General features: G+C 32.4%; 11 protein-coding genes and 3 pseudogenes across 34 annotated transcripts; 6 read left to right on the top strand and 8 right to left on the bottom strand.

Annotated features, from left to right (window-relative positions):
* Positions 1 to 8,602: 8,602 nt before the first annotated feature.
* On the top strand, positions 8,603 to 22,253 carry LOC111312638 (formin-like protein 20; annotated as a pseudogene). The gene is made up of 18 exons (XR_016345230.1): positions 8,603 to 9,167; positions 9,817 to 10,523; positions 10,593 to 10,814; positions 10,893 to 13,177; positions 13,347 to 13,476; positions 14,143 to 14,214; positions 14,622 to 14,718; positions 14,855 to 14,898; positions 16,986 to 17,066; positions 17,208 to 17,258; positions 17,341 to 17,422; positions 18,195 to 18,316; positions 18,500 to 18,568; positions 18,647 to 18,763; positions 19,308 to 19,376; positions 19,486 to 19,552; positions 20,726 to 21,715; positions 21,828 to 22,253. The product of XR_016345230.1 is annotated as a formin-like protein 20 (transcript).
* A 987-nt stretch (positions 22,254 to 23,240) lies between these two features.
* Positions 23,241 to 23,926, bottom strand: LOC149516904 (uncharacterized; annotated as a pseudogene).
* A 1,402-nt stretch (positions 23,927 to 25,328) lies between these two features.
* LOC111312629 (uncharacterized) lies at positions 25,329 to 29,371 on the bottom strand. Its single transcript, XM_022913074.2, has 3 exons — positions 29,238 to 29,371; positions 26,701 to 29,140; positions 25,329 to 25,883 (listed from the first exon to the last, which is right to left on the bottom strand). Exon 2 carries the CDS (start codon positions 29,024 to 29,026, stop codon positions 26,903 to 26,905), a length of 2,124 nt encoding a protein of 707 aa, XP_022768809.2. The 5' UTR covers positions 29,027 to 29,140; positions 29,238 to 29,371; the 3' UTR covers positions 25,329 to 25,883; positions 26,701 to 26,902.
* Positions 29,372 to 36,085: 6,714 nt separating this feature from the next.
* LOC111303482 (uncharacterized) lies at positions 36,086 to 45,696 on the top strand. 9 transcript variants are annotated; one of them, XM_022899787.2, is made up of 18 exons: positions 36,086 to 36,451; positions 37,353 to 37,454; positions 38,855 to 38,937; positions 39,123 to 39,207; positions 39,312 to 39,398; positions 39,759 to 39,820; positions 39,906 to 40,099; positions 40,180 to 40,240; positions 40,710 to 40,887; positions 41,579 to 41,617; positions 41,723 to 41,784; positions 41,903 to 41,939; positions 43,483 to 43,532; positions 43,643 to 43,709; positions 44,497 to 44,569; positions 45,154 to 45,233; positions 45,320 to 45,388; positions 45,471 to 45,696. In XM_022899787.2, exons 1-18 carry the CDS (start codon positions 36,380 to 36,382, stop codon positions 45,522 to 45,524), a joined length of 1,455 nt encoding a protein of 484 aa, XP_022755522.2. In that variant the 5' UTR covers positions 36,086 to 36,379; the 3' UTR covers positions 45,525 to 45,696. The 9 variants fall into 9 exon arrangements, 8 of the variants coding, with proteins under 8 accessions (XP_022755522.2, XP_089622104.1, XP_089622101.1 ...); XM_089765978.1 differs by lacking the exon at positions 38,855 to 38,937; XM_089765975.1 differs by lacking the exon at positions 38,855 to 38,937 and having other exon boundaries at positions 36,086 to 36,498.
* An 84-nt stretch (positions 45,697 to 45,780) lies between these two features.
* Positions 45,781 to 50,566, top strand: LOC149516903 (putative receptor-like protein kinase At5g61350). Its single transcript, XM_089765973.1, has one exon. The coding sequence runs from the start codon at positions 46,280 to 46,282 to the stop codon at positions 49,217 to 49,219; it is 2,940 nt and encodes a 979-aa protein (XP_089622099.1). The 5' UTR covers positions 45,781 to 46,279; the 3' UTR covers positions 49,220 to 50,566.
* A 70-nt stretch (positions 50,567 to 50,636) lies between these two features.
* On the bottom strand, positions 50,637 to 53,449 carry LOC111317526 (vesicle transport v-SNARE 13-like). Its single transcript, XM_022919967.2, has 6 exons — positions 53,181 to 53,449; positions 52,984 to 53,103; positions 52,300 to 52,358; positions 52,022 to 52,210; positions 51,136 to 51,306; positions 50,637 to 50,992 (listed from the first exon to the last, which is right to left on the bottom strand). Exons 2-6 carry the CDS (start codon positions 53,075 to 53,077, stop codon positions 50,840 to 50,842), a joined length of 666 nt encoding a protein of 221 aa, XP_022775702.2. The 5' UTR covers positions 53,078 to 53,103; positions 53,181 to 53,449; the 3' UTR covers positions 50,637 to 50,839.
* Positions 53,450 to 59,276: 5,827 nt separating this feature from the next.
* LOC111312616 (putative xyloglucan 6-xylosyltransferase 5 pseudogene) lies at positions 59,277 to 61,217 on the top strand (annotated as a pseudogene). Its single transcript, XR_016345228.1, has one exon. The product of XR_016345228.1 is annotated as a putative xyloglucan 6-xylosyltransferase 5 pseudogene (transcript).
* A 1,393-nt stretch (positions 61,218 to 62,610) lies between these two features.
* LOC111312620 (uncharacterized) lies at positions 62,611 to 63,763 on the bottom strand. Its single transcript, XM_022913063.2, has 2 exons — positions 63,043 to 63,763; positions 62,611 to 62,892 (listed from the first exon to the last, which is right to left on the bottom strand). The coding sequence occupies exons 1-2, from the start codon at positions 63,589 to 63,591 to the stop codon at positions 62,803 to 62,805; spliced, it is 639 nt and encodes a 212-aa protein (XP_022768798.2). The 5' UTR covers positions 63,592 to 63,763; the 3' UTR covers positions 62,611 to 62,802.
* A 312-nt stretch (positions 63,764 to 64,075) lies between these two features.
* LOC149516902 (two-component response regulator-like APRR1) lies at positions 64,076 to 70,203 on the bottom strand. The gene is made up of 6 exons (XM_089765974.1): positions 69,795 to 70,203; positions 68,351 to 68,512; positions 68,102 to 68,235; positions 67,591 to 67,758; positions 66,236 to 66,320; positions 64,076 to 65,547 (listed from the first exon to the last, which is right to left on the bottom strand). Exons 1-6 carry the CDS (start codon positions 69,961 to 69,963, stop codon positions 64,601 to 64,603), a joined length of 1,665 nt encoding a protein of 554 aa, XP_089622100.1. The 5' UTR covers positions 69,964 to 70,203; the 3' UTR covers positions 64,076 to 64,600.
* A 2,147-nt stretch (positions 70,204 to 72,350) lies between these two features.
* Positions 72,351 to 75,428, bottom strand: LOC149516901 (protein NEN1-like). The gene is made up of 7 exons (XM_089766220.1): positions 75,047 to 75,428; positions 74,805 to 74,962; positions 74,206 to 74,252; positions 74,068 to 74,131; positions 73,443 to 73,476; positions 73,021 to 73,354; positions 72,351 to 72,779 (listed from the first exon to the last, which is right to left on the bottom strand). Exons 1-7 carry the CDS (start codon positions 75,333 to 75,335, stop codon positions 72,542 to 72,544), a joined length of 1,164 nt encoding a protein of 387 aa, XP_089622346.1. The 5' UTR covers positions 75,336 to 75,428; the 3' UTR covers positions 72,351 to 72,541.
* Positions 75,429 to 80,977: 5,549 nt separating this feature from the next.
* Positions 80,978 to 84,203, top strand: LOC111312563 (RING/U-box superfamily protein). Of its 3 annotated transcripts, none has more exons than XM_022912951.2 (5): positions 80,978 to 81,358; positions 82,116 to 82,294; positions 82,447 to 82,530; positions 83,512 to 83,667; positions 83,801 to 84,203. In XM_022912951.2, the coding sequence occupies exons 1-5, from the start codon at positions 81,283 to 81,285 to the stop codon at positions 83,921 to 83,923; spliced, it is 618 nt and encodes a 205-aa protein (XP_022768686.1). In that variant the 5' UTR covers positions 80,978 to 81,282; the 3' UTR covers positions 83,924 to 84,203. The 3 variants fall into 3 exon arrangements, with proteins under 3 accessions (XP_022768686.1, XP_089622089.1, XP_022768709.1); XM_022912974.2 differs by having other exon boundaries at positions 80,983 to 81,358; positions 82,119 to 82,294; XM_089765963.1 differs by lacking the exon at positions 83,512 to 83,667.
* Positions 84,204 to 84,582: 379 nt separating this feature from the next.
* Positions 84,583 to 90,229, bottom strand: LOC111312586 (ribulose-phosphate 3-epimerase, chloroplastic). Of its 11 annotated transcripts, none has more exons than XM_089765970.1 (10): positions 89,839 to 90,229; positions 88,292 to 88,405; positions 87,867 to 88,007; positions 87,669 to 87,782; positions 86,692 to 86,770; positions 85,969 to 86,078; positions 85,829 to 85,885; positions 85,426 to 85,495; positions 85,254 to 85,336; positions 84,583 to 84,926 (listed from the first exon to the last, which is right to left on the bottom strand). In XM_089765970.1, the coding sequence occupies exons 3-9, from the start codon at positions 87,990 to 87,992 to the stop codon at positions 85,287 to 85,289; spliced, it is 606 nt and encodes a 201-aa protein (XP_089622096.1). In that variant the 5' UTR covers positions 87,993 to 88,007; positions 88,292 to 88,405; positions 89,839 to 90,229; the 3' UTR covers positions 84,583 to 84,926; positions 85,254 to 85,286. The 11 variants fall into 11 exon arrangements, with proteins under 11 accessions (XP_089622096.1, XP_089622094.1, XP_089622090.1 ...); XM_089765968.1 differs by lacking the exon at positions 84,583 to 84,926 and adding an exon at positions 89,318 to 89,429 and having other exon boundaries at positions 85,104 to 85,336; positions 87,867 to 88,008; positions 88,366 to 88,405; positions 89,839 to 90,227; XM_089765964.1 differs by lacking the exon at positions 84,583 to 84,926 and having other exon boundaries at positions 85,104 to 85,336; positions 89,839 to 89,912; positions 90,053 to 90,226.
* A 743-nt stretch (positions 90,230 to 90,972) lies between these two features.
* LOC111312554 (galactoside 2-alpha-L-fucosyltransferase-like) lies at positions 90,973 to 94,349 on the top strand. 2 transcript variants are annotated; one of them, XM_022912927.2, is made up of 2 exons: positions 90,973 to 91,517; positions 92,736 to 94,349. In XM_022912927.2, the coding sequence occupies exons 1-2, from the start codon at positions 91,226 to 91,228 to the stop codon at positions 94,196 to 94,198; spliced, it is 1,755 nt and encodes a 584-aa protein (XP_022768662.2). In that variant the 5' UTR covers positions 90,973 to 91,225; the 3' UTR covers positions 94,199 to 94,349. The 2 variants fall into 2 exon arrangements, with proteins under 2 accessions (XP_022768662.2, XP_022768672.2); XM_022912937.2 differs by having other exon boundaries at positions 91,046 to 91,517; positions 92,742 to 94,349.
* Positions 94,350 to 96,978: 2,629 nt separating this feature from the next.
* On the bottom strand, positions 96,979 to 98,356 carry LOC111303476 (transcription factor MYB16-like). The gene is made up of 3 exons (XM_022899773.2): positions 98,185 to 98,356; positions 97,929 to 98,058; positions 96,979 to 97,829 (listed from the first exon to the last, which is right to left on the bottom strand). Exons 1-3 carry the CDS (start codon positions 98,315 to 98,317, stop codon positions 97,055 to 97,057), a joined length of 1,038 nt encoding a protein of 345 aa, XP_022755508.2. The 5' UTR covers positions 98,318 to 98,356; the 3' UTR covers positions 96,979 to 97,054.
* Between the last annotated feature and the right edge of the window lie 3,696 nt (positions 98,357 to 102,052).

Raw genomic sequence — 102,052 nt, 5'->3', positions numbered from 1 at the left:
TCGGTTCAAATCCGATAGAATTTTATTTTTTTAATTTGAACTCGATTCGTGATTAAAATCGAGCTATTCGAATTTGTTCAATTAAGTTCGATTAATATGTTAAAATAAGATCGATTCTTATATTCGACAAGAGTTTTATTATTTGTGCTCGAACTTGAATTCGAGATATTTTATTAATTAAAATAATAAAAAAATTTTAAATATAAAAGTTCGATTATGCTTGCGAGCTATTTAAGCTAGGTATAAAAATATTCGAACTCAGCTCGATCGATAAGTTGAACTACTCAAGCTCGACTCAATAATAATCGAACCGAATTTAAATTTTAAATCGAATTTGAATAATTTATGAGTATTAATATATCATTTACATCTCTAAGGATAACGGCGTATTTCGGTATTTGAACATTTGGGTGGAATGGGCTGCAAAATCAGTGCAGTGACAAGAGTGGGAGAGGGACTAATGGGCCAATGTGTCTTTATAAAATGGGGGATATGGATGTGCCCATGGTTTCTTATCTCTTTACTTTCGTACGGAAGAAAATGTCGGGAAGATTTTTTTTTTTTTAATATTATGAATGATTTTTAAATTATAATAAAACATTTAACATAATATTTAAATTATAAATTTATTAATTAAAATAATATTTATTTTTAATATGATCAAATTTAATGATAACATATAACAAATAAACAATATTTTAAATATCATATTAATTAAAATATTTATAATTTAAATATTACATTTAAAAAATTTTAAATTTAAATATTACATTAAATATTTTATTATAATTTAAATATCATTCATAATATCGTTTTTTTTTCAAATTTTTTTTGTGAATCATTATATTCCATGCGGTTGGTACAATCTTATTTTAAAAATACAAATATATAGTAGAAAATATTTAATATTTTATTTTAAATTGAAACTTAAAAACTATACAAAGCATAACTCCTCTCACTTGGGCGTGAATTGGAAAAAATAATTTCAAAATCAGATATAGCAATTGATTAATTTAAATAATTAAACATGGCTAGCGATGGTATAATTTATTGGAAGAATTCTAGAATTTTAATTTCATCAATTAAATTTTATTTCAATAATTAAAATTTAATATATAATTAAATATGAAATATGAGAATTTGATCTCTTATGACTTCAAATATATAATTAAATATGAAAGAGGATAAGTGAAAAAAAAAATGAAAAATGTAATATACTGATAAAAGCAATTACCAATTATTATGTATAAGTGTGTAAGTAGTTTTACTTAAACATAAAAATACTTAATTTCAAGGTTTTTTAGAAAATATTATTTGTTTTTAAATTATAGACATTATTACTTTACGGTTTTACTTAAGTGATTAGGTGTATAAGGTTTTTTTAAAAATATTATTTGTTTTTAAATTATAGACATTATTATTTTACAATTTTTTTAGCATGAACATAAAAAAAAAATATGAGCCACCAAAAATAAGATTTTAGAAAATTACGAGTAATGACTCTTAAAAATTTTTTATATAAGATGTTTTTTTTAATATTATCAAAGTATTAAAATATTTTTAGTAATTTTTCAATATATAATGTTCATATTTATTTTTCAAGCATACTAAAAAATTAAAAATTTATTTTAAAGAAAATTAAAAAAATTAAATTTTAAATATTAAAATTAAGACCATTTTAGTTATTATTAAGAGCTAACACATAATTACTTAGTATCATTTTAAACGAGTGTCGTTGAGATATTAATTTTTTTTCACGTATAATTAACTTTCGAATTCAAATTATTTTACAAACCCAAAATTATCTTTTTGATAAAGTTTTAATTAATTTTAAAATTTTTATTAAAATGATAAGTTTTAATAAGAAGTCAATCACATTTAATCAAAACAGATTAGTGATGACTTCTTTTTGTTTTCGAATTCATATAACGACCCCTCAAAACCATTAAGACATAATGATTTTTAAATTATAATAAAATATTAAATATGATATTTAAATTTAAAAAAATTTTATATGATATTTGAATTATAAATTTATTAATTAAATAATTTTTATTTTTAATATGACTAGATATAATAATGACACAATGGATAAATAATCATTTTAAGTGCTACATTAATTAATAAATTTATATGTCAAATATTACATTTAAAATTTTTAAAATTTAAATATCATATTAAATAATTCAATATAATTTAAATGTCATTAATAATATCAACCTTTTTTTTTTCAAATTCTGTTGTGAATCTTTGTATTCCATGCGGTTGGTACAATCCTATTTTAAGAATAAATACAGAGTAGAAAAATATTTAATATTTTGTTTTAAATTGAAACTTAAAAACTATACAAAGCATAACTCCTCTCAATTGGGCGTGAATTGGAAAAAATAATCTGAAAATCATATATATAAATTGATTAATTTAAATAATTAAACATGGCTAATGATGGTATAATTTATTGGAAGAATTCTAGAATTTTAATTTTAATAATTAAAATTTAATATTTTATGGCTTCAAATATATAATTAAATATGAAAGATGAGAATTTGATCTCTTATGACTTTAAGTATATCAATTAAATATGAAAGATTATAAAGTAAAAAAAAATGAAAAATGTAAATAATAATCAATTTCCCTTTCCTATGCTTAAAAATTAGGTGAGTCCTCTCTTCCATTAAGGTTAACATAATTACTTCACCACAAAACAAATGATGATGGCAATCTCACAACTTAGAGTTTCATAAATTGAAAATTGATGGGCATTTATGTTTTTCTTAGGGTTCGATTTTAAAAATGACGTGATAAGAATAATTTTACGGATTAACAATTAATATTTATTTTTTTATTAAACATTCAACTCTAAAACGACATAATAACGTGAAAGAAGTCTATTTCATTAAGGGTAATCTTAATTTAGACTTTTTGAAATTCTAATTTTTTTTCATCTGGATTTTGATTCAACCTTTTAAAATTTACATTTGATTTCGATATGATATAATAATAAAATATTATTTTTCGTATATAACTTGTATATTCATAAATTACAATTAACCCAAATCAAAATTAATTTAATATAATATTTATAAAATAATATTTTTAATATAAATTTTATCTTAATTATATATAAATGTAATATCTTTATTAAGTTAATATATTAAATTAAAGTATTAAATAATAATTTTATTAATAAAATATAAATATATAAATATAAAATTAACTAAATAATAAAAAATATTCTTATATATATTCGAATCATATAAGAATGGTGATACTTAAAATTTGACTTTGATTTGAATTCAACTTAAAAAAAATTAAATCGTCTCTAATTTGACATTCGATTTCATAAAAAATTTAATGTTATCAAATCAAGATAAATCAAAATTCATTAGATACGGATTATTTTATGAATTGATAATTTTTAGTGTCTCCCACGCATCATCTTTATAAAATTCCCACCGTCCATCACGTTGACTTTGTGCTTACTAGTTGACTAATGGTGGGACCCAGGCACGAGGATCCTGATCTGCAAAATCCAGCCAAGCATGAGGAGCACCAGAATTCTTGAACTGTTATGTAATATAATGTGATTTGATTAGAGCTGTAATCGAATCGAATCGAGTTGATATAATGAAAAGTTTGAGCTCGATTTATAACTCTGAACTCAATATTCGGTTTAAATTTGATTGAATTTTATTTTTTAAACTCGAACTCGATTCGTGATCGAATTCGAATTATTCGAGTTCGCTCGATTAAGCTCAATTAATATATAAAAATAAATTCGATTCGTATACTCGATAAAAGTTCGATTATTTATGCTCGAACTCGAACTTGAAATATTTTATTAATTAAAATAATAAAAATATATTTAAATATAAAAGTTCGATTAAGCTCATGAGTTATTTGAGACGATATAAGAATATTCGAATTCGACTCTATCGATAAGTCGAGCTATTCGAGTTCGAATTCGACTCTATCGATAAGTCGAGCTATTCGAGTTCGAATTCGACTCGATAATAATCGAATCGAATTCAAATTTTTTTCGAATCAAACTCGAGTAATTTTCGAGTATTAATGTATTATTTATACCTCTAAATTTAATTAGAAGGAATTATTGTTGGGATTATCGCAAAACAACTTGTTAATTATGTGGTCAAGCTATCATTTCCACCTCTGATTATTATTAATGTAAAGAAGGGAAATTTTCTTCCTTCGCTGGCTTTAACGGTGTTCTCAATTAAAATCACATGTGACGCACGTGAATATGAATTATTTACTATTTTCTTAAGCCTTTTTTAAATGTTAATGTAGTATTAATTTTAAACCCTTGTTAAGTGTTTATTTTTGGATTAATTGATATATCATTAAAATTAATATTTAAAAATTATAAATTTTTTAAAAAAATTTATTCGTGTAATATTTTTTTAATTAATTAAATATAACAATAAAAAAGTTAGACTTCAGTGTTTAACTATACTTTTTTTATATGCTAATTTGCAATTACAACAAGGTAAGTCGCAATAAAATTACTCCAACAATTTGATTAAAAATTTAAATGCTGTTGCAAATTACTCAGACGGGCTCTAAAATTTTCATTTTTTTGCCCTTGGTTTTAAGTAGATTTGATAATTTTAAAAATAATATGATAATAAAATATAAAAATAAAAAATATATGAATATAACATGATTTAAAATTTTAATAAAAATTATATATAAATTTGATAAAAATAAAATATATATTTTATATTTATTATATTAATAAAAATAATAATATAATAGTTTTGTATATATTTAATATAAAGTAAATGCAAATAAGTTTAAATGATATAAACTTTGAATTATAATTAAAAAATTATTCAAATTCTTTTTTTATTATAATCAATTAATTACTTTAATATTTATTTGCATATAGTTAAATCTTTATTTAGATAAAAAATTAATCTTATTAATTTTTTAATCAACTAAAATATTACAAATTTTAGTTAGAAATTTTGATAATAATATAATTTATTGCCGAAAAGAAGAAGAGAAAAAAATTACTACTAATTTGAAAAAGAAAAGAGAAAAAGAGAGCGTGAAAGATATAAAACAAATAATTAATAAACATTTAAGTAAATTTATTAAAAATTAAATTTATAATAAAATTTTTAAAATATATTGAATAGTTTTTACAAATAGAACCCTTCTAATTTTAACAGCGGGACTCAAACAAAACGCATCGCATGCGATCCTAAAAAATTTCAATTTTGTTGGTTTTTAAGATTAAAGATGTAAATAATATATTAATATTCTTAAATTATTCAGATTTGATTCGAATAAAATTTAAATTCGATTCGATTATTATAAAGTTTAGTTCGAATATTTTTATACTTGATTTGAATAGCTCACGAGTCTAATCAAAATTTTATATTTAATATATTTTATTATTTTAATTAATAAAATATTTTGAATTCAAATTCGAACTTGAATATAAATAATTAAATTTTTATTGAATATAATAATTAAATTTATTTTTATAAATTAATTAATCTAATTGAATAAATTCGAATAATTTAATTTTTATCTTAAATAAAACTTGAACTAAAAATAATTTGATCAAATTTGAATCTCAAATTTCAAATAAATTTAAGCTTAAAATTAATATTATATTGATTCAAATCTATCCTTTATGCTTCCTTTTATTTCTCTCTAAAGGTTACTTGTTTTGCTTCGTTAGTTGCCTCCTTACCCTACCTTTGATTTTGACACGTTTGTCCTTTTTATCACGCCTGGGTAGGTGTGCTAGGTATATCAAGCGCACCAACATGCACACCCAAAGTTGAGGCTTGCGCACCAAGAGCATTGGTGGGGGTTTGCGCACTAAACCTTGGAGAATAGTCCAAATCGCCCGCACAACATACAGGCTAGCCCGCACAGCCAGGCCAAGACTCGCAAAATGCCCGCACCACACAGGGAAAGCCTAAAAGGAGAAGTGTGTAAGCAAATTTTCTAGAAACGCACATGATCAGCAGGAACTTTTTGGTGGATCTGGTTAAATCTAAAATTTAGGATGTAGAATCTTGATTGAATGTAATCTGTGTAATCTTTGATTGATTGTAATTTTTTTATTTTAAAGATTTAATCATAAGTGTAACTGGAGGCCTTTACTATAAATAGAGGGTCGCCTCCCTCTTTGTACAACATCGTACACACTTTTACTTCAGTAAAATACAAAGCATATTCTAGTAACTTTTTTATTATTCTGTTTCTTTCAAACTTGTGCATTCTATCATTCCCATTGTTCTAGTGCCCACACGTTTATGTTTTAGGTTGACTTAGGCTAAAAAGAGTTGATTCTAAGCCTAAGGTCGCATAAATTTTGAGTCTAAAGTCGAAGCCCATGACAAGTAGTATTAGAACCAGCCTTAAACCATTTGACTTAAGTTAAATGCGTCGAGAAAGGTAGGTAAGGTGGCCAGCCTTCATTATGAGGACGTTACGAGATTGGATGGGAGAGAATGTCAGGCAAAGCGCTCTAAGAAAAATATACAGGGTACTCCAATCCCATATTGGATATAAAAATGAGGGTCACTGATGTATAAAAGGGTTTACACTACTTCTTTCTTATTAGACGTATTTTATAGAAAAAATCATGAGATTAAAGGAGTCAAAGTTGATGTTAGTAGATTTAAAAAAAAAAAAAACAGAAATAATAAGAAAGAATAAAATATGACTTTGAGGCAACACTGTCTTAAAGGCAATTATGCCTATAAGATACAACAAAACCTTAAAACTCTTTAAATCAGAAGTAGTTAAATTGATCAAGCAAAAAAATCTATTTATAATAAATGAACAGTCATTAATCAAACCAATTCAAAAAGTTATGACATTTTATATAGTCATATTTGATTGTTTAAAGGCAATTATGGATACTATATCTACTATTATCCCTACTACTGCTATGGATTTGGAATCAAGCATGAAGGTTCATTTTCAAAATCAAGATGTAATCAGACTTGATCATTTTAATGGATCAAATTACAGTAAGTGAAAGGACAAAATGGTTTTTCTATTGACAACGTTAAAGATGTTTTATGTACTTAATCCAAATTTGAAACTAATTCCAAAACTAACTCCTGAATATTCTGATACTATTAAGGCAACAAGAAGCAAATGTGAAGAAGATGAACTAGTCTGTCGATGTTATATTCTGAATTCATTATCTGACCGTCTATATGACTTATATAGAAATATGAAAACACCAAAAAAGATATGGACTGCTATTGAGCACAAATACATGAACGAAAAAAAAAGTACGGATAAGTTTTTGACTTTGAAATACTTTGACATTTTAAATAATCATGTTTTTTACTGTTCAAATATATTTATTTAGAATCAATAATATTCTAAAATAAATAAAAATAATGTAATAATAATAATAAAAATTTTAAAAATTAAATTTATTTATCAAACAAGTTCAAGTATCCCAAATGTCTAAGTGCTTATATTTGATTTTTAAAATTATCCAACCCATTAAAAAAACCTTTAGCAAGCCCAAATGATTTGGTCCACTTTAACATTTAACTCAATTATTTAAATAATATAAATAATTTTTTAAAATTATTTATAAGTGATTTTTCTACTTAATATAAGATACATCATATTTTAAATTATCAATAATTAATAATATAAAAATTATAACAAAAAAATTAATTTGAAATTGTCGGTAATCGTTGCTTACGTGGCCTTGTTGTTCAAAGTTCGCGCCCAAAAATTCCACTGTGTATTAGCTTAGTCAATGTCTCTGTTAATAACCAATCGTTTCAGGCCAAGTCATCACTTTCAGAGACATATTTAATGCTGTTACCAAATGAGAAAACCAGATTTAAGGTAAGTCCATGAAATACACGAGAGAAAAGTGATTTAGACAAGCTTTAAAATTTTCTGTCCTCTATAAATAAATAAAACAAGTACGCATCACACTCGATTCGTTTATTAATAAATTAAATAAGTATGCATCACACTTTATTCAAATTAAGAAATTATATGTTTAAATATAAAACTTGTAAAATAAAAAAAATTAAAAAAATAAGATTAATCCTACTCTTTCTCATAATCATTATATTTATGAAAAATTATTTGATATATTGATGATGAAATTTTTTTAATTTTATAAATAAAATTAAAATAATGACAAATATTTATTTTTTAAAATATATAAAAAATATATATCATCATTTTAATTTTATATATAAAATTAAAAAATTTTATTATTATTATATTTTATATTTTTTTATATTTATTTCTTTACCTTTAATATTTTTTTTGAAAAGAAAAAGATTCTACGTTTTTTTGTTTGAAAAGAAAAAAAAAAAAAAGAAAAAAAACACATCTATCCTTTCTCTCTTGATTGCTTCCTGTTATGTCTTTTTATTATTTTTTATTAAACTTTTATTAATCACTTCAGTAATTAAAAAAATTAGTACTGCTAATGATTCTCACGTGGCATACACGTAAGCAAAAACCGACAAAGACAGAAGAAAAAAAACCGGGTCCAACCGGCGGAGAGTGTTGTCCTTTTCAGTCTAGTCTTTCTTTTTCCTCCTCACGTGATTTGCTTGAAAAAAAAAGAAAAACAAAACCCAAATAGAATCATCACAATTTTATTACAGCTCCTGATTCTGTGTAATAAATCCCAAAATTTTCTGTTCTTTTCGTTTCTTTTCTCATCATAATCCCATCTTCATCAGCTACTGTCACTTCTCCCTTATTTTTTCCTTTGAATTTTTCTCTGCACTAAACTTTCTCTCTTTTCTCTCTAATTTACTGTTTCGTTTTGCTTTTGGCAAAGAAATAGAATTTTTTTAATAATTTCGTGAAAAAGCTTCATTTATTTGAATAATTTCGTGAGTTTTGAGAGGGCATTGATGGAAATTGAGTTGATTTTACGTCGGAATTTGGTCAATTATTGATAAGGAACATAAGTATAATTGAATTTGAGAATCAACCGGAATCTGTAGTGGAATTGTTGGAAGAGCGGAGGATAAAATCGAAATGTGATTTGTTTGGTGTTGAAAGAAAGAAAGGGTTTTGAATCCGATTACGGGAATAACAGCGCCATTAGATGGCGCTGTTCAGACGCTTGTTTAACCGGAAGCCGCCGGATCGGCTTCTCGAGATCTCCGAACGTGTCTGCGGTAACCTTTTCTTCCTTTTTTTTTTTTAACTTAATTTATTGTTGAATTTAGCTTAAATTGTCGAAATCATCTCCATTCTACTCTACCAAGAGCAATGCCTATGGAGACAAGTTTTTTGAATTCTTTGATTCTGTTTGGGAATGTTTCTTTTCAAAAATTTTAGCTTGATTTTCTGTTTAATATTCACTTCTGTGGACAATGCACTGATTAATTTCTTTATTTTTTAGGTTTTGTTGATTAATTTTTCGTTATTTTATTACAATTAAGAAACTCTAAGGATTTTTAACTTGTTTGTTCCCGTGGTCGTAGGGAGATAAGCTGATATAGGGCGGCATAGTTACCTTAAAGTAGAATTACTGAATTGATTTGCTTTTGAACTTTGTAACAAAATCATTTGGAGCTTAGAAACTGATGTGTTATCTCTCTCTTATTAATGCATGAAGTTTTTGGTACCATTTCGATACAAAAGTTTTTGTTTGGAACTGTAATTTGCTTTTCTCCTTTTTAGTAAAGTTAATAAATTCCCTTTTTGTGTGCATTTGTAATGAACTTTACAGTTGTGAACTTACCACTTCATATTTGCTTTATGGAGGCATATGGTTGTTAAGTGTTGCTTATTTGATTCAATCTCGTTTTGGTTGTTTTGCTGTGTTTGACTGTTGCTTCTCCACGAATGTATTGGAAGAAGATAAGTACAAGGAGTATATGGGTGGCATTGTGGCGCAGCTACAAGACCACTTTCCTGATGCTTCTTTCATGGTGTTTAATTTCAGAGAAGGGGAGAGGCGAAGCCAAATTTCAGACATTTTATCTCAGTATGACGACTGTTATGGATTACCCACTGCAATATGAGGGATGTCCGCTTCTGCTGCTTGAAATGATTCATCACTTCCTTCGGTCGAGTGAAAGCTGGTTGTCATTGGAAGGGCAGCAGAATGTGCTTTTGATGCACTGTGAAAGAGGAGGATGGCCTATGCTTGCTTTCATGCTTGCCGGTCTTCTGTTATGTCGAAAACAGTACAATGGTGAGCAGAAGACTCTTGAAATGGTCTACAAGCAAGCTTCTAAGGACATTCTCCAGCTTCTGTCTCCTTTGAATCCTCAGCCTTCCCAGTTGAGATATCTTAGTATATTTGTAGAAGAAATTTGGGTTCTAATTGGCCTCCCTCAGATACACTTCTATTTTTGGATTGCCTAATTCTTAGAGTTCTTCCACCCTTTGAAGGGGGAGAAGGGTGCAGGCCGGTTATACATGTTTATAAAAAGGACCCCAAAACACCAGCTAATAGAAGTTCTACGCTTCTGTTTTCAACTTTAAAGAAAAAAAAACAAGTTCGTCACTTCCTAAAGGTGATGCCTAAGTCATACAAATGAAACTGAAAAGATAAATTGACATGTTCTAATAAGGTTTATCTGCAGCAAGAGTGTGCATTGGTGAAAATAGATATTCATTGCTGTATTCAAGGGGATGTTGTGCTTGAGTGCATCCATTTTGATGAAGATTTGGTACGTGAAGAGATGATATTCAGAGTTATGTTTCACACAGCGTTTGTTCGAGCAAATATTTTGATGTTCAACCTTGATGACATTGATGTGTTGTGGGATGCTAAGGTTCAATTTCCAAAGGACTTAAGAGCAGAGGTAGGTTAAAATTATTGTTCTGTGAAATTTTCTTTTCTGAAACTATAAGAGTTGAATGCATACTCATATCTGTATCAGGTGCTTTTTACGGACCTTGATGCTGTTGTCCCTTCTCTCACCACAGCTGTGGCAATTGAAGAAGGGAATGAGATAGAAAGTGCTTCACTGGAGGAATTTTTCGAGGTGGAAGAAATCTTTAGCAATGCAGTCGATGCGCTGGAAGGAAAGGTGGTTGATGAGACTCTGATAGTTCATGACAACAAGCCAAAGCAGAAAGATGTCTGGAGGGAGGAAGTGGATCCTCCTACATTTCAAGATTGTGCATCAGATGATGGGAATCACAAACGGTATGTCAAGTTTGATTCTAGTGTAGATTTAGTGAAGGATATAGCTGTGGATGCTGTGAATTACAAATTAGATTAGAAGATGGATGCTGACACTAATGCATTGAAAGACATAGCTGTTGATGATGGAGACGTCAAGCTCGATTCAGTGGTATTAACTATCAATGTGCTGAGAGATAGAGAAACAAAGGAAGTGACAGAAAATGTGCTTGGCAAATTGGAAGAGATAGAAGATAAGGGTGATAGAGAAGACACTGTTCCACTGAAGAATTCAGAATCTAAGGAGTTGCAGCAAATGTTTACAACTGATGTTTCCAAACCTAAATCTGAGAAAGTACTGCCTGCTTCAAAGAAACATGCTGGGCTGGGCCCAAAACCAGCTTCAGATTCTGTTCTGGTGAAACCAAACAGCAAACAACTAGAACCTCAGGGCCCTCCTGCAAGACAAGCAAAGCTAAACGCCGTATCTCGGTGGATCCCTCCTGACAAAGGCTCTTATATCAATTCAATGCATGTACCATATCCACCATCAAGATATAATAGTGCACCGCCTGTACTTTCCAGTAATGCGGCTTTAAAGGAATCTAATTGAGGTGCCAATTTAAAGGGCTCTACTGGAGCTGTGATTTCAAAGGATGTTTCATCCAAGCAAAAAAGTCAGAAAGCCGACCCTACAATGCCAGCAGACTCTCCAAAAGAAATATCTACCACTCCAATAATTCCAACATTACCACCTGGTCTGCAGCAATCGGTGTCTATTCCATCTAGCCCTCCACCATCACCCTCACCATCCCCACCACCACCACGTCTTCCTCCCCTACCCCCACCTCCAACTGGATCTTCTTTGCTGGTTTTACAATCTTTTCAGGAAAATGCAACATCTATACTACCTCCCCCACCTCCTTCCCTGCCCGTGATTGAAGATGCTGTTTCTAGAATGTCTCTTGCAGCACCATCTCCCCCTCCCCTTCCACCTCCACCACCCCCTCAACCTTACAGAGCAGCAAATGTACAGAATGTTGGAATTGTTTCTCAAACTGCAATGGCGCCTCCTCCTCCCCCATTTTCTAATAAGCAGACTACTGCACTGATGTTGCCTCCTCCACCACCTCCACCACCTTGGAAGTCTGGTTATTCTTCGGTTGTCCCTACTGTACTACATTTTCCACCACCACCTCCTCCTGTCAGATTATTAGGTGCATCAAAACTTGGTAATGTTCCTCCTTCCCCTCCCCCCCCCCCCCCACCAATTCAAGGTGCCATGGCTCCATCTTTCATGCATGGAGTGCCATCAGCCCCTCCTCCACCTCCACCCCCTCCATTGCATGGAGCTCCATCTCCAACTCCCTCCCCACCAGCACCGCCTACTAGACATGGAGCTATGCCATTCCCACCCTCACCCTCAGTCGCATCCCCACCTCCACCTCCTCAGTATATAGCTTTCCCACCTCCACCGCCACCATTGCCTCCTCATCTTGTAGCTTCTCCTCCTCCTCCACCACCACCACCATTTTTACTAGGAGCTGCACCAGCACCAGCACCAGCACCAGCACCTCCACCACCCCCACTGATGTCTGGTGGCCCACCTTCAAAATTTGGAGCCTCTCCTCCACCCCCTCCCTGATTACACGGAGTGCCACTTCCACCTCTTCCCCCAAGAGGAGCACCACCCCCACCACCTCCATCTGCTTGTGGAGCACCATTACAACCCCCGCCTCCTATGCGTGGAGCTCCTCCACTTCCTATAGGTGGGGCACCACCTCCACCACCACCTCCTAGAGGTCAAGCTCCTGGCCCTCCAACTCCACCTGGAGCTCTTGGCGCTGCACCTCCACCTCCACCTCCACCATTGGGTGCCAGAGCAGCTGACATGAGAGGAAGAGGGCGTGGGCTATCGCATCCAACAGCTGCTACAGCACCTCGGTGATCTTCCTTAAAGCCTTTACACTGGAGTAAGGTTACAAGGGCAATACAAGGAAGCTTATGGGATGAATTGCAAAGACATGGAGAGCCTCAAATGTATTTTATCTTCTTTTACTGATTTAGTTTTTCTATAGCATACTTCCATAAGTGATAAATTTCTAACTAAATATTTATGCTAAGATTCCATGGGATCATATGTTGTATTACTCTTTTACGGTTATCAGTTTCCCACTTGTAATTGTTGACATTGCCTTCTTTCTCCTAGTGTGCCAGAATTTGATGTCTCAGAGCTTGAGGCTCTTTTCCCTGCAGTTGTTCCTAAACCTGCTGATTCAGGGAGTAAATCCGGAGGGCAACGCAAGTCAGTTGGGTCAAAAGCTAACAAAGTCCATCTGGTAATCTGGAATCCCACTTTCCTGAATAAATCCTATACATCTATGTTTTTTTATAGGCGATTGTGGTACTGTTACTTCAACCACCTTATAGGCTTGAATGAGTACAAGTTCTGCACCCTTAGAAATTGAAGAATTTGTAATTTTAAGCATATAGTACAGAATTCTACTTTGTCATGCGAAAAAGACATTCTAGTCTGTCTTGTGGTTCGAATTAATGACATATACTTCTCTTTGTAGTCTTCAAAGTTGTCCAAAAAGAGCTGCAACTTGAAGATATTAGTGAAGTTTTTATTCTTTATACAGCCTTTAGTTTTTGGTACATAAGTATTTTGAGTTATACAATGGCAGGTAACCCTCTCTCATCCCATAAACCCCATCCTACCCATCCCAAGATTCGAACCTTAGACCTCCAAGATAAATTTTCAAGTTCTAACAGCTAGAGTGTCCTCTTGGGATGATGTACATTAATTATGATTTATAGCCCTCATGTTCTCATGTTTGTAGTTTTGCTGTTTTGAATTTTTGGGACATGGTGCTGATGTAAAAGATGTCTTTCTGGGAATTTATTAAATAATTTATGCATTTATCAGCTATCTGGAACTTTATAAGACCATGATAATGATGATTTTTTGTCATCTCTAACAAATTTTGTTTATTGCATTGTAGATTGACTTGAGGAGGGCTAACAACACTGAAATTATGCTCATTAAAGTTAAGATGCCACTTTCTGATATGATGGTAAGCTGGATATGGTCATGTTCTTGCATTTATTAGTGTTTTTTACACAACTAGAGGAAGTGTGTATGGTATTCTCATTAATATAGATGTGAACTTGGAATATGGCAGTTTTCTTCATGATATGTATGAACAGGGCAACAAGGTTATTTGATTTATATTGTTTTGATAGTGGTTTCACTTAAGTGCCCAGAGCTGTGGTGTCCTTAGGGCCATTGGATTCTTCAGCAGATTGTATTTCTTAGGATTCTTATGGTAAATCTGACTGAATTTGTGGATGAATAGGGGAAACTGGGATTTTCTTTGAATTGATCCCTCTATCTCCTTTTGTTTTCCTTTTTCTCAGTTTTAACTGAAGTTGTCAATTTTATTTTTTTACTAACCACTTGCAGCTTCTTATATTTTCTCAGGCTGCAGTGGTAGCAATGGATGATAAAATATTAGATGTTGATCAAGTGGAAAATCTCATAAAATTTTGTCCAACTAAAGAGGAAATGGAACTTCTGAAGCTGAAGCCTTAGCATATATATAGATTCGGTATCGGATTTTAAACTATTCAGAACTGCTTTTTACAGTGTAGGAATCCATTTACCATTACAGGTTTGTCTTATTTAGTTGTGACTCACCCTCTTTGTGATTTTTTAGGGCTACACTGGTGACGAGGAGAGTCTAGGGAAGTGTGAACAGGTCTGCAAAATTTTCTCTAACCATATCTTCTATCTTTGTAAATTGTTAGACTTGGGTTTCTTTCATGGTAGATTGAGAGATGATTGCATTGCCATTGACCTGTTACAAATGCACTTTTCTGAAAATTGATTTGCCTTTGTCTTCATGTTCTTCTAAATTCTGAGCATTAATATCTTTGCACCCAAGCATTTGGCTCAATGGTTGATGCATGCTTCCCCCTGTTCAAGGAGCTGAGTTCAAATCCCTCCATCCCCAATATAAAAACGATACCTTAATGCCATCCAGTCTAAGATTTTTCTTTTAAAATTGAAATGCTTTGGTATGATATAATATCCTGGCGTATTCAAGGTGTCTTTAATTGATTCGTATTACCATTTTTATTTTAAGTCAGTTTTCAGGGAGTGTGAGGGAAATACATTAGAAAGCCCCTCTACCTCTAACCTTTCTAGTTCTTCTCATTTTTCCTCCCTTCCCTCTTGTGCTGAATCGAGACTCTAATTTTGTGTAATTATGTATGCATTTATACCATATATTACTTACTCTATCCTTTTTTAAGTGTCTCTTTTTCTGTTTCTAGATGTATCGAATTAAGTGTTTATTTACAATAATCCAAAAATATATGTTCTAAACGTAATAAATTTATACGTTGTAGGAACCTTTTGGCATTATCCTTAATGAGACATTTTATCCATAAGAAATTTTTTTCAAATTATAGGTTAAAGATGGTAATTGATGTCTAAGCATTGATTTGCTTTTATCTTTTCGCATTTTTGATAATGACATGTAAACTAAGATGAAATTTGTACTTGTCAGCGCTAATATCTTTCCGTAGTATTATTGTATGATTATTTTTGGAGCAAATGATGCTTGACAACTCCTTAATATAGATAGTAATGCCAGTGAAATTTAGCAAGCCATCGGTTGTGATGTATCACTTTGTGTAGTTATGAATTAAAATATGAATCTAGATGAATCTGTAATGCTAGTAAATAAAAAGCCTAATCAAGGAAGATGCACAAGCAATAAGAGAAACAATGTTTGAGAATCTCAATATCTTAGCAGCAACTTAGTTGATCTAGCAGCAGATGCTGTTGGATTTGAGAAGGGTAGGTTTGTCCTGATAGGCATGCGGAATGGGAGTCTTTTAATTTTTTCTAAAGTTAATGTTGAAGAGCACTTTAGTCTCTAATATCCTTTTTCTTTTTCCTCGTTTGTGTGTGTGTGTGTGTGTGTCTATAAATTTCATTTTGTAAGGATATATTGTCATTATTTATGGCTTCATTGAGAAAGTGCGGTGTTGTTCATCATGAGTGTGAATACAGTTAAGATTGTTGGCTGAAAGTTTGGTAACGTGGTTCATTGTTTTCAAACAGAGGGAACATTAGTTATGTATTTGATTATTGATCATGTTCTTCTGTAAAATATTCATTTTGTTTACTTATTCTTTTATCTTATTCTAACAGGTCATAAGCTAGCTAGTTCACTGACTGATAGATATTGGAAATGTACATATTTGTCTTTGAAAAGGAGTGTGGTCTTGGAAAGTACATGTTTGTTCTGCTAGGAGACAGTGATAGGTTTGATCCCTCTCTTGATTTTGTGGTTTTTATTGACAAAGAGAACTAGAAGGATGTTTCAGGGAAGATTACCTTAAGATAGCTCCTGTGCTTTTATACTCTTAATTTTTTATTAAACAGACAGCGATGAATGGGAGTGCTTGAGGTTATTGATTTTATATATCTGTTGTGCTGTTGAAGTTAGCTTTGTAATTCAGTTGGAACTCCCTTGGTTCTTTTTGATGATATGCATTATTTGCATATTCAAAAAAGGGGAAAAAAAAAACCAGATAAAGTTTTACTCTGTTATGTTACTAAATTTTTGGTTTATCCAAGATAAGAAGATAAATAAAGCACTAGAGAACAATGATTTATTATTAGCATTGTAAAAAAAACAATATCATTCGGGCATTTCTTTTTATGAAGAAAGTCTAGCTAAAACAATGAGTTCTTGGATACTTCTTCTATTACATCTTTGTTTGATCCATCTTTGCAAAAACTTCTAATTGGTTTTTGATTTTGCATGTTCAGTACTTTTTGGAACTGATGAAAGTGCCATGAGTAGAATCAAAATTAAGAGTGTTTTCTTTCAAGATTCAGTTCAGCTCTCAGGTTTGGCAGTATCTCCATGGTTAATCTGATTTGATAAATTTACAATATTTTTTAATAATTAATCTCAGGCTTGCTTTCTCCCTTTTTGTTTTATTGAATCCCTTGTTTGACCTGTGTTCTTAGACTTTTTACCACCTGCAGATTTCTGAATTTAAAAAGAGCTTAAACTCTCTAAATTCTGCATGTGATGAGGTATATCATTAACATTACTGAATGGACTTGACTGTGGTTGTTATTCATTCATTCTCTTACTACTTTTGTATTGGTTATTTAGGTTCGAAATTCCCTTAAATTGAAGGAGATCATGAAGAAAATTCTGTCTCTGGGAAATATATTGAACCAAGGCACTGCAAGTGGTAAGTGACATATTCACTTTTCCTTTTGGCTTCAGTCTTTGATGCTAGAACTGCAGCTTATGTAGAGAAGAGATTTACAAGCTAAACTCCATGTAATATATTACTTTGATGTTTGTCTAGACTCATGCAAGTAAGGTTAAGTTAAGTATTTTGAGCAGCATTTCTTAAACTGGAAATTTTGGTGGTCTGTGTCATCCTAGGGCATTTGTTGTGGTGTTGAAAGTATGCATATCATTTCTGATAGTTGCTATCAGATGCTAGTAAGGCTTACTGTATGACTTCATGTGCTGACTTCCTGTTCTTTAGAAGAAATGCCAAATGTTATTTAGATGTCAGAAGAAAAGTGAACTTTGTTCCTTGTTTGTGTCTTAATTCTAGAAGTGGTTGGGTATCTCAGAGCCTTGGTATTTATCTGGCTATCTCATCTCTAGTAAATTGTACTTTTGATAGTGCTTGAGCTATGTGATTCCTAAGGCATGTGCTTTAATTCTAAATTGAAGGAAGATTGCTTCACGGGTGCAAATCATCGACAAATTCTTTTCAATAGCTAGAGGTTTAAGGGGGTTATGCATGCATGTCCTTTAATATCCAATTTCCACATTTATGTCATTTATTGTGAATTTTTACATGATGCTGGTTCCAATTTTTTTTTTCGGCCAAAGCTACTAGCTCAAGGCGTGATGTTAGTTTTTTATGCATTTAATCCTGATCAACTTTTCAGACTTGAGTTGGTGAAAATTTTTTAACTGCTGCATGATCCTTTAATATGAAGTTTCAAATCACTCCTATTATAGAGGTTCTGCTATTGGATTTAAGTTGGACAGTCTTCTAAAGCTCACAGATACACGTGCTTCTAACAGCAAGATGACACTAATGCATTATCTTTGCAAGGTCTGGTAACTAATTTTCTTTTTCCCTTTGGTGTTATTAAGTTCCTTCTCTTTCTTTTAAGATTTGTCTGAATTATGTTTTGCACCTAGTTTATATGTTGCATTACTACCGGACACTTGTTTCTGATGCAAACGGCAACTGTCAATTTGAATTGAGTCTCAACTGTGTTTTATTGTGGCTCTGGTCCTAGCTTCCAAGACACCAGCACTTTTAGATTTTCACCTGGAATTTGTTAGCCTTGAGGCTGCAACTAAGGTTTCCATCAGTCTTTTAGCATTTGAGGTTTGTAGTTTGGTAACACTATGTTTAGTTCGACGCCATGTGTCCTTGCAGATACAATTAAAATCTTTAGCAGAAGAAATGCAAGCTATAATTAAGGGATTAGAAAAGGTTAAGCAGGAGCTGGTTGCCTCTGAAAATGACGGTCCTGTGTCTGAAGTTTTCTGGAAGGTACATTGTTGTTTCATTGCTTTTTATTCTTCAACATACATATACAAGGTTTGTTGCGTTGTCTCGACTGTATTTTACCACATGTCAACTATTTTATTCAGTCACATTCCATTTATTGACCATCAATGGAGTTCCTGTTTGGCTACTAGCTTTTTTTTTTCAACCTTTGCATGTGTAATTATTTTATAAAAAAGAATAAGAGAAATGTTATGTAAACATGACATACTCCTAAACGTTGTTTATGGTGCAAAGACATTAGCTTTGACGCACAAGTGATTATTGCTAATATAGTGGAATATTGATATTATAATATGATAAGAAATAATACTTTTATATTTAAAAGTTCCTTCCAATATTGTTCTCTGATCTTACATGGTAGTCCTTTCCAATTGAAAAACCATGGGTTTTATATTGTTTTCTGATGCAATGGAGTGAGCATTTGTTATGGCCTTGTGACCTACATCAAACCCTATCAACTGCTTTTTATTTGTCAAGGGAATACTTTCATTGTTGTAACATTGTCTTTTTTCCTTCTCTAATTTAGACTTTAAAGGAATTCATTTCTGTTGCTGAAATGGAGGTGGCATCTGTAACACATCTATATTCTATGGTGGTAATTTGCCAACTGTTGACATTCTCTTTGATATGTCATCTAATGTTGTCCAACTCTTTTGATCATGTCTTCAATCATTGATATATTTTTTTTTCCTTTTGGTGGACAGGGTAGAAGTGCAGATGCACTTGCACTCTATTTTGGTGAGGATCCTGCCCGATGCCGGTTTGAGGAAGGTAGATTGCGGATGTAATACCTTCCGTACATATTATGCCTGAGTAGTTATCTATAATGTGCCTAATGAAAATGGTAGAAAAAAGGCATTTTATTTGCCTTTGTTCTTTCCTTTTTAGCCAACCCCCTTCTTCTTTTCCTTTTCCCCCATCAAATCGGAAAAAGCAATATCAGTCATCAAATGGTTAATGGGCGAAACGTTTCAGGAAGTTGTCTAGTTGGTGCTAAAAGAGAAGGAAAATCTATTGCAAGAAGTAAAAGAGTGAAGATGAGGATGAACATCTTATGTAGAGAAGGATAAAAGTGATTTTGTGATTGAATTTAGATTGTATCATTCCTAGGAAACACAAATACTAGTTAAATTATGGAGAAAGGTGAAAATGGGATAATTGAGACCAGAAAAAATGTAGGGAAGTTAGGGCTCGTTTAGTTTTGGGAAATATTTTCCATTTTCAATCTCCAGACTGACTCTAACCATGATTGATAACACAAGGTAAATAGCCACATTTAAAAAGTTGGAGAAAAGGGTTCCAAACTTAGTAAATGGTAAAAGGACAATTTAAAGTAATTGTCCAGATTTTTTAGAAAATTAGAAAACTAGGGTTTCTAATCTTTTTATTGATCTCATTCATTGATCATACATACAGTAGAAGTATAGTTTCCAAAATGGAAAAACATTTTCCAAAACGAAATGGGCCCTAAGGTTTTTCAATTTTCTAAGGCTCTATTCAGTTTTTCTTTGTTGCTTCCTGAAATTTTGCTATAAAGCAAACGCAGATGGTACAGAATAAATGTTTATTTGGTTAAAAATGAGTAAATGGCTTTAAAGTACCACCCAGTTAGACTATGGTCTTATGATGAAACAAATCATGCTTTTTTATATTCATAAATTCAACTTTTAAATTTTTATATCTTCAAAAATATCTTGTTTTTGTATGAACACTAATCTTTTGCTTTGTACCTCTCAAGAGCTGTTAGTGAATAGGAAAAGCAACAATAAAAAGGAACCTAATTTTATCTTACTTTAGGATTCTATTTAATATTCATGTATTAGAGTCTATATCCTAGTTAGGGTTCTGTTTATTTTAATCTAAATTAACATGTTCCCTCATGGTATACTGGTTTTATATGGTCCTTTGAAGGTCATTCCTGATGCTGTATTTTGAACAATGCAGTTACTGCAACACTCTTAAATTTTGTGAGGTTGTTTCGAAAAGCACATGAAGAGAATGTGAAGCAGGCTGAATTGGAGAAGAAGAGAGCTGCTAATGAGGCTGAAATGGAGATTGCTAAGGGAATTAAACTTACAAAGAAGGGCGCAAAATAGTCAAGGATCAGTTTCTCTATCCCCACAAGGTAATATGCTCCTGCCAAGCAGCAGTTGTCTGTGTTGATGAGTTTGACTGAATGATAGGAAATGCTGCTTTTGAGGACTGTTGAGATATCTCCCAATCTCTGGCATTGGTGCAATTTTAAGCCTTCAGAGATGTAAATGAGGCAAGGGCCTTTTCCTGGAGGCTTGCAGGCCTTCTTGAAATATGCATAAGGCTTCGGGAGACATTTTTTATGGGAAGATTTTCAATCCCATTACCGTGAATGATCAATGAAATTTTTGGAGTAGATGTCAGATGGGTCAAGCTTCTATCCAGAGCAGCTATGATCACAACCAAGTGGCAGAGGTTCTGAATCCAACTTACAGAGGTTCTGAATCCAACTTATTAAGGTCAGTGATATGGCTCTTCTAGCATTTTTTTCAGAAGGAATTTTGTAGTCGTGAGCCAGCACTCCTCGCCATGATAGGCATTTTCTTTTCAGCTTCCACCATTTCTTCAGCACCTGATCGGATGCCTGTGGGATTGTAAAGCCAGAAAGTCCCACTGTACCATAAAAACATGTAGTGTACAAATCTCTAACCATCCACTTACAGTAGAATATAATTCTTTATCTTGTAACATAATCTTTTTCCTTTCTTTCCCGAATATTGAGATTTTTTACGGTAACCCATCAAATGGAAGAGGCTGTATAGGTTGTTAGAAGAAAGAAATTAGAAGAGGCCTCTTGTTGTAATTGTAATATCGGCATCAGAACTTAGCTGCTGATTGTAAACCACTTTTTCTCTTTCATGTGATTTGATTCCTCAATCAAGAAGTAATATTCAATAAACTGTCTGTTCCCTCTCTCCTTCTCTCACTACCTTTCGTGTTTTTAGATATCAAAAATATAAATCTTCAGATAACTCTATTATCTCTATCCTGATTCAGATGATTCCATTTGCAGTTGATTCACATGGTGAATAGACAACATTTCATTGTTATTAGTCTTCTTGTCAACCTTATCGAGTGATTCCATATCCAACCAATGCCCTTCATGGCTTATTTTGCTCCTAAAACTTGCCGGCTGCTGAGAGAAGCCTGAAGCAGCCCAAGCACCCAACAATTTTCAGGACTAGGTAAAGGTAAGGAACGACTAACCAATGCTGTATTTCATTGCTGGTTCAAACCCACCAAAATTTTCTTTTGGTTTTTCCTTTTCTTACAAAGGCAGAGCTGTAACTTCCAATCCAACATCCGTGAGAATTTGTGAGGATCTATTAGGATAAATATGTAAAGACTTAATTTATGAGGATTCATTAGTGTGTGTATTTATATATATATATATGTAAATTTTTAAATTTATATTAATTTGTAAAAGCTTGATTTTATATGTGATTTGAGTTAATCGTTGTAAAAACTGTTTTGATCTTAAATTCGCATCTCATAAATATAAAATTAAGTTTCTAAAATAAGTCAATACCGTAATAAATCTTCACAAATTTTCAGCATGGGATTGGATGTTACAAAGCATTACAATTTAAAATCTTCCTTAAAGTTTGTTTGCTGAGTTAATTACGCAGACCCTTTCATCTGCAAATAAAAGGGAGGACTACTTTTATCTACTAGGAAATCCTCCTTCCTTGGTAGTATTCAGCGTCAATACCTTTGTTGACTAGATCAAGGTCTATTTGATCAAGTAGCGAAAACCAAAGCCAAGGTGTCGTCAACCATGGTAAACGACTCATTATTGTACGAAGTCAGCAAGATTTGGTCAAATCCTCTTATCTTAATATGCCAAATTCCAAGTATACTTTATTGAATAACAAAGTTATCTGCTGCTTCTCATCTTTGGTTGCCTCTTTGTTTGTTGTTGAGATCTCACCTGTGACCAAATACAAATATTTGACTAACAATAACAAATATTTGCTTTACCCACAGTTACATAATTTGATTATAGAGTGTTATACTCTTAATTTCAAAGATAAGAATTTAAATTCCGGCAGTTTTAAGTATTAAAAGAAAATTTTTTAGATCATTTTAACCCTGAGCAGAGCTAAATTGATCTTTTCTGAGATACATTTTCTTTTACTAGTGACTAGAATTCAATTTCTGACATTTTAAAGTACTAAAAAAAAACTGGAGTATGTGACAGAGAAATTGATATACACTGTAAAAAAAATTCTTCTTCCGCCTCTTGACTCTTAAATTTAATCTCATATTTGGATTTTATCTCTCAGAAGTTGCCTGATTTCTCTTCAAGCAACAGAAATGAATATAAATATTATTTGTATAAATTTAAATGTACAGTTTTTTTCTTCTTTTGCTTTGAAATTCAAGAAAAGAATTCGATGATCCCATGTTGTTATTCCTATGAATTCTATGGAAGTTCTTCAATATGCGTCAACTTCACATATGCATTACCATCTTCCTCTGCAATTTCAATCCTGTATGAGTATCTGCCTTCCCGTTCTATTAGAGAACCTGAACATGTCTTGCAGCTTATGAAGAACATGCAACTCACAACAGTAACAAGAACGACAAATGTGGAGTATAAGTGAGCAATTAAAATCCCTTCTAAAGCCATTGGAAAGCTGGTCATATTACCAGTACGATCAGCTCTCATCACAATGCGGTAATGGAATAGGGCTTCAATGGCTGCCAGGACCAGATTGACAGGTACTGCCAATGTTAAAGCAGTTAAAGTTCTCCTCATCAGACACAAGCCTTGAGGATTGCCAAATATCCACCAGATCTTTCCATTCCTGATGAAACCAAGGCTAAGTTGCATGTTATGAGGGCATTGGCAAGAATGATATAATAGAGAACAGCCCTAGCAGCTGACAGGATAAAGAGAAGCCAGTTGGGGGATGAGAATCCAAACCCTTAAAGAAAATTGAAGGCAAAGAATGGGAGAAAGAAGGCTGTTGTATTTGCTGAGATGAGGAAATTACATGTGTGTGTGGCTAGGAGAGGCTTGCAAAGGGATATAACTGAAGAGAAAGAAGGTGGCAAGTTGGGTTTCTGAGAAGTTGAATTATGGAGGATTTGGCTATGAGGAGGTGAAAAGCATGAAAAATGTGTTCAAATGGAGGATTGATCTTCAATATGATATTTCATACTTTGTATGTGTTCTCAATTTCTCAAGATCAACCTATAAATTTAACAAATTATTTTCATTTTCAACTAAATTAGAATCAAACCAAAAAAAAAAGTAAAAGAAATATTTGCTAATAATTTACTTTACCATGGTGCTCTTGTATATTGAGTAGGGCAAAGCCTCTTATTTAATTATGCTTGGATTGATTCTTTGCTTTGAAGAAAATAAATAATAATAACTCTACAAAAGACAATATTAAATCATATCCATTCAAAGGTTGTCCTTCCCTCTTGATCCCATTGTTCTATTCTTTCTTTTATCTATAATTAGGTGCTATTTTAACATGTTAAACTCCTATTTTCATTTGTATTATGATTTAAATTAACAACATAATTAAATAATCATTTATAAATCATACAAGATTAAAACATACTTTACATAATTATCAATGTTGATTTTTTTTTTTTTTGGTGCCAGGGAGCAGGTGACTCTACTAATGAATTAATCTAGACAAATATATATATATATATATATATAAATTATTTGATATACTGTTAATTTAATCTTTTAAATAAAGGATAAAAAATTAGCACATGTGCCATTTATTTTTTAATTATGTTTTTACTTTTTAAATATATTTTAAAAAGTATTACTCTATTAATATTGTTTATGAAATTTTAAATTTTTTTAACAGTAAATAAAATAATTTATTTTTATAACTTTATTAAAATCAATTGCCTAAAACCATTTGAAGAATAAAAAAATATTTGGCTCAAAGTAATTGTTCTGTTAGATTTAATGATTTATATATTCATATCGTATTTTATATGAAAATTATTAATCATAATTTATGTCGATACGAAAACATAAAATATTATTATTTTTATTTAATTTATATATAATTATTATTATAATTTTAAATCGTGTTACTTTCATATTTTATTTTCGTATTATATTTATATCATGTCATCGTATTATGTTTTAAATTGTTAAATTTATTTTTTATATAAATTTTAAATTAAAAAAAAAAAAACGCAAACTCAAATAGTTTTTTTTAGAGAATTTAATATTCTGTAACATGTAATGTTTTCATGGTAATTTAATTTACTTTCTAGTTGGATCAAAGATGCTGGTGGGTTAAATTATTTATTTATACATATGTATTTCTTAAAAAACTTTATCGGTAAATAATCTTAATCGATTTCTGACTTTCTATGGCTTGCCCTGCAACATTATAACAAATTATTTTCTTCAACTTTTGAAATTAATTGAGATGCCTTATGCATGTGTTTGTTTTTATTTCTCTAATAAGGATGATTGGGATTGTTCTAAAGAAAAGATGGGCAAAAATGCAAAAGAAGCAGAGTCTTGAATAAAAATCTATCCATATATACAAAGTCATTTTTTACAATTCTCAAGGCTTTAACAATGGCATTCCTCAATCAAATGGTTAGTATTTCTACATTCCCCCCTTCACAAAATTTATAAAAAAAAAAAAAAAAGAAAAACATGGTTAACACAGTGGAAGGCTAAAACTAACAAAACAAAAAAGAGGGTAAAAAATGATACAACAACTAGCCAACAGAAATGCACATCATCAGCAGCAACATCCTCAGCTAAATCCTATTACATCACATTCAAACTTTGAAGTTTTGAAATAATCTACCAAATCTCAGACTTCAGCAGTTTCAAGCCATAACATCATCCACAATATTGGTTTCATCAAGTGTTCATTAACTAAAATATAAACGCAAAAGAAAGTTGATAACTTAAAAGCATGAGTTCCACTTCTACATGAATGATGGCAAAAGGAAACACCATCTATTGTCTCTCTCAAATTTTCAAGGCTGAGATCATCTCCATCTCCACGGCACCCGTAGTTCTGCTGAACAGCTTCAAATCTCAAGATCAAACACCTTCAAGCTATAAATCAAAGAAAATGAGTAACATTTGCAATTAGGAACCGTGCTTTTAAAGAATACATAACAGAACATAATCACAGTAATTGCCTTTGAATAGCAGTAAACTTGAGAAATACGCAATAAAATATGGTCCATTACTTGACCCAGCAATAATGAATGCTTTACTTTATTAACAAACATAAGCAAGCATACTGCAAAAATCACACCTCTAAGCAAATTAGAAAGTAAAAATCTCAGGAAGATAAAGTTTTGTATCTTACAGCCAGAAAATTCATTGTTAGCAATCAACATCGCATAAAAAAGAGACAGGTAACAACCAATAATTCCCTAATTATATATTAAAAAGGCTCAGCCTCTACAATCGATCTTCAATGATATGGGAGAATTGCATGTAAAACAAGGGAATTATTATGTTAAACTCAGCACAAGTCACAACTAGCATGTATAATATTCGAAATCTGATGAAGGAATAAAGACCATAATTACAAGAATATTACCTAGCCTACTGCAACATCTAGATATCTCCAATGATTTAGATACATGAACATAAAAACAGAAATATATGAGCAATGTTGTATCATATGCACATCATTTAGATACATGAACATAAAAACAGAAATATATGAGCAATGTTGTATCATATGCACATCATTTAGATACATGAACATAAAAACAGAAATATATGAGCAATGTTGTATCATATGCACATCAAAACAAGTATTACACAAACCCACACGTTCAGAGAATAAAATTCAGGGATATTTGGATAATGAGATATTCAGAGAACATTATTAGAAAACCGTTGTTTGGGAACTTACTTATTTCATGCAAAATTGAGACAATACTCCAAGGGAACAGAACCAATTAACAAATTCAGGAAATGAACTAGGAAAGGCCGAAGTATTGATGACTGCAACCCCAACAGTTGAGAGAGATATCAAAAGGGAACGATGAACTGAGGTTTTGTAGTTACTGATTTTTTTTCTAACAGAGTTTCTGCTATAAGAAGAGTCAGATAAGTCACTCTGAGGTAAGCCTTCTCCTCTTCCCATAATCAGCATCTTTAGATCTTGAGCGATGCTCCTCCTGTGATAATCGTGACTTGCTGTGAGTCCTTGATGACCGTCCCCTGTCCCAATCATCATCATGCTCTGGCTCACGGTCCCTGTACCTATGATGATCTGCATATCTGTCTCTGTCTTCCCTATATCGATCCCTATCCCTGTCGCGATCACGTTCCTTATCACGCTCGCGGTCACGATCTCGAGAGCGCTCCCTATCCCTGTCACGCTCCCTATCACGTTCTCGACCAATGTCTCTATCATCCCGGTGCCTTCTTTCTGGCCATTCCTGACCATGGCCCATATCCTTCTCCCTAGGTATGTCCCTATCATACCCTGGTTCTCTATCATCACGATACCTTCTTTCAGATGAACCAGACCACTCCCTTTCTGACGCTCTATCTTTTTCTTTCATGGGGTTTTGCCTACCTCCTCTATCATGACTAACCTCACCATATTGATGGTCAGATGCAGCTTCCTCCCCATAACTAGACTCTCCAGCTCTCCCACCACCATGCTCATCACCACCCCATCCTCCCATGCTAGGATCTGACCACATTCCCATATTAGGCCCATCTAAACCACTTGTGGGCATCATCCCCATACCATTCATGGGCATACCTCTTCCAAAAAAGGCAGGGTTAACATGAGGAGCCACTCCAGGCAAACCAACTCCTGCAACAGGAGGAAACGAAGATAAAATCCCCGAAAATGGGGGCGTTGGAGCACCAGGAAAGCCTCCATAACTGCCCATTCTTCCCATCGGCCCACCAAAAGCAGGATCAAAACCTTGACCCATCATAGACTGCGGGTGCATGAGAGGAGGCGTCGGACCGATACCCTGTCCAAATCCATTTCCACCATTTCCCATGATACCTCTACCACCCATCCCACCAGCCCTATTCCTCATAGGACCAACTGGACCTCTATTTCCCATTCCCTGAGCATTGCCTCTTCCCCAATTCCCTCTCCCATAACCTCTATTATTATCCCCACCTTGATAATTCCCACCAGTTTGAATGTTACTAGCACCAGTCTTACCCCCAGTATCATTAGGGCCCCTCCTAGCTTGCGGAAGGGCAGACTGTGCCATCTGCTGATTCCTATTTAACTGAGCCTCTCCCATTTTCTTAACAGTAAATGGCGATGCAAAGGCAACAACGCAAGGCCTTCCATTAAACATATGCCCATTCATTCCCTCCTTACAAGCTGTGGCTGCAGCTGGATCATAAAACTCAACCTGACAATACCCTTTTGACTTCCCACTAGCTTTCTCATCAAAAAACTTCACTTCCTTCACAGGCCCATACTTGCACAACTCTGACTCCAGTTCAGAATCTGTTGTCCACCAATGCAAATCTCCAACAAACAATATCGTCCCACCACCTCCACCCCCACTTGCAGCAACACCAGGACCAGCAACAGTACCGGCAATACCCACATTGCCACCCCCATTCCCAATCATAGGACCACCACCACCAACAACACCATTCACACTCCCGCCTCCTACACCTCCTTGCCTCATCAATCCCTCATTCTCAACACTTCCCATATTCCCGATGCCATGTCCCTGCTGTCCCATACCACCTACACCACCTAAACTACTATTAGTATTCCCACTCTGCTCCCCAGCTGTCTGATTCAACTTAATCGATGCCTGTGCTAATTCAACCCTAAGCCCACCTCCACCACCACCAACGCCCGCACTAGGTCCCTTCACATCACCACCACCTCTAAACCCTTGACTCTCATAAGAGACTCTGGAATCCCCTCTTTCACCACCACCTGCAACCTCAGGAATTGAAACACCAGTGTCCCGGGCACCCATTGGTGATCCACCAACTTTCCCCCCACTATTATTATTATTATTATTATTTGCGCCATTCTTAGTTTCCTCATTTCTAAACCCAAAATCTTCGTTTTTTCTTAAAGATTGAAGAAACCCTTCACCAACATTAACATCATTGTAAAGATCTTCATAATCATCATCTTCTTCACCTAAAAAACCCTCATCAGCAACGGCCGAGATCGCTTCGTTTCTATGGAACTGATCCGTCTGTTCCCCTCCCTCTCCTTCATCCATCTTTTCCCCTCAAAATTTCCAACAAAGAAATATGCAGAAAAAAAGGAAAAAGCTTTCACAAAATTAAATCTTTTCTCCTTAACTAACGTCAAAGCTTTGAGCTTTTTCTGATTCCTAGATATACAAAAAAAAAAAAAAGGCCTAAATTTAACAAAATTAACTAGAAATTAATTGAAATTAGAGAGCCAATTTGGGGATTTAAGGATCTTACCAGGGGGTTGAATTGAGAGACCAAGGAGAGAAAATAGAGAAGGCCGCGAAACCCTAATTCTTAAAGTGTGAAATTACATGGAATTTTTTTTTTATTTTTCTGGGATTTTCATTTTCTTTTTAGTAGCGGTGCTATGCTAACGTGCGCAGCCATGCATGTTGCGCTACTATTTGATTACGGTGTATTTCAATTTTTTTCAAAAGAAAGAAAGGCGAATTTCCTTTAACGTCTTATAATAATATTTATTTAGATTCATTTTTTCTTTTTGCCCAAAGATTTTGATGCATTTTTCCCAAAAAAAAAATAAAAAATCGAAGCATTTAATTACAATTTTTTGAAATTTTCTTATAGCCAAAACTTTTTCTCTTGTTGTAACTTATTAGATTCCCTTTTTTTATATATATTTTTATATTTTATTTTATTAATTTATCTCTTATTTTCAATATATTTTTCACTTTCAACTAAAAATAAATCGTAGAAACATAAATGAAGTATTAATCATTATGTAATTAAAATTTCAATATTTTTAAAATAGTTAAGTTCCAATATTATATTTATATGATTTAGTAGTATATATCTATTATTATTTTTTATGAAAATGTTTTAGTTTGAAAATAAAAAAAAATTAATTGTATGTGTTAAAATTTAAAATTTATACCGACTAAATATTATTTTTTAAAAATAACTCTATAAATAAATTGAAATAAATAATTTATTTTATTACTCAGAAACCAGTTTTTCATTCATTACAAAATCATTGATTTCATCTAGGTATCCAGATATCCAAGAGCACGACATCACACGTTTAACAGCCAGTCTTGCTAATCTATGTGTGGCACCATTGGCTTCTCGATGAACATGAACCACCTTCCATTCTGCAAACTGTGTCAATTCCATCCACATTTCCTCCTACAGATTTCCAATTGCTGATAAGTTTCTTTCCTTATGAGTGGTAATTTGCCCCCGTAGAGCATCCCCTTCCAAAATGACTCGCTGAAAACCCATTCTTCTTGCATAGTCTATTGCTTCAGCTGCAGCTGTTCCTTCTATGGTCTCAAAATCATATAAACCTTGGATAACATGATATATTGATCCCAGGACTTTTTCCTCTGCAATCTCTGGCGATGATATCTATAGCCCCATTAAAATTTATCTTTATCACAACTATTTCAGGGGCCCGCCATTTCAAAGTTCTCCTTGCTCTGTCCACTTGTTGTCTTTCCTATGCCCGCTGGTACTCTCCCAGGTTATGGTTTACATGCTTCATTGTGCACTGTCCCGCCCTATTCACATTATTCTTCACTGATCCATTCCTATTTACATAGATTGCCCAACAGGTAAGAATCATCTTCCCAAAGCTCTCCACGTTCATGCAGCTTGCCATACTAACTATCCACTCTCTCGTGCTTGGTTTATGCATATTTTGCCAATCTCCTGGTTGCTGTACAAGGTTCCAGACCTCCCTTGCATATTCGCAGTCCCTGATTGCATGTAAAATTGTTTCGTTTTGCATATTGCATTTTGGACGTGTCGCATGTTCTCTGATTCTTCTTTCTCTTAGTGCCTCGTATACTAGTAAGAAGCCATGACATAGTTTCCATGCAAACGTCTGCACTTTTCTTGGTATTGGGAGTTTCTATATTAGGTTCCAGAGAGTGGTATCCCTATTGACTCTGGTTCTTGTATCACCGTCTCCCAGTGTTTCACTGTTCTCTCTTGAAGCCATGACGTGGTACCCACTCCCTACACTATATTCACCATCCTTTGTGTAATGCCACAACAGAACATTCCTCTGGCTGCTTCTACATATCGGTATGGATCTTATCTTAGCAGCCCACTCCTGCAAGAACATCTCATTGATTTTATCCTCATTCCATTGAACATTATTCCAGTCAATGAGCTCACTAACTCTTTCTTATCCAGGCGAAAATTTTGTCTTCGGAGATGGCGTGAAACAGTTGTCTTTTGCTATCCATTTGTCCTGCCATACCTTTATTTGTTCACCATTACCAACTCACCACCGAAGGCCCAGCTCAAGCACCTTTCAACCCAGCCATATACTCCTCCAAATATAGGATGGTGCCTTCCCAATGTCAGCTTCCATGCAATTATATATGGTTTGGAAAGTATTTAGCACTAAGAACCGTATACACCAAAGAGTTGGTATTTTGTACAAGTCTCCACCCCCGCTTCGCTAATAGGGCTTTGTCGAACAGCTCCATGTCACGGAAACCCATCTCGCCTTCCGTCTTTGTTTGACACATTCTTTTCCAAGCCACCCACCGAATTCCGCCCTTGTCCGTCGATTGCCTCCACCAATATTTGCTTATGGTCATATCTATCTCATGGCATAAACTTTTGGGGAATACAAAGCACGACATAGCATTATAAGGCATAGATTGTAACACCAAATTTATAAATACCTCTTTCCCTCCTTTTGAAATCCATCGGTTACTCCATTGTTTGCTTCGCCTTTCGATCTTCTTCACTATGTCTTTGAAGGCCCTTTTCTTTTCACTACCAATAAACATCGGCAAACCCAGTTATTTTTCTGGACTAGATGTGGCTTGTATTCCAAAGGTGGTTTTGACTGATGCAAGTGGGCAAGAACTGTTTCAATCTATTGACAAGGGTTTTGGCAATTATCGTATAAAGAACATTACGGTCTGAAAGGTGTCAATTTCCAGGGATTACCAATTTTGGGGATTAGGATAATATGAGTTTCATTTATGCCGTCAATTCTACCATTCCCATTAAGCACTTTTAAACAGAACTCGGTACTATTGATTATTGAGTTTATACTTAGTGGTATGTCCATGAAAATACCATTGATATTGTCTTATATATATATTTTTTATAGAGACAGGTATTTGATTTGGATTAATTTTATTAAATTAATTTATGCTAAAATCACTTTATTATAGGATCAATATTGTTTAAGTTAGATAATATTAAATTAAGAGTGTAAATAATACATTAGTACTCGTAAACTATTCGGGTTTAATTCGAAAAAAACTCGAATTCGATTATTATCGAATCGAGCTCGAGCTCAAGTAGCTCAACTCATCAATCAAGTCAAATTCGAGTATTCTTATATCTGGCTCAAGTAATTCGTGAGCTTAATCAAATTTTTATATTTAAATATATTTTTGTTATTTTAATTAACAAAATATCTCAAATTCGAATTCGAGTTCGAGTATAAATAATCGAACTTTTGTCGAGTATACGTCGAGTATACGAATCGAACTTATTTTTACATATTAATCGAGCGAATTCGAGTAGTTCGATTTCGATCACGAATCGAGCTCGAGCTATGAAAATGAAACTCGATCGAGTTCGAACCGAGTATCGAGTCACGAGTTGAAAGTCAAGTTCAAGCTCGAATTTTTCACTATATCGACTTAACTCGACTCGGTTCGATTACATCTTTATATTAAATATAAATATTCAACATCAAAGAGTATGTTATAGTGAAATGAACATAAAATTTACATAAAAGAAATTCATTTTTATCAATTGAATCAATTCATATCTTCCATTATTCAATAGTTCTGTAACAAGTGATATTATAATCTATTCAACTCTTCACTATTATTATCTTACGTAAGATATCAAAATTAAGGTAAGTTCCAAGCAAAGTGGATTTTTTTTTTCTTTTTAACAGATAAAAAACCTAATTCAACGAAAACGTTGCATAATTGAATGAAAAAAGATCATAAATCATGCATTAAAACAGTAGTCCAAGTATATAGAAACCCCTTAACTATAATTAAAAAATCATTTAAGCATTTATTATTATTATGATCAATCATCTCTAATATTTATTTGCATTTAATTAAATCTTTATTTAAATAAAAAATTAATAACTATTAATTTTTTATCAACTAAGATAAATTTTATGTGATATTAATAAAATAAATAAATGTTTACCACATAGTACAATTAATATATATAAAACTTAAATTTTTATATAAATTTTTATATAATTAGTAATAAAAATGAAATATATATTTTTTATCTTTATTAAATTTATATATAAATTTTTTATTAATTTTAATTATATTTTAATTTTTTTTATAATTTTCATATTATATTTAAAATTATTGAACATAATTTTGGATAAACCTTTTTACTTGGAGAGACTTGATTCACTCCATTCTTACTTGACTTAAAAAAAAAAAAAATAACATTATTAAAATTTACAAATTTCATTATTACTTGTTAGTAAAAGAGGCGAATTAATTTCACTTCTATTTTAGGAGTGTTTAAATGGATGTTCAAACCGTTACATTTGACTTGTTTTGTTATTACTAGTAATTTATAATTGAATCGAAATAAAAGATTAAAGATATCAAAAAAATTAAATAGTTATAGAATTATAATTTTAAAATATTTTTTATCCTTTAGCCTATATAAATCATGATTTTTTTTTAATTAATAAACATATATTTTGGATTGAAAACTTGAGCTGATGAGATTATTGTACACTGTACTATGTGATATTGTCCTTGCAGAGTTTAAAGTTGAGAAAGCCAATGAAATGAATGTGGGAAGAACAAGGGGTCGGGTCGGTGAGTTTTCTCACCCCGAATTTGATCTAATTTTATAAATATAAAATTTGATTCCTAATCCGATTTAAATTTTTTTTATTCGAATTCGATTCGAATCCGACATTATATAAATTATATTCGATTTAATCTGATTTAAAATTAATAAAATATTATTTTTTAAATATAAATATATAAATAATTAAAAAATAATTTTTTTTATATAATATCGAATCAGATTAAATTGAATTTATCTAAAATTTAAATTCGATTCGAATCAAATTTTCACTTATTAATATTCGACCTTACTTGAATTTTTTTTATTTTAAATCGATTCTATAAAATCAAATCAGATTAAAATCTATCGATTTCAAATTAAACTGTCATCCCTACGAAGACAGCATCTGGTGATAGCAAATGGCACGTATATACAAAATGGAAAAGGCAAAGACCCTTTTTTTTCTGTTTTTGCTTTTTATGTTGGGCTACTTTATCGTCTCCACAAAAGCAAAAAATTTAAATTCTTCAACTGATCTTTCAAATTCAAAGGTGGATATCATCCATGAAACGTGGCTATATCATTAAGGCAACACAACTTGCCATACAAATCACTCATTCCTTGACAAAACTGTCTATGTTCTCTTATGTAAGGATTGTCTTTGATTCTTAAAAGACGAATCCCCGATTCGTAGATTTATGTCCCATGTTTAACACAATCTAAAGGTACCGGTCAGGTATTGGTGTTTTCTAATAAAACAAAAGCATATTAAAATCTATCGTATGGTGTTTGTTATAAGTAGATATAATATATTTATGTATTTATATTACATAAAATATTAAAATTTATATATTTGTATCGTATTTTATATAAAAATTATATATCATAATTTATATTAATATAAAAATATAAAAAAAATATTTTTTATTTTATTAAATATATATAATTATTATTATAATTTTAAATTATATCACTTTTATATTTTATTTTCGTATCATATTTATATCGTATCATTATATTATATTTTAAATTATAATATTCTTATAATCTACAGTTACTTATTTTCTCATAAATTCAATCGACTTTCTTTAATTTTAATATTTTTTTGAAGTTTCAATTCACTTTTATTTTCGTTCACATCTCCTCATAACTTAATAAAATTTAAATAAATTTAAATTTAAATTTAAATTTAAATTAATTAATTTATGTAATATTTTTTAAAAAATAACATCTAAATTCAAAATTAAAATTTTAATACATATAATTCTTTATTCTATCTCCAAAATATATATATATATATATTTAAGAACATAAATTTACTTGCTAGATTTTCGATGCCAACATAGAAACTCCAATGTTACCTAAATAAACGACGCGTAAAAGTCACATAATTTTAAGCATGTGAAAGTTTAAGTTATAATATAATTCGTGGTAAAAATAAAAATTATTTATTTTTATTTAAATTTATATATAATATTTTTGTTAATTTTAATTGTGTTTTAATACTTTTATATAATTTTGTGTTATATTTAAAATTATTTAACATAATTTTGGATAAATCTTTTTAATTTGATTCATTCCAATCTTGACTAAAAAAAATAATATCTATTAAAATCTACAAATTTAATTTTTTTTAGATCTTTTGATGTTTGATAAATATTTTGAATCTTGATTAATTTAAAATGAAATTAATCAAACCTTATAAAATGATAAATTCTCTCAATTTTTTTTTTTCATTCATAAAATTTAAAATCAAAATTTTACTTAAAAATTTTAAATTTTTTACCACTTAAATCAATAGATGTTGATAAATCTACAAATTTAATTATTACTTGTTAAAAGGTAGGCGAATTAATTTAACTTCTATTGTTTAAATGGATGTTCAAACAATTACATTTGGCTTGTTTTATTATTACTAGTAATTTATAAAGTCCAATTTTTGTTTATTTATTCATCAAAATTCAATAATTTTCTTAAGTAGCAACAGTCGCTGACCGGGTTTAGCTGTTGCACGTGCAACCATCATTGACAAAAACCGTCTATGTGTAATAAATGCGCAATAGAATCACGTTCTTCCAGTCATCTCTCACTGAACAGTACGCTAGCATCGTCACGTCCACAAAATCCACCGGAACAGTCAACTGCAGAGTAATAAAAACATAAACTAAAAAGCACCCACGTGTACTACACTGTATGGTAACAGCCGTAATCCTCGTGTGAATGCACCAACAAAATTATAGGACTAGAACACTGGATCGCCTCTCTTTCCTTTAAAAGTCGGCCTTACCCACCAAGAAACTTCCGGGCACAAAAATAACAGTAAAAAAAAAAAAAAAACGGGGCTGAGTTGCCAGAAAAGCTCTCAGCCTAAAATATGAGTCTTGTAGAGGAAGATTGAAGAGAAATAAAAGAGAATACGTAGAGGATTTTGGTCGGTGCGAGAAACGAAGGACGGAGAACCAAACGCGACGCTCCGGAGTTTCTCTTCAACTTCTCCGATTCGATTTCAGTTTCCCAGCTGATACTTCTTTTTCCTTTCTTTTTCAATTGTAGTTTCTTTTTTTGGAGTACATTTTTTTTTGTTTTGTTTTGCGGCAATGTCCGACGAGACGTCGTCGTCTTCTGGAATCGTCTTAGAAGGAATTGATGACGTGGAAGACTACCATTGGGTGAGAACTTCTTGTTCTTCGGAGGATTGTTTGGATGCTGAGAAACTGTAGGGAAATAGAATACAGAGCATGCTTTTTTTATTTTTCGATAAAAATGTTTTTCTATTTACTTTAATATGGAAAGTTTGGTTCCTTGCTTTCTTTTACAACTGAATTTAGGAGAATAAAGAGAATGAAAATTTATTTACTAGAATCTTAGTATTGAACAAAGTTGGTCCTTTTTTTTTTATGGCTAAGAGAACAATAATATATGTTCTGTTGCGCTAAGTTTCTTAGTTGAGATAAATTTTGTATTTTTATTTATTACTCTTTCATTTTTAGATATTAAAGAGCTAAGACTGAAGGAAATATTATGAAGTTTCCATCAGTTTCCTGCATTTTCTTGGAGAGCAAACAGTTGTACTCATTCCGTTTTCTCATACTTCTTCAAACTTGTTTGTTTTGGTTGTGGTTATCTTAGAATTGTTTGGTAGCTGACAACAATGTGGTAAAGGACACGAAATTTAACTGTCTTCGTTATTTGTTTTGCTGAAAATTCCTAGGAAACTAACATAGAATTCAAAATTTTCATTCTTAACTTTAAATTATCTACTTTTAACTGGATAATGTATTGACTTTATTGGCACATTAAATTTTGGTCAAAATAAATAATAAAGAAAATAGCTGATATATATTGGTTATAATAGCTGTAATGACTGCGAATCTGCAACCAAAAAAAGCGATGATCTGTCCCTTTGAAGTTAGTCTTTGTTTAGAATAAGAGTTGAGGTTTTAGTTCATCTATGTGTTTTCTAATAATTTATGAAATATCTACTCTAGTTATTGTGCATATTTGCCTGCAAAGAGTTTGTGATTTTAAGATTATATTTGGGCTATTTAATGCACATTGGTTGAAGTGTAGGCAAATGAAGGAGTGGGATCATTGCCATGGGACCGATATAGTCATGTTTATGATCATGTGCAAAATGGAAACCAAGCATTCCGAGAGAATCGTTTTGAGGAGGTTCGACTTCTATTTGCATAATGGCTCTTTTAATTTTGGTTGCTTTCTTCCATTTTGTTGACGGTTTAATAGAATTTGTTTCCTCTGGCATGGTATTTTTCTGCTACGAGTTTCTTTGCATTTTAAACACTAATAAGGTAGTTTTATCTCTTTAGGTCTTGAAAATGGAAATGATAACCCAAATAGTTTGAAGGGCTTAATTAGATGGATCCTATTGATGTTCATGCAGGGTACTATTCATTGCATTGAAATGCCCTAATAGTATCTTTATTGGAGAACGATTATAGCAAATTGAATTTGTGATCTGCAAAATGTTTTGACTTGTTGCAATTGGTAATTGTCATTTTTCTTATTTGGAGCGCTTTCGTTACTAATTTCAAAACTCTGACACATATTTCTAGGGCAAGGATGCTGTGGGGTTGAAGTAGTTGTAGGGTAATTAAATAAGGAAAAGAAAAGAAAAGAGATTAATGGTTTGTATGCAGTCTTAGGATAGTAGATTATCCTTGTGAAAGGTTAAGAAACCACATCTTTAGGACTGTAGTATGCGGTATTCATCTTGCCTGTGGGGTATTAAGATTGACCTCTATCGTATGATAAACTTAAGTTTCATTTATGAATTTTCATTAGATGACTGAGTTTTTCATGAGATAGCGTACTTCAAAATGGTGATCATGGTCAAGGTTTCTTAATATGAGATTCTTAGAGGAGTAGGAAGAAAAGCGGACAACAGTTTTTTCTTGAGTTTAGCTTTTAAGGTAACTCCACATGCCTCATGCTTTGTTACTCATCTGGTTTTTCCATGTCTTTGGCCACAATCATTGAAAGATGGACTTGTGTGTATCTCTTGTGTTGGATGCCTCACATTTCTAAAGTTGCATATTGCTGCTATAGAAAAACTAGAATTTCCTAATTTTCATAAAGAAAAAAGATTGGTGAAACTGCTTGCACTAAAATCTTTGACTTGGGAGTGGTCTAGCATGAGAAATATATATATATTTTTTTTTGGGGGGGGGGGGGGGGGAAGGGGGAGGAGAAATTAGGCTATAGTAAACACGTCTGTTTTACCCCCCCAAAAAAATCTATGTAACAAATTATCGAATCTTACGTAGATCTGGTTACATATTAAGTACCATGGTTTGGCTTCTATAATTTTTTTTTTCTTGCATTAGATTTCTTGAGTCTCATCATTGGGATTGGTTAAGGTGTGTAAATATTTCTGTGTATGACATCCAAAGTTTCCTAATAAATTGTTTTCAATGTTGTTTTGCACCCTTTTCTGTGCTTGTTTCTTCTGATGATTGAAACAACAATGGAAAAATTTTCATAAGAATTATATTTTTGGTTACTTGTTTATATTGTTGTTGTTCCTTTGCGGATAAATAGCATTCTTCATTCAGGCAATCAACAATTACTCAAGGGCCAATAATATGAAACCTGGTGATCCTGTTATTCTCGGTAACAGAAGTGCTGCCTACATGCGGTTAGGTTTTGTCAATATTTATTTTCATTGTGTTGCAGAGATGCATACATAAATAGATATTGATATAACATACATGCATATGCATGTATATACTTTTTTTATTCTCACACTCGTTTGGCTTTGCTTGAAGAAGTTCTGTACTACCAGTCAATTATGATGGAGGATTTGTGGCAATTCTTATGCAGGATTAGTCTATTTCTGAAACGTAGATCTCCAACAGCTTCTGAATATAGACCATTGAATGGGCTGGACATGACAACACTTGCTGAAGTATGCTGGTTGCTTTAATCCTTAAATGGCGCAGAAGAATATTTTGTACTTTATCACCCTTACAGACATTCTGAAAAAGTGAAACTTTTTAACATTTATTTCAGCTTGCTCTTAAGGATGCTGAGAGGTTAATAAGCTTGCAGAATGATGCAGTAAGATCCTATATCTTAAAGGCTAATGCTCTCATTTTGGTAAGTGATGGATTGCTTTATTTGCATTTTTTTCCCTCTTTTTTAAAAAATTTTTTTTATCAAGATTTATATAAGGGATCCAAGTTAAAAGTCCTATGGGCCTCTTTCTGTAGATCTTATTATGCTTAATAACACATGCACATGTATATGTCTATGCTGTCTTGGTTTCTTCAGCATTTATGTTGTTTTGACTATGCAGTTTACACATGCACATACAAAGGGGTCCAAGGCTCCAAGCTACAAGTCCTATGGGCTTCGCTAAGCACATCTCGTTATGCTTAATTTACACGTGTGCACGCACACGTACATGTCTATACCGTCTTGGTTTTCTCCAGCATGTGTTTTGTTTTGACCATGCAGTTGGAAAGATATGAAATAGCACGAGATATTATTCTTTCTGGTCTTCAACTCGATCCTTTCAGGTAGTTTATGATTTATTCTAAATTGACATCTATTAGTTAGAAACTTTTACAATCTGAATGATTCTTTTGTCCTGGTAATATATAGTGACATTCTCCGGGCTTCTCTTCGGAGTTTGGAGAGAATGCCTTCCAGTTTGATGCGGACTAGAGGCCATGAGGGCCCTGAACGCACTGATGACTTTGATTGCACACTTTGTCTGAAGTTACTATATGAACCTATAACAACACCTTGTGGGCATTCTTTTTGCCGCTCTTGTTTATTTCAGTCAATGGATCGTGGTAAGCATTTACGGTTGTTGATTCCAGTTCTTTTACTTTTTATCACTATACTATTATCTGACCTTGTACTAAAATGATAGGCAACAAATGTCCATTGTGTCGAACAGTGCTCTTCATCAGTCCTAGAACATGTGCAATAAGGTAAGCTTCTATCAGTTGAAGTGGCTTTGTTAGGATAATGAGAAGGAATCACGATCTCCAACCTCTGGGGTTTGCACTAGCTCATGTAATTAGTTGAGAAGCAATTATTCATGGTTTCCACATAGGAGATACAATAGGCTGCTAATGACTAGTTTACCATTGCCCTTTTACTTGAAGACTTTTGTTTTTGTTGTTCTCATGGAGCACAATGATAGAAGTTATGAATCCTAAGGTCCCAGTTGCTTCGATTGGTATATGAAAACCTTTTTCTGGACCCATTAATACATAAAGTAGTGTGCATATCTGCATATGTTCCATGATTACTGACCATGGAAATTGTCTTCTATCTGAACTTTTTAACGTTCTGCTATGTGCTAATTTCTGTTTCCTTCTTTGAAAGGTTTCAATACTGCTTTATCATGGTTTTCTGTTTTATGGACTACTATTAATAACATTACTTGTTTGATAGTGTAACACTAAACAACATCATACAAAAGAACTTCCCAGAAGAATATGCTGAAAGGAAGTCAGAGCATGATAGTCTGATCAATCTTGGTAATGATCTGATACCTCTTTTCGTCATGGATGTTGTCATCCCTTGTCAGAAGTTTCGACTCCACATATTTGAACCCCGGTACAGACTTATGGTGAGTTTCATATGTTGTCTAGTTTCATACATTATCTAATCTTAATAGTGTCAATCCAAATCTATGTTGGCAGTGGAAAATTTTGTGGCTTCTTACTATTCATATGAGCCTCTTGGGAGAGTTGCTCTTGTTCTAAATTCAAGCTGGGTTGAGTTTGCTGGCTGCCAGCAAGCTCTGTCCATTTCAATGTTATTTCCTCTTTCCTTTTAACATATCGTGGCAAAATCTTATATAAAAATTTCTGAATGTGACCTCTTAGAAGAATCATTCTGTCAGAAATTATTTGGTATGTAGTTCGGCAAGGCATACAGCGTAGTTAGCCTGGTAGTGGTTTCTCAATGATTATTTAATTGGTCTGTTTTTCTATTTGGTTGTTGAGGCAAGCAATAGCCTTCAAAGTAGATGCTCAACTATGTAACACCTTATGAGCTGTATTTTTGCTGTTGATGAGCTATAGGTTAGCAATTGCTAGTCACATGGTCATACTTTCCGTGCATCACATGTGGAAGCTGATTACTTCCTCTGTCTTAGGGGGATTGCTTTTGGATTTGGAATGCGGAAAAGAGAATTGTTAGCTCAGTTTTCATAATTAACAGCTGTCTGAGTTGTTCATCTTACCTTTAAAGCTTACTTCTACATGCATATTTTTTCCCTTGATCGTGAGGATTTATTTTTATTTGCTTGAAAACAGGTGAGGAGAGTAATGGAAGGGAATCACAGGATGGGAATGGTGGGCCTTTTTTACTGGTTCTTTGTTCTTCCTTTTGTCAAGGCATGTTGAATGGCCAAAAGTTCCTCACTATTTCTGTTTTTGGTTGGTCCATTATAAATGTAGGGCATCCGTGATCCTGCTACAGATACCATTGCTGATTTTGCTTGTGAAGTGGAGATCACTGAGTAGGTGGCTTGTACACCTTTTTTTTATTTTTTAATCCTAGAGCTTTGCAACATAGCTTATTTTTTAGAAGATTATGTTTTTAACTTTATGATCTTGTCACGTGCTCTAAATATGTAGATGTGAGCCACTTCCTGATGGACGCTTTTTTCTAGAGGTGAGCATTATCAACTTTCCTTTTCCTTTCATGCAATGACTTTTTTTCTGTGTTATATGCACATAAAGTTATAAAATAGCTTTTATTTATTTACCATTCCTCCATCTCAAAATTTTTGTTCCTTTTGGAAAGGCTCAAATTTTAGGAACAAAATAATAAAGATTATTCCTTAAATAAAATAATAAAATTTTTGCTTGGTCATAGTCGGGGTTTTAGGTTGCCCACAATATGAGAAATGTTGAGTACTAAGTCCTTAAATAAATGTTTATTGACCTTTCATGGTGGACAAATAATTTTGGATAGACGAATAAATAATGGAAGTACTAATTTTCATGCATCTAAACTAGAGTATCACTTCAAATCAAATGAATGTGATGAATGTATTCATATGGTTGCCTCTTCCTAGCTTGTGGTTCAGTCAAGATGAACTTTGAAAAAGAAATCTTACTTCTTTCTGTTCTTAACTCTTACATTTGCGTACTAATAATGATTTTTTATCTTCTTTCTCTATGATCAAAAGTGTCTTTATTCATAGAAGTTGAACAAGTCGTTTCCTTTCTTATTAAAGCTTTCTTCACACAACTTTTCTTTTGTTTAATTTAACAATGGCCATAGTCAATTAGTCATTGCACATTAGACAGGATTTAAGTAGGGAATCTTGAAAAACCTGTAGATAGTTTTGGAAAGCTGAGCTTCATTTTGTGATTTCACCTGAGGCAAAATGCTGTAGCCTGTACAACCCTCCCAAAAGGGTAAAATGATTTTGATTGCATCTATTTTGGAGGTTGCTTTGAGGAATCTGGTTTCACTCATCTGCAGACTATATTTTGGTTTGAATCTCCATGGATATATTCACCAATGAAATAAGTGGAGTTTTTGTATATTGCACCTAGCTTTAGAAACTTCTGTGAGGCTGGATACTTTCTAGTTGCTTGTTAGTAACTTGATGGTCATATCCTACAATCAGCGGCATGTCTTCCAGAATTGAACATCTTTTCTAATGCATTACTAGCTTAGATTTAGGTATGCGAGTAGATCACCAAGCTCTTCTTTTAATTATGAGTAACAGAAAGAAATTTGTGATTTTTCTGTTCAGACCATTGATTCAATAATATTATTTGCATCTTTCTGATTTTCAAGTTTTTTCAGCTGAACCTGTAAGAAAGTAAAAAGAGGCTCCTAGATAAAGCCTTTTTCCTTTTGGTTAATGATAGATAATTTGATCCATGATAAAACAGTCTCCTCTTCCATGCTTCTGATTTTTCTGTTCAGACCATTGATTCAATAATATTATTTGCATCTTTCTGATTTTTAAGTTTTTTCAGCTGAACCTGTAAGAAAGTAAAAAGAGGCTCCTAGAAAAAGCCTTTTTCCTTTTGGTGAATGATAGATAATTTGGTCCATGATAAAACAGTCTCCTCTTCCATGCTTATGTTGGACCCAAAATCTTTAGCAATCTCTGCCTCGTACATGATATGTTTATATTTAATTCTAGCAAAAAAAAACCATATTCATATATTTATATGAAGTAAATGGCATGCAGATTGAAAGTCGCCGGAGATTTCGCATCCTCAGATTTTGGGACCAAGATGGGTTAGTTTTCTCATAATTGGGTCATGTATATCATATGTTTTTTCTCAGTTTCTAATATTGATGCCTACTTGATTTTGTCGTGGGACTTCATACTTTTGTAATGTTTACAGATATCGAATGGCAGAGGTTGAGTGGGTACAAGACATACCACCAACAGATGCAAGAGATAGAGAAGATGTATGATTATCTCTATTGTTGTTGCCAATCTGTTTTCCTTGTTAATTTCTGAAAGGATAAAATGAAGCAAGATACATTAAATTACAGAAAACAATAGACTGCAAGGAGGTGAAATTTGTTTGTTTTCAGTTTGCACTTTTTACTAAAGGGAAGCATCTTGGGGATGAATATTAACCATTTATAACCTCCAAAAGAGGGAAAATTTGTATCTAATAGATGCTTTGTATGTAAGACAGCACTGGAATGGTTCATCATCTTCTTTTCAGTACCTCATGGTTGAGTATCTTCTGGGTAGTGGCAGGTTAGGGCTTGGGATTGATGCTTTTAAAGAAAGAAGTAAAGTGGTAGATTTAATATCTTCTTATTCTTCTTCTTGTTGTCCAGACCCCCACCCGTTCTTTTTATTGGGAGGGAAAGATATAGAAGGGTTTCTGAAGGGGTTAAAGTCATGCTTACCAAAGCTTTTAGATACATGGTTTCACACTCTAGTTTTGGTAGATATGACCGATTTGTTTGTAATCGTTAGCCTACGTGGATTAGTACCTGCTTGATGCCTTTCTATTTTGTTCTTCAATCACTGAAAAAGATAAATAATTTTTTCATATTGAATTTGTTATTATTAGTATCATAAGGTGGTTAAGCTATGTGTTGCCATTAAATATTGATAGCCTTGAATGACACAATCACACCCACCTCATGTTATTCATATTGGTTTTTATTATTATTTTTATTTTGTTTTTATACATGCATTGTTTGTGATTTTGTGTAATGTCTTTGATACTTACAGTTGCAGGAGTCGACAAATAATGCTGCAGCATTTGCTCGGTCATGGTTAGATACAGCAAAAGAAGCAACACGAGGTAAGACTCTTTAGGATACTTTGAGAATTAAAAATCATACCTCAGTTTGACGTCCTGTTATTGGTACTTCTCTAATATCAATTCATTTTAGGACAAATTTCTTTGAAATTGGGCTATAGTCTCATGTCACTTCCCCCCCTCCCTCGCCGGTTTTCTTGAGGCTGACTGATGTAATTTTATCTTATTATGTACTAAAATGGCAAATCCTGACATGTTCAATCAATTTAAGGTTTAGGGTTTTTTTGCGATGATTTTACTTTGTTGATAATCCTCTTTCAGTTGAGTTTTCCATGATGTGAGTTGTTTCAACAGCTAAAGATTGCTGAGATACAGAGTGAATAAAATCTCATGTTCTCGTTATTCTAGAGGGAAATAATTGTTCTAAAATTGTGGTTTTATCGCCCTGAGTTTTCTTTAAATTGAAGATCCAAATTTACTGATGAACTTGTTACGGTTAAAAAGACATTTCTTTTTTACTTCAAGTTGATTCGAATTACTGGAATTGAAACCAATTAAATCACCATAAATCTGTGTAGTTTTACTTCCTCTATGACATGCTACCACAATTCCTGACTTGTGCACAGATCAAAGAAGGCTCGAGACACTCTATAATGTTGAGGTAATGATGCCCAATCCGCAAGATCCTGAACGCTTCAGTTTCTGGGTACAGTCCTCCCATTATATGGTTTTGCAGGTTTTAGTTATTATCGATAATTTAAAGTGACTGCTAACTTATATACCCCGGTGCAGCTCGCTACTCTGTCGAATCGAAGGCCGTCAGAAAGATTGGAACTCCTGCGAATCAGAGACACGGGAGAGGTATGATTTTCCAGTCACATTGTAAGGCGGGTAAAAATCTTATAAAGAGCTCTCCATTTTAAACAACCATTTTATTTTGCAGAGAATAAGACGGGGACTAATATATCTCAGACTAGAAGGACGAGGTCGTAGGTAGAGTACAATGATATGTGAGTTTTAAGTTTTTATTGACAATATTCAAGGTTTATTTTATATTGATTCAATATTATTTGGGCCACATAATAAAAGATTGTGGATCCCAATTTTTGTTGTAAAGTCAATAGTTGCAACCAAGTTTTTCTTAATAATAATGGTAATACTTTTTTTTATTCGATAACCTATTATTAAATTTGATAATTTTACACTAAAAAAATTGATATGATTTAAAATTTTAATAAAAATTATATTTAGATTCGACAAAAATAATATAATGTATTTTTTTTTTTTTTTGTGTTAATGGAATTGTTATATGATAATTTTTAGGTTTTATACACATTTTACATGAACAAATTTACCTATCAAGAAATATCCCATATTCTTTCTACCTCTTTTAGTAAATATTCTAATTTTGATATGCTGATTTGAAGCAAAGGGACCCAAATCTGTCGATAATGTCACACTAAAACCATATTAGCTCTGTGCTTATGCTGTGGAAAAAGAGATAGAAAGTATTGAGTGGGTGAGCATTGAAAGCTGCTCAAATAAAGAAAGGCACACGAGGGTATGCGCTACCAACTTCCCTTTCGCCTCCCCTCCTCTGTCTGTTGTTAAAGCTAAAATAGTGACAAAGTGGTTTTAAAGGGCCCAACGCATAGCTCGCTATTTGTTTCATATACTTATCATGTAATCTTATATCTCCTTTTACCGAGTCCTAGACCCTCATTCATCAAACAATAACAAAAACAAAAACAGATGAAAGATAACTCATTAAGATATAGATTACAGCTTTGCACGTTTGTTACTACATGCTTCCAACAAACTACCTTTTGCTTAACTGTCTTCCTACCATTTTGTCCATACAAATTCCTTGTTGGTATTCTCTCCCTCTTTCCTTGCCTTTGCCATTCACCACCAAAGAACCAGCATGTCCACACCATCACCACCACTGTCACCGCCACATTAGCGTACCGTGGTTTCTGGCCACTGCCTTTAGCAATGGGGGGAGATCATCATAGGCTAGCAAGGCCTCTACATGTCTCCTCCCTTTCTTTTTTCTTCATTTTCCTATACCTCCTTTTGTTAAACCATTCAATCTTTGTGTTGGCAAAAGATGGAGATGTTAATCAGAAAACTTCTGCTCCTGCCCCTTCTCCCGTTGTTTCTTCTTTTTCAGCTGCATTTCGGCCTTCTGATAACTATCTTATCGATTGTGGATCTTCTACCGAAACAAAGCTTGATGATGGACGAACATTCAAGTCAGATTCTCAAACAAGTGGTTACCTATCGACCAGTGAAGATGTGCAAGTGTCAATTGATTCTATTCCCAGCAGTGCCTTCTCCAATTCTACCCCTTCGTCCATTCAGGATTTATATAAAACTGCAAGGATTTTCCTTGATCATTCAACATACACATTTTTCATATCCAAGCCAGGGAAACATTGGGTTCGTCTCTACTTTTACCCGCTTCCTCACCCTCAGTATGATCTAAAAACTGCAGTTTTCACTATCCATACAAATAAGTTTGTCCTTTTACATGACTTCTCTGTGACTGATTATTCTAAGGTGGTTTTCAAGGAATATCTTGTTAATGCTACTGAACATTTCTCCCTCATTTTCAAGCCCAAAAAGAATTCTTACGCATTCATCAATGCCATTGAGATCGTATCTATCCCTGATGAACTTCTCTCTGATTCAGCATCTTCAGTACCCCAAGGTAACTCTGTCAACGGCTTGCTAAATTATGCTTTAGAAGTGTCCTATCGATTGAATATGGGAGGGCCGACCTTAACTCCAAAAAATGATACATTGTCAAGGACATGGGTACCCGATGCCCCATATAATGAGTTTCGTCAAGGCGCTGAAGCCGTGAGTGTGACAGCTTCAAATATCAAATACGAGCCTGATAAACGGATGACTCAATTGGTTGCTCCGAATCTGGTTTATGCAACTGCAGAAAGGATGACAACCGAGGCATATGCTGAATCTGTGGCACCGAATTTCAATCTCACTTGGGTGATGAATGCTGATGCAAGTTTTTCCTATCTCATCAGAATGCACTTTTGTGACATTGTGAGCAAGTCCCGCAATGACTTGTACTTCAACGTATATATAAACGGCTTAATGGGGGTGTCAGGTCTTGATCTCACAACCAAAGCTGGTGACTTGGCCACCGCATATTACACAGATTTTGTGCTCAATGCCACTGCCATCACAAATGATTCCATCGTGGTTCAAGTTGGTCCAGCACCCGATGGTGGTCTGCCTAATGCCATCATCAATGGCTTGGAGGTCATGAAGATGAGCAACATAGCTGATAGCTTGGATGGTTTATTTGCTATTGATGGTTCATATAAGGGGGGATCTAGCAAATTGAAAGTTGTTGCAATTTCAGGCCTAGCTATGGGATTATTAGCAATGTTCTTTCTTGGAATTGTTTGTATTAGGTGGAAGAAACGGCCTCATGATTGGCAAAAGCGAAATAGCTTCTCATCATGGCTTCTACCTATTCAAGGTAGCCACACTAGTTTCTTAAGCAGCAAGAGTAGCTCCAGGAAATCTAGCATCTTCGGCTCCAGAAAAAGTAAGAGTGGATACTCCAGTTTTTACTCTAATAAGGGTTTTGGGAGGTTCTTCACTTTGAATGAGTTAAAAAACGCAACTCAGAATTTTGATGAGAAGACAGTTATTGGTGTTGGAGGGTTTGGGAAAGTGTTTCTTGGGGCTCTAGAAGATGGAATCAAGATTGCTATCAAAAGAGGAAACCAGGGTTCAGAACAAGGCATAAACGAATTCCAGACAGAAATACAAATGCTTTCCAAGCTCAGGCATCGCCATCTTGTATCACTCATAGGGTTCTGTGATGAGGAATCAGAGATGATTCTGGTTTATGAATATATGGCTAATGGTCCACTTCGTGACCATCTCTACGGCTCAAACAAACCAACTTTGTCCTGGAAACAACGGCTTGATATTTGCATTGGTGCAGCTCGAGGATTGCATTATCTCCACACTGGTGCAGCACAAGGAATTATCCACCGTGACGTAAAGACTACAAATATACTTCTTGATGAGAATTTTGTAGCCAAAGTGTCAGATTTCGGCCTTTCAAAAGCTGCACCTATGGAGCAAGGCCATGTTAGCACTGCAGTGAAGGGTAGCTTTGGCTATCTTGATCCTGAATACTTCAGGAGCCAACAGCTTACTGAGAAATCTGATGTTTACTCTTTTGGTGTACTCCTTTTTGAGGTTTTATGTGCAAGGGCAGTTATTTGTCCAGGGCTCCCAAGGGAGCAGGTTAGTTTGGCCGAGTGGGCCATGCAGTGGCATAGGAAAGGCATGATTGAGAAGATAGTTGACCCAAAAATTGCAGGGAGCGTTAGTGAAGGATCACTCAAAAAGTTTGCAGAAGCTGCAGAGAAATGTTTAGCAGAATATGGAGTTGATAGACCTAGCATGGGAGATGTGTTATGGAACTTAGAATATTCACTACAGCTTCAAGAGGCTTCCTCACAGATTGAACCACCAGAAGATAAGAGCAACCTTATTGTTTTGGAAAATCCAAGTGAAAATGATGACTTCATAGCCAACCCTGCGGCTGCGGCTCGTGCTGCTGCTGCTATTAGTGATGATTCTGATGTAACAGTTGGTTCTCAGCTACATTTTCCTCATGTGGGAAATGTCCAGGGAAGGTAAAAAAAATCAAATGGGAATCGGCAGAATTTGAAACCCATGTCGATAACTCTTTTAGCAGTGAGGGGTTTGCTTCATAGCTTTCATTCAAGTTGGAAATTCATCACAATCCTTTCCCCAACTCCTAAAATGCTTTTGTTTTGTTTGTAGAATGTGTTGTGCAGATCTTTTTTAGTGCTTTTGTTTTTCTATCAAGGCTTGTTGCATAGTAATGAAACCAAAAAAATAAAAATAAAAATAAAACTTGTGAGCTTCGACTTCAATATTTGTTGTATAGCAGCCGAGCAGCACTCCTGGTACTTAATTTGTATGCCATGGTGGGAGGATTCCGACCGTGCCTTGGTGCTGCTTTATGATTGGAAATCTACGTCCAAATCAAGTCCTATTAAAATGGATTCATATTGTGATAAGGGATTGTTCCATTTTGATATGCAAAAGAAACAAAAGTCCAAATGAGCAACGTTATTCTCTCCCCCTCAATGTGTTAAATATCAACTTTCTTCCAGTTTTTGAAAAAAATTTGCCGACATTCTTTATCAATTTTCAATGCTACAATACTGACCAGTGGTTGAATAAATGAACCATTTCTGTTTTTTCTGTTTTTTCTTTAGGGTAAAAAAAAAAGATCAGTCATCCATGCCATGTCAAATCCAGGTTGTATCTAACTGCAAACGTGCTTGCATGCATTTCCACGTTTATCATTCAATGAATGCTATTCCACTAAATAATAAGTTATTCTTGGCTGAGACCCCAAAATGGCAATCTATTACTTGTCTATTCCCTTTTCCTAAGAAACAATTTTTTTTTATTGTATACTTTTTGAAATTTCAAAATTATCCGATTATTATGCATATTTATATGATTTTTTTTTTTATCATTCTCTAAATTTTATCCTTTTTTTTTTATCTTAATTTACAAAAAATTATAATAGTAAAATAATATACTTTTCTCTTTTTTTTTTTTTTAAATTTTATCAACAATGAATGAAAGCAATTATTTTTTTTATCAATTTTTTCATAACTTTCAACTTTTTTCTTTTTCAAAATCTCCATCTTTTCTTGCTTCCATTCACTCTACTAAACAAAATCTTAGGATGTGTTGTAAGGTAATAACTTTACAAGCCGGTCATTGTTTGATAAATATTTAATATAATTGTTCAAAGTAAATTGGAAATTTCCGGTAGAAACCTTCAAGGGGAAATGGAAAGGAACCTAGAGGGAAGAGATGCATGCAAGTAGTACTAGAAATTGCAACACATTATAAAGCATAAACCTTTGGATGCCTGAATTTTCCATGGTTTAGATAGCTTAAAGAAATTCTAGCAAATCAACATGGAATAGAAATGCAAGTATTTCAATTGTTGACAATATTTCTAGAATTTAGCTTCTGCAATTTAAGTCAGAAGCATGGAGGACAAAGGAGAAGGAAAGACTTTCATATTCCATTATGCTTTCCTCAAATGAGGTATAAGGCTGTTAAACAATAAAATTAAGACGGTATCCATAGTGCAACCCTTGGATAAACAACACTAAACGTCACAAACAAAAATCAGAAACAGATGCATGCCTTTTCTGCGAAACAAACATCAAAGAATTGGAAATTTGAACAACCAAGGTGAGCATGCTAATGAGTCAGCTTAAAATATAGGATAAACAAGATGGCAAGAACTAGGGCTGCAATTATGGATCCAATTATCCATTTGTTCCTGCTCATCCTTCTTGACATGGTTGTCAGGATCTTTTTGCTCCTGCTAATGTTGTCATCTACTCCATGGAGCTGCAAAAGTAAGAAGCAATTTTGTTGCATATTCAGATATAACTATAGCTCTGCTGTCTGATTAGAAAAACAAATTTACCCACACAAACATACTAGAGACAATAGACCCTATTTTGGAACCCAAGATTGGGTGAAAAGCATACAGTGTTATGCGCATGAAGGAGAGATTGGCGTTGTTGATGCAAGTCCTGTAGGATTGAAACACCCAGTTCTTCTGTTTCCAGCATTGCTTTTCTGCTTTCCTTAATTCTGTCAGTAGACTGGTTTAATCTCTCTGTTGACATCAATAATCTTCCTCTTTGATCAGCAGAGACCTATGCCATCGTTAAACAATGAGTGTTTACAACAAGATGTAAAGATATTTATCATAAATTCAAAAGGGGAGAAAACCTACATATTTTACCCAGAGCACAGCATTCTCCCAGTACAATAAGATGCAAAGCCAAAACATTAACAGATTTATAGAGCAATTCTTACAAAAATAAATGTTTCACATGTTTTTGCTAGTGCATATTAGCATATGTTGCCATGGATTTGCATATATGTTATGCACAAGTGTGTTAATTACCTACTCCACAATTTCTTCCTCTAGAAACAAAATTACAAACCTAGGATTGCTACCAATAGACAAGCAGCAGTCTCAGAGACACATGTAAGGTGAAGTGGCACCAGACCCCAAACTTTTTAACCTTGTATAATGAGTCAATGTTCATTTTCCCTCTCATTTTAACTCCATCAATCTGAAAATTCTGGTTTCAACGCACAGCATCTGGTAAGCAGAACATGTCATATATTTAAAGCACGAGATTTGGAAAAATGGGTACTTTGGAAAGTTTATACTATGGGCTTGGCTGTTGTCAAAGTGTAAAGTAATTGTAACAATCATGTGAAGCAATAAGACCTAGAGGATATGCTTTACAGACCTTATAAAATAATAAGGAAAAATATAACAGTAGATGATAGCTTAACCACACAAATATTAAGTTCAAAATGATGGCCGTTTAGAGAAAAGAGAATAGTTTCAGTTACCATCATCGCATCTGCCATTCCTGACTGCAACCGCTCATCTTGGGCAGCCTGATTTGCATTAGCTGAAGTAATTCGTTTAACTTCAGTCTTCAAGTTGTTTAGATCATTTTTATATTCTCTTAATTTAGCAAGAAGTGTTGCCTTTAAGCTTGGCTGTAAACTCCTTGCTTCAAGGTCCATTTTCCGAATCTGGAACAATTCAGACAGGAACCAAATTACAACTCATGGAATGTAGAAAGAGATACAAATATAACCACAGAAAATGGGTTCTACAATACCAAAGCATCAGCATCATCCAATCCTGCTTTTATTTCAGAAAGTTTTTGCTTCTTCTTCTCTGTAAATCAAGAAAATATAAAACAAAAGAAGTCATAGAATGCACGACAAACTACACATTAAACATCGATAATCTCCAAACCAACCTTTCTACAATAAATATATATAAAACACATGATAATACACATTATGCATAAACACCAAATAATTCATCCGCACATGCTGTGTGATGTCTGTCGCTTGCAGTGTTAGAATGCAGTTTTTCTCCCCAATCCACTCAAAAAACCAGAGGCGGATCCAAATGGGACAGAAGGTGTCCATGGACACCTCCAAAGATTCGAAAATAAGAAAATCTGAAATCCCCAAAAATTTCCCCGGAACACCCTTTCCATAGATAAAATTGATAAATCTGTTGACAACTATATTATATATATATATATATATATATATATAAAATAAGTGGATCGTCCTTAAAAATCCTAGATCCTCAATTGCAAAAAAACACATGGAGACACTGAACCTAATGCCTGAGTAACCCTCAAATATCATTTTACCAGTTGAGCAAAAACCTAAGGATTTGCAACTAAGACACATTTCCCTAGTACGTCATCAGCATAATCAAACAAAAATTTAGACCGATTGGGGAAGGGATCGAGGACGAGATAAAACGGCAGCGTATCATTTACCTCCATCAAGAACGCTGGTGGAGGTGCATTTTAGAGTCAAATTGGCGGAGAGGTCGCAGTACTGGCGCTCATAACCGTCGAATACCTGACTCATTTGGCTCCAATCTCTAGCCCGCCAACCTACATTCATCACCATTTTCTTATTAAAAAAAATAGAAAAGTGAAATTAAAATTGAATAGATGGGTGATGCACGAACCGGAATGGCGCAGGAGAGATCACCGGAGATGAGATATAGAAGGAATTGATTGTTTCCTAAATGAAGATGCAGTATTGCAATTTCAGTTAGGAGGTCGTTAATGCCCTTGTCTTTCCCTTTAATTTAGCGTTTCTGCCACTTTCCGTTGATTACGGTTACAAACTTTTTTCCAAAATATATAAAATCCACATCAGCATTCTATTCCACGTCAATATCTTCTTCCTTCAATCCATACGTAGATTTGTGAGTGTGTTTTTTTTTTTAAGAAAAAAAATTCCCGAAGCGTCAAAATTCCATCCAATTGAACTTCTTCTAGCAATTCATTACAAGCTCTCCTTGATCTTCATAAGCTTCAGAAAATAAGATAAGATCATAAGCTAAGAAGAAGCCCTATCAAACCTGTAGAGAATAGGCTCATGACTATCTGTGTGACTTGGAATTTATTGGGAGTAAGAATGTAACTGATAAATTAGTATTTATAAATTATTTGAGTTTAATTAAAATAAAATTTAAATTTAATTAAATTATTATTAAATCAATCTCAATTAATCTGATTTATCGATCGAATCGAGTTTAAATATTATTATATTCGATTTAAGTAACTTGTAAGATTAATTAAATTTTTATTTTTAATATATATTTTTTATTTTAATTAATAAAATATCTCGAACTCAAATTTAAATTTAAGTACAAATAATTAAATTTTTATCGAATATAAAAATCGAACTTATATTTATATATTAATCGAATTAATTAAACGAATTTGAATAATTCGATTTTTATTTCAAATCAAACTCAAATTAAAAAAATAAAATTCGATCGAATTTAAAAAAAATTTTAAATTTTGAATCAAATTTAAGTTCAAACTTAATTTTATATTAATTCGAATTCAATCAATTATATCTCTAATTAAAATGGTTTCGCATCCCATAACTGTTGGCTACTCTTCCCCACCATGATGAGTTTTGAATGACAGTGGCACCTGAAGCAACCAACGTGGCTTGTGGGAGAACAAATGCAATTGTCTTCTTGGATTCCAATACTACTGGTTTGGTCTCCATCACACTCTTCTTTGGCCTCGTCAATTCTTCTTCTTGATTTGAAGAATCCTCATTGGAGTAGGCCTATGGAAATTGAGAATCATTTTGAAGAACGATGACAAATGGGTCGCCAACGAAGAAAGAGAAGATAATAGGATAGAAGAAATGAGGCAATGACATGGAAAAACAATCTGACGCGGAAGCTAATTAAGTTAAAATATCTTTGTATTGGAATAAAGTTTAAAACTATTCTAATCAAGGAATTAAGATTAGAAAACACCTTGATTTGAGAAAAACCTCTTTTAATTAAAATAATGAAAATTGGCATGTTTTTTTTTTCTAATTTGAGAATATAATTATCTTATAATTATCAAAAAATTAAGAATATAATATTTTATTAATAAATTATATTATTTTTACTTCATTTTTTAAAGTGTTAATGTTAATATTGGTTTCTAAATTATAATAAAATATTTAATGTAATATATGAATTTAAAATTTTTTTAAAATGATACATAAATTATGAATATGTTAATTAATTTGGTATTTATAAAATTATTTATCCGTCATATATTATTATTTAAAATTAACTACTTTAGGGGTGAATGATATGTTAATTATAGATTTATAATTCAGATATTACATTAAATGTTTTATTATAATTTAAAGATTATATATGATATTATCTCTTTTTAAATAATCATAAAAATAACACTTAATGAAGCCAAACATATTTCAACTTTATTATGTAAACATAATATTTATCATTATTATTATATTATTAAAAAATTTATATCAAATCCAAAATTTTAATTTACATAGTGGACATGCAATATTTAGTATTATTAAAATATTTGATTCAATTGGTGTAATGAGTTAACCGATTGTTAATTTAATTAATGAAATTAGTCCTATTCATGTTTTATTATATAAATGAAATAAATAATTAAATATTTTAAAATTTATTAACAAATAAAAAATTAATCATTTTTAAATATAAAAGAGAGAAAAGTAAAATAATTACATGTATAATTTTTTAAAATAAAAAAGGAAGTTGGTTAAAAAATATGATTATAAATATATTTCAAAAAATTAAGTTACTAATATAACCTTACTAGTATACTGTTTTATTTTATAATTTGATTTTCATATATTATCTTCAATTCCACCGATGCCCTAGAATTTTAAAAATAGTATTAATTTTATGCTTATCTATTAGAGATGTAAATGATATATTAGTATTCACAAAATATTCGGATTTGATTTAAATAAAATTTAAATTCGACTCCATTATTATTGAGTCAAGTAGTTTAATTTATCGATCGAGTTAAGTTCGAATATTTTTATATCTACTTGAGTAGCTTATAAGTCTAATCAAATTTTTATATTTTAATATTTTTTAATTAATAAAATATATTAAACTCGAGTTCGAGCACAAATAATCGAACGTTAATCGAATATAAGAATCGAATTTATTTTTATATGTTAATCTAACTTAATCGAATGAACTCGAGTAACTTGATTTTTATCTTGAGTCGAATTTGAGCTAAAAAACTAAAACTTGATAGAGTTCGAGCCGAGTTTCGAATTTTGAATTTCGAATTGAAGTCAAGTTTGAACTTAATACTATATCGATTTGAACTCGATTAATTATATCATTATCACTCACTAGTGGATGAAAATATAAAAAATTATAATTATTTAATTCTAAACATAAAAAATAAAATAAGTTAATATGGAATTATGTAAAAATATTCAAACTGAGGATTGATTTTTAAAAAAAAAATTAAACATAAATTCAATTCTTACTTTCACAAAATAATAAAAGGCTTAAATATGTTTAAAAGCATATCTTTCATTTTATATTTTTTATTTTTGAGTAATTTTATCAATTAAATTGGTGTCACTTGAGTTACTTATACATCAAATTTATTAAAAGCTTTTAAATATATTATAGGTAAATAGATAATAATAATAATAATAATAATAATAATAATAATATAAATTCTTGCGAAAACGAAGCTCCCACTAGAAGGTTATTGAAATTTTTCTTATGGTCGGTTAAGAATTTAAGTTCTAGTTTGGATTTTGGAAGATAAGGACTTTAATTATGCGGAGTATTTGCGAAAAAAGAAGGATCATAAGGCAATGGAGATATTGATTTCGGATCTTAGGAAAGGGGGGCGAGTAAATGGAGAGCCGGGCTTTTAGTGTTGTAGCTGAGATGTTGGTTAAATTAGGGAGAGAAGATAAGGCAATGGGTATTTTTAAGAACTTGGAAAAGTTCAAGTACCCACAGGATGGTTTCAGTTTGATTGCAATTGTTGATGCTTTTGTGCTAAAGGGCATGCTAGGAAAGCTCAAGGCGTTGTTTATCATCACAAAGATAAGATTGCTGGTGTTGAGCCTTGTATATACAGGAGTCTCCTTTATGGGTGGTCTGTTCAGGAGAATGTGAAGGAAGTTCGCAGAGTTTTCAAGGAGATGAAATCGGCTGGTGTTGAGCTTGATTTTACTGCTATATTTAATACATCCCTTAGGTGCCTTTGCGGGAAAAATGTTAAACGTACTCCTTCTGGCCTTGTTCCGAATGCGATGATGGAAAGATTAAAAATAATAATTCAAATCTTGTAAAAAATTTGTTTATAATTTATTAAAAAAATTTTTTATATTAATTATATATTGCTTAATAGATAAAAAAATTTACAAAAAAAAAAAAATTTAAGATAAAGAGATTTTTAATATGTAAGTTTAACTTATAAAAAAAAATTTTAAAAGAAAATGAATTCTTAATATGTAAATTTATATGATTATAAATAGGTGAAGTATTTACAGAGTTACTATAAGAAAAATATATAAGGAAATTGTAGAGTTTTGTGAGATAGACACTCATAGGAGTACTGAGACTTTATGTGTGTATGTTTATTTGTGAGTAGATTAGAGGAGACTGAGATAATTTTGTGATGTATTGGTGTATATGAGTATGTGTTTAGTTGTGTTGAAATGATACATGAATATGTATTTGTTTGGATTGAAAATACTCCATAAGACTAATGAAGATTGAGAGGGTCTATAAATATTGATTGTTGAGTAATTGATATATTTTAATGTATGTTTATAATTTTTTATAACTAATAGATCTTTTTTTTCATCTGTAAACGTAAATCAATTGAATCGAATCACATTAAATTATTATCTCTTATATGTTTTATTTATTATTTGATTAAACTTTTCTTAAGACTTTTGGTGGAACAAAAAATGAGGTCCTGTAGAATTGCCCCAACATCAGTAAGTTATAATATATTGCTTTCTTGTCTGGGGAGGTCAAAATGCGTTTGCCTTTTGACATTCTGGCATCTTTAAGCTGCCTGTTTATCTCATAGGTGTTTGCGTGTCTATCCATGTTCTTTACAAAATCCTATTAAAAAAACTGACATCCCTGAGCGGCTCATTTATCTTACAATTGTGTCTGTGCCTGTTGATATCTGTCTTGGGAAATTTAAACTCCTGTCCGATATATTAAATCATGTCTTGTAGAGACATTGCCAACTGTATTCAGTTAGTAAAACAAAAGTGTTTCTTGATGAGAGAAGTTGGCTTAACTGAACTTGTACAACCTTTTCTGCTCTTTCTTACATTGCCTTTTAAAAATGATGCCATCGACTTAGTTTCATGGGTCTCTATTATTCTATGGCTTGATATCAATGGTTAAGTTTTAGCATATTACTGGATTCTGGCCATATTGGGCTTTAATAGACTCTTTCTTGCCATTTTAAACATCCATACATCATGTATCCTTCCTGCTTCAAGTTTGTGAACTGCATCTTGCATCGTTTAAATTTTTTACTTGCCTTTTTCCTCGTTGTGACTTAACAAGTTCCAGAAATTTGGGAATTCTGCAGTTTGGTAGAAGAAGAAGAAGCCATATACAGAAAACAATTCAATATGCTTGAAGCACATTGGAAATTTGTGTAGATATTGGGCAAGACGTGAGCACCAATAATGAAATTTTTTTAATTCCAAAATCTTCTTGCTTTCTTCTACTGCAGTTTGCAGGAGCAGTCCATCTAGCAAGCAAAGCAGTGAAAAGGGTTTGTATACTCATAGTGAAGTGGGTAGCAGGTTAGTATGGGAAGTTTCACTTCATCATTGTTTTGCATTGCCAAGATTTTCCCACAAGCTAACACATTCTTTGGGGGCTTGTAATGAATGAGGGAGGGGCAAATTGGTGACCAAACTGATCATGAGTGAGAGCTGAAGCTAAAGTAAGCAAGTGGATTTTGCACATGGCACGTGGAACAGGGTTTTGAGGCAGCGGTTGAGATGAGATCAGGCATGGATCCTTCCTTCTTCCTTCCTGTCCAACATCCTCCACCATCACTCACGCGGCATGTCTATGTAATCCACTCTGTTTAACCGACGTCGGGTGTTGTTGGTAATAGGTAATATTACTAACTACTAACAAATACGCAACAAGAATAAGATTGATGGGAGAGCACTTTTCTCATTGCTGATTTCACCACCACCATTTTTTATTAGCTCAAATAAGGGATTGTTTAGAGTTTAAATTATAATCTATTAAAAAAATCAAATTTAATATTTGAAGAAATTTAATATTTGAAGACGTGTTTTAACTCTTACGTCAACGAAATATTTGAGAAAAAAAAATAAAGAAAAATAAAATAGTCTGAGAATTTGATTTTTTTTAAATAAAATTTTAATTTTAAATTTTATGAATGAAAAAATTATATTTTTTTTATGAAATGCGATCTGATTTTGGATTAATTATCAAATACTAAAAATTTCAGATAAAAAAAATGTGATAATATGTTTTTATAATTAATATTTTTTTATTCGTTTTTAGATTACGGAAGAATGGTCGCATCTCCAATTGGCGATAGCTCAAAACCAATAAAAATTATAGTTAAATGATGATAAATTCTTTATATACACATGTAAAGAAAATTATAAACAACTAAAGCAAATTTTTAGTGGTAAGTCGGCAGATAAGCTGTCATGCACTTCAAATTAAAGAACAAAAAATGGAAATGGGATGAGTTGGATGCATGTTGTTCATGAATTTGACATTGACATATTGACCTCACTTCCCATTTCTTCCCACCAATCCTATTCGGTGTTTGGACGCATGTTTTCTCCACTTTCTCTATCAATTCCCCCAATCTCAATCTCTCACAATTCCCATCTTCTTCCTACAATCCATACTTTTCTGGGGTTTTACATTTTCACTCACTTTTAAAACCTCAGAAACAGGAAAAACACAGTAGATATGGCGTGCCAATGCCATGGATGATCTAGTCCTATACATTTAGACAGATTTATTATACAGTGAAAGAGAGAAAAGAAAACTTGGGTTGGAGAGAATAACCCTTATGGGTCAAGATAATTTCACTCCCCAGAAGAGATCTTCTACTGGCGGAGGCGGAGGCTTACCCACGACCAACAATGCGGTGGCCGGTGCAGGAAGAACCCGTGGATTTCCGGGAATGCCGCGTGGCAGGCAGATCCACAAGACCTTCAACAATATTAAAATCACAATCCTGTGCGGCTTTGTTACGATCCTTGTCCTACGTGGAACCATTGGTGTCGGCAATTTGGGAAGCTCCGAAGCCGAAGCTGTCAACCAAAACTTGATCGAAGAAACCAACCGGATCCTAGCTGAGATCCGCTCTGACTCCGACCCTACCGATCTGGACGAACCTCCCGAAACAGAGATCAACCTCAATATTACATACACCCTCGGGCCTAAAATTTTGGAATGGGATCAGCAGCGAAACGTTTGGCTCTCCCAAAACCCTGAATTCCCTAATTTTGTTAATGGCAAAGCTCGAATCTTGCTTGTTACGGGGTCGCCCCCAAACCCGTGTGATAATGCTATAGGAGACCATTATTTGTTGAAAGCGATAAAGAATAAGATTGATTATTGTAGGCTTCATGGGATTGAAATTGTTTATAATATGGCTCATTTAGATAGAGAATTGGCAGGGTATTGGGCGAAATTGCCTTTGATTAGGAGGTTAATGTTGTCTCATCCGGAAGTCGAGTGGATTTGGTGGATGGATAGTGATGCATTTTTTACAGATATGGTGTTTGAGATTCCGTTGTCCAAGTATGATAAGTATAATTTGGTTGTTCATGGGTACCCCGATTTGATGTTCGAGCAGAAGTCGTGGATTGCTTTGAATACGGGGAGTTTTCTGTTTAGGAATTGTCAGTGGTCGTTGGATTTGCTTGATGCGTGGGCGCCAATGGGCCCGAAGGGTCCAATTCGAGAGGAGGCTGGGAAGGTTTTGACTGCTAATTTGAAAGGAAGGCCGGCATTTGAAGCAGATGATCAGTCGGCTTTGATTTACTTGTTGCTTTCGCAAAAGGATCAATGGATGGATAAAGTGTTTCTTGAGAATCAGTATTATTTGCATGGGTACTGGGCAGGGTTGGTTGATAGGTATGAGGAGATGATGGAGAAATATCATCCAGGCTTGGGAGATGAGAGGTGGCCGTTTGTGACTCATTTTGTTGGTTGCAAGCCCTGTGGAAGTTATGGAGATTACCCTGTTGAGAGGTGCTTGCGCAGCATGCAAAGGGCTTTCAATTTTGCTGATAACCAGGTGCTTAAGCTGTATGGGTTTAGACATAGGGGACTTTTAGGCCCCAACATTAAGAGGATCAGGAATGAGACAGTGACTCCTTTGGAGATTGTTGATCAGCTTGATATTCGCCGTTCAGCACATGGAAAAAGTGAATCACAGAGCTAACAATTGAAACATATTTAATGTGTCATACGTGTAGGTAATGTAATTTCTAAGTTGAAAAGCAAATTTCAATTTGATAACAGTTTTAAGTTTGAGTAGGTTTTGATAATCTATTGTCATTGTGCTGCTGTTTAGAACAAGAGTTAGAATTCTTTCATTAACTTCAATATGTCTTTCTTTGATATTTGAGTGATTTATAAAGGAAATTTATAGTGGACGTTACATCATTTGTTTTGTTGCATTGTTTTATGGCACTTGGACTTAATTTCACTTGTCTTAAATTTCTCCTTGTCTGGTATTGAATGAAATGAAGGCTTTGGTTTCCATGTCTTTATTGGTCAAGCAGCAAAAAGAGGACCAAGAGGGAAGTTTAAATTGTTGATAAGCAGTCAATTAGAATGTTTAGTTTCATATTATGATTTTACTTTAATTTCTGCCAAGATGTAAGACGCTACTTTCAAATTGATCAATCTGCTTTTGTTTTTAATCCTGCATGCAATGTAGTTTATTAGTTGACAGCTTCGACATGCTAAAAGCATGTATTATGCAGTCTTCTTTTTGAATGTGCCATGATAAATGCTTATAAATGCTTGAGCCCTTACCTAAGTAAGCATTACTCTCTATTGACTGTTCTTTTGATCTATTTGTTTTATGTGATGCATACAATAGAATCCTGATCATTATAAGCAGTAACTTTCTGACATAAGTAAACTGTGCTGTTCTGGATCCTACATATTTCACATCCACATTCGTTGCTTTAAACTTAGAGCGGTGACCCTTCATAAAGGTAGAGTTTTTTGTATGGCACTTACAAATAACTTGTATATTGCTAATTACACATTACCTTCCTGAGTCGAAGCTCCTTGCACATTACCTTCTTTGTGTTTGCTTTGCCTCGTAGTTCAGAAGCAATTAGTAGGATGATGGAAACTTGTCTTCTTAAAGGCTAGAAGCCAAGACTTTGTTATTTTCATCGGAATCATTTTATATGGAAATGCCATGTGCTCTAGTATTTTAGGTAGGAATTGTAGTAACTTTAGATGCTCTTGAAAATTGCACATGCCCTGGTTCATATTTCTTGAATGTGTTTTTATTACATGTGGAAGTAGTCCTACAAGAGTTGTGGCTTTAGAAGTTTCCATAGGTTGGAGAGGTGATTCATTTTTGGTTCAAGATGCTAATGGACTAATGCATGAGATGGTAAATTTTCAGTTCCTAAAGCTTTCATGTAGCATTGTTTACATCCATTTCTAGATTCACATGAACAAAAGTGGGTTTAGAAGAATCAGTTTGCCTCGGATCAATCTAGTTAGTTAAAATTAATATAACATGTTCGTGATTCATTTATTTAATTAACGAATCTTGAAATGTTATACGTAAACGAATATAAATTATACATATTTACAAATTATTCATTGAATATTATTTTCATATACTTTTGCATTATAAACAAACTAAAATGAATGATTTTTATTATTATTATGATATGTTAGTTTAATTATCGATTCTTGAAATATTGTTCTATAATTATTTGTAAAATTTAATAATCGAAAAGAAGCCTCCATGAACTGTTTATTTACGCCTTAAAGAGCAACCTTAAATCAGATGAATAAAGTCATATACACTCACTAATACTTATTATATTTTATAAATTTGGGAAAATATAAGTAATAAAATATCCTCCATAGACAAACTGAATTTCAACCACTATTAAAGATCTCAATTTTCGCCTAAAATGTGGAATGCGATCACTCAGTCGCGGGATCGCCATCAATTTGATGGGTCTTGGACTTGATCTTGAACCAGATGCTGTCAATCTGTCAACTTTGAAACTAGAGCTTTATGACGTGCTACCAATACTTGATTCATTTGAGCAATCTGGTTTAACAGTCCTGCAATTTTCTGTAGAGAATATATATATATATATATATATATATTTAAATCCAAAATTCATTACCGAAAGGAAAAAATGATGTTAAATCCAACATAAATTTCAAAGACTTACAAAAACAAATACTATTATTAACACAAGCATTTCAACAAACACCTTACCTCATCTTTCTCCTTTATAATCGTCTTCAACTGTAACATGCTCTCTTTCCGACGTTGGCGCCGCCGTACCCGCTTGCAAAACGACCACAACAGCACCACCGCCGCTACGCCAATAACTACTCGAACAGACAGAAATGCCCTTCCAATTGTCCCGTTTCTATAACCGAAATAACAAGCGAGGCTAACGATCTTAGCACGCAAAATCTGAAGCCCAATTCCCAACCATTCTCCAATCCCACGATCAGTGGACGAGGGGACGACGTCGCTGGCATCTGACGGTGGTAAAAGTGTCGATTTGATAGGTGGGATCTGTTGCTGTTGCTGTTGCTGTTCTTGAATTTGGTGATGGAGATTTTCATGGTTGATGGGAGGGAAGACGGACAAGTCGTTGTGAGAAACAGAGTCTCTGATCATTACCATCGACCATTGCTCCTTTATTTGATGATTGGATTTCGGTTTTGAGGATTGTTTTTCTTTGTGCTGATTAATGGAATGGAACTTTTCCCACTCAAATAATAAGCCTTCTAAAATTCTATCATATTCTACCATTTTGGTAGGCTGTATTAAAAAACAAAAGAAAGCAACAAGCTAATTGCATCTTCTTGCTGCTCCCATTTTAATTGGAAGAAGGCCTGTTGTTTTCCTTGCTGGTTTACACGGTAAATTGTATAATTTTTAAAGGGTAAATAATTTGTTTATTTATATTTTGTTTAATATGCTAATTATTTATTATAATTTGTATCCACGAAAAAAAAAAAAAAAAACTTCATGCATGCATGGTTGACCAGCCAAACCTTAACGACGTCTAGTTGACAGAGTTGGATGATATCGTATCACTGACACTGACAAGTTCTGAAATGGGTTGGGAGGCATCATTTACCACTTTCAACTGAAACAAGCAACATCAGCATAAATGTCAGATTGTGATTTGAAACATGAATATTCTTGCTGGTTATCATAATCAAAGGGCACCAAGTTCTGAAGATCTGTTCATTCACACTGATTCATTTGATTGACAAATGGAGGCAGGAAGTCGAAGAAATAGAAATAAATATATAGAAGTGGCTTCATCAATGCTTTTAATTTCATTGAAAAACTCCCACAAGATTTTACATTCTCATTTGAGAACAATTATGGAAAGTTTCACTTCTCACAAAGAAAAACTGGAAATGCCTTTGGTTATACTGTTTAAATTTGAACCATGGAAACAATACAACTACAAAGTGTGATCTCCACTGACAGGGGAACTGGTTCGATCAAGAGCTTCCTTATATTAGTTCCTTCAGCTGCGGCTGACTTCAATAAGGTGAACCAGGGTGACTTGGCATCATGATGGAAGCACTTTGCAATAACTTAATCTACCTGCTTTCACCTGATAGATATTTGGGAATGCACGTTTGTTCTGATTTGTGACCTGTGCTCTTCAATCAATACACCGATGTTTAGAACTCTTCTATGGAAAACAGTGACTAGTTCTCATTCTTCCATAAGAGGAAACAGGCAGAGGTACACACAAACAAAAAGATGCTCAATAACTATGATGAGCTTGACATCAACATCAAGAAATATCATCTTCTGGAGAAAAATCCCTTGATGCCGGCTCCTCCTCTTCTTCATAATCATCATAATCAGCAGAAGTAGGCTGCCCGTTAAGATCAACAGTTACACCATTTACCTTCCTCACAAATTGTCCCCTCACACGAGGCCTCCTTTCAGCTAGCCTTTTTCGATTAACATATCTAATCTTCTTATCAAAACAGCGCTCCTTCCTTTTCTGCCTAAATTTGATTAATGCTGCCTCTCTTCTATCAACCTTACTCATTTTCACTTCAGCAGAAGATGAATTTCCAAATGATGGCCATGAGTGACCAGTTGGCATCTGACCAGGTTGTATGCACATATTAACAGGGTAGTATGGAAATGATGACATCCCACTTACGTGAGAATAGGAAAGACATTGTTGAAGATGATTGAATTGAGGTAGCAATGCGGAACTAGCTTGATTTTGAAGGTCATGGAGGTTGTTCTGAAAAAACTGGGCTGATGATGGCATTACTTGATTTAAAACTCCTGACATATAGTAGGGGTATGCACTTTGTGTAGATAAACCTGATACATCATGTTGAGGTTCGTGTCTTGGGGGCACAAGCACCTGAGAAAACTTGTCTTCCTTAAAATTCCCTTGTTGTGAGAACTCCATTGACACAGGAGTAGAGGACCTCTCCACGGAAAGTGAATCTGGAATACCACTGCTGCTAGGAAAATCATCTCCTTGTGAACAGTTTTCCCATGCTTCCCCATTCTCTTGTACTTGGGTATCATTAACCACTTGTTGACCAAATTGCTGAAGATTCTCTTCAATGATCTTATTTTGAGCAGCATTTTCATAATTGGGGGTGGCCAATTGAGTACTAATTTTGATTGCACTTGACTTCACGTAAGTAAAGAAGGCTGATGACTCACCAATCTTTAGCTCACTCTTCTTTGGACCAGATAAAAGTTGCCCTGCAGAAAGTCACCACCATTCCATCGCCTTCTAAATAAGACAAATCCAAGAATGAAAATGTTGAAAACTAGAAAGGAATAGAGCAATGCTTTTCCAGTTTTGCTGTGTTACATAATGAATAGTGTTTGCATGGCTAATGAACTATAGATTAGAGAGAAGACACAGATTATTCCCAGTAGCATGAAGTCAAATCCCAGTTCAATGCATGTAAACTGGCATGCCATTATCGCTATGTGAAACCTCCATGCACAAAAACCCTTGTTTTAGAAAATAAACAGGAATGATAAGCAGACAAATCTAGCCATCAAACAAAACTAAAATTAGCACCAGTGTCAATTCATACAATTCGTTTTGAAAAGGGGAGAGCGGGGGTGGCGGGGGCTAATTTTGATACAAAGCTTAAGAAAAACAGTCTCCGACTTGATTAATAGTAGAACATGAATATATCGCATGCATTCATAGAAGAAACATTATAAAGGTTTTGTTTCAAACTCAAAACTTCACATTTTTGAAAGAATATGATAATATAAGGCAAAATGATGGCATTTCACACTATTCTTATAAATATCTCATGCATTAATCAAAGATAATTTCTCTCAAATATGGCACACAGCAGTAAGTTGAACACAGTAACACAAGGGACACTCCAGCAATTTTCTGGTAAGGAGCAGTTTAAGAGCAGTCAACCTGTTCTGCAATCACTTATTCCAGGAACATCAGGACGATATTCTGATGAATCAGTCTGAGGAGGCTCTAAAGTAGCAGCAGCAGACTGAAATAGGAAAATAATTACATAAATACAAATGATAGATTTCACTCTTAACACAATTGATTTGCCATACATTTCCAACACCAAGTACAGGTTGTCAAATTTATGACATGCGCACACACCCGCACAGATGTTAAAGAAGAAAATCTTAATTGCCTCTAAGTTTTGCGGAAAGAGTCATACAGCATGTTTGATGAATGGTTTCTCAAATTTAAATAATCATATCTTGTAACTGTGGAGGACATGAAAAGTTTGAGACATTATAAATCCGTAACTATCATTTTTATTTTCTTTTTAATTTCAGTTTGTTCAGTGTTACCTCTAAACTTCAGCACATACAATATCTCTCAAGTTATATGCCCCTAGGTTTGATGCCAATAAGACATGTACTTCTCTAGTTAAGTTTGCTGCTTTTATCATCCATATTATACACATATTCATATGGATAAACACATGTATGCGCATTTACATGCATAGATAGATATGTATATGGACATATTTATTCTGAGAATGAGTTGTGTATAATTGGTCAAGGCTACCATTTGATTCCAGAACCTAATTTTTTCCACTTCTTAACATGCCTATAATTGTAAATTCTGCAAAGTACATATTCAAATCTATCATTTACAACTTTCCAATGCAGCTAACTACCTGCACAGTCAGTTCAACAAAATAACAACATCAGCAATACCTTCTCAGAGAAGTAACTTTGACACTATGTTTATGGAATTGAAATTCCAGGGCCAAATATAATATACAGAACTCCTTTTCTTTTCTTGAATAGTATATGATCAATTTGAAGTAACTGAAGTATCCCTACAAATCATTTCAGTAAAGGCAGGCTTGGCAATTGTTGTTTTTAGCCTACATGACATATTTTACTTCAAATCATATAGCCTGTCTGTATCTCAGGATTGAAAAATCTGCAGGACGGAAGTCCATTTTTTTAATTTTGTTTTTAGTTCATTCCATTCATTTTTTTGGTAATTGCAATCACTCCCTTGCAACTCCACAAGTAGAATAACTATTTCTATGTCTAAGACTAGGACTTCAACTCATATACTGTATGCAAAATTCAGATATATAAAGGTACAATTATTCGTAAAGTTGGAACTTATAATGGAATCATGCTTTTCACACTCAGTGTGTCATGGGGCAAGGTCATTTTCTAGAGCATAAGTTCATGATCTAACAATGCACAGTCAAACATACCTTACCCCTTAATTTTAAATACAAACAAACAAATACTTGGTTATCCAACTTCAATACTCACTTCATCTTCCTGATTTGTTGAAACACCCATCTCTGGATTGGTGCACTTCCGGGACTTGTCATCTGTGTCATCCGAGAACAGAGTCGTGCTGTTTGTATTAGCATCACTAGGGTCTGATGCCACTAGATCAATGTCATAGTTCAAGATGTTCTTTTCTGCCAGACCAAGCTGCCAGGGAAAGCATCTAAGTGAATATCAAAAAATGGTTTAGCAAATATCAAAAAATGGTTTGTCACATATTTATACGAACATACATATAAAAATTTTATCAACTTCTAAATGGATGCTGATTAAATGGATTTCAGTTCCCTTATCTAAGCAAGATTATTCATCCTAATTATACTCTTAGAAGTATCAACTGCAATGGAACTATTTTTTAATAGATGGGAACCAAGGAAAGCAACAAAACAAGATAAATCGTTAAAGACAAATATATATATATATATATATATACACACATATATAACAAAGACTAACTGATAAAAGGAAAAGTAAATTGCTAGAAGCAAACCATGCGCCGCCTTCTCCACATGTGTGTCCACAAGTTCAACAATTCATTGGTTCGTAAAGGTTTGACAAGATAGTCAGCAGCACCAAGCCTCAAGCACTTAACAACAATAGAGACCTCATCCTGTGCCGACATCACTTATCATAGAAAGGAAGCAAAAATATACAATGATCAGACCACAAACATTAAAAGGGAAATTCACTACCATGAAAGTTGGACTGCTGAAGAAAAAAAGTACAAGAACAAACTTACTAATTACAGGAATACGGCGTAGTTCCTTATCCCTCATAATATACTTTAACATCTTCATTCCTTTTGTCATTGGGAGGTCAACTTCAGCCAGTATGATATCAATTTCAGTTCCCTCAGCATTCAGTGCATCAATAACCTGTCTAGCAGACCTAACTGGAGTCACTGTGAATAAAAAGTAACACGGAATCATGGAGCTGACATATCATTTCTAAAATATATACATGAAAAGTGTCGTCAAACTAAAGGGAACTCCTAAAAACTACAATGATAGAAGGGTTGAGTTACAACAAAAAGCAGAAGAAAACTTCGGTGAAATGATGAACATACTCTAAAATTTATATAATTCATTATTCAGATTGGCAGATAGTTACCAGGGAATGGAATACAATTCAACTCAAAATGTCATCCATGTGATTTTCAATCTCCTTCTACCTATATGCATCAAAAGGCTCCATACTGCAGCACATTTAGCCCTATGTTGTATGTTTCCAAACACACATAATTCATCATTCTCCCAATTTCTCTTTAATTGGTGCTTCCTCACAAATGACTTCATTTCTCATCCTTCTTTCTTTTATTATCCCACATCCTATTAAAATTTCTCACTTTGCCAGACTTGTATATTTGCATGTTACAAGGCAAAGCATGACAGTCAAGGAAATAGAAGACAACCAGGCAAGGCAATTTAATACATAGCCCAAATATCGTTTTTACCAAGTTTTCTAAACTAATAGATCTTGTGAAGCAAAGTAACTCAAAACAGAAGACTAGAATTCAGTCCAAGAAAAGGCATAATCAGGTCAAAAATTAACAAAAAGTACTTACAAAAGAGAATAATACATATCCAAGCATTCCTATGAATGTTCTACATATGTTACAGCTGAAAAAATCATTTTTTTCTTACACAAGATAAAGGTAGAGAACTGATTTATTTATTTTTTTCAAACTATAATTGCCACTTACAACAACAACAACAACCACCACCACCACCACCACCACCTAAACCTTACATCCCATAACTCTGGGATCAGCTGTATGAAAGGCCAAAAAAGGATCATGTTAGGTCATAATTTTGAATCTTCTAGCATCATTCATTTCTATCAAAAACAACCGGATCATCTACTTCCTTAACCCTCGTATCATTTCTTATTACTTACATCCATATCTTTCCTGGTTTAATTTTAAAACAAAATTCAACCAGTACCACCCACACATCAAGGCATCAACTCCTTAGCATCTCATTTTCACTTCATCAACTATTTCAATCACACAATTAAAATAAAACCAAAGCAACAAATAAGTTAACACAAAAACTCAACATATACAAAACCCATAATTCAATTCCAAATACCCAATAACCAACCAAAAGAAAACATATAGCTTACAATTCAACAAGAGATATAATAATAAAAATAAAAAACATATTAACAAAAGTGAAATATACCCTGATAAGAACATTTCAAAAGAAGCGACAAGACCTCCTCACAGCTCTTGATATCATTATCACATAGCAAAATCCTCACTTTGCTCCTATCTATAAAACCATCTCCTCCTCCTCCTCCAACTCCACCTGCTTTACACTCTTTATTGAAATTCAGCTCCTTGCTCTCCATTTTCCCTCAACCCAAAAAAATGATCACTTTTTTCCCCCAAAAAAACCCTTTTTACCAGATTAAAAATTTACAAGAAAAGGGGCAAATACTAGAGCAAGCCTATAAAAGTCGTCCTCTGTCCAACAACCCAAATTGGAGACGAAATTGGGGTTAGGGTTTCCAATTTTCCTGAACCCCTCTTCGGATTGAATCTTTTTCCCCGTCCGTACACCCCACCAAATAAAGACTAAGCTTGTTGTTAACCCAAGTCACTGTTTTTTTCTCTTTTTAAATGAATTACTTTCCCTAAACGGCAAGCAAAAGGTCAAGCGAACGCAATCGAACGGCAGGGATCAAGGGTAGGATGATAAAGATAGTGGGACCCATCAATGGCTCAGATTTCAGCTCACCAAAGACCTGACGCACGTCAACGTAACACACAAAGGGGCAGGCCGGAAGATAGGTTTCCGAATTCTGATAAAGTGCTTTTTTTTCTGAGTTCTGAGATTTTTTTTTTTTTTTCAGATAATTTTAAGAAGATAGAATTGGGGTTACTGACTGTGACTAACGTGCACGTGATTATGGAGATGAACTTGGAGCGTTCGATGGAGAAAAATGGAGGGAGGAGATGGAAAGAGGGATGCATAGTGCGCATTCGCTGTATAATAGAGAGGAAATGACCTGGCTAAAAGAGAGGACAGTGGAGAGAAAAAAGCGGAAGGGGGACAAGCGTTAGGATAGTTTGGTAGAGATAGAGAGAAGGCCACGTCACTCCTTAATATCTCTATCCCAAAAAAATTAAAAACAAAATAAAAAAGCAATCAATTGATTATTAGACAATTTATGTATCAGTGTTATATTTATTTAATGTAAAATACAAAACTATTATATTATAATTAGTATCAACATTTTAAATATTTTAAATATTTTAAATATTAATTTTATGAAAATAAAATATTTCTTTTTTAAATTTATTTGGATTATAAAACATGCCCCGTGATAATTTGACACGTCCAGCTGGAAAGTGCGACAGAGCGGCCTAAATAAATGGCGGACAAGCCAACCACAATTGCACATGTATTAAAAAAATTTTTTTCTTTTCTAATTGCATTTATTTATTTGTTTTGCTAAATGATCTTTTTCTTTTCTTATTTAATTAAGATGCAAAAAACAAATTTTCAAAAGAAAATTATTTTTAATTTACAATAATAGAAAATAAAATTCACGGCCGTTAGTAGTATCATGACAAAAATAATATCAAAAAATAATAAAATTTTAAATTTTATCAAAAACTATATAAATTTAATAAAAATAAAAAAATAATTTTATATTTAATTTATCAAATTATAACATAATAATTTTTAAATTATTAAATCTAAACTCAGCGTTATAGATTTTCACATATACATTTTTTTTTTCCGTTATAAGATCTTACCATAAGGCTTTGGGAAACAGAAGTATGAAAATAACATGGCAATCACTTAAGACAAAATTTTGTTTTTTTTTTTTTAATTAATTATGATAATAATAAATAAAAACAAATTCCAATATTTTTCATACTTCAAGCAGAGCCTTAATAGACATAATTTGTTAAAACGATTCATGGGCAAGAGAAGTGCCCTGTCAGAAGGTTAGCTTTTTTTTTTTTTATAATGAATAAAATTAAAAAAAAATAAAAAAAACTCTGAACCCATGATTTGCTCAGGCAATACGATTTTATTATGTCCATAAGCCAAACGTTCCATTCTGAAAGAGCTAAGGCTGAAGAATTTTAAACCTTAAATGATGTCATGCACAGCAGAATTCAAGTTTAGAACCGGTTTGGGCTTTCAAAAATTCCTAACGCTTGTAGCTGATAGATTTGGATTAAAAAAAAAAAAAAGAAAAAATTATAAATTGATAGAAATTGTAATTTTTGATTCGGTTCAAATTTTTTTTATTCCGTTCAGATTTGTTTTTGAATCACAAAGTGAAAAAAAAAAAAATCCAAAACGGAATTAAATTACATTTTTATTAATTTTTATATAAATTTTAAATTTTTTAAAATAAAAATAATTTTTTTATCTAAATCTAATTATATATATTAAAAATAATAAATAATAAAAAAATAAAAACTAATAAATCAAACAAAACTGAATCAATAAAATTCAATATAAATAAATTAATTTTTTTTAAAAATCTTAATTCAAATTAAAATTAATTTTTAAAATTTCAAAATATTATGCATTAATCAAATAATCGAATTGAATACGATAATCATCACTCTAACCGGATATTAGCAATTTTTTCGTTGATTCAAATACCAGACCTTATGTTTGGTCCAAAATTCAACTTCCTGCTTACTGTTTGTGCTCTATATATTTGTAAATAATGAAATTAACATTACAATTAAATTACAATTACGTAAATTATCAGCAGCAGTATCACTCTCTTTTTTTTAATTTTTTTTTGGTACAAAGTATTAATGTCCTTAATTTGTATCCTGAAGGTATGTATATGAGAAATCAATTCATATCTATGGATCCAGCAAAGATAGACAATACTATTACATATCTGGAAACAATCTTAAATAGAGTAATTCACCATTCTACTTACTCCATTAGTCAGAAAGTATAACCAATTTTTCAGCCACCAAAAGGATACCTGCTCCCCGCTGATAATCATAAGTATCCAAGCTGAAGAATGCATCCACAGAGATACCTGTTCTAATTAACTTACGAATTTTCTCTGCAGCATCATAATTGCTGAATACAAGTTTTTGCACAGTTCCAGAGCTGTCTTGCTGATGTATCTCTGTGGCATATTGGGCAATATCCCCGTTGGCTACAGGAGGTATGCTGACAGGGAAAAAAAAAGTCAAGGAATCAGGCAAAGTAATTTGCAGAGGTGGGGTTTCAATAAAATTATAATTAAATTTATCAGGATATTTTGAGTTCCTATAAAATGGTGGTTTGATGTGAAACAAACTCCATTCCTTGCTCTGCAGCACAAAGTTTCATCCTTTTTCCTAGACTTTGAGGTATTCATTTTCATGCCATTAGAAAGCAAAAGGAAAATGAATGAGCAATGAGAACTTACCGCAGTCTCACTTGCGGGCAAGTATGATCCCAGTCCACAACAGGCCTCCACTCAGAATTGCTTCCACAATCCTCGGAAGTTTTCTTAGCAGCAGCATCACAAGCATCCAGAACCTCACATAATCTTGGAGAAGCATCAACCACAAAGCTCAATTTTTGCCGACCAGCCTGATCAAGATACTTTTCACGGATTCCAAGTTGCACTCTCAAACAAGGACAAAAAACCTGCAAAGCAACATCTTTGTGTAACAATGTTATTCGGTGGGTGCCACGATAATATGGGATGGGAGACGCACTGATAGACGTTAGAGAAATTTCATCAGGCTTTAGGAATCCTGCATAACAAATTTGGAACATTTTCAGAGGTTAAACTTGAAGAAAGGGTGTGCATGTTTGGGCTAGGCTACTCAGGAGATGACTTACTGTCTGCTGAGAGTTTATCTGAGAGGCTTGACTCCTGTAGATAAATATAAGATTTGATCAAACTTTAGAAAATTAGTCTTATAAAAACATGCCCGCTTAACCATCTACCGAATAGATATCATCCTTCACTTGGAGAGCAACAAGGCATTCCAATACCAATAAAAAATCACCAGTCATGAGAAGCAAACAAAAACTTTGTCATAAGAAAATCAGCTTCCTTAATGAGAGGAAAGGAATCGGAGGAATAGCAAAAGGTATCGGAAGGTTGATTTCAATAATTTATAACCACACAAGAATAACCAAAATGCAGACCATCATTCAAAGAAGTTGCAGCCTAGCAGATAATTAATGGTAAAAAGGAGCAGGGGTATATAAAGGAACGAGAATTGCTGGAGGATCTTAAATTCCCACTTCCATTTAAAGAGTTTTATCTGCATATTATATGAATTAAGCATTGTTAGATCAAACTCTCTGACTTAACATGTCAGAAGTTAAGGCAAGTTAAATATGGTGCTTAAATTTGCGAATTTGAAATATGGAACTCTTAAATGTGCATAATAACCAAAGGCACATCCTTCAAAACGACACAAGTGCTACTGCATTTTACATTCTAAAACTACCATACCAGAAACAAAACCGCTGCACAGTACTTGATAACTTCAAGGTTCATGCGAACATCATCCAAGCTCCTGAATAATCATAGCAAATTGTTTATTTCAAGGAAACAAGTAGAAAGAGTTTATTCTCATTGTAGATCACTTGCCTGTGTGTCTGCTTTCCAATCTCAAAATAGTCTGCAAGAGTGGCCATCTGCATAGAAGTACATACACATGCCATCAACCAAAAATTCATACTTACAGTGTCTTGCTTTGACATTGCAACAGAATCTCGATGGTGCTAGGAACTTGAACCACATAACGAGCTAATATTGCAACAGAATTCCATGCTCCCCCCGGAATAAACATAACTCAGACAAACAGAAAAGTGATCAAGATTAGAGCTACCCATTGAGCAGATTGGATCTTTTTACAGATTTTGACTTTTTTTAGCTCAGATCAGGTCTGAGGTTTAGGCAAACTTTTACTACATCTACTCTACAAGCAGAAAATAACTGAGCTGGAGTTAGGATCTCAGATTCCAGTCCGAGTCGTTTCAGGACACGGTCGGTTTGTCTTTGTCAACAAACATTTGGCCTGGTTGGGTCAGGTTTTACAATCTGTAACAAGATAAACATCCATATACCATCCACAAAAAGACCCGAACTTTTGCAATTTACTAATTAAATACAGTTTCCATACTTTTTTTTTTTTTTATAACATTGACAAGTACAAAGCTAAGGATTGTAACAAGAATTAAAAATACCTTCATGTTACCAGCTCTCTGTCCAAATCTTTGAGTCAGCAACGTCAATGAATCAACGATTGCCTTAGGCTCCGGCGAAGTCCTACCAATCTTTTTGAATGCTTCCCTTATTATCACGCTATCAAACTTCTCTATGTTATGTCCAACCCAAACCCTTCCTACAAAAATCATTAAAAAGCTTCACATGTTTAGAAAAAAAAAAAAAAAAAGGAAAAAGAGAAATTCGAGTTCGAGGTACTGACCATGAAGAAAGTCGTGAACTATGTCTGCAATGTCGGAAAAAGAAGGAGCCTCATCGACGGCGTCCTGGTTGATACCATTGCTGCGGTCCAACGCTGGGGAAATGGAGGAGAGGTCGTTGGGTCGGACCAGGGAGCAGTAGCTCTTGAGCTCCACGAGCCTTTTGGGACAAACTAGAATGGCTCCGAATTCGAGAATGGCCCTAATGCCTTGGCCGTGTTGTCCGGGGACGGTGGTTTCCAAATCGAAGAAGCAGTATTCCGATCTGTCATCGGACATTGTGGGATTCATATTGGTATTGGAGGAGAATAGGATGTAGTTTGTGACTTTGTTCTTTATTCTTTATTCTTTATTCGCTTTATCAAAATCAGAGTTGGGCGCGCTATCTACATAAGCTAACGGCTAACTATATATTCTATAATAACTTGCACGACAAGGATCCATTTTCCCTCGTTAATTCTTTTAGTGGGTTTCCTTTTCCTTTTGTTTGAATCAAGATTCGATACTTTTACCTTTAATCCTTCGTTCGTTAACTCACCTTCAAATTTAAAATTTCAGATCTAAGCTACTTTCTGAATTTAATTAATAATAATAATAATAATAATAATAATAATAATAATAATAATAATTTTGTTGATGTAGATTTAGTGTTAATTAATTATGTATTTTTTAATGAAATTTACATATAATATTTTTTTTTATTGAATAAAGAATAAGAGATCGAAATGATGAGCTTCGAACTCATAAATAAGATTTTTTAACCAGTAAATTAAGAGCCCAAGACACATATAATGTGTTTTTAAAGGACATAGACAGTGGCTTTATATTTGTGATTTTACATCATTAGATGCTAGGTTGATAAAAATAATTAAAAAATTTTTTTTTTACAATTTTGCATGTAAATAATTTCATTCCACTAATTATTTTTTTATCATGATGTCAATTAATAAATATTTATGGTGAACCATCCTATTTTGTAAGTTTCTCTTTAGTTTAAAAAAAAGAGGAGGGATTTAGGAGCGAGACAAGTTAAATTAGGAGCGGGAAGTCTTTTTCTTTTTCTTTTTCTTTGGCTTCATCGTTTCCTTTTCCTTTCTCTTTTTATCATCTTTGTTTTCTTTTTCCTTAGTAGGATTTTTCCGCAAAAAATATTTAAAAATGATACAAGAAATTTTTTAAATATTTAAAAAATAATAGAGAATATGTTTGTTTGCAATTGTTTGATTGATGGCTACTGTGGGGCAGATAATGTTTCTGTAGCAATGGAGTTGAGCTCAGAAATGGAGAAGTCAAAATTTTTGCCTGATGTTTTCACAAATGGTATATACTGATTAAGGGTCTCTTTAGTCTGTAAATCCATTTATAATACATCTGAAAATTTTTGGCTAATTCAATGACTTACAACTCCCTGATTGATGAGTAAATCCATTTATATAATATTTAAAATTAAATTCGATCTGATTTAAATCGTAAGTTTTATTGCATAACATTTGGCGTTTTGGGAGGATTGCTCAAGTTCAAGGAGTAAACTCCGCTCAGGTAAATTCGAATAGTTATTAAAGAGAACGGAATCTGAAATAAGAGAGTAAAGTAAGAATAGTTTAAGTTCGTTTTTTTTAATGAAGAGATTTTAGATTCAAATTTTATCGGTGATTATTTATTAAGATCATTTTAAATATATGATTTATAATTATTTATTTTAAATTATCAAATATGATATATCTTATTATGACTCGAAGAATTAAATAATTTATTTATCTATAAATATTTTTTTTACAAAAAAAAAAGTAAGAACTTAAAAAAAAAAATAATTTAATCCATACTATTAATTTTATTAACTTTGACGCATCCTTTGACTTAGACACAAATTTACCACGTGGCACGTTCATATTCCTTTTTTTCTTTTCTTTTTTTGTTATTTAAATTTAAAATTTTTTATTTGTGAAATACATATTCAATAAATTATCTTATTTTTAAAATAAATTAATATGAGTCCCATTTGATTTCATTGTTGGTTTTTTTATTTTCGGTTTTTTAATATTTTTTCTTTTTTATATTTAATTAATTTCTCAAAAAATTACAAAAAATAAATATTTTAAAAGATTTTATTTTTTATGTGTGGGATTAACTTATATTAACTTTCTTTTTTTGCTTTTTTTAATTTTTTTTTACTTTTTTTAAATTTGATAAATATTTTTTTGAATTTTAAATTTTTGTGTGTGAGACTTATAAGGTATCATAAGTATATCACGTGTTTAAATTTTAATTTTTTATATATTTAATAAAATTTTTTTATATTTTATTTTTTTAGACCTATCAATGTCGAGAGTATGTTATATGTCAAGTCATTTAATTTTTTTACACTTATTTTTTAATTTTTTTTAATTTAATAAATGTTTTTTTAATATTTTAAAATTTTTAAATATGAGCTCATTTGATAATATTATTAAAAACATATATATATTTTCATTACTTTTTAATTTGATAATTTTAAAGAAAATGATATTAGCAAAGGTGTAGACGTTAAATCCAGATTTGATTTTTTAATCTTTTTTTATGTTTTTATTTTTTAAAATCCATGATATAAATTTTCAAAAAAAAGTTCATCACTGATGATGATGTGTAATAACTCAATTTTCTTTTTTTGTTTTCTTCTTTCTTTTTTTTAATTTTTAATATTTATTTTTTAAATTAAATCATTTTTATAAAAAGCAAAGGAATTTGTGCATATAATATCTATTTTTTTTTCTCTTTCACTTTTTTCATTTTTTTAATTAGATAAATTCATATGAAAAACTGATAAATAAATTTTTAAAGAAAAATATCAATATAAGTGTGTATGACAAAACAACTTTATATTTGATAGTTTTGATTTGTCAAAATCCTATAGATTTTTTTAAAATTTAAAATCGGATCAAGTTTCTTTTTTTTTAAATTGAGATTAAGTTAAAGACGAGTTTAAAATATTTCATCATGCTCAAGTATATATAAATATATATTTTATTACTCATTTTAATTATATATATGTATTTCATTAATAATATTATTATTTAATAGCTTAATTTAATAAATTCACGTGTAATTCTCATTTTATTTTTTTTTTGTTTTCTAAAAATGTTTTTAACTTTTTAAAATTAAGTAAATTTTGTAATAAAAAAAATAGGTGTAAAGATAATAAAATAACTCATATCCCATAAGTTTTTATTTAACTTAATCCAATATGTGCAAGTTTTAAAAATTTTTGAGATTTGGCCAAAATTTTTTTTTTTAAATTGGGGCCAATTCAAAGTGGTTTAAAGTTTTTCATCTCACCCAATATATATAATATTATATTTGTAATTAATTATTTTTATTTTATTTTTATATATTATTATATCGATAAAATTATTACTTAATATTTTAATATAATAAATTTATTATATTTATATATAATTGAGATGTAATCCATCAACTATTATATAACTTTTACCCATTGTGACTTATGTTTGACTTTTATTTAAGGTATTGATGTGATATTTTATATTTTTATATTTTTTGTCAATTTTTTTAAAATTTTAAAATTTAATATAAATAAATTTGTAAAAAAAAAAACTCAATATAGATGTTCATGCGACACCTTAATTTTTTTTTTAATTAAATGAATTTTGCAAAAAAAATCAATAATTTTTACTTTTTTTCTATTTCATCTTTTTTTTATATATTTTCATAAGATAAATTTTATAATAAAAAATGTTAATTGATAAAAATGATAAAATAATCCTATCAGATAGATTTCGATTCATCTGAATTTTGTGAGGGGTAATTTTTTAAAATTAGGATCAAATTTTTTATAAAATATGATATTAGATGGATGCATGTATAGAGTATTTCGTCTAAACTCATTTCAAGTATATATTTTATTATTATTTTAATTTTAAATTTATATATTATATTAATAAAATTATTATTTAAAACTTTAATTTAAGAAATTAATAGTTTAAACTCTATTTAAATATTATATACTTTATGAACTCCTTTTTCAAATTTTATATCCACATATCATATGTTGTTTTTTGAGCAAATTTCATAACTGGTCACTAAACTATCATCCACTTTTTATATAAATTATGAAATTTTAATTTCTCCCGATAATTAGTCAGATGAACAGATTCCATCCCATTATTGACAAAAAAAAAAAAAAAACGGGGCTGCCATATCACTTGCCACGTCATTTGCACCTCAGCAAATTAAACCTTGAAAATTTTAAAAATATATTTTTCATTAGTTTCTTTCTTTCAAGGAATTGGTTCAAAGTATGAGGGCTCCTTCACCTGAGAGAAACTTGGTAAACAAACTGAATGAATTTCCTAGAATTCTTAATGATATGGATCGAGTTGTCAAGTTTCCTTCATTGTCATCAGCCATTAAATCCCTAGACAGAAGTTTAAATAGGGATGAGCAGTCTCATCATCACCGCCAGGCAGAGCTTTTGAGAAAAGCGCAAGAGACGTTTCCATTAATGGTTGGTTTTTCGGAATACAGTAAGGATTCTTCTTCGTCATATTCAACTTCTTCATCACCAGGAAGAGATTTGGAGAGAAGGCCGGGAAGAATTAAAAAGGCTTTAGGGAAGCCTATCTTGACTCCGCCGCCAGTTTCATCAGTATTTTTTGCGCAACAAATATGACAGAAAGCCTATCTCCTCTTATGCCCTTCTCGATGCCGTTTATGACACAAAACCCAGTTAAGATTTCTCCAGTCGAGTTGCTAACGAGGTCTGAGTTTGAGGCAGTGGGGGAGCCAGAGGAGGCTTCAAAACCCAAGTTAAAGCCGTTACATTGGGATAAAGTGCAAGCCAGCTCTGATCGTGTGGGATTGGTGGCTGAATACTTGTCCCCTGGAAATCTTCTAATTGATTTTGGATTCTATAACCCATTGGGATGACCTGTGGGATCGTTGGGATAAACCAAATGCTTGCCTTATTATCACTATAGTTGCAGTTGCAGGTTCTATTGCAGGGGTTGCTCTTGATCTCGAGTCATATAAGCCTTTCTCGACAGGCTACTAGTTATAGAATTGAACTAGTATTACACCACTCATGGACAGTTCAAAAAGCAAAGAAAACTAATCTTTAGGATTAAAAAGGTTCTTGTTCATGTTCATATCAAGCCAGAATTGTTTTGCAGTTTCTTTTCTTCTGTTTCAACTTCCAACTTTCCCTATCACTCAAATGCAAAATGAAAATTTTTGAGCAAAAAATATTATCCAGGTTGCTTCTTTCTTGAGCTTTATACGAGTTTGGTTTTTACAGGTTGAATGAGTAGATGATTGAAATGCCATTCGTTGTAAAAACACCAAATTCTAAGCCAAAGCAAACAACTGCATGCTCTGTTAATAAAATAAAAGTATATATTTTAATTTTTTAAAGTTTAATTAGCTTACGTGGTTGATGACGTGGCTGGCAGATGATGGTCACGTCATTTTTTTCTATTAATAATTAGATGAAAAATCAGTCAGAGTAATTAATTTTAGTTACTTTAGTAGTATAAATTAAAATTTAATTATCTATTTGGAAAATAGTTCAGTGATCATTCATGTAATTCACTCTTTTTTTTTTATTATTTATTTACTCTTTTTATCTCATGTTTTTGTTATTTATCTTTTTTTTTTTTTGGATGTCTCAAAAATATATATTTTTTTAATATCTAAAATTTTTATTTTTTAAAATTATATTATATATTTTTTATTTTTTAAGATTAAAAAACATGTAACTTTAATTTTATAAAAAAATTTAAATTTAATATTAAATATATTAAAATTAATTTTTTTTTATATATCATGAAAATTAAAATATAATAAATATTTTGAAACGGAAGAACAATTCTTTTAATTGGATAACTTTAAAAATATCTGTGTATAAAGATATGTGATAGCATGCGGGCTCCATCTACTGTACTTTTAAAACTGAAGGTAACAACTGTCTTCCAATCCCAAGAACTATGTCTGTCCGTTTGAGCTTCAACTTTCCTCTCTAAATTTCAGCCCTCCAAAGAAACTCACCCAAATATATAGGCTCCAATTTTTTCTCAGCCCTTCAAATCTACCCATAATTTCTTTCTCTCTCTTTCTCTTTTATCTAAACGGATCTGATCCACTCGTCACGCTACTTACTTCCACCCAATCGGAATCCCAGGATCCGATCCATTTTGCTGCTACAATCGGGGCATTCTGTTTCTACCCTCCTTGCCTGGCCCCCCTCATGGACGCTGTCCACACCGTTCCTCGCTTCATTGCCGGAGCCATTTCTGGAGCTCTCACCGGCCTTTTTGCTTTTGGTAATAACACCTCATATACTTTTCCTTTTCTTTTTTATATTTCTTTGTTTTAATTCAATGATTTTGGTCGGTGTTTTTCCTTTTTATTTCTACAGGATCTGTTTGGTCGTTAGGTTTGATATTTGCTTTTTATTTCTTCAAAAAGTTACAGTATTTGACTAAAAACAGCAAACAGATATAACACGCACCCAACCATAATCTTTCATATAAATTAAATCGTAACCCTTTGGATAATTGTTCAAAAAAGTTAGATTTTTGGTGTTTAGTTATTCAAAAACGTTAGCTTTTTTTTTTTTTTTTGTACAAAGGAAGTCAAGGATGGAGATAGCAGTCGGGATTGAAGGTGTTGGAATTTGATCGCAAATAGCTGTATGAACCAATATAGCTAACTCCGGATTTTGGAAATAAAAACAATAGAAAAGTAACAACCAAAACGGAGCATTTATTATTAATGGGGTGATTTTTCATTTTACGTAATTTTGGTGGATTTTCACATTGCTTTATTTAGATTTTCTTAAAATCGCTAACAATTGGAATCATATGAAGGTTATATTCCAGGCAAGATACATAAACATTAGTACATTTTTGTTTTTTGGGTTATTGATGCATACGAAACACCCGACACTAGGTGTTATCTACCAATATTACTTGATTAAATTTGGCTTCTTTTCGAGTAAATGATTGTAGTTTTCGAATTCAATAGTGCTATGCAGTTTTTCTCACGAGGCATATACTTGTTGTTTGTTCTATGTTGCAGCAGGAGCTTTTACCGGAGCTGTTATGGGTGCTCTAGCAGGTAGGGCTTCTGATACTGGCATCCTTCGTGGGGCTGGATTAGGTGCTATAGCTGGGGCTGTACTCTATGCTGAGGTTTTGGAGGCGTCTCATGCTTACTGGTCCTTGGAACGATCTGGCTTAAGGGGTTCATCATCTATGGTTAGCTTACTGGATTAGCAGTAGCTAACTTGATTCTTGTTCATGCTACACAAATCTTCTTGAAATTTTCTATTAGTCTTGTATGACATATATTTTTTCATTCCTTTGGTCATAGACTAATTATCTATGTTTTGTTTGCATTTTGGGTCCAGGCAGACTTCATGGAGGAGCTTCTCTATGGAAGATTGGTACAAGAAGGGTTAACGCCAGCAATGTCAACCGCCTATCATTGGCAGGTTTTTATTCATTTTCTCTTGTTATTTGCTTGTTAAAAACACTAGATTTGTGGTGTACTGTTGGAAATTCAGTCCATATCTACATGATTAGTCTGTCATCAAGAAAAATGCCTTCTCCTTTGTGTGGAAATACATGAAATGATTGGCAAAAAACATTAGTTTTTCATTGTTGTACTGATGTGTTATGGAGATAATCCATATGCAAGGAGGACAATCACTCTCTAAAAGGGTTGTGTGCTACTTTGTGCATTGACATCTGAAGGTGATGGTTGTCAGACTGTAGTTTTGAGTAGCATAAATGAGGCGCAATGAGGACTCTAGGAGAGGATAGAAAATCTTAGTACTATCTAATTTGACCTAATCTTCTTCACTTTCTTGTTTTCATTTTTGTTATGACATTAAGCTTTTGTATGCTTGCTTTTGGAGTGTTGTTTCTTGAATAATGTCTAAAAAATACTTGAAATATCTGTTTGTGCAAAACGTACACTCATTTAAGATACTGCTCTTACAAGTTTCTGTAGGTTGGAGCATTTTGGTTATAAAAGAAATTGACTGAAATACTATTTGACAGTAAGAATATGATGCTGTTTTTCTGTATTTCAAGTAGCTTTACATATACAGTTATTATCTTCTTTAAATTAGTAATGCCTGGACTATCAGATAGTACTTATTGAGAAGGTTTAGGCCCAATTCTTGTTAAAAAAAATCTCATTTCTTGATATTTCGATTTGGTAGTCGGTAGATGTCTTTCTTAAATTTGGAGGAATATGCATAAAGCCAAAATGAAACTTACTTTTACCGTTTCTGCTTCACGACGGTGGCTAACTCCATGATGCATTTTGTTCTTGAAGGCTGTTACTTCAAATTCATAGTTTTGCATGTAACTGGGCAGAAAAGTTAAGAAACTTAACAGTAATTCACAGTTTGTACTAGAGACTTAACTTTGGATCTCTCTCTCTCTCTCTCTTGTTTTTGGCATAGGTAAGCATTGCTAATATAAACTATGATGAGATCAATGATATCAATGGTGGAGTATCAAGGGGGTTGTCAGGAGATTCACTAAAAAAACTACCATGTCATGTGATATCAGACGATATGATGGCAACTCAGAGCATCAATTGCACAATATGTTTGCAGGTCCAACTTTTTGCGTGAATTCTCTTCTTTTACCACTGCAATTATATTAATAGTAACTCCGATGCTATCTTTATGAATAATAACAATAATAATACTATTAATAACAATAACAATAGATTTTACCATTGGTCAGGATCTTAAACTAGGGGAACTTGCAAGGAGCTTGCCAAACTGCCAGCACACGTTTCACCTAACATGTGTGGATAACTGGCTTATGAGGCAGGGTTCGTGCCCTGTATGCAGACGGGACGTGTAGAGCTACTAGGCTTAAGTGATGGTATGTATAAAGGGCAGTGGAGATTACACTGTTAGTCCACTTACCATATTGTGTTGTAAGATTTAAGGATTGTAAATCTAATTCTTACTTGTGTCCTTTTTGAAGTCAATTACTGGATGTATCGACAGGGCAAGAAGCTTTGTGTCATACCTTATAAATCCAACTGTCTAAATATATATACTCTGGTTTATCTTGTTGGTGGATATTTTCTGCCAATGGAAATTTATAATGTGAATTGCATTGTGTTTTAGGATCTGAAGCACTGATTTTGCTATTAAAATTTTTTTGGTATTGCACTCACAACTTAACTCAATTGATTTGTACAATCACTTTTAAGAAGTAACATTCAATGGATATAAAGTTCAAATTTAAATTTCAATATTCGTATTTTTTCTTTATTCTTAGGTTATGATTTCTTGGTATCATTTCATGCTGCGTTGGAGCTTTTTTCAATAAAGACTTAATCCTATGTTTTTCGGTCCCAAAAGGAAAAGCTTCGACTGAACTCCATCCAAATGTAAGCCCTTGAGGAATGAAGGAGAGCCTTAGAATTAGTGTGTCAAAGCGCATTGCTGTTCCTTGTAAGTTGGAACCCAGCAAGACCTTCAACACCTCTTCAAGTAACAGAGAAGACGACGGAAGTAATGGCGCTTGGGCAAAATCTGCTGCATTAAGGCTAAACAGGGTGCCGCACAAAGTTCAATTTTTGTAATTTTGCATATACCATAAACTTGTTGCCATGGAAGACTGCTTTATTTAACTGAAATGAATGGAACTTGCAGTTCATTACAAATTTCTTGAGATACATAAGAATCATTGAATTACTTAAAAAGACATTAGATCACCCAGCATACATCAAAACAGCATTATTACCACAGCCTTAATTTCCTTTACGTATCAATCATTTGGCATCAGGATCTATCTGACAACATGATGACGGCGAGAATTTGCTTATTAAACAACCATGACATGCACATATTATCTGCAAATACGAAGATAGATGCCAACTTAAACAACAAACTTATCGCAAAGAAAACCAAAAATGTGTCACAGCATGCTTTAACACTCCTTAAAAGTATCTTTATTTTTGTTCTGCATCATATAGCAGGATTCAAGCAATCCAAGAAGCAGATATAACAATAGGTTATTGAGACGAATCTTAGAAAACAGGCCAATTGGAAATTTCATTTTATCTTCTTTTTTTTTTTAGTGTAATACCTTTGGAATTTATACACCAAAATATATTCCAGCAAAATTATGTGAAGTTTAGAGGGCTACATAGATGGGAATGTAAATACACATATCACACATTGGAGCCAATCAGATCTTTAGTGGTCATAAATCACATAGCCACTGCTTCTGGCTTTTTGCTGGTTTTGATTCCTCTAACAGCTGTAAAACAATTTGTTCCAGTCACAAAAATTTGTTAAAATGCATTCATTTATACACATTAAAATTAATTAATAAATCCCCATTCGTACCTTCAGCATAATCTTTGGCTCCAAACACAGCTGAACCAGCAACTATAGCATTAGCTCCAGCCTCAACAACCTGCCAGCAATGACAACGATATTCTTAACATAACTTTTGTCTTTAGTAGATATGACAGGAAAAGCGAGAGTTTCAACAGAAACCCCCCAATTTTTTCTGAGTTACGAATATCACAAATGAGATGATTAACATAACTTTGGTCTATAATACATATGACAGGAAAGAGCAGGGCCAACCATTTTCATTTTCCACTTTCTTTCCTTTGAACGTGCCTTTAACAACAGGCATGCACTTTGAATTATGTCAAACTTTCAATCGTAAAGCAACTGTAGGCCTATCTTTCACTAACTGATAACTCATAGAACTGTAAACTACGTGATTCTAATGGGGTACCTTATATGCATTTTTAGGACCAACTCCACCATCCACTTCAATCCATGGGTTTACTCCCTGCAGGGGCAATATAAAAAGAAAATATCACGAGATTCTCAAACATAAATACATCGAAGACACACACGGCAAGCATTTTATACCTTCTCTGCACACATTCTTCTCAAGTCAGAGATTTTCTTCACTTGGCTCTCAATAAAGCTCTGCCTGCCAAAGCCAGGGTTGACTGACATAATCAAGACTAGATCAACCACTGTTCAAATGCAAAAGAGATTATCTTGTCAATTTCTTTGGGTTATGATTATTATACATTGTTTCTGTTTTGTAAGAAAAAGAGGTCTCCAAGTCAAAAATACGAGTAAGTTGAATTTAAACTATAGTAAACTCTCCCTACAGCTCCCTTGGTTTCAACTTTTCCCATATAGAGTCCTATGATATTTATTTTCTCAATTAGCACTATGAGTTTAAGTTTTGAGAGGCCGTTACACCGTTACTTCATCTGATAAAATTACCAAAATACTCTCAATCCAAAAAAGTACTTTATTTGTTCACACAAGGGTATTTTCAAAATTTTACTAAAAAATTTAACAGTGTAACTTCTATGGAAACAAAACTTTACCACAAGTTGCTAATTGAGAAAATAAAAATCACAAGGGGCCAAGTGGAAAAAGTTGAAATCGGAAGTGATTTATATGGAGTTTAACCTTTAAACTATTATTAGAATATTCTTTTAACTATCCCTCAAGGGTTTTTACTTTATGATAAATCTTTCATTCCAGCTTATCAACAGAAAATAAGCTGTGTAGGAATCATCCTTGACAGAAAGAAAAGAAAATAGGAAAAGGAAATAGAAAATAAAAACTAACCATCAAGTACATATTCTATTGTACTAAGCGGGGTGGCAGGGTTTAGGACAACTCCAGCTTTAGCGCCCAGGCCTTTTATCTATACAATAAGAAAAGCGCTGCGAAAAATTAGGAGAAAACTAACAGCACTCAAACGGAAAGGAATTTCCGCACAAAAGATATTATAAAGGTGGGAAATTTAATCAATGCCAGTGCAGGCAACAGCAAAAGCAAAATAACAAGATACTATTAAGCATTGGATGGAAAACCATCAAAAAAATTCCCAGTAGTATCAGCAACCCCATGATCACAAAAACTATGACCTGTAATAAACAACTTTCAGGCATGCTCAAAAGGGCATATTAAGAAGCAATTATACATGATTTGAGGTAGGAGTGACGGAGATAAAATATGCAGTTAAAAAGCCGAAACTGCAAAAATAGGGTGCAAAAACAGAATAGAAATTATGCAGCCATTATAAATGTCCTGATCAAATATCAATGAGTAATTGTTTGATCATGTCTCAGAAGAATAACAAAGACAATACATTTAAAAAACAGATGTAGCTTGAAAAGGACGAACTCTGTAGGATTGTCCTAAGAATTCTAAAGATTCCCTTCCCCTCAGCTTATATGTGGTATGCAGCCTAGATGCAAGATACAAGATTTGTTACACAAATTTCTTCATCACTAGTTTTCAGCCTTAAGCAGCCACCAACATAGCAAAAATCCAAGTGCAAAAGCAAGTCAAATTAGGCATGAGAAACAAGGTTTACTTTTCTGATTTATATGACCTCATTATCATGAAATGCATTCAAGTTTAGGCTTTACTTGATAATATTTGCTAGACTCCATTCACATCTTGTATGTAAAGTAAATATGGGTTAATGAACAATTCATTTGATAAGCAGCTGTTAAGAGACCAAGTAACTGCTAGTGCCAACTCCCCATTTATCAAGGAAAATATAGTAGAAATGCTCAGAGAAAGAGAAATCTTACTTGATTAAGAGTACGATGCAAATGAATGGTTGAAGATTGCTCACAGTGAACACTGACTATGTCTGCTCCAGCCTTAATAAAATCTCGAACTCGCTGCTCTGGTTCCACAATCATCTGCAGTGCATATATCTCAGGTTAGCATACATTGTTTCACCAATATTGATCTGTTGATAACAAGGAATGCAAAAAGAAACATACCAAATGCACATCCAGTGGAAGATCCGTCACAGGTCGTAAGGCATCAACCACTAGTGGTCCAATTGTAATGTTTGGAACAAATCGACCATCCATTACATCAACATGGATCCAATCACAGCCGGCCATTTCAACTGCTTTCACCTAGAAAATATTGAAAGTCAAACTTCAAAAGCAAGCTCCAATTTGAGTTCAATAGATCATGGACATAAAATAAGACAAGAACAGCTAAAAGAGCTAACAGGTTTGCTAAAAGAGCTAACATTGGCAAAAGTCAAATACCAAAATGAAGTGGAACAACCATTAAGTGATAATGCAGATTATAGTCCATTGTGTGTGTTCCAGAAACAATGCATATCTAAAAGTAATTATTTACAGGAAAAATGGAAAGTAATTTCATAGTAAAAGAAAAAAGAGCAATACAGAACCTGCTCCCCAACTTTGCAAAGTTAGCAGAGAGAATAGATGGAGAAACAATAATGTCGTTTTTTGAGAATTTATCAACTCGAGCAGTTGCCTTCACTATTGTAGCAATTCTCCTCCTAACAGTTTTAGGAAAAAAAAAGTAACAGAAGCATATTAAAATAGATTTTACCAGATCTGGAAGAACAGAAATCAAATCTGATAAAAATTATACATTTATTCTTATCTTCTCAAATAATGTATTGCCCTATTTTGTACCAAGAAGACAAATACACTTGTGCTTGTAACATGAAAGGTACGAAATATTTTCCAGTATAGAAGCAAAATAATTTCTAAATAAAGGAATGACAAGAGCCTTAAAAGATTGAATCTTAAAATTCAGATGATTTGGCCAAAGAAAGACCTTGTAAACACTCTCCCCTCATTCAGAACAATAAGGGCTACTTAACTATGGACTTGACTACTGCAGTTAATGATTGTGTGGCAAACAGGGGTAAAATAGAAAATCAAGTTTCCCAAAATTATGGCAAATTGAAAAGTATTGGAAATGCTAAAAGCTGCTCACTGCCTGAGACCTTCCTGGAACCCAGAACAAAACCGAAATTTGTCAATTAATTGACTTTTTTTTTTTTTTGTTATAGGCATTATGATGTCTCATTTAACCTAATTTTTACATTGTAAATCCCATAACGAGATCGATAGATGGGGTTAAAAATATTACTGATGCACCTTCCACCCTAAAAGACCGATTGATAGGGATGAAATAACCATTCGCTATCTTTACATCTCAGAAATGTCAACAATTTCAGGACTGCAAGGAAAAAGCAATGACCTAGTTGGTAAGAATTTTAATGGTACTTGCTTCTTACATCACATATATGTGATACCTTCACCTGTGATTTATCAGAAATAACTGAAGGAAAGAAATTAAAACAGAGTGGAATAGACTACAGGAGGCATAGATATTAAAAAAATGCACTCAAATTTTCAATGTGATTTGTGAGTGCAATGCGCTAATACATAACTTGTACCGAAAACCACAGTCCAAACAGCGATCCTAGTTTCAACTTAGCATAAAAACACGCGTGCAAGTTGCAAATTTGAAAATAATTAGTAGCACTCATCCATCCACAATTTTTGCACCTAAGTAAGCACCAACCATACAATTACACTTCCATTAAATTGCATACCAAAAACATTAAGCAATTAACAATTTCACTGTAAACAAAACTATAAACCATTTTAATTTCATTGTTCATTTACAGTTTAGCTTCCTTATGTTCTTGATGAATATTTTAATTGACAAGTTCTTCACCACCTTCATTTCATTTGTAAGGAAACATCACAAAAAATGAAATTTTCAAATATTAGCAAAAAAAAAATATCAAAGTTCAAACAAAGTAAATTTGGTTACAAGGAAATTTCAACATTTCTGAACTGGGTTTTATTCTCAACTCCCATAAATTTGCTTCTTTACCATCTAAAACTCTAATGCATGCACAAAAACCCAATAAGAATCAATCAAAAAAATTGAAAAAAAAAAGTTAAGTACCTTGTGAAGGTAAGTGTCTTGGATTGAGGAAGATGGGTTCTTAGAAGCCTAAGTCCGCCTCCAAAGCCATTAACCTGAGTCGATCAACACAATGAAGAAGCTGTTGACATCTTTTACTGTTCTTTTCCCACTCCTTTCTCTATCTATACTAAAAAAAAAAGACTATTCTTTTTTAATCTATAAAGGAAGGGTTTTTTGTTTGTTGAAATCTCACCAACAACAGCAGCAAGAGTTGGAAACCCAGAGCCTAAAGGACAAATAACATGGTAAATTCTTAGAAAATCTCGGAGAAATTTAGGAAGGAAATAATGGAATGATGACACGTGTCAAGTGAATTTGTGGGTTAGTCTGCTTATCTTCAATGGTTGGCGCTCCAGATTGCGGACGTGTGAAAGTTAAGAGATCAGTTGCGTTGAGTTGAGTTATTGTGTTGTGCTGGGGGAACGAGTCAGCATCTGTTCGTCCCGTCATTCCACAAATTGAATTCAAATTGCAAAAGGATAAAAAGAAAAAAAAAAAAAAAGCAAGTGAAAACTCAAATTTTTATTATATTTTATTGGATTTTGATTTGAAAAAGTACCAAATATTGACACTAATTTAAAATTTAAAATTATATAATTTTAAAATTCTATTTAAAATTTATAATTTTAAATTTTTATTTCATCAAAATGCAGACACATTTTATTTGAAGTATTATTTTAATATTTTAATTAATTATTTATTAATTATATAATTACGTAAATTTTATTTATTAAATTAAATGAATAAATAATTTGAAACTTTTATATCCAAATAAAAATTAATAATCCAAAAAAATTTGAAAAAAATAAATTAAAGAAATAAAAAAAAAGATGAGGCTAGTTTTAGGTCAATAAAGAAAAACAATCAAATAAATATTAAAAATGTTTTTTAATAAATTTTAAAAAAGAATTTTGATAAAATTTTTATTATTGAAAGTATTATATAAATTTAAACTATAAATAATATTTTTAATATTCTATTAATTTTATATTAAACTCTATCAAATTAAATTTATTATTAATATTTTATGTTAACATTTTTAATAAAAAATTTTACGAATTTCAGTTAAATAAATTAGAAATTACAATATAGTATAGTGGGAAAATGCAAAATTTCATCCATCACCGCAAATTAAGCAAAAACTAACACGTCACCGACACATCATTTGGGTGAAAAAGGTCAACATAATCATATGACACTTCCTCCTGAATCCCAATTCTTGTCTCAATTCCTACTCTAAGCCTCTCTAATCCTGTACGATACCTGTCCCTCCTGCCCTCTCTCTTCTGCCTCAACTTTGCTGCTGTGCTCTCTTCTTCATGCTTATTTTTAAATTTTACCCACATGAGAATTTTGGGTTAATGATATGAAGCGGTTAAGAAGAAACCCGGATGAGAATGACCCGGGAACCAACTCGGATCTTGATGGGGAAGGCTTGTTTCTGAGGGATCAAGAAAGGAAATGTGGGTTGAGTTCAATGAGGTTGATGGGTTTTGTTGCGGTGGCTTTGATGGTTGTATCAGTTGTTTTTTCAGTTTCTCTAGTGCTTCAAGACCCACCAAGTGATGGGGTTTTGGAGTCTGGTAAAGAGGCCAGACTTCTTGATGTTTTGGAGGCAAGTAAGGAGGAGAAAGTTCTTGAACTCAAACCCCATAAAGGTACCTTCAATTTGCTTTTAATTTTCGCATGACTGAACAATGAAAAGTTTTTTTTTTTTTTTGGGGGGGGGGGGTGTTTAAATTAAGGATTTTTGCTTCTTCTGAATCAAACCCCGGAAAGAAACTTTATCTCTTTGGTTGTTTTAAAATTTTTGTATGACCGAAAATTTTTAGTTTTTATTCGTTCAAGTAATGAATATTATTTGTTTGTGAATCATTTTTATTGGTTTTATTGAGTGGATGTGGAAATGCTGTTACGGCTTGGTTGTTAACTTGCTTGTTTAAGTGGATTAAATAGTAGCTAATTGAACTAAATAGTTGGCTTGTTTGGAGCTGCTTAATTTCCTTACAGCTGTTGAATCTATTTCACTATGTTCATGAGGCTCAATGTGAAGATTTGGTGTAAAAGGCTTTAACATGGGTCATATCTTTTGCATGCCTTTTAGACTTTAGCTGTCAGTGCCACATTGTATTTTCCATTGCAAAGCAATTCACTGAGCACAAGTTCCTCTCCATGTCAGTTTGTCTCACCCAACATGGCTGATTGTGGTGTTAGGTTGTGTAAGTCTTGTGCATTAGCAAAATTAGTTCAAGTTTGCTTGAACATTTGTTATTGCCATGCTTTTATTTATAGATTCTTTATTATTAGGTATGAATCTGTTGTTAGATGACATTATTATGGTTTGCAAATTTTCTTTCAACCACTTAATTGCACTGTGTTTTTTTCCCCTTTTAATTTGTGTGCAAGAAGAGAGTAGTAGGGTTCAAATCTAGGTTCTCTCCATTTCCTTAGGTTCTCTACCCAACCCACCTCTCCCCAAAAGAGCACCTGTGCACATATTGCATATTTTCTTTCATATATTGTGGGTCTTTCGAGTGCCTTATGCAGCACGGTAATGATTTTGTAGATTATAGTTCTCAAGTGGTCTTTCGAGTGCCTCATGCAGCACGGTAATGATTTTATAGAATATATTTCTCAAGTCTTCCATTTGAAATCTACTACTTTGTTTTGTAATTTGTGCGGACTGCAGAAATTTCCCAACGCCGCCTGATTTGTTAATAATTTTTTGGCCTGAGAATAGATGCTTTGGCATTGCTAATTCCATATGAATAATGGTCCTCAACTGTTGTTTTAATTTGAATTGGCATCATTTGCTCAAATTCAATACCTGCTTTGTAAAATGAGCATGAATAATCTTTGTTTTCCCCCTTTTTAAGTTGTAGGTCCAGTTGATGATTATGCCCCATCTTTTGAGGCACGTAAAGATAAACTGCTAGGCGGACTTCTTGCAGCTGGTTTTGATGAAAGATCTTGTGTCAGCAGGTATCAGTCAGTCTTATACCGCAAAGAATTGCTACATAAACCTTCACCTTACCTCATCTCTAGGTTACGGAGTTACGAAGCTCTCCATAAACGATGTGGGCCGTATAGTGAATCATATAACAAAACCTTGGAAAAGCTAAAGACTAAGCATCATCTTGGGTCTACAGATTGTAATTATTTAGTATGGATTTCCTTTAGTGGGTTAGGGAATAGGATACTGACTCTAGCTTCAGCATTTCTTTATGCTCTCCTTACAAATCGTGTTCTACTTGTCGACCCTGGAGCTGATATGATTGATCTTTTTTGTGAACCTTTTCCTGAGGTCTCTTGGTTTCTCCCATCAGATTTCCCCCTTAAAAGTCAGTTCAACAGCTTTGATCAGAAATCTCCTCACTGTTACGGGAGAATGCTGAAGAATAGCACTTTTGCTAATTCAACTGGGTTAATATCATCTTCATCTGTATATCTCCATCTGGTCCATGATTATGATGATCAAGATAAACTTTTTTTCTGTGATGAAGACCAAACTTCTCTCAAGGATGTTCCTTGGTTGATCATGAAAACAGATAATTACTTTGTCCCATCTCTTTTCTTGATCCCCTCTTTTGAGCAGGAACTGAATAATCTCTTCCCCAGAAAAGAAACAGTTTTCCACTTCTTGGGTCGATATCTATTCCACCCAACAAATCCAGTTTGGGGACTTATAACCAGATACTATCAAGCTTATTTAGCTAAAGCAGATGAAAGGATAGGCATCCAAATCAGGGTATTTGACACTGGGACTGGTCCATTCCAACATGTGTTGGATCAGATCATTGCTTGTGTCTTGAAGGAGAATCTGCTGCCTGAGATCAGCAGGGAAAAGCCCATAATTAATCATTCTCAGAGGTCTAAAGCCGTGCTAGTTACATCTTTGAGTGCTGGTTACTTTGAGAAAATAAGGGACATGTACTGGGAACATCCAACTGTGACAGGGGAGGTCATCAGTGTTTACCAACCAAGCCATGAAGAGCATCAACAAACAGAGAAGAGTTTTCACAATAGGAAGGCATGGGCTGAAATGTATTTATTGAGCTTGACTGATGTGCTAGTCACTAGCTCATGGTCGACATTTGGGTATGTTGCTCAAAGCCTCGGGGGGTTGAAGCCATGGATACTCTACAAACCTGAGAAACGGACAGCCCCAGACCCACCTTGTCGTCGAGTCATGTCAATGGAGCCATGTTTCCATGCCCCTCCCTTTTATGACTGCAAGGCCAAAAGAGGCATTGACACAGGTGCACTGGTTCCTCATGTAAAGCACTGTGAGGACATGAGCTGGGGTCTTAAGCTTGTTGACAATGAGAGTAAATTATAAGCATAGTTGTCCAAGCAATTTCTTGTTGTAGAACAGGTCGCGAGTAATGTCAAATTAAATATAAACCTTAAATTTGCACTTCTGCAAACATTTTTGTTTGCTAATATTGGTTTCCATAAGAAGAAATGTACTGCAGTGCCTTTTATTTCTACCTTGAGTTAAATAACATTTTTTATCTTAACTTTGAAAAAAATGTACAAATTGATACATAAAGAAATAAAATAAACAATTTGTAACTTGAATTTTCAAATAATATATTTTATGTTAACCTAAACTCTAATCCTATTAATCATATTAGCTTATGCATGCAATATTTGATAAATATTATCAAGTTATATGTTTATCAAACATATTATCAAAATCTGTTTTCAATAAAATTAAAAAAAAATTTTTTATTTGAATTGTAAAAATGTTTAGGATTAATTAATCATTTTTTTATCCATAATAAGATTCTTTATAAAATATTTAATATTTTATTTAATAAATAGCATGTATATAATAAAAATTACGCTAATTAGATATTATATAGATAAATTAAATTAACAATATTAAATTTTATATTAAAATAATAAATTATTTAAAAATTTATGACATAAATTATACATTTTATTTTTTTTTTCCGACGTTGAGATATGAAAAGTGTAATTAACTCTTCTTTTCGTTAGTACAAATCACTCAACCAATCAAGATTTTTATGATTTTTTGTTTGATGAATATCTTCTTGTAATTCTTTTGAGAGAGTCAAATGTAATGGAGAGCACGCTGATATTTTTAAAGAAAAAAAGAACTCTTTTTAAACTAAGCCTATGTTTGGATTGAAGTTAGTAAAGGAAAGGAAAAAAAAAAAAAAGTTACCCTTAATGTTTTTTGCAATAATAATAACAATAATAACTCCTAGATAATAAAAAATATCTCTAAAAATATATTCAACTCACCAATGAAAAAGTTAACCTCAAAACTCTAAGAGTAACCAATATATTAAATTTCAATCACAAATTAAAACATAAAAAAATACAATTAAAATAATAACCAATTGAAAAAATAACCTACACAAAAATCAATTAAAAAACCACAAAAATTAACAAAAAATTAAAAAAACCAAATCTAGAATTTAAATATTTTTATAAAATACATTAGAACTAACTATAAATTTCAAAAAAAAAAAAAATTACAATCAATCAACACACACAATCATATAAATAACTCTAAACAAAATTTTTTTATTTTTTATTTTTTTAAACAGACTAGTATTCTACTTTTTGCTTTAATTTTCCCTATTTTCGAAGTATCATGCTAAAAAAGGTGGCAGGTTATATTTAATACGGCTTGTTGGCCAGAGCTTGAACCACTAAAAAACCACATGTGAAATTCATTTAATAAACTGATTCAGATTTCTTTGCTTCGGGTCAATTTTCACTCTTTTTCCCTTCGTATCTATAACAGCCTGCAGCCTTCGCATTTATAGGATCCGGGGACCATGCTCCTGCAATTTTGAAAATGCCGCTAACTTAGCTCGTCGATAAGATTGATTTGATAAAATTAAAATAGTAATATAAATTATTATAATTATGATTAAAAAAATTAAAATTATAATTAAAAAATTTTTTAATAAAAAATTTATATTAAATAAATTTTATTAGAGTTTGAATAAGAATGCGACAAATTCAATTAGATTATATCGAGAGTATCATAAAATTTAAACTTAATTTTAATTAATATATGATATTTCTATTTTAGGGTGAAAGTTTTTATGTAAACTTTCACATTTAACTTGGCATATTTTTTTATATCAATTTAAATAAATTTATTTGTATGGTAAAAGATATAATCATAATGTTTAGTAACAAATTTGAAAAAAAAATATAAAATTTGAATTTTAAATTTATAAGATATCAATTTTTAAAAAATATTATATGAATCATTTGAATTAAAATTAAAATTAATAAATAATTCAATTTTTGAGCATGCATGCGATAAAATTTCATGGTGGATTTGATTTTTTTTTTGTATATTATTAAAAATATTAACTTAAATAGTTAAATCTTAAAAAATTTGATAAAATTCTTTTTGAAAATATTTTCGGATTCTCTAAACAAACCGCATGGTAATATGTTTACCTTGTGAACCAACTTAATTGATTTATAAATAGAGCTGACAAAACATTTTTCTAAAGCAGGTGCCGTTTCATGATTTATTTCTTCTCTGCAGTACTAGCTATGCTATGATTTTTGACTACTCCAAATCCATGTGCAGAATGGTACAAGAGAATTAAAATGATTTCCATTTTTTTGCTGTTTTTTTATATATATATTTTTAGTACAACTGTCATTTTTGTTTTGTATTCATGTTTTTTTGGAGATAAAGCACGCATAAATAATGGGTGAGAAAGTCAAGGAACCCTAAGTCAGATATAGAGGCACACCTTATACGGCCTTAATTGAAATAGAACCTACTTTCATTCATTTCTCTTCTTATACAAGACAAGGCAACAAAAAATTTTGAAAATTTCTAGAATAATTAATATGGAAACTACAACAAGAAAAACTCGAAATTAAATAAGCATCAGACAGCAATCAGAACCCTAAATATTATTTGGAGAAAACCAATTTTAATTTCTTAGGAAAACAATTATATTTAATCAAAATCGATTGATCTTTAAATAAATTAGCATGATATTATAATTGTCATTTGAAAATTATTAATTTGAAAAAGTTTATGTATATAATATATTTTTTCAATCAAATAAACATGAAGATAAAGACTTCAAGATTAGATTAAGAACTCAAATACTGCATACATATAATATAATATATATGTAGTAAAATATGCAGTCGGAATATCTGATTGAGTACAGTGTCAAATATTATGTCCGCAATCAACTAGATCAAAAATATCATCCCAATAGTTGTTGTGCTCATCATCTTCGCTGAGTACTCCTGCATCATTGCTTCCATTATTACCATCATTATCTAAGTTTGATTGAACGAAATGATCGCTTTCACAACCATTAAAAAGAAGATTTGAGAACCATTTGATCGAGTCTTCATCTCCCATATTGCAAGTTCCCATGTTCCATGCCTCTCCACCTTCAAACTCCATATCTTGGCATGCGGTGAACAACGCTTCATTTGATTGAAACGATGCAATATTGGTTGATGATGCTCTTGGGTTTTGCAAGAAGTTCAGTGTAGATGTTGGAGAATCAAGATTATTGCTTCCCTGATCGAAGCCATTGTTGTCGATTACCATTGACTCGAGTTGTACTCTTTGCCATGCTTTTAGTATATCAAGGCAACGTGGGGCGCCAAGTCTGGAAGCTATTTTTTTGAGTTGCAGAGTGGGAACAGGCCCTGGTAAGCCAGGTTGATGGTCATATTGGCGTAGTTTTGATGACTCTCTAACCAGCCTAGCTTCCGCTTCAAGTCGAGCACTCTCCCATTGAGCCATGTGAGTAAGGTTTGACACCTTCTTCGGATCAGCGCCATTGGCAGAGCCAAGAGCTGCAACCACTGGCTTATGAGTAGAAGGATCGATCCCCATCATGGCTAATCTTTTCTTTATATGTGTGTTCCAATAATTCTTGATTTCATTATCGGTTCTCTTAGGTAGATGAGAAGCAATTGCAGACCACCTATAACAAGTTGGAAAACATGCTAAAATTAGAAATAAAATTACACATACTCGAGCTAATAGTAGCATGTGTTTCAAGAAACATTAGTTTCCTTCGTACCTGTTGCCTAGAAGAGCATGAAGTTGAATGATGGTCTTTTGCTCACGTAAACTGAAATTTCCTCTCTTGATATCAGGTCTGAGATAATTGATCCACCTCAGTCTGCAGCTCTTCCCACATCTTTGAAGACCTATTCAAACAAAAACAAATGTGCCATTTATAAGACAACTAGTAGTAATTTAAAGAACATTTGATAGTAGTTCAAAAAATGGGAAAAAAAATTGTGATCTTAAAATTTTTAGAATGGGAAATTGACCAGCTTTCTCTGGTAAGGAACGCCAACTTCCATGGCCATGTTTTTGAATGAAATCCAGGAGCTTTTGGTCCTCTTCAGGTGTCCACGGGCCTCGCTTCAAGCCGGTTGCATCGCAGCAAGGAGACCTTCCCATTAGATGCTAAACAAGGCAAATCAATAAAGAGAACAGGTTGATCACTTGCCTCAAGATGGTCATATGGTATTTGGGAAGCACTATTTATGGAGACAAGAAAATGCATAGCATTGAATTGTTGCAATTTTGATATAACAATAAAAAAAAACCTCCTTTTTTTGAAGGAATTTATTTTTTATTAATTTTAATTTCTAATTTTCTGAATAGGAATTCAATAAACAACAATCCCTAACCATACAATACTTATTGTGGCGTCCCAATATATTTATTTATTTATTTATTTATTTCGTTCATATGAGGGCAAAACCTTCACAAGTGGAAAGGGAATTAGCGGGGTTAGAACGTACATCCTACTTGTCTTTCTCAAACTAGACCAATATTTTTCTAGTGTATTTGAAGTTATATAACCTTAATTAGTAGACCAGAAAAGAAGTTATATATCCTTAATTTTGCTAAACAAGTCCAGCTTGATCCATCATCCTTTGCTTAAACCGGTGAATAATTTGATTATAAGCTAACATAGAAACAACTTAAGAACTTTTGTTGGATCTGACAAACGAGAAATATTGTAAAATTGAACTCACTTGAACGAAGAACATATATATGTCTATTATTGACTCAAATATCTGAATTCAAAACTGGTAAATTTAATTGAAAAGTAGTAATTAAGAAGATATACGTATTTGATGCATGAGACACAACTTATATGAAGTTTTTAAACTAAAGTTTATGAGTTTTTTTTTTAAAAAATGATTTAATAAAAATTTAAATAAAAAATTTAAGTAGATAAATTAATAGAGTTTAATTTGAAAACAATAATATGTAAACAATTATTAAAAATATTATTTATAATTCAAATTTAATCGATACTTATTAATGATAAAAATTTTGTTAACATTTTTACTAAACATTTATTAAAAATTTTTAAAAATTTACATATTTAATTTATGTAATGAGATCTTTTAATTTATTAATTTTAATTTTTAATAAAAAATTTTATAAATTTCACCCAAAAAAACTTCATTTAAATCTTTTCTGCATGTATATGTTTAATCAAAATGTAATTAGACAATGGATTGACCTCGATCAGTCACCGATCGTGATATATTTGAGTATCTAAAAAAGAATAATATTTTAAAGTCATATCTTAATTTAATTAATTCATATAATATTTTTAAAAAATAAAATATAACAAATTTAAAATTTAAATTCAAACACTTACAATCTCTTTCTTTAAATTTGAAATTGTGGCCTTTTATCTAAAAAACAATCCTCCTTTTTCTTTATGCAGGCTAACTTTCACGATATAACATACTTGTATCACGTGCATATTTTAAAACATTACACTTACCATTTTTTGTCCAACAAAGCAATTAAAATATCGCCTTATGTTCTTCTTTTCATCTTCAAGGGTGATTTGATTAATTGTAAACCAAAAGCAGATTTTTTTCTTCTTTTCTCCTTTTTTTTTTTTCTGAATTTTTTGACAACACAGAGTATAATTAAATCAAGGACTTGTGTCTCATTAAATGATATCTGCATAGCTTTATATGTATATTAAATTTGCATTTGTTTTTGCGTAAATTTGGTGAAATTATTTATTAACTCTGAGCACAAATTTTAACTTACATATATAAGAAAGAAAAGGGCATTAATTACTATCTGAATGCATGCTTCCTACCAACTTGATGTTCTTACTGTTGATCATGGAAGGTTGGCCTCCCCACCTAGCTATATAATATCATCGTTGTATGTCAAGCCAAAAGCAAACATTCTACAGGAAAGCTTAATTTGTCTATTTCCGAAGTACTATTGTGTGTTGGCCTCTCTTTCTTTCATTTCCTTCTTTTTTACATAATTAATAATTTGGTTAATCAATTATTTTATACCTTAATGATCATATTAGCAACAACTCTGACTGTCATGTTAACATGGTTTACAATGACAGTACTTCAACTTGTCACGTTAGGATCTATTAGATTTAAAAGAGAAGATTAAATTAGTACCATATTACTACCCAACTTTTTCTTTTTTGCTTTCTCTTGCTATTGTCTACCCTATCTTGCTTTTTTTTTTTTTTAATTTATTTTTATTGTATATTTGATTGATTTGAAAGTTGAAATGCATCTTAAAATATTATTTCTGACATCTCTTGACCTTTTTCTATAACAAGTTTGACACGTTCTCCATCTCAACTTTCAACAAACTCCTAATTACATCAACTTAAAGCAACTAATCATCAGGTTTTCTAACACTTTCATGTTGGACTTTTAAAATCTCAATGTTTCAGTCTCATGCAATGAATCACAACAATTTGCTCGTGATCATCAAAGGACAAAGAAAGCACTCTTAAATTTCCATTCAAAGCTATGAAAACAGGAAGGATCTTTATGTAGGTACCAGCAGCTTTACTTTTGTGGTAAAAAGACAAAAAAATCAAATGAAAAAAAAAAAAACATACCACCTGAATGGGTTGCGAAAGTTAAGTCATTGTGTTAGGCACAGCTGAATTCAAAACGGGCCATGTTGCAGCACCAACTTTAAGAGCTTCATGAATGGTGGACCACCCCAGCTCTCTTAGGAAAAATTTGAAACAGTATTCTTTACTTGCAACTACATGCATGGTCATTATCAATTTCCCCGTCAAAAGAAAAAGAATTATATTTTTCGTAAAAAAAAAGCCCTAAAATAAAAAAAATCACAAGTGTTAAAGTTTAAATATTAATTTTATTTCATGTTATCTCTTAAGATTAATTATATGAATGAGCCAATAAATTAAGTTTTGAATTCAAAACAAAAAAAAAATATATTTATATATATATTAATATGTATGAAGCAATCGTTGAGAAGACAAAACTTATATGAGTTCTGTAAGTGAAATTTATAAATTTTTTAAAAAAAAATGATTTAGTAAAAATTTTAATAAAAAATTTAACTCTATAGATTGATAGAATTTAATGTAAAAATCAATAATATATAAAAAATTATTAAAAATATTATTTATAATTCAAATTTAATTAATATTTATTTAATGATAAAAATTCTATCAACATTTTTATTAAAAATATCTATATCAAAATATATATATCAAAATTTATTAAAATTTTTTCAAGTTTTGCATACTTAATTTATTAAAATATTTATTGACTTTAATTTTCGATTTTAACTTTTATTTAATTATTTTTAATAAAAAATTTTTAGAAATTCACTTAAAATTTTTTATCTAAATCTTTGTCTTGTTGGAAAGTCCCTAAAGAGTTAACAATTTGTGTAGCTAGAAAGATACAACATGAACCTACAATTAATAGATTCGTTGCATCAATTGAATGAGAATCATAATAATTATATTATTTCTTACAAAAAGAAAGGGCGACCAAAATAAATGGTATGTAATGTACAACATCATAATAATTCGTTCATGTTTTTCACCATTAATTAATATGTTTCTATCTTTTATCAAAGGACATCAAATGCAGCACCAGCTTTATGCACGGAAACTTTATACATGAAAATTAAAATTACAAATTATTGTTCTTTCTCCAGAAAGTTATAAATGTTGGAGAGGATCAAAGTCAGTTGTTCATCAATGGAATTTAAAGTGAAGGACCATAGAAGGCAAAGGGATGGGACCCAACAAAGAGCAATTGATAAGGGAAAGAATCTTTTCCCCTGTTTAAAAAATAGCGAAAATTTTTGCTGTTTTATTTAAATTAATTTTAATTTATTTTTATATTC

The sequence above is a fragment of the Durio zibethinus genome, chromosome 9 (genome assembly GCF_047325235.1).
Source record: "Durio zibethinus cultivar Kanyao isolate XHJ-2024 chromosome 9, ASM4732523v1, whole genome shotgun sequence".
NCBI lineage: Eukaryota > Viridiplantae > Streptophyta > Magnoliopsida > Malvales > Malvaceae > Durio > Durio zibethinus.
The sequence above is the reverse complement of the archived record's forward strand: the minus strand, read 5'-3'. Positions and strand labels throughout refer to the sequence as shown.

Excerpts from the sequence above, each read along its gene's own strand:
- LOC111312629 (XM_022913074.2), bottom strand. The coding sequence starts at position 29,026 with ATGGATGAAGGAGAGGGAGGGGAACAGACGGATCAGTTCCATAGAAAC.
- LOC111303482 (XM_022899787.2), top strand. The coding sequence starts at position 36,380 with ATGTCCGACGAGACGTCGTCGTCTTCTGGAATCGTCTTAGAAGGAATT. Across the intron at positions 45,234-45,319 it reads CTGAACGCTTCAGTTTCTGG|CTCGCTACTCTGTCGAATCG; the intron begins GTACAGTCCTCC and ends ACCCCGGTGCAG. Across the intron at positions 45,389-45,470 it reads GAATCAGAGACACGGGAGAG|AGAATAAGACGGGGACTAAT; the intron begins GTATGATTTTCC and ends TTTATTTTGCAG.
- LOC149516903 (XM_089765973.1), top strand. The coding sequence starts at position 46,280 with ATGAAAGATAACTCATTAAGATATAGATTACAGCTTTGCACGTTTGTT.
- LOC111317526 (XM_022919967.2), bottom strand. The coding sequence starts at position 53,077 with ATGAGTCAGGTATTCGACGGTTATGAGCGCCAGTACTGCGACCTCTCC. Across the intron at positions 52,211-52,299 it reads TGGATGATGCTGATGCTTTG|ATTCGGAAAATGGACCTTGA; the intron begins GTATTGTAGAAC and ends GAATTGTTCCAG. Across the intron at positions 51,307-52,021 it reads GAATGGCAGATGCGATGATG|GTCTCTGCTGATCAAAGAGG; the intron begins GTAACTGAAACT and ends ACGATGGCATAG.
- LOC111312620 (XM_022913063.2), bottom strand. The coding sequence starts at position 63,591 with ATGGTAGAATATGATAGAATTTTAGAAGGCTTATTATTTGAGTGGGAA. Across the intron at positions 62,893-63,042 it reads TTATAAAGGAGAAAGATGAG|AAAATTGCAGGACTGTTAAA; the intron begins GTAAGGTGTTTG and ends TATTCTCTACAG.
- LOC149516902 (XM_089765974.1), bottom strand. The coding sequence starts at position 69,963 with ATGGAGAGCAAGGAGCTGAATTTCAATAAAGAGTGTAAAGCAGGTGGA. Across the intron at positions 68,513-69,794 it reads TTTGAAATGTTCTTATCAGG|TGACTCCAGTTAGGTCTGCT; the intron begins GTATATTTCACT and ends TTTTATTCACAG. Across the intron at positions 66,321-67,590 it reads CAACAAATCAGGAAGATGAA|TCTGCTGCTGCTACTTTAGA; the intron begins GTGAGTATTGAA and ends TTCCTATTTCAG.
- LOC149516901 (XM_089766220.1), bottom strand. The coding sequence starts at position 75,335 with ATGAATCCCACAATGTCCGATGACAGATCGGAATACTGCTTCTTCGAT. Across the intron at positions 74,963-75,046 it reads AGTTCACGACTTTCTTCATG|GAAGGGTTTGGGTTGGACAT; the intron begins GTCAGTACCTCG and ends TGATTTTTGTAG. Across the intron at positions 72,780-73,020 it reads TGCCCGCAAGTGAGACTGCG|CATACCTCCTGTAGCCAACG; the intron begins GTAAGTTCTCAT and ends TTTCCCTGTCAG.
- LOC111312563 (XM_022912951.2), top strand. The coding sequence starts at position 81,283 with ATGGACGCTGTCCACACCGTTCCTCGCTTCATTGCCGGAGCCATTTCT. Across the intron at positions 81,359-82,115 it reads CACCGGCCTTTTTGCTTTTG|CAGGAGCTTTTACCGGAGCT; the intron begins GTAATAACACCT and ends TCTATGTTGCAG. Across the intron at positions 83,668-83,800 it reads ATTGCACAATATGTTTGCAG|GATCTTAAACTAGGGGAACT; the intron begins GTCCAACTTTTT and ends ACCATTGGTCAG.
- LOC111312586 (XM_089765970.1), bottom strand. The coding sequence starts at position 87,992 with ATGGCCGGCTGTGATTGGATCCATGTTGATGTAATGGATGGTCGATTT. Across the intron at positions 86,771-87,668 it reads TGCATCGTACTCTTAATCAA|ATAAAAGGCCTGGGCGCTAA; the intron begins GTAAGATTTCTC and ends CTTATTGTATAG. Across the intron at positions 85,496-85,828 it reads GTCCTAAAAATGCATATAAG|GTTGTTGAGGCTGGAGCTAA; the intron begins GTACCCCATTAG and ends CATTGCTGGCAG.
- LOC111312554 (XM_022912927.2), top strand. The coding sequence starts at position 91,226 with ATGAAGCGGTTAAGAAGAAACCCGGATGAGAATGACCCGGGAACCAAC. Across the intron at positions 91,518-92,735 it reads TGAACTCAAACCCCATAAAG|TTGTAGGTCCAGTTGATGAT; the intron begins GTACCTTCAATT and ends CCCCTTTTTAAG.
- LOC111303476 (XM_022899773.2), bottom strand. The coding sequence starts at position 98,317 with ATGGGAAGGTCTCCTTGCTGCGATGCAACCGGCTTGAAGCGAGGCCCG. Across the intron at positions 98,059-98,184 it reads TTCCTTACCAGAGAAAGCTG|GTCTTCAAAGATGTGGGAAG; the intron begins GTCAATTTCCCA and ends TTGTTTGAATAG. Across the intron at positions 97,830-97,928 it reads CATGCTCTTCTAGGCAACAG|GTGGTCTGCAATTGCTTCTC; the intron begins GTACGAAGGAAA and ends AACTTGTTATAG.